General features: G+C 42.1%; 1 protein-coding gene across 3 annotated transcripts; it reads left to right on the plus strand.

Annotated features, from left to right (window-relative positions):
• Window positions 1–51,937: 51,937 nt before the first annotated feature.
• On the plus strand, window positions 51,938–110,568 carry GATA5 (GATA binding protein 5). 3 transcript variants are annotated; one of them, XM_073607500.1, is made up of 8 exons: window positions 51,938–52,128; window positions 53,593–54,265; window positions 81,019–81,186; window positions 88,327–88,496; window positions 107,058–107,183; window positions 108,862–108,946; window positions 109,119–109,240; window positions 109,832–110,568. In XM_073607500.1, the coding sequence occupies exons 2-8, from the start codon at window positions 53,737–53,739 to the stop codon at window positions 109,982–109,984; spliced, it is 1,353 nt and encodes a 450-aa protein (XP_073463601.1). In that variant the 5' UTR covers window positions 51,938–52,128; window positions 53,593–53,736; the 3' UTR covers window positions 109,985–110,568. The 3 variants fall into 3 exon arrangements, with proteins under 3 accessions (XP_073463601.1, XP_073463604.1, XP_073463602.1); XM_073607501.1 differs by lacking the exon at window positions 51,938–52,128 and adding an exon at window positions 52,335–52,497; XM_073607503.1 differs by lacking the exon at window positions 81,019–81,186.
• Window positions 110,569–144,179: the final 33,611 nt, after the last annotated feature.

The following is a 144,179-nucleotide window of genomic DNA, read 5'->3' on the forward strand; positions in this document are numbered from 1 at the left end:
AATTGGTTGCCGTGGGTGGCAATCATTTAGTCTTTAAGCTGAATTAACAGTGTCCTGCTGGGATGCATAAGTAAAGAGTAATGGAAAGGGCTTTAATGCATACTCTTCCTAAAACTAATGTTACTTCATTTGTGTGCCGCCCCTGTGTGAACCGGCACTAAGGCTTTTGGTCACATGACTGACATAGCAGGGAGCCTAGAGATGCATTGTGTTAGAGTAAGAATGGACCCTAGGGTTGTAAATTACCATTTTGTTTTTTTGTTTTTTTTGTACAGATGCGTCACTGTAGCGCATAGTATTCAGGTAAATAAAAGGCAGCATATAGATGAATGCGATAGTGTTCCTCTTTTCTAAGCAATAAAAGAGGAATCAATGCGGTATGACAGTAGATGACCTTCACCTATTTATTATCTCTAGCTTTTCTTGGAAGACTGGCCTTGAACTAAGACTATTGCAAAGATTATTAGAGGAATAACGGTGACTAATATTTTCCAGGATGACCCTTGCACCTTGCACCCGCAGCTTACGTGTTTTAGGAAATAACTTCACAGTTCTTCCTTACAGAAACTCTCCACTGAGAGATTGTAGCGGCGGCCATTGCTAATGTGTCCCTCTGCAAATTCTAGCTGTCAGCTTGGCTGTAGCATCAATACTTTCAGGAGACATTGACCTTAATGTACATCAGGTGTTCTGACTTCACCAACTTTTGAAGTACAGGTTTCATCAGTGCAGGTTTGCTTTCATTTGGAGATGATAGTACTACATTTGGTGAATAGCAGCAGATTGTCTTTTTTTTTTTTTTTTTCCTCTCTGTGATACTAACCCATAGCATGGAAGACTGGAAGATTTAAAATCTGCATGCCTGCCTGTGTACTGATCGGTGCATTAGTGAACATGATAAGGATTTTGTGTTATTTTTTGGTTAGTGGTGCCTGACTTTCCTGTCCCATGGTGACATGTAGAATCATTTGGCACATTGCAGATGGTCTTTATCCCAACACTCAAACCACTGACAGCTTCTTAGCAATGGCACATTCCTCGGGCTTCACTTTGTGGAATAGAGGAGATAATTCATCACTGTGCCAGTGTGCCTGGAGACAGTTAGTCGGCAAGCCAGTTCACAGTCACATACTACAATAATTGCAGCACATAGTACCACTGTATTCCACATTGCTTCTGTAATCAGAGCTCATATAACATGCATCAGTTTACTAGATCCTTACAGCAAGTTAAATTGGTCCCTTAAAACAAAAATGGCAGCCTTCCTTTGCACTATATTACCTGTTATTGCATGCTTCAAGTGATCAGAGCTGTGAATCTATATGTTTTCAATGTTACCTACCTGAAGCACTTTGTTGTATGTATACTTTTTATAAAAACAAAAATGGCAAAAAATGTTTAGAAAACAAAAATGGCGACCGCTCAGATCAATTTATAACTGACAAAAGCAAGGTATCCATGGCCTGGGAGGTACACAGAACAATACAAAACATTTCCCAGCACATAAACCAAGCATTAACAAGAGATTGTGTTGCATGCATATTCAAATATACATGAAGGCACACTGCCAGGGCACCTGAAAAGCGTGGCCCCTAGCTGTAGCCTAACTGAGCCACTAAAGTGGGACATATATAGCAGTGAACAAATTGAGAGCAGGTTTGCCTTGGAGTAAGTTCCTATCCTCCATAATGGTAAAATTAGGGATGCACCTATATATTGGCACATCTTCAATCTCTCTCTCTCTCTTCTGACATCTTCCTCAACTCTCTAAAACATGCACTAGTCAGCCCCATACTTAAAAAGCCCTCACTGGACCCATCCAATCTTAACAACCTACGCCCCATCTCCTTGCTCCCCTTTTTATCCAAACTCCTTGAACGTCTGGTCTACGACCGACTGGGCAACCACCTTGCTGAGAATAGCCTTCTTGATCCTCCTCTCCTATTCCTTTCTCTGTTGGGGTCCCCCAAAGTTCTGCTCTTGGACCTCTCCTATTTTCAACCTACACATCCTCCCTGGGTCAGCTGATAGCCTCCCATGGCTTCCAATACCATCTCTACGCTGACGACACCCAAATCTATTTCTCTACCCCTCAGCTCACTCCCTCTGTCTTCTCACGTATCACTAATTTGCTAACAGATGTATCAGTCTGGATGTCACACCACTTCCTCAAACTCAATCTATCCAAACCCGAACTTATAATTTTCCCTCCCCCATGTGCCCCTTCCCCTGATCTCTCTGTCAAAATCAATGACCCCATATGCCAAGATCCTTGGTGTAGTCCTGGACTCTGAACTTTCCTTTAAGCCTCATGTCCAATCACTGTCCAAATCTTGCCGTCTCAACCTCCGCAACATCTCCAAAATATGCCCCTTTCTAACCAATGACACAACAGAGCTCTTAATTCACTCGCTGGTCATCTCTCGCCTACTGCTACTTCCTCCTCATTGGCCTACCTCTACATAGTTTATCCCCCTTCAATCCATCATGAATGCTGCTGCCAGACTCATCCACCTTACCAATCGCTCTGTGTCTGCTACTCCTCTCTGTTAATCCCTCTATTGGCTATGGCTCGCCCGACATATTAAATTCAAAATACCAATAACTGCTTAAAAAGCCATCCACAACTCGGCCCCCAGCTACATCACTAGCCTAGTCCCAAAATACCAACCTACTCGTTCTCTTCATTCCTCTCAAGACCTCTTGCTCTCTAGCTCCCTCGTCACCTCTACACAAGCTCGCCTCTAGGACTTTTCCAGAGCCTCTCCAATCCTTTGGAATTCCTTACCCTAATCTGTCTGATTATCTTCTACTCTATTAGCTTTTAGACAATCCCTGTAAACGCTTCTTTTCATAGAAGCCTATCCTACCCACACCTAATGACTGTATTTTCATTTTCTTCATCAGCCCACAGTTATTACCTTTTGTTTCACTTGACCCTCCCTTCTAGATTGTAAGCTCTAACAAGTAACGAGCAGGGCCCTCTGATCCCTCCTCTATTGAATTGTATTGTAACTGTACTGTCTGCCCTCATGTTGTAAAGCGCTGCACAAACTGTTGGCAATATAAATCCTGTATAGTAATAATAATTGGCTGCCATAAAATAGGGTTATCAGCATTTTGCCGATAAAAAAAAAGGTGCCGATAGTGGGGCACCCAAAATTTCAATTTTGCCACATTTTTACCACGCTTGTGGAGCAGTTTTTGTAGGTCATGGGTCAAGTACATCCTGAATTTTCGGTTTTGGCACCAGAATTTTTATTTCCATGCACCACTAGTTAAAATGTAGTTTTACTCCAACCAGCCCCCAATTCCCCCTCAAGTAATCATGTGTGAACACTTTCCTGTGTAGTATTACTTCATGATGACACAGTCCAGGGACGGGTCCATTACAGACCGAACTGTGTGTGTGTAGGGAAAGTCTCAGAATTAAGGCAAGTATTATCCTTTTAACTATTATTATTTTGAACTGTGCTGGGCTGCATATTTTTCATGCTGTAGCTCAGCTTTAACCACTTGCCGCCCACCAACGGTAGATTTACTGCGGACGGGCGGCACAGGCAGGCCGGACAACGTACCTGTACATTGCCACCTGTCTCTAGGGTTCGGGGCACGCCTGACCTGTGCTGTCATTGGCTACGACACAAGTTTGTCAGTAGGTCCTGGCCAATGATTTTTGCCCATGAACCTGCTGATCGGCTGGAGGCAATCACAACACAGCTCTGTGCCTTGTTCACAGACATAAGTTCTGGCTGGTTCTTCTCTCCCTGAGCCCTTTTTATTAGGGGAGAGAAAAAAAGCCAGAACTGTGTGAATAGAAGCAGCACATTTACACTTGCATAAGCACATTTAACTCTTTGATTGCCCTTTAGTTAACCCTTAAAGTGGAGGTTAATTGGATCCTGTCTAAATTGTCCCTAGTATGTATGAATGTGAGTTAGGGACCTTAGATTGTAAGCTCCTTGAGGGTAGGGACTGATGTGAATGTACAATGTATATGTAAAGCACTGCATAAATTGACGGCGCTATATAAGTAACTGAAATAATAATAATAATAATGTAAACCCAATGTCATCCTTTCTAAACTACTGCCATAGGGGTTATCTATAAGGATATACATACCTCCTGCATGTATCTTTACCTGTCAAATGTCTCCCCTCTGTCTGTTATGAGACCCGAAAAACTGCATATTCTGTGGGCGGGTCTGTTGTCTGGAGCTCGGTGGGAGGAGTCGTGATGTCAGTAGACTCCCCGCCCACCTCTACACTCCCCTTGTCAATATGCATTTTCTCCTGTGTATTTCTTACACTGAACTTCTGCTATGATCTCTAACATCCAGTGAAAAGACAGGAAAGGAACCACATGACTTCAGCATGCCAAATCATGCTGAGGTGTGGAACAGCCAATCCTTGCAGAGCTGCTGAAGAAAGGAGTGGGGGAGGGAATTAAAAAATAATGCATGTCTTAGGCTAGTGCACGAGATATGTAAATCACCTGTCACTCACAGCAAGGGGGAGGATTTGACAAAGTTTTTCTCAGTTTGTCAAGATTTATCTCACTGAACAATAAAAGAGGATTGCTCAGAGCTGGATTAACTCTGTGTGGCAAGACTGGGCTCAAATGGTAGGAAATCTTATACTCTACAGTATGATTTAAAAAAAAAAAAATTTGGGTTTACATCCACTTTAATTACCCTGTCACCAGTGTCATTACTACAGTATACAGTATTCACTGATAACTGTATTAATGTCACTAGCAACGTCAGATTGTGTCAGAGTTAGTCAGTTATTACCACTCCCAGTCAGGGTCAGCTAGTACCAGATTGCCTGCCACACTGGCGCAGTCACACTATAAGTCGCCGATCACCGTTATTACTAGTATAATGTCTAAATGGATCAGTATTTTCATCACAATCAGAACTATACTAGTGTCCCCAGTTCTATGGTGTCTCCAAAGATGCAGTTTGGTTTTTACCAAAGACATGTAGCAGAATACATTTTGGCCGAAATGTATGAAGACATTTGATTTTATTGGATATGTTTTATAACAGAAAGTAGGAAATATTGTTATTTTTTTCAACATTTTCAGTATATTTTTATTTATATAATAAAAAATTAAAAACCTGAGTTGTTATCAAATACCACCAAAGAAAGCTCTATTTGTGTGAAAAAAAATGATATAAATGTAATTTGCATACAGCGTTGAATGACCGTGCACTTGCCAGTTAAAGTAGCGCAGTGCTGAATAACAAAAAATGCCCTGGTCAGGAAGGGGATAAAACCTTCCGGAGGTCAAGTGGTTAAAGATACAGAAAAACACCAGAGGCCTAGACTTGTTTATTGGCAGCAATAGACCTCCAGAGTGCATCAAATCCAAGAAAGCAAAAATGGCATCTGCTCAGATCAATTTATAACTGCACAAGGCGCACATGGGAACAGCAACACACAGAACAATATGCAAGCAATATGCAAGTACAAAATTTTTTCTCTGCACTCTTTAGTCAGCACAATAACCAAGCCTACACAGTTTAAAAAATGCAAACATACAGTGTACAGTAACTTGCAGACGTATGCAACAGAAACCTGTTTTAACGGCAAAAAAAGGGTAAATGTTCCAAGGGATTTCCTTAATTTGCAGGAATTTACCCTCACTTCCTGTTTGGCTATGGGACAGGAAGTGAAGGGAAATCTTGAAAATAGATCTAATGAGCAGGGCCCTCTGATTCCTCCTGTATTGAATTGTATTGTAACTGTACTGTTTGCCCTCATGTTGTAAAGCGCTGTGCAAACTGTTGGTGCTATATAAATCCTATATATTAATAATAAAAAATTGGACACAGATGGCGAAAAAAAATCTGTTGGGGTTATAACCCTCCCTTACTCTATCCAAAATGTAAAAAAAAAAGTTTTGCCTATTGTTCTACTTTAACCGCCTCCCGCCCACCATATAGACAAATGACAGAGGTGCAGGGCAGCTCTTGTTCTGGGGCGCCATCATATGACGGTGCCCAGTTTAGCCGCGATCTCCAGGGACACGGCGCGACCCCGATCTCGCCAAAGACCGGTGGCCACTGCTCTTTACCTATGTGATCGGCTGTGTCCAATCACAGCCGGTCACATGTAAACAAGGAGATGTCGTTTATTGGCACTCCTTCCCTCACACTGACAGAGTGTGAGGTGAGGAGAGCCGATCAGTGGCATCTCCTCCCGGGGGGGATGTGTACAGGTAATCGGGGCACTGATTATGAGTGCCCCGATTACAATGCAGCTCTAGGGTGGGGCAGTGGTGTAGAGGATAGCACTTTCGCCTAGCAGTAAGAAGGGTCACTGGTTCGAATCCCAACCACGACACTACCTGCCTGGAGTTTGCATGTTCTCCCTGTGCCTGTGTGGGTTTCCTCCGGGTACTCCGGTTTCCTCCCACATTCCAAAGACACGCTGGTAGGTTAATTGGATCCTGTCTAAATTGTCCCTGGTATGTATGAATGTGTGTTAGGGACCTTAGATTGTAAGCTCCTTGAGGGTAGGGACTGATGTGAATGTACAATGTGGAAGTTGACGGTGCTATATAAGTATCTGAAATAAATAAATAAAATAAGTGCCAATCAATGATGCCACTCTGTCAGTGACACCAGTCTGTGCCAATCAGTGCTGCCTTTCAGAGCCCATCAGTGCTGCATATTCGTGCCGCCTCATCAGTGCCCATCAGTGCAGCCTCATCAGCGCATATCAACGAAGGAGAAAAATTACTTATTTACATAATTTACAAAAACTTTTTGGTCATTTTTTGTTTTTTTCAGCAAAAAATAAAAAACCCAGCGGTGATTAAATACCACCAAAAGAAAGCTCTTTTTGTAGGAAGATGTGATGATAAAAAAAAATTATTTGGATACAGTGTTGCATGACCGCGCAATTGACAGTGACAGCGCTGAAAGCTAAAAATTGGCCTGGGCAGGAAGGGGGTGAAAGTGTCCAGTACTGAGGTGGTTAATCTGGCCATACACTAGTAGATTTTTAAACTATCATTCACACATTAATTCTACGTACATTTCACAGCTTGACGTTCAAAAAGTACTTCAGAATATAATTTGTTTTTAACATTCGATTTTGAAATTAATGAACTTTACTGAACGAAAACTTCATACACTAGGAAATTCACTTGAGAACATTTTTCCATCCAATTTCGAATTTTCTATTCACTGTGGTCGAAAATGAATGTCAATTGGACCCCACTAACGAGCATTACTAAAACAAAAACAATTTGAACAAAATTCTACTGGTGTGTATAGTCAGCTTTACATAAACACATAGAAACTCTGGTGCCAAGCAACCTACAAGTAGTTTTTTTTCAGGGTGGGAGGAAAACACATTATACTCAGCAGAACATATCACTAGCAGATAACATGTATGGTAGGACCCCAATCACAATGCTAACCACATAGCCACCATCCTGTGGATTGATATTGCAAATCATTTTATATATATCACCTTATATGCAGATAAGGTGTGCATATATAAGCCTGTGAGCTATCAAATTCTGCCATTACAAACAAGTATTGTTTAGTGTATGGTAAAAGAGAAATCTTTCTCTCTCTCTCTCTCTCTCTCTCTCTCTTTCTCTCTCTTTCTTTCTTTCTCTCTTTCTCTCTTTCTTTCTCTCTTTCTTTGCTTCTTTTTCTCTTTCTTTCTTACTTTTTCTCTCTCTCTCTTTTTCTCTTTCTTTCTCTCTCTCTCTTTCACGCTCTCACACTCACTTCACTTCTCTTTTGACAGGTCCAAATGGCATGACAAATCGCACCCTATTGTCGGCAATGGAACTGTTCAAATTGGTGCTCTTCTTTCTTGCTTTCTTGCTTTCATAATATGTGAGAGAGCGAGGAGCCTATGGTGTGGATGTGTTTGGGAATATATTTCCTGTATATACAGTGGGGACGGAAAGTATTCAAACCCCATTTAATTTTTCACTCTTTGTTATAGTGCAGCCATTTGCTAAAATCATTTAAGTTCATATTTTTCCTCATTAATGTACACACAGCACCCCATATTGACAGAAAAACACAGAATTGTTGACATTTTTGCTGATTTATTAAGTATTTAGACCCTTTGCTCAGTATTTAGTAGAAGCCCCTTTTGATCTAATACAGCCATGAGTCTTTTTGGGAAAGATGCAAAAAGTTTTTCACACCTGGATTTGGGGATCCTCTGCCATACCTCCTTGCAGATCCTCTCCAGTTCTGTCAGGTTGGATGGTAAACGTTGGTGGACAGCCATTTTTAGGTCTCTCCAGAGATGCTCAATTGGGTTTAAGTCAGGGCTCTGGCTGGGCCATTCAAGAACAGTCACAGAGTTGTTGTGAAGCCACTCCTTCGTTATTTTAGCTGTGTGCTTAGGGTCATTGTCTTGTTGGAAGGTAAACCTTCAGCCCAGTCTGAGGTCCTGAGCACTCTGGAGAAGGTTTTGTCCAGGATATCCCTGTACTTGGCCGCATTCATCTTTCCCTCGATTGTAACCAGTCGTCCTGTCCCTGCAGCTGAAAAACACCCCCACAGCATCATGCTGCCACCACCATGCTTCACTGTTGGGACTGTATTGGACAGGTGATGAGCAGTGCCTGGTTTTCTCCACACATACCGCTTAGAATTAAGGCCAAAACATTCTATCTTGGTCTCATTAGACCAAAGAATCTTATTTATCACCATCTTGGAGTCCTTCAGGTGTTTTTTTTTTAGCAAACTCCATGCGGTCTTTCATGTGTCTTGCACTGAGGAGAGGCTTCCGTCGGGCCACTCTACCATAAAGCCCCGACTGGTGGAGGGCTGCAGTGATGGTTGACTTTCTACAACTTTCTCCCATCTCCCGATTGCATCTCTGGAGCTCAGCCACAGTGATCTTTGGGTTCTTCTTTACCTCTCTCACCAAGGCTCTTCTCCCCCGATAGCTCAGTTTGACCGGACAGCCAGCTCTAGGAAGGGTTCTGGTCGTCCCAAACGTCTTCCATTTAAGGATTATGGAGGCCTGTGTGCTCTTAGGAACCTTAAGCGCAGCAGAATTTTTTTTTATAACCTTGGCCAGATCTGTGTCTTGCCACAATTCAGTCTCTGAGCTCTTCAGGCTGTTCCTTTGACCTCATGATTCTCATTTGCTCTGACATGCACTGTGAGCTGTAAGGTCTTATATAGACAGGTGTGTGGCTTTCCTAATCAAGTCCAATCAGTATAATCAAACACAGCTGGACTCAAATGAAGGCGTAGAACCATCTCAAGGATGATCAGAAGAAATGGACAGCACCTGAGTTAAATATATGAGTGTCACAGAAAGGGTCTGAATACTTAGGACCATGTGATATTTCAGTTTTTCTTTTTTAATAAATCTGCAAAACTGTCAACAATTCTGTGTTTTTCTGTCAATATGGGGTGCTGTGTGTACATTAATGAGGAAAAAGAATGAACTTTAGCAAATGGCTGCAATATAACAAAGAGTGAAAAATTTAAGGGGGTCTGAATACTTTCCGTCCCCACTGTACATGCAGATGAGTAAAGTGTTTCTAAATGACCATATTACTGACTAGGAATTAGTTAGAACAAACATTCTAAAATGTATATTATTAGTTATGAAGAATTGTCAGCATGCAGGAAATTTTCTCCTCATCAGTCACCTGAAACTGCGTTTAGAAGAAGGATTTTGAAGCTGACATCCCTCTGTGTCTGCAGTAAGCATTGGTGGTTTTCATTCTTTTCTCTCCATCTGACAATAGATCTCTGAATGGCCAGCTTAGCTTTCACTTCCTCCCACACGAGTGTGTTTATCCTTCACTTTCTGGTGGTCATAGTTGCATAGAACAGTATCAGCTTTATTTGATACAGATAGAAGTGGTTTGCCGTTGTACTGGCCCTAATACAAACATTGTAAGCTGCATGTTTATGCATTTGAAATAACATTACAGCCTCCATAGAAAAATAGCAGAGTGGGGCCGAGCCTGCAAAATATAGCAACAACAAGGATTTAGTTCAAGGTTAGGCTGGGGAACCCTTATCTGATCCATGCCTGTAATTTATCACATGGAAGCCATCATTAGTGTCAAGCTGTTTTATTACCCACTAACTTAACACTGAAAGCTGTTTTATTAAGAGTCAAGTGTGATGTCACTGATGGGAGAGTGATTTACTACACACAGGGGGCTTTGGTGGGAGTCTTGGGGAACTCAGGAAAGACTGTCCAGTAAAGAGCAGGGCAAGTCCTGATTGGTAGATGAGGAATATCGCAGAGATGATTAATATTTTACATTGAATATTCTCAGCCTTGTGCTTAAAATATATAGCATACTTCCCAACTTTCAGAGATGGGAACGAGGGACACCTCTTATCACCAGAATGTTTCAATCAGTTCACATCAGACCATCAGCACGCCATTTGCAAATGATGCATTTTCTTGGAATTTCAGACACCTACAATGGACTACTTGAAGATAACTTCCCAGTGAGATTGCTGTCTTCTCATTCCTCAAATGCTGGTTGCCTGGCTGTCATGGTGACCCTCTGACTTCAGCGACATAAGTCACTGACAGAGAACAAGAACGCTGTTAAGGATGTCTGATTTTTGTGATCACTATACTTGTAAGCAACAGCAGTCCCCGCATTTTACTGCTGCAGGTATAAAGTTTTCCAACCACATAGTCTCTGTTAGGCGCTGTTCATACCTATGCAGGTGCAACGATGTGCCGCATTTTTGCATGATTTTGTGCATCATACTTATGGCAGTCCATTCATTTGGCACTAGAGAAGGGTATTTTTATTTATTTATTGATGACAGGTACTTATATAGTGCCGTCAATTTACTCAGCGCTTTACATATATTATTATTATTATTATTATTATACAGGATTTATATTGCCCCAACACTGTACTCAGCGCTTTACAATATAAAAAGGAGACAATACAGTTATAATACAATAAAATACAAGGGCCCTGCTCAGAAGAGCTTACAATCTAATAGCGTGGGGCAGGTGGTACAAAAGGTTGTAACTGTGGGGAATGAGCTGTTGAAAGTGGTAGAAGATTAGTTGGAGACGTGATAGGCTTTCCCGAAGAGATGAGTTTTCAGGGATCGCCTGAAGGTAGCAAGAGTAGGGGTTAGCCGGACCGCTGGAGGTAGCGAGTTCCAGAGGATGGGAGAGGCTCTGGAGAAATCCTGGAGACGAGCATGAGAGGAGGAGACGAGAGAGCTTGAGAGTAGGAGGTCTTGAGAAGAGCGGAGAGGTCGATTTTTGTGATATTTGGAGACAAGATTAGTGATGTAGCTCGGGGCAGAGTTGTGAATGGCTTTGTATGTTGTGGTTAGTATTTTGAATTTAATTCGCTGGGTGATTGGGAGCCAGTGTAGGGATTGGAGGAGAGGGTTGGCAGACACTGAGCGGTTGGTAAGGTAGATACATATATATTGTACAGCCACATCAGTCCCTGCCCTCAAGGCATGACCCTTTCTTTAAAATGACACAAAAGAAGAACATGAACCTTTCTGTAAAATCACGCTGCACCAAAATGCATGGTACTTTGTTACCATGCTTCTGGCACAGCACCGATGCCTGCAAAAGGGGTGTTCATTTTTTGTGCATTGCGGGACTGCATGCAAGTTTGTGCACATTTCCACAACACATGAATGTGTACCTAGCCCAAAAGGCTTGTTGCTTGTTTATAAATCTCTCGTGGGAGAATTGCAGTGGCTGCTAATGCTAAACTTCTTTTGAAAATGTTACTTGAGGTGATTGTAGCCGTATTAGTACAATTGTGACAGAGAAAATTGAGGAGGTGAGTTGCCATCTAGATAAAGGAAGGCCCGTAGACGTGGTGTATCTGGATTTTGCAAAAGCATTTGACACAGTTCCCCATAAAGGTTTACTGTACAAAGTAAGGTCCGTTGGCATGGACCATAGGGTGAGTACATGGATTGAAAACTGGCTACAAGGACGAGTTCAGAGGGTGGTGATAAATGGGGAGTACTCAGAATGGTCAGGGGTGGGTAGTGGGGTTCCCCAGGGTTCTGTGCTGGGACCAATCCTGTTTAATTTGTTCATAAACGACCTGGAGGATGGGTAAACAGTTCAATCTCTGTATTTGTGGGCGATACTAAGATAAGCAGGGCAATAACTTCTCCCCAGGATGTGGAAACCTAGCAAGAAGATCTGAACAAATTAATGGGGTGGGCAACTACATGGCAAATGAGGTTTAACCACTTCAGCCCCAGAAGGATTTGCCCCCTTCCTGACCAGAGCACCTTTTGCGATTCGGCACTGCATCGCTTTAACTGACAATTGCGCGGTCGTGCGACGCTGCACCCAAACAAAATTGACATCCTTTTTTTCCCACAAATAGAGCTTTCTTTTGGTGGTATTTGATCACCTCTGCGGTTTTTATTTTTTGTGCTATAAACAAAAAAAGAGTGTCAATTTTGAAAAAAAAAAGCAATTTTTTACTTTTTGCTATAATAAATATCCCCAAAAATAAACTATTTTTTTCTTCTACATATTTTTGGTAAGAAAAAAAATCGCAATCGCATAAGCGTATATTGATTGGTTTGCGCAAAATTTATAGGGTCTAAAAAATAGGGGAAAGTTTTATGGCTTTTTTATTATTACATTTTTTTATTAGTAATGGCGGAGATCTGCGATTTTTATCATGACTGCGACATTATGGCGGACACATCGAACACTTTTGACACTATTTTGGGACCATTGTCGTTTATACAGCGATCAGTGCTATAAAAATGCACTGCTTACTGTGTAAATGACACTGCCAGTAAAGGGGTTAACCACTAGGGGGCAATTAAGGGGTTAAGTGTGTCCTAGGGAGTGATCCTAACTATGGGGGGGTTGGGCTTCAAATGACGGCGATCACTGCTCCCGATGACAGGGGGCGGTGATCTCTGTCATGTCACAAGGCAGAACGAGAAATGCCTTGTTTACAAAGGCATCTCCCTGTTCTACCTCTCTGTGACACGATCGCGGGCACCCGGCGGACATCGAGTCGGGACCCGCGGTCACTGAGAATGCAGCGGGCGTGCACCGTCGGGAGCGCGCGCCCGCAGCACTGCTTCTTAAAGAGGATGTACCTGTACACCCTTTTGCCCACCCGTGCCATTCTGCCGACGTATATCGTCGTGCAACGGTCGGGAAACGGTTAATGTACAAAAATATAAAATAATGCATTTGGGTGGCAAAAATTTTGAATGCAATCTACTCTCTGGAGGGGGGGGGGGAGAACCTCTGGGGGAATCTAGGATGGAAAAGGACCTGGGGGTCCTAGTAGATGATCGGCTCAGCAATGGCATGCAATGCCAAGCTGCTGATAACAAAGCAAACAGAATATTGGCATTAAAAAGGGATCAACTCCAGAGATAAAACGATAATTCTCCCAATCTACAAGACTCTGGTCCGGCCGCACCTGGAGTATGCTGTCCAGTTCTGGGCACCAGTTCTCAGGAATGATGTACTGGAAATGGAGCGAGTACAAAGAAGGGCAACAAAGCTAATAAAGGGTCTGGAGGATATTAGTTATGAGGAAAGGTTGCGAGCACTGAACTTATTCTCTCTGGAGAAGAGACGTGTCACAGACCTGGCCGGGACAGAGGCTGTTGGAGAGGACTGTATGCAAGCCTGTTGCCTTTTGATTATGGGCCCTGGATTTTCAATGGATTCATTCTGTTGGGACACATCCTGTGAGGAGATGCTGGTGTCATCAACCTGTGTTTATGTTAATTGAATGAGCTAATGACATTGTCCTCTATACAATGTAGGAGACGGGACGACTGCTATTGTGTTAATTAACTGTATGAAGCTCGGTGACCACAAGTCTGGGCGAAAGGTCATGTCTCAGTCACCTAGGCTGTATAAAGGATTAGATAATTAGCTCATGTTAATTAAGTTACAGTTGTATTGTTAGAGGAGGTTCCAACGGCATATAAAGTCTTGTAACTTTGATTCATAATAAAACAGTCCATGTTAGCAGTGAAGCAAGTGTCGCCTTGTTTTCTGCTCAGAGAGGTTGGAATATCTGATATCAGTATACAGACTGGGAGGAAGTGGTATATGACGGAAGCACTCAAGCGGAGTGTGGGACGTTCCGTGACATTGGTGGCAAGCAGCGGGAAAGCTTCCTGCAGTCTGGGACATCCAAACTTCCATCTGGATCCAAGGTCCAGATAGCAGGAGAGGAGAGGTACAGATACCAGCCGCCATGGATGAGGAATTCAGAAGGAGGTTGCGAGAGATGCAGATACAGCACAGAGGACCAGTATCGGAGCAGGTCCTGCTGGGATGGTGTGATTCTATTCGCTGCAAACTCTGGAAGGAAGCGCTAGCCCGTGAGCAGCGACACCAGGGAAAAGTTCTCCCCTCCATCGAGGAAAGGTACTGGTCGCAGTACGGACTGCGGGTGCGGTTTTTGGGAGAAAAACCACACAAGAAGCAGACAGCTGAATTAAGCAGGCTGGTCTGGGCAGAGATAAAGCTGGATGAGAGCTACAGAGCCCTCCGGTGGCATGTATCCCAAGCATGTCCCTGGATAGCGGATGACAGCCCAACGGAAGGCTTAAGCTACGGCGGCTTGGGACTGTTGTTTGTGAAGCTGACAGGGGACCCTAACTTTGGGAATGATTTGGAGCGGCGGGTGGACGAAATCATGGATTTCAGAGAAGGGCTACTGAACATTTCGGAAGTGCACTGGGCACAGGAAGATTTGGAGTTTCTGGCCGTTCAGGAATGGGAGCTAGAGATCGCCTACAGACGGCTGCTAGACATTGCTCAGTGCCAGGGCTGGGCTCCCTTTGCCTGGGACTATCAGGAAATACCAGCTGACAACCCTGAAATCCTGGCTGAAGAGTCGGCAATGTGGCAGAGCAATAGTGTGCTTTGCCAACCTTCCCCCACAGCTATGGAGGCGGAGGTCTTATGGCGGATGCAGCAAGTGCTGACTGACCTTGATGATCCTGTTTCTGCATGGGATGATCTTGGATGGAGGAATGTGCCTGTCCAGCAGCATGCCAGAGAATCTGCAGTGGAAAATCTGGAGATTGCCATCCCCAAAGCTGAAGTGCTGACAACAGGGCAGAGCTCTGCTAACCTCTGCCCAGCACTGATAACATCTTCTGGGTTCCATGGACAGGAGATGGTGAACCTCCATCCCCAGACACCAGTTGTAGAGACAGGGGATTTGATAGACTTTTCTGCTGAGGAAGAACCATCGGGTGAGCCCCCAGCAGAAGAGTTGGGATTAGGGCCAAACTTCATTGCGCTCTGCTCAGCACTGATAGCATCTTCTGGATTCCATGGACAGGAGATGGTGAACCTCCATCCCCAGATACCAGTTGCAGAGACGGGGGAATTAATAGACTTTTCTGCTGAGGAAGAACAACCTGATGAGCCTCCAGCAGAAGAGCTGCTATCAGGGCCAAAGTTCACTGTGTTCTGCCCAGCACCAACAGTGGCTTCGGCCTTCTTGAGAGAAGAGGTAGTCGGCCTTTCTCCCACAACACTGACAGGGACATGTGATTTTCTGCCAGCAGCATCTATGGAGTTAAAACAAACTTCTCCAGCTGAAGATCTGGTAACTGAACAGAGGGTCCAAGACCTCTGTCCCACACTTTTACCAATTCCAGAGACTGGGAATTTAATAGACGTTTCTGTAGAGGAGGAACCACCTGGCAAACCCCCAGCAGAAGTGCTGGCAACCAGAGGGTCCAAGACCTCTGCCCCACACCTGCAGCAATTGTGGAGGCTCAGGCTGAGAAGATGGCAATCACTTCCCAGCAGCAGATACAGGGGGAGAAGGGAGAGGAGGTGTGTGTTGTCCCTCCCCAACAGTTGGCCAGGGTGGAGGAAGTGGGCTTTCCTCCCCAGCAAAGATCCGTGTACCTGGGAGACAGTACCATCGACATGTCGTCCCAGCAGCCAGATGAGGGAATGGAAAAGGAAGCAGCCGGCTCACCTCCCCAATGGCAGCTACACAGTTTGGGAGTGGAGGAAGCCAGCCTCCTGCCCCAACAGTTAGCCGGAGCAGAGGATGCGGAGTCCCCAGCAGAAGTGCTGGCAACAGGGCAGAGTGCTACCAACCTCTGCCCAGCACCGGCAACAACTACAGAGTTCCAGGGAGGCGGGGCAGTCGGCCTCCCTCTCCAACAGTTAGCCGGAACAGATGGTGTGGGGTTTCCAGCAGAAGGGCTGGCAACAGGGCCGAGGACTGCTGGACTCTGCCCTCAACTAACAGAGGATGGATTTCCTGTGAAGGTGGATGGGACTTCAGTCTCCACCTGTATACCCCAGGGATGCTGGGCAGTGGGCCCCGATCCCCAACAGCATGACAGAGTGAGCCCAGACACCCTGTCTTCTCTCCAGCGGCAGAAAGGATTCCAGGGAGAAGAGCCAGTCCAGGCCTCTCCCCAGCAGCAGATATGTTCTCTGAGAGAGGCAGAGGTTGGCTGGGTGAGTAATACTCTGTTTGGAACAATTTGTTTGGGGTACTGTGTGGGTACAGGCAGTAGAGGACTGGAACTATGGACTAACTTCGGAGTCAACCCGTCTGGGGTCTCCTCCTGTGTTAGTCTCCTGCCGAAAGGGGAGAAATGTCACAGACCTGGCCGGGACAGAGGCTGTTGGAGAGGACTGTATGCAAGCCTGTTGCCTTTTGATTATGGGCCCTGGATTTTCAATGGATTCATTCTGTTGGGACACATCCTGTGAGGAGATGCTGGTGTCATCAACCTGTGTTTATGTTAATTGAATGAGCTAATGACATTGTCCTCTATACAATGTAGGAGACGGGACGACTGCTATTGTGTTAATTAACTGTATGAAGCTCGGTGACCACAAGTCTGGGCGAAAGGTCATGTCTCAGTCACCTAGGCTGTATAAAGGATTAGATAATTAGCTCATGTTAATTAAGTTACAGTTGTATTGTTAGAGGAGGTTCCAACGGCATATAAAGTCTTGTAACTTTGATTCATAATAAAACAGTCCATGTTAGCAGTGAAGCAAGTGTCGCCTTGTTTTCTGCTCAGAGAGGTTGGAATATCTGATATCTGTATACAGACTGGGAGGAAGTGGTATATGACGGAAGCACTCAAGCGGAGTGTGGGACGTTCCGTGACAAGACGCTTGAGAGGGGATATGATATTCAATATACAAATACCGTACTGGTGACCCCACAATAGGGATAAAACTTTTTGTGGAAGGGAGTTTAACAAGACACGTGGCCCCTCATTAAAATTAGAAGAAAATATGTTTAATCTTAAACAGCGTAGAAGGTTCTTTACTGTAAGAGCAGCAAGGATGTGGAGTTCCCTTCCACAGGTGGTGGTCTCTGCGGGGGGGCATCAATCGTTTTGAAAAATTATTAGATAAGCACCTGAATGACCGCAACATACAGGGCTATACAATGTAATACTGACATATAATCACACACATAGGTTGTACTTGATGGACTTGTGTCTTTTTCCAACCTCGCCTACTATGTAACTATGTACTGTCTGTGATACTTTTTTTTATTTGCACTAACATACAATTTTTCAGGACAAGCTTTCCGGTCCAAGCAGTACTGATCTGATTCACAAAAGTTTTAGCAGAATGTTAAAATGTTAAAACAAAAAAAACAAAAAAACACAATCTGAGGGAGAGGAAAAAAATACAAAGAAAAACAAACTTATACAATTCAATGTATATGGCGATGGTAATAAAGCTAGCAGCAGAGTTAGTGAGATAAGACAGAGGGAGAGCTATAGACTGGGGGGGTGACAGTCACAGAGGGGGTCGTAAAACTGTAAATGTTAGAAATTTGGCTGTCATTTCGATCCCCTTGCTTCAGTATTTGATGCATCACTAAACCAGACCAGTTACACAAATAAGGCGATCTGACTTCATTCGATGCATGCTTATTTAGGAGACTGTGATTTTTGGATGGAGGTTAACAATGGCAGTCCACAAATTTCTCTTCATTGGAATCAAATGGCATTACTCATTTCATATAAGTTTAAAAGCTGTCATGTGATTTGTAATTGCCAACTTCAATACCATTCCCTTGTTGGTTGACTGAGAACAGGCATCAGTCATCACACTCGTTTATAAGGTGGACAATATAGAATATATACAGTATGTGTGTGTGTATATATATATATATATATATATATATATATATATATATATATATATATATATATATACACACACTCACCAGCCACTTTATTAGGTACACATGTTTAATTGCTTTGTAACACAAATTGCTAATCAGCCAATCACATGGCAGCAACTCAATGCATTTAGGCATCTAGACGTGGTGAAGACGACTTGCTGAAGTTCAAACCGAGCATCAGAATGGGGAAAAAAGGGGATTTAAGTGACTTTGAACGTGGCATTTTTGTTGGTGCCAGATGTTCTGCATTGCGTTAATGGTTCAGGCTGGTGGTGGTGTAATGGTGTGGGGGATATTTTCTTGGACCCCTTAGTACCAATTGAGCACCGTTTAAATGCCACGGTCTACCTGAGTATTATTGCTGATCATGTCCATCCCTTTATGTACAGTGTACACATCTTCTGATGGCTCCTTCCAGCAGGATAATGCACCATGTCACAAAGCTCAGATCATCTCACCACTGGTTTCTTATAAATGACAATGAGGTCACTGCACTCCAATGGCCTCTGCAATCACCAGATTTCAATCCAATAGAGCACCTTTGGGATGTGGTGGAATGGGAGATTCACATCATGGATGTGCAGCTGACAAATCTGATGCTATCATATCAATATGGACCAAAATCTCTGAGGAGTTTCCAACACCTTGTTGAATCTATGCCATGAAGAATTAAGACAGTTCTGAAGGAAAAAGGGGGTCCAACCCGGTACTAGCAAGGTGTACCTAATACAGTGGCCGGTGAGTGTATAATTACTGTGTATATACAGTGGGGACGGAAAGTATTCAGACCCCCTTACATTTTTCAATCTGTTATATTGCAGCCATTTGCTAAAATCATTTAAGTTTATTTTTTTCCTCATTAATGTACACACAGCACCCCATATTGACAGAAAAACACAGAATTGTTGACATTTTTGCAGATTTATTAAAAAAGTAAAACTGAAATATCACATGGTCCGAAGTATTCAGACCCTTTGCTCAGTATTTAGTAGAAGCCCCCTTTTGATCTAATACAGCCATGAGTCTTTTTGGAAAAGATTCAACAAGTTTTTCACACCTGGATTTGGGGATCCTCAGCCATTCCTCCTTGCAGATCCTCTCCAGTTCTGTCAGGTTGGATGGTAAACGTTGGTGGACAGCTTGGTGGAAGGTTTTCGTCCAGGATATCCCTGTACTTGGCCGCATTCATCTTTCATTCATTGACGGTAAAGTGCCACTAAAAATTCCCGATGACGCACCCGTAGACTCTTTTCACGCTGGGCAGACTCCGATTAGGTAAGCAGGGGATCTGTTCGCTGATCCCCTGCTGATCTGAACAGAGCAAGCAGGTGACATGTCTGTGTCCGCTTAGTTTATGCAGGGTGGACATGGACCCCCCCCGTTCTGCTCTACGGACCAGTGGGTGTAAAATGACAGCGGAGGTTGACTGCCTAGACTAAGGGGGATGGATTCCCTTACTTTTTTTTAGCAGATCAGATTGGAGGTAGGTGTTAAGTACGTTTACACATGCCGGTCCATAGGGGCGAATGGAGCGTCCGATCAGGTCTGCCTGAAAAACTGACAGACGGACCTAATTGGACCCTTTGCGTCAAAGAGGCCTTACTCAAATCTCTTCCAGGCCCTCAGCTCAGCATATGCTGAGGCCTAACAGCAACTCTTCCAACACACTCTAGCTGTCTTCCAGGGGCAGGAATCCCAGGAGAAGAGGAACCCCCCCTAACAGAGAAAGAACACTCCGCCTAGGCCCCCCAAACATTTATCACGCCCCCCAGCCACCTGCTGGGCGCCCCCTCTCAGAGATTGGCTGAGGTCTGATAAATGTTCATAACTCAGTGGTTGATCCTTATCTGGAAACTTCTTCCAGAGGCAGACAGGAGCAGCCAACCACCAAGCTTAGGGAAACCTGACCAGACCTAGAAACAGACCACCTCTTCACTGAGTACAGCAGAGCCAAAAAGCAACTACATTTAGCCTGACTAGGGCAGGGCACTATGTACAGTATATATGGGGGGCAGACAGTCATGTTTGCAGGCTTTCTTATTTGATGCTGACACAACTTGCTACAATAGATGTCCCTTCCACCCTACTAATGTTCTTCAAGTACAATGTGAGTCTATCAAGTCCTTACCCAGAATTGTCTGAATAATGTCAGCTTTGAAATGATAGCATGTTCAAAATCTATTTTCTTATATTTTTTTGTTGGCACAGATTATTAACTATATGCTTCTTTTCATAAAAATCAGCTTCTGGTGAGTACAAGGGAGGCTGTCACTGTATGCCAACTGATAGTGTCTGTAGGTATAATATATCACCCAGATCACCACCAATTAATTATTCCTTCTAAGTACAGGTCTATACCAGGCTGTGTGCCCTTAACATGGGGGGATGGGTGCTCTGGTCCCTGCCCCAAAGCACCTTGCCCCCATGTTGATAGGGACAAGGACCTCTTCCCCACAACTCTGGCCGGTGGTTGTGGGAGTCTGCGGGCAAGGGGCTTATTGGAATTTGGAAGCCCCCTTTAAGAAAGGGGACCCCCGGATCCGGGTCCCGCCCCTGTGTGAAGGAGTATGGGGTACATTGTACCCCTACCCATTCACCCCAAAAGCAGTCAAGTGATAAAAAAAACAAGAGATGGTCTTTGAAAATGTCCCCCAGTGTAGCTCCAACGTGTCTTCTTTCTCCGGTAGTTCTTCTCCCTCTGGTGCAGTCTTTTCTCCAAGCTGTCTTCTCCTTGTGCTGTCTTCTTGCTTGCCGCCGCTTACCCGCTAAAAATGAAATGGCTACGTTAGAAATGGCAGACAGCAGGAGGCAACACAATGGAGGAAGGCAGTGTTAGAAGAAGATTGGCTTTTTTGTTTACCTTCCTTGTGACGACAATAAAAGTGATTTAAAAAATGTGAAAAACGGTGAAAAATAATTAGTAATAAAAACATTTTTTTAAAGTGCCCCCTCCCCTGTACCTGTGCGCAGAGATGGATGCATACGTAGGTCGCGCATGCATATGTAAACAGTCCCCACATGTGAGGTATCACCATGAACAATATAGCGAGAGCAAAAATTCTAGCGCTAGACCTCCTTTGTAACTGGTAACCTGTAAAAATTTTTAAAGCGTCACCTATGGAGATTTTTAAGTATCGTAGTTTGTCACCATTCCACGAGCGTGAGCGATTTTATAGCATAACATATTAGGTATCTGTTTACTCGGCGTAACTTTATTTTTCATACTTTACCAAAAAAAATTGGGTTATATACAGTATATTGTTTGTTTTTTTTTTTGCATTAAAATTAATTTTAAAAAATTAATTAAAATGAATTAATTCCAGAAAAATTCCAGATGAAAAACTGTTGCTCAAATACCACGTGACATAAAAAATTGCAATTAGCACCATTTTATTTTCTAGGGCCTCTGCTAAAAAATATATATACAGTATATAATGTTTGGGAGTTCTAAGTAACTCTCTAGCAAAAAAATAATTTTTACATGTAAACCAAAAGTGATATGCCCCGTACACACGGTCGGATTTTCCGATGGAAAATGTGTGATAGGACCTTGTTGTCGGAAATTCCGACCGTGTGTAGGCTCCATCACACATTTTCCATCGGATTTTCCGACACACAAAGTCTGAGAGCAGGCTATTAAATTTTCCGACAACAAAATCCGTTGTCGGAATTTCCGATCGTGTGTAGACAAATCCGACGCACAAAGGGCCACGCATGCTCAGAATAAATAAAGAGATGAAAGCTATTGGCTACTGCCCTGTTTATAGTCCCGACGTACGTGTTTTATGTCACCGCGTTCAGAATGATCGGATTTTCCGACAGCTTTGTGTGACTGTGTGTATGCAAGACAAATTAGAGCCAACATCCGTCGGAAAAAATCCATGGATTTTGTTGTCGGAATGTCCGATCAATGTCCGACCGTGTGTACGGGGCATTAGAACAGGCCTGGTTTTCAAGTGGTTAAAATGATCAGATTTTATTTATTCATGCAAAAGCTTTATCCCAAAAGGAAAAAACTGTTTGCTGTTACTAATTATTAAGTGAGGAGCTGGAATTTGGCTTCAATTTGTTAGTGTATTTAAATCTGCTATTACATTTAACACTATTTCCCCCCGACTAACAGTGCTGCTGTCTGCTGTGCCTCCTGTTCTCATCCATCCAGAGTTGTGTCTCACTAATACAGGAGGTGTATTACTGGCCACACCAGATGGGGAGCCATGGTTGTCACCCAGTTTGGACTTCAAACATGTCTTCCTCCCTTTATCATCTTGAAATGGTGGGAATAGAAGTTCACAGAAGATTATACTGTTTTTTCTTTCAGTTCCACTCACAGGAAGTGATAAAGACATATTTCTGTCAGGATCAACAGATATTTTCTGTAGTTGCTGAATATGTCTGAATCTAGTGCAGCCACCACAACTAAGTAAGCTGCAATATATTAGAAATTTCTTCTTAGATATCATATAGCAGTTATGGAGAACCTTGGCACCCCAGATGTTTTGGAACTGCATTTCCCAAGATGCTCAACTACACAGAGTAGCAGAGTGGATGAGCATCATGGGAAATGTAGTTCCAAAACATCTGGGGTGCCAACGTTCGCCATCACTGACCTATAGCATTGCTCTCTTGATGATAGTGGTTGCTGTGGGTAACTGCATGTGTATTGCTCTGCTAAAATAAAAGCTTGATGTATAAACAGGAACCCCTTATCACTGCCCTTCAGCGACCTCATTTTTATTTTAAATACTCTTGATGACAGATATATTTGCATGTCATCCTAAACCCTGAGCCCTGGAATCAGAAAAAGCCTGCATTTTTATAGATTTCATTATCAAAGGTTATAATTTTTGCCGGTGTCGAACATAAAGGAGAGTCTGGGGCCAAAAGGACTTGTCTCTCTTGGATAAAGGGCCAGTAATGGTACATAAGTATTTCTTTCCTCTCGTCTCTTGCCAAAGCCTGACAGTCCTGGGGTCACTCCGGGGCCACTCACTGTATTTATTAGAAATGAAATTTCCCATTTAAAGTACTTTCTGGCTGGAACTCTCGCAGCACACTTAATGAATCTACATTTGGGATTTTGCTGGGCGATTAGAACAAATCTATTTGTTTAACATTTCATTGGCACGACTGTTCTCCCTTTTAGGTTAGAACTGAAATCAAGGGATAGGTTTAGTGGATGTACTTTTAGTTTGTCAAAAAGTACCCATTCACAAGGGGGTGAACAAAGCGTTCCTACAACTTTATTCTAAACAGTATACCTATGTGCATGTGCATTTCAGTGAAAACACTTTAAGTTGCCAACACTGGATTGGATTATATACCGATCACCCATAACTTTATGACCACCCACCTAATATTGAGTAACCTAATATTTGCCACCAAAACAGCCCTGGGCCATCAAAGCATGGATGCCATTAGACCTGTAAAGGTATGCTGTGGTATCTGGCACCAAGCCTTCAGTAGCAGATACTTTACAGTGATATTAAAGCTTTAGATGTTTTTAACAATAAAACAATAAACATGTCATACTTACCTGCTCTGTGCTGTGGTTTTGCACAGAGTAGCCCCAATCCTCCTCTTCTTGGGTCCCCTGCCTGTCCGACCCAAGGCGGTGCTCCTTTCAGCTGGCCCTCCCTCCTGCCAAGTGCACTCAGGAAATTTGCTCCCAAGCCGCTGCTCTGCTTGCCCATTCACACACATAGAGTCGTGGCTTGGCTCCACCCACCCCTCCCCTCATTGGCTTACTGGCTGTCATTGACAGCCAATGGCTCCCTGTTAGGAACCATGAATCAGACGGAGACAGAAAATGCAGTAAAAATCCTACCTTTTAATATAGTGGTAAAAATGGTACAAATAGTAAACGTAGTCAAAACATAGCCAGGGTTTGGTAATCAAAGCGAGTAGTCAGTGCAAGCCAGTAAATCAGGAAGCCAGAGACCAGCATAGTCGGAGACAGCAAACAGGATCAGGAACCAGAAGGGACGTCAGCCAGGCAAGTCTTTAACAGGAATACAGCAGAGAATCTTCAGATATATTGACAAAGGCGAAGGCATGGGAGAAATGAAGCAGGCAGTTTAAACAGCCAGAAGGGGCTGGATGAGCAGGAAATGATCACCAGGTGAGGCTCTGTGGAACGATGACTGCTGGCAATTAACTGACAGCTGAGCACTGAGAAAGGGAGGGCTGAGCCCAGCCCTGACACTCCTGCTGCTGTCTCAGCCAATGAGGAGGGAGAGTCCCTGCAGAGCCAAGGCTGTCGTGCACAGCGCTGGAGGAAGATCGGGGCTCCGGTAAGTATTAGGGGGGCTGCTGCACAGAGAAGGTTTTTATCTTCATACATAGAATGCATGAAGGTAAAAAACCTTGAGCCTTCAGAACCACTTTAAGTCCTGTAAGTTGTGAGGTGGGACCTCCGTGGATTGGACTTGTTTTTACAGATGCTCACAGGACCCCTGACGAAGACCCGAGATTACATCATCACTTGCCTGACGAAGGGGTCCTGCGTGACTCCAAAACGTTGCACTACCTGATATGTGATGTGATCGTGCTTCAATAAAAAAATCAGCTGTCGATACATGGTGTGCTGGCAAATACCCTCATTGTGACTTTCCGAACCAGTTTCCAGCTGGTGGTTGCTGCAGCACTCAAAGCTTTTAGAGCTTTATCCAGAAACATCTGCGATGGGAATATAGAGTACTATTTAGCAGAGAAACATCCCCAAAGCATAGATTTTCCATCTCCGTGCTTGACTGTGTTCTTAGGGTCATAGTCAGCATTTTTCTTTCTCCAAACATGGCGAGTCCCCCTCCCCAAGAAGGCACAGTTATAGTTATGCCAATGAACATCTAAATGACTCAGAGAAGGATTGGGAGAAAGTGCTGTGATTCTTCCAGCATGACAATGACCCAAAACATACAGCCAAGGCAACAAAGGAGTGGATCAAGAAGAAGCAAATTAAGGTCATGGAGTGGCCTAGTCAGTCTCCAGACCTTAATCCTATAGAAAATTTATGGAGGGAGCTGGAACTTCGTGTTGCTAAGAGCCAAAAAACCTTAAGGATTTAGAGAAGATCTGTAAAGAAGAGTGGACCAAAATCCCTCCTGAGATGTGTGCAAACCTGGTCACCAACTACAAGAAACACCTTACCTCTGTGCTTGCCAACAAGGGATTCTCCACCAAGTACTAAGTCAAGTTTTGCTTGGGGTTCAAATACTTATTTTACTCACTGAACTGCAACTCAATTTATAGAATTTGTATCATGTGTTTTTTTTCTGGATTGTTGGTTGATATTCTGTCTGTATCATTTAAAATACACCTATGACAAAAATTATAGACCCTTCATTTCTTTGTAGGTGGGCAAACTTACAAAATCTGCAGGGGATCAAATAATTATTTTCCCCACTGTAGGTACCTAAACTATTGATATAATTGCAATTTAAAAGGGTTTATTTAAGGGTGCCTACACTGGAATATTAAAATCTTGCTAAGTAATAGAAAATCTGAGATACTGTTGTGAAGAAATTATTATTTTTATTATTATTATTATTATTATACACGATTTATATAGCGCCAACAGTTTATGCAGCACTTTACAATGTAGAGGGGGGACAGCACAATTACAGTACAGTTCAATACAGAAGGGACAGGAGGGCCCTGCTCATAGAGCTTGCATTATAAAGGGAGGGGGTGGTGGTACAAAAGGTAATAGATGCGGGGAATGATTTGATGGGCTGGCTCGGGGACAGTTGTTAGGTGGGTGTGTGGTAGGCTTCCCTGAATAAGTGAGTTTTCAGAGATCTCCTAAAGGTGGACAGGTTAGGGGCTGATCGGACATACCGGGGCAGGTAGTTCCAGAGGATGAGAGAGGCTCTGGAGAAGTCCTGAAGATAAGCATGGGAGGAGGTAACAAGGGAGCTAGAGAGCAGGATGTCCTGGGAGGAGCAGAGGGGACGATTTGGGCGATATCTGCAGATGAGGTTGGTGATGTAGCTGGGGGGTGATGTTTTGGATGGCCTTGTATGTTGTGGTTAGCATTTTGAATTTTATACGGTGGGGTAGGGGAAGCCAGTGGATTGGCAGAGAGGGGCAGCAGTCACAGATCGGTTAGTGAGGTGTATTAGTCTAGCAGCAGCATTCATAATAGACTGAAGGGGGATAGCCTGCGTAAGGGTAGGCCATTAAGAAGAGAGTTGCTGTAGTCAAGGCGGGAAATAATCAAGGAGTGAATAGGTTGCTTTGTGGTGTCAGTAGTCAGGAAGGGTCGAATTCTGGAGATGCTGCGAAGGTTAAGGTGGCAGGATTTAGCCAGTGATTGGATGTGGGGGCTGAAGGAGAGGTCAGAGTCAAGGATTACACCCAGCACCCTGGCATGTGTGGAGGGACCAATAGTTGTGCTGTTGATCTTAATGGTAAAGTCATGGGGGGGGGACTGGGAAGGAGGAAATATAACAAGCTCAGTTTTAGAAAGATTGAGTTTGAGAAAGTGGTGTGACATATTGGAAGCCATGGGAGGTTAGCAACTGGCCCAGGGAAGAGGTATAGAGCGAGAATATAAGGGGCCCAAGGACGGAGCCTTGGGGTACCCCAACAGAAAGAGGAAGAGGAGCGGAGGAGATGGAGTTGTAAGTGTTACTGAAAGTGCGCTGAGATAGGTAGGAGGAGAACCAGGGTAAACCAGAATCCCGGAGGCCAAGGGAGTGCAGTTTGCTGAGGAAGAGCAGGTGGTCAACTGTGTCGAAGGCAGCAGAGAGGTCTAAGAGTATGAGTATGGAGTAATGGCCATTGGTCTTAGCAGTTAGTAGGTCATTGGTGAGTTTTAGTAGGGCAGTTTGAGTGTAATGTTGTGGACGGAAGCCGGACTGTAGGGGGTCGAGAAGGTTGTTGTCCGTGAGGTAGCGACTCATTCGGTCATGGACAAGGCATTCGATGAGCTTGGAGGCAAACGGGAGTAGGGAGATGGGTCTTAAGTTATTCAAACAGGTGGGATCTAGTGAGGTTTTTTTTAAGTATAGGGGTAACCAGTGCATGTTTGAGTGGGGAAGGAAAAGTGACGGAGGAGAGGGAGAGCTTGAAGATGTCGGTTATGAAATGCTGCTTTATGAGTTCTTCACTGCTATAGTCTTTAATCTGAACCTTCTATGTGGGGAAAATGTTAGCTTTGGATATTTGAGCAGCACTGGAGAGAGCCTGGAGCAGCATTTTTCACAGGAAATATACTTTTATTTGAAAACTCTTCTAGGGTTTTGTTTTTTTGTGTCAATACAGCCAGACTGTTATGTTTTATTTTAGGTCTATGTACTTTAAATTGATGGAAATTATATCACCAAATGTGTCTGTTTACTAAAATTTTTAGAAAAGCCAGACAAAAATATGTGTGCATCCCAACATCAGGATACAAATCACTAGACATGTGCATTGCCCAAAAATGTGTTCGTTTTTGTTTCATTCATTTTTGTTTTTATTTTTTTTTGTTTTTTTGTTTTTAACCACTTCAATACCGGGCATTTTCATCCCCTTCCTGTCCAGGCCAGTTTTCAGCTTTCAGCGCTGTAACATTTTGAATGACAATTGCGCGGTCATGCAACACTGTACCCAAATAAATATCCCTTTTTTTTTAACAAATTTTTTCTTCAGTTTAGGCCGATATGTATTCTACATAGTTTTGGGGAAAAAAATCATAATAAACATATATTAATTGGTTTGCGTAAAAGTTATAGCGCCTACAAAATAGGTTATTGATTTATGACATTTTTATTATTTTTTTTATACTAGTAATGGCGGCAATCTGCGATTTTTATCGTGACTGTGACATTGTGGTGTACAGATCTGACACTTTTGACACTATTTTGGGATCAGTGACATACAGCGATCAGTGTACACACACACAGATCCACGTTCCTGCTCTGTCACGAGCGATCGTGGGTGCCGGTGGACATCGTGCCCACCGGGCACGCGCATAAGCTCCACGGTGACGTGGCGGTGCACGCGCGCCCCTTAAAACGCCGGAAAGCTGAGGATGTCATATGACGCCCGCCTAGGATGGGAGATCCCATCTGCGGACGTCATATGACTATAGTTGGGTAGTGAAATGGTTAAGGTCATTGGTGACTGTGACATTGTAAAAAATCGTAATAAACATATATTAATTGGTTTGCGTAAAAGTTATAGCGCCTACAAAATAGGTTATTGATTTATGACATTTTTATTATTTTTTTTATACTAGTAATGGCGGCAATCTGCGATTTTTATCGTGACTGTGACATTGTGGCGTACAGATCTGACACTTTTGACACTATTTTGGGATCAGTGACATACAGCAATCAGTGTACACACACACAGATCCACGTTCCTGCTCTGTCACGAGCGATCGTGGGTGCCGGTGGACATCGTGCCCACCGGGCACGCGCATAAGCTCCTCGGTGACGTGGCGGTGCACGCGCGCCCCTTAAAACGCCGGAAAGCTGAGGATGTCATATGACGCCCGCCTAGGATGGGAGATCCCATCTGCGGACGTCATATGACTATAGCTGGGTAGTGAAATGGTTAAGGTCATTGGTTATGATCGAAATTCGTTACTTCAAATAAATTCGGAAATTGGAAAATTTGAAATCCAGGTATTGGAAAATTCGAAAATCCAAAAATAAGAAAGAAAGAACCCAAATCCAAATATTTTTTTCGTTTTTATTTGTTTTTTGCTTTTTTTGTGTCATTTGTTATGATCGAAATTCGTTATTTCGAATACATTCGTAAATTCAAAAATTTGGAAGTTCGAAATCTGAAAATTTGGAAATTCGAAAATTTGGAAATACGAAAATTAGAAAATCCGAAAATAAGAAAGAAAATCTGAAAATTCTAAAGAACTAAAATCCGAAAATAAGAAAGAAAATTTTAAAATCTGAAAGTTCGAAAATCCAAAATAATAACTAACTAATAATACCTACTTATTAAATTATAGGTATTGGAATTTCCTTTAAAATTTGGCTGTTAGCGTAACGAATACGAATTTATCCGAAGTTAGGAATTATTCTAAATAACGAATGCTGCATCTAAATTAATGGAACGTAACGAATTAGTTAAACTGGTTTTCGTTAATTCGAATATTTCCAATTTAACAAATTTCTCTAATTTTGTCGAAAAACGAATTTGTAAAGAAACAAATTGCACATATCTACAAATTACTAGCAATCTTGCAGGTTTTGTGCGCTTCTTTTTTTTTTTTTTTTTTTTTTTTACTGTGAGCTGCAACAATGGCTGCAATGAAATATTATTAATAATAATTTCACTTTGATACATCAGCCTTGTGTAGGTGAGAGTCTGCTGTGGGGTGGTTTGTAACTATCCTTCTTGATTAAAGAGTAACTCTCCCTTTGTTGAGAAAAACAAATCCCCTCTGGGTGATCAATGTACATTGCATGGATTTTAACTTTGTTAAATCCTATCTGTTTCTGAAAAAGCTGTTTGTTTTTAGATTCAATGTGCAGAGTGAATGGAAGTGACTTTTTCATTAGTAATCAGCTGGCCACTAGCAGTGTTCTAATGAGGAAAGTTGCAGTGTCTGCATCCCTTTAGAAGTAATTAACCCTTTGTGAGTATCTCACCAAAAATGAAATTGTTGTTGCAGAGGATGCTTAAAATTTTACTTGTATCTTAGTGCAGACTTCTTCACACAAGAAGTTTCCTCCGGGTAATCTGGTTTCCTCCCACACTCTAAAGACATGCTGGTAGGGTTATTGGCTTCTGTCTAAATTACCCCTAGTATCTATGAATGTGAGTTAGGAACCTTAGATTGTAAGCTCCTTGAGGGCAGGGACTGATGTGATTGTATAATATATATGTAAAGAGCTGCGTCAATTGCAGACGCTATATAAGTACCTGAAATAAATAAATAAATGAAAGTGGAGTTACTCTTTAACCACTCGACCTCCGGAAAGTTTTACTCCCTTCATGACAAAAGCATTTTTTGCTATTCAGCACTGCTTTAACTGGCAATTGAGCGGTCATGCAACACTGTTCACAAATAAAATTTATATAATTTATTTCACACAAATGGAGCTTTCTTTTGGTGGTATTTGATCAACACTGGGTTTTTAATTTTTTTTATTATATAAATGAAAAAAAGACAGAAAATTTTGAAAAAAACATATTTTCTACTTTCTGGGTTTTTTTTTAAAAAATCCAATTAAAAAAATCTAAAAATCTAAATTCTTCATAAATTTAGGCCAAAATGTATTCTTCTATAAGTCTTTGGTAAAACAACCAATATATCCCAGTGTATAATACTATTGATATGGCTATGATAATACTGTACACTGACACTGTACTATGGACACTGGCTGGGAAAGGGTTAACTTCTGGGGGCAATCAAGGGGTTATTTGTGTGCCTAACATGTGTAATGTGTGCTGCTTTTACTTACTAATCTGGCTGTTTTTTCCCCCTGCTTTTCAGGGAGAAGAAACAGACAAATCGCTGTTCTCTGTACACAGAACTCTGTGTGTGTTCAGAAACAGTCCATCAGCAGGTTTCAGCTGAACTTATTGGCTGAAATTTGTTGGAAAAGTACAACAGCAAAGTTGCTTAAAAACGAACTATATCTATACATACCGTATATACTCGAGTATAAGCCGAGATTTTCAGCCCTATTTTTGGAGCTGAAAGTGCCCCCGGCTTATACTCGAGTCACCGCAGTCTGCCTACCTGATCAGCGTGTCATGCAGACAGATGGGGCCATTCCAGTATTCAAAAGCCGTGCCTCCTCCTTGTTTGTGATAGGCGGAACACTCACGTTCCCAGCAGTCAGTGTTCAGCCTATCACGGACATCCTCTCATCCTCGCCCATGCTATGAGGATGAGCAGTGATCAGGTAGGCAGACGGCGGTGACTCGAGTATAAGCCGGGGGCACTTTCAGCCCCAAAAAAAGGGCTGAAAATCTCGGCTTATACTCGAGTATATACGGTATGTATAGATATAGTTCGTTTTTAAGCAACTTTGCTGCAGATTGGCACACGGAGGCTGCAGATTGGCACACGGAGGCTGCAGATTGGCACGCAGAGGCTGGAGATTGGCACGCGGAGGCTGGAGATTGGCAAACGGAGTCTGCAGATTGGCAAACGGAGTCTGCAGATTGGCAAACGGAGTCTGCAGATCGGCACACGGAGGCTGCAAATCAGCACAGGACATAGAGAGGATGCAGATTGGCACAGGTAGGCTGCAATGGACACAGAGAGGTATACACAGGACACAGTAGGCAGATCTGCACAGGTAGGCATGCACAGGACACAGGGAGGTATGCAATAGACACAGGTAGGCATGCACAGGACACAGGGAGGTATGCAGCTGCAAATGGGCATTGTTGACCCTCTTTTCCACTTACAGTAGCTGCTGCATTTCTCACCCTCGGCTTATACTCAAGTGGATACGTTTTCACAGTTTTTTGTGGTAAATTAGGTGCCTAGGCTTATATTCGGGTTGGCTTATACTCGAGTATATACGGTATGCATTATACCTATCTATGCCAGCAGGTGGTGCTGTACTATTATAGTGTATAGTTTATGTATTCTATGATATGAGAGGAAGTCCCCTCTGTATCTAAGTGTGCACTTGTTTGTGTTCTCTTCCTGTCTGTCTCCGTGATGAGAAAAGGCATGTAATATATTTCTCCATAAAAGTAAAGCTGTTTGCTGTATCCAAGAAGCTTCCAATGCATGATTTCAATACTCCGCTAATAAAATGTACTGCCAAACTTGTGCTGTGTCCAATCACAGCACGGGTAGGCAAACCTGGAAGCAAGCCATCAACGGACATGTATGTGACTGTACCTACCGCCCACTTGCAGTATATTTACTGTGAGCGGTTGCCAAGAGGTTAATGACGAGTTGAGCAAAAGGGGTTCTTAGATCAGTTGAATACCTGCAAAGCAGAATATGTAAACGAATGACCTTCTCTTATTTGGTCCCACTTGGTCTGCTAAATATACAATTGAAAGTGTTTTGTTTATATCTGTTAAATAAAGATAAAAAACCCTGTTGATTCTGAAAAAAAATCGTGTCGCTGTGCACAAGGGAGAAAAAGAGATGAGAATTGGAGTAGATAAGAAGAAGGCTGCGCCCTTTGCAATCTATCAGAAATTAAGTAGGTAGGGCTGATACCAAAAGATATCGACAGTTATTTTTTTGTACTTGATGCATGTTGAATTGGATAAAAAAATGAGGAAATGGGTATGCGTTAAAGTGATGTATTAAATATGCTTTTTTTTTCATTTTTATTTTATTATTTTGATTTTAAAAATTTTATTTATTATTTTGATGTATGCTTTACCAGACCCTGAGCAGGTGAGCTGTGCAGTCTGCATACATCTGCAACTATCTTTCAAAGTTTATTTTCCTGGTTTAACTAGATTTTTTTAATTCTATTTAATTCTTAGTTTAATTTCCTGGTTAAACTAGAATTATTACGTTCTAATAATAGGCATCATGGAAGTAAAGGTTTTGTTCTTAGCAACCATTCAGATTCATGAAGATTTTATGGTGCAGGTTAGAAAATTCTCAACTATGATTCCTTCAGAAATTGCTAGGGGTTCCTTGAGCTGTAGCTGATTGACCTCCTATGTGATGGTGCCTACATAGTTCTAGGGCCAGTGCCATGACACCAGTGATCTTTTATGCTGTCTTTAAAGCGGAGTTCCACCCTAAAAAAAAAATTTCCACTAAAGACTCCTTTTGACCTATAAACAAACATTTGGAGGAATTTTTTTTTTTATACTTACCAGAAATGCCCTGTTGCTATGTAGCCCTCGTAATCTGCCACTTCCTGGTCCGTGGAGCTCCTCGTGACTTCCTCCCTCGCCTGTGCTCCTGGGAAATGATGACACATCATGTGGGCAGTACTGTGATGTTGCCATAACAACGGGGCGGGACCTTCCTCCGTCGCCGCCCGTTATGGCAACTTTAGAATCTATCGGCGCTACGGCCGTTGAATTGCGCATGCGCGAGATCGTGTGATGCACCTCTCCAAAGCTAATCCAGGAAGCGATCTGGATTGGGCTTCACATGCCCACAATCATGATGGCAACGGCCACAAATGGAGGCAGAGAATATTCCAGTAAGAAATTAATATTTTACTTAAATCAATCATGATCATTGTATACTCCTTTTTTTATTTCATTAGTAATAATGCTAGGATCAATTAAAAAAAAAAAAATTGATGGAACTCCGCTGTAAAGGTTGCGTTCTTCCCTTTGACCAGTGGGGGGCATTTTCCCCATTGACCCCATATGAAATGGATTTTGTAAGGGTTCCCGGGAACCTGAATGTTATTATAGGGGGTTCCTCTGAGATAAAAAGGTTGACAAAGGCTGGTCCAGCCTATCGTGTATTCTGGGGGAGCGCCTATTTTGAGTCAACGCAATTTCAGATCATTTCATTTTAGCGCCGATTTCCCAGAGCTCTAAGAATTTGGCACAGGCAGGGTAAGGATTGGGCACACGGCATGGGAGACTTTTACTGCTGATAAGGTAAGAATTCATTGATAGTGAGGCTGATAGTTTAAGGATTACGTGTTGGGGAAAAATTAAAGCAGCTCTTTTCTTCACCAGTGTTTACAGAAAGCACTGCCAAATATGAATTGTTCAGCTCATAAACAACTCACTGGTGCAAAATCACTGAACAAAATCTTTCTAAGGGCTCATGCACACAGCATCTCAAAGAAGCAGCTCCTTCAGGCTTTTGAGCTTTTTTGAGCTCTTGTTTCTTCTGCCTGGAAAGTCCCCCTCCATGTTAGCCAATGTTTCCATGCACACTATGGATTTTGCAAGCTTTTACAGGCAGAAAAAAACCCCACCAAACTCGTGTTTTTGAGAAGAGCTTTTGAGCAGAAAAGGCGCCTAAGTGCTCGAAAGCAAACGAAAGATCATGAAAAAGCTCAAAGAAGCTTGAAAACACACAAAATAAATAGGAAAAGTGAGCAGAGGGGAAGGTTTGTTGATAAAAACATGCTTATGCTCAAAGAAGCTTAAAGAAACTCGAAAGAGCTCAAAAAAGCTTAATAAAAACATGCAAAAGAGCCCAAAAAAAGTACAAGCTTCTTCAAGCTGAAATAAAATCTCAAATGCCTAAAAGCAGCTCTTTTTTTTTTTTTTGAGCTGCAGTGTTGCATGAGCCCTAACAGTCTGTCCCCCAGATCCTCGGCTTTTCTGCTGTTGGGCACTATGATATTGCCTCTGAAAAAGCAAGGATGGGGTGAAGTCAGAATGTTATTTTGGATCAGTGTCTGATGAGAGTGGAGATCACTCTGTATTTTGGATTTCCCTCATTTTCAGTACCAGTGAAAGTGATCTCTAATGCCGCGTACACACGACCGGACTTTCCGTCAGAATAAACTCTGACGGTCTTTCCAACGGAGTTCCTACGGAGTTCCACTGAAACGGACTTGCCTACACACGATCACACCAAAGTCCGTTCCTTTAGAACGCGATGACGTACGACAGGACTAGAAAAGGACGTTCAATAGCCAGTAGCCAATAGCTGCCCTTGTGTCGTTTTTGGTCCGTCGGAATAGCATACAAACGAACGGTTTTCCCGATCGATCCGTCGGAAAGACTTAAAACATGTTCTATTTCTAGGGCTGTCAAAATTTTTGAAAAAAAAAGTCAGATGAAGCCCACACACGATCGGAATATTTTCTGCCGGAAAGTCGTGTGTACACGATATTAGACACATAGAGTGAACCTCCCTTGTGAGGACACACACTGGGAGAAAAAAAATAGAACCTGTTGATGCCGCCCGATAATCGGCCCGTGTGTACGGCCCATTACTGTTGCTTTTGTTCCACGCAAAAATACAGAACGCGTAGAACCATTCCTGCCAGAAACACATTTACAATCTAATATCCCTACCACAGCCACCCAGTTTCATACATTCACTAGATATGGATGGGGACAAATTATAGTGATTGTAAATGTTAATTTTTTTAATAAAATAGCAAACATGTTATAGTTACCTGCTTTTTGAAATGGTTTTGCACAGAGCAGCCGGAATCCTCCTCTTCTTGGGTCCCATCCTGGCTCCTCCCACTGCTAAGTTCCCCCATAGCAAGCCACTTGCTCTGAGAGCACTTGTACGGGCTTGATCCCAAGCCCCGCTCTGTGTGTCTATTGACACACAGAGCGCGGATCGGTCCCGACACCCCCCCCCCCCCGCTCTCTCCTAACTCTCCGCAGAAGCCAATGACTCCGGCTAATGTCTTTGAGTCAATGAGGAGAGAGTGCGGAGAGAGCCTCTGCTCAGGTAAGTATAGGGGGTCTGGAGGGAATCTTAATCACGGCAGGTATTTTACTTTAATGCAGAGAATGCATTAAGGTAAATAACCTTTATAGGGCGTACACACGGTCGGATTTTGTTTGGACATTCCGACAACAAAATCCATGGATTTTTTCCAACGGATGTTGGCTCAAACTTGTCTTGCATACACACGGTCACACAAAGTTGTCGGAAAATCCGATCGTTCTGAACGCGGTGACGTAAAACACGTATGTCGGGACTATAAACGGGGCAGTGGCCAATAGCTTTCATGTCTTTATTTATTCTCAGCATGCCTGGCACTTTGTCCGTCGGATTTGTGTACACACGATCGGAATTTCCGACAACGGATTTTGTTGTCGGAAAATTTTATCTCCTGCTCTCCAACTTTGTGTGTCGGAAAATCCGATGGAAAATGAACGATGGAGCCTACACACGGTCGGAATTTCCGACAACATGCTCCGATCGGACATTTTCCATCGGAAAATCCGACCGTGTGTACGGGGCATTAGCCTTCAGAACCACTTAAACATCGACATGTTTTTGGGTGATAGAAAGACACCGAGGCATCTTGGAGGAAACCTAAAATAATAAGGAAGACACACAACTTCTACACAGGTCATCAGTGTATTTCGAACGCAGGACTCTATCACTGCAAACCAAGAGTGCTTGTTCATACCTGGCTAATTTAATTTTGATGCCCTTCCCAGCACAGCCAAAATGATGGTCATTGGACATGGATACTGCATTATGTCATGGTGCATTGGATGACACTCCTGCATGTTGCATTTTTGGTGTGTTGACATTAAGTTTGGCATTCAAGTCAATTAATGTGAAGTCCTTCAAAAACACAGTAGAGTTGAATTGCTAAAGGCAAACAGGCTGTTCACTTCACAAGGGAAATTGCATTTTGAAAAATAATTTTCACCAGAGCTTAGTGAATGAGGTACTGTTTTTTTTTTTTTTTTCCTTGCATGTGATTGGGGATTCTTTGCAAACTGAACTTTCACTAAACTCTGGGGAAGATTCTCTTGCAAAGTGCAACTTCCCTTGCAAAGTAAACAGCCTATTTGCTTTTAGTAAATCAACCCCAATGCCTTTTTAAATGCTTGTCAACACAGAAGGCATTAATGCATACCCCTAAATGACCACTTGTATTGATAACAATGCATGAATACAATCAACAAGGAATGGCTTCCCAACAAATTTGACTGATCTCTCCCATTGCAGTCCTCAGTGACCATTTTTCATCCTAGAATGTTGTGGTTCTCGTTCATGTTTGTTGAATCTTTGTATAACTATGCAAAAATGTTTGCAAGTAACAAAAGGCAATTTAATCAACTACCAAGTATGTAGGAGATTGTTTTAATGTAATTGACAGTTACGTGTTAGACCCAAAAGTGCAATTGTTTCTGTCAGGTAAGTAGAGCTCTCCGTAGAAGCAATCTGTCCCTTTACTGACCTCTGTCCAGTTCAGTGCTTGGTTTCCTTTGCATGTGACACACATGCCTTCCATAAAGGTAGAGTGAGTGCTCCCAGCACCCAGGATTCTGGATTCTGGCCCCTCCCCTGTGAGTAGGGGGCTCTGTGCTTTTCTACCACCTATAAATTAATGTGTGTTGGAGGTTTGCAGGGAGATAGCATGGTGATAGAGTGAAATGAGAGTCAGGGCTAGAAGGAGTCAGCAGTCAGAGAGGAGCCTGGCTCGCTCCCTGAAAGATTACTCACACTCCTCTGTGGAGCCCTGCTGCATTCCCCAAAATCCTAACAGCTCCACACTCCTCCTGCTCCTAATGAATCATGTTCTGTAACCTTTACCCCGGCCACCGCCAGGTTAATCTACCAAAATACACTCAGCACTCTACCTTCAAGGAGGGAGAAAGCTCAAGACTTGTGCTAACTGTAAGCCAGCATGGGGCTGCCACAGGAATCTTACATTTTTAAAAAGTATAAAAACAGTAGGAAATTCATGTAGAGGCCTATAGCCATCAAACCTACCACTGTAACATTCACTTTTGCATTTCCACTGCTGGTGTGGTCAACCATCATCTCATGTCGATGGGTATCTATACTTAAAGAGAAACCCTCACCTGGAAAAAAAAAGTGCTTGGAGGAGCAGCTGTTCACTAATACAGTGTAATAATTGGCTCACAATGGGTGCTGCCACCTTTAATATTTTTTGTAGCATCCAGGCAGGGGTCCAAACAGTGGCGTCGGCAGGGGGGGCTGACAGTGGCTGAAGCCCCGAGTGGGTCCCCAAAAATCCCTGGGTCTCAGGTGGGCACTGTTCTATTATTAGCCCCGAGCAGCGCCCCTGAGCGGGGACCGATCTGATTCTGAGCGCCGCTGAGTGTGGCTGAGTCACATAGCAGGTCCCCCCTCTTGGAGCCTGCAGCACCTATGATGAACATCCTACTGGTCCAATGGCAGGACCGCGGGGCGTGTAACGTCCATCATAGGCGCTGCAGGCTCCAGAAGGCGGGAATTACAATGCGGCCGCCACGCCACATTGATCCCAGCTCGGCGCTTGGGCGGGCAGCTCTCCTCCTCTCCTCTGGCTGCCTCGCACACCACGGCTGAGCTGAGCTTCTGCTGCAGGACACGTGCAGTCTGTCTCCTGGTCAGGTAGGTCAGTGTGTGTATGTCAGGTAGGTAGGTCAGTGTGTGTATGTCAGGTAGGTAGGTCAGTGTGTGTCAGGTAGGTCAGTGTATGTCAGGTAGGTAGGTCAGTGTGTGTCAGGTAGGTCAGTGTATGTCAGGTAGGTGAGTTTAGTGGTCAGCATTGATGGGCACTGGTAAGCCAGGCAGCAACCAGCAAGTGAGCTTACCCCCCGCCACACAACCACACAACCCCACCGCCCAGCCAAAAAACCCCGCGCCACTACCAGCTCTTGTAAGCTCTAAGGAGCTCTGATTCCTCTTGTACCAAATTGTATTTTAACTCTAATGTCTGCCTTCATTTTGTAAAGTGCTGAGCAAGCTGTTGCCGCTATATAAATCCTGTATAATTATAATGATATAAAAAAAAATATCCCTACTATATGAATTTTGCACTGCTGCAATAGTGGTATGAATTTAAAACTTAGCAGTGATTTCTTTATTTCATCAGTGTGATGTACAACATCTAGAATCATATTTAAAAGATTTCCTTTAATAAACCAATGTGCATATCAACTGTAAAGAATTGAATTAATGTAAAGCAATATATACTTTTATGATCTTGAGTAATTGGTAGCCGTCCAAACACCGAGCCTCTTATCCACCGTGGATACATCATATGTCAAAAAATGAGCCCATCCGCGCTACAATGCAAGTCCCTACCTGGGAACCGCCCCTCCATAACGCATTTCACTGCATTGAGCTTAATCGTAGAGAATACCTGTGACTGAGCTCATTACAGTAAAATGCATGAAAGAGGGGCGAATCTATTGTAGGGACATGCTGTGTGCTGTTTTATGGTTGAATAAAGCTTTTGCAAAGCAGTGACATCATCAGTGTGCAGCCTGCATTTCTGTTACAATCCTAATATATACTTATATGTTTGATAAGTACACAGAACTTTTACAGTTATCTATGTATGTATTAACGCTCTTTTTTATGTAAAGCAGTAATTTGTGTATGTTGTACATTTAAGACCCTTAACCAGCCACCATTAGGCTTGTGGGAATCTGATTATTCTGTTTTAAAGGATATCTAAATTAATTTTTTTTTTTTAAACAAACATGTCATACTTACCTCCTCTGTGCAGTAGGTTTTGCACAGAGTTGCCCTGATCCTCCTCTTCTGGGGTCCCTCAGCGGCGCTCCTGGCTCCTCCTCTTCTCGAGTGCCCCGTCGGAGAAGCGCTCTCCCTCGGGGCACCCGTGGGGGCACACTCCCATGTCCTGCTGCTGCGTCTATTGACACAGACAGCAGGACTTGGCCCCGCCCCCGGCTCCCGCATCATTGGATTTGATTGACAGCAGCGGGAGCCAATGGCTACGCTGCTATCAATCTATCTAATCAGGACACGAGACACCAGCTGGAGCTGGTGTGCTCGTTCCCGGCGCAGGAAAGACCGGATTTAGGTAAGTAAATCGGGGGCGGTTGGGGCTACACTAAAGGAGGGTTTTCACCTTAATGCATACAACACATTAAGGTGAAAAACCTTGAGGGTTTACAACCTCTTCAAGTTTGAACTCCAGGTAGATACATAATAAATGTATTTTCTTGCTCATTTATTAGGGACACAGGATTCAATTGTTCTGCGACAATTCGATTATGCTGCCATCTTCAGAAGGAATTGGGCACAAAAAATGCCATTGGCCAGCCAGGTATAACCCCTTCCACTCCCTCTCACCATGCTTTAGTTTTTGGAAGGATGGACATCTGTTCTCTTTTGAGAAATGTTTGTTTTTAATATTTTCTCTTTTTTTGAGATTATTTTTCTTCTTCATTCAAGACAACACCTACATGCTAGGCTGCGCTTTATATGCAGCTATTCAGCTCAGCGTATCCTCCACAAAAGCTTTGGAGGCCATATCTTGACCTCGCTGGACTGACGATTGCAGGGTCTGCCTGGAATGTGATCTTTGGGCACTGAAGTCTACTTGTGGCATTTTCCAGACCTATGCGCACTGCAGAGTGCTTTTCAGGTCCAGAGGCATGGTACAGCCTCGGGTGTGACCCTGTCTCTGAAGACTCCATAGGAATAAGTTGTATAGGTCAAAAATTGAGAATGACTACATTTATTGCACTAGTTGGGTGCCATCATCACTCTTTTTTTTTTTTTACCTTCACAGAAAGGGTTAATGAGCTGGACAGTAAAGTGCTGCATCACAAACTCTGTGCTCTATTCCAGCCATTTTTGCTGTTTCCCGCCATTTCTCCTATTTGCAAAAGACATGCAGTTTCATCTCAGTTAGTCCTTGCTGCCACATACAGTGACCTGGCCACCACTGGCCATCTCCTGCTCTCAGTAGCTGCTTGGGGAGTACCCAAGGTTTTTACCTGATGTTTTCAATTAAGTTGCCTTTGTTAAGCAGTGCGACATGTTGGATCGCAAGTGCAAAGGGGGCAGTCCCAAGGAATCAGACCTTTCCTGCTCACTATCTACTAACAGTTCCAGGCAGCCTGCAGTGACCTTCCTCAGCAGTGCCGGTGTTCTGCCGAATAAGTTCCGCTCGGCGGATAAGTTCCTCACTGTACTGCGCATGCGCAGTACGATCCGGCGGAAATAGCCGAAGCGGAACAGCTGAAAATCAGCTGTACACGGCGCCTGTAAGAGGGCCCCTCGCGGGCTCGCTTCGCTCGCCACGCTTCGGGCACGGCCTTGCTGCGCTCGGCTCTTTTAGATTCCCCCTCTAGGTCCACTTGGATGGTGGGGAAGGAATCTGGACCCAGAACGCAGGCGCCGTGTACAGCTGATTGAAGCGTTTGAGCTTCGGCTATCTCCGGCGGCTGACAGTAGTTGGTACTGCGCAGGCGCTGCGCCTGCGCAGTACAGGGGAGGAACTTATCCGCCGAGGGAACTTTCTCGGCAAGACACCGGGACAAGGTCATCTAGCGTCCAGGGCAAGGATGCCAAACTGCGCCCCCCCTTCCCTTAGGGTTAGGGTCAGGGCGCCCCCATCCCTGCAATAAAGCACTGTGCCCAGGGCAGCCGCCCCTCCTGCCCACTACTTGTCCCGGTCCTGCTCCTCAGGGACCCGACACTGAGAGCCTGGATCATTGTCCCCTGCTTGAATCAATACACTCCTTTCGGTCTTCCTCAGCACCATCAAGTGTGACCCCTCCTCAGCCTTATCCAAAGAGGACTTTTCAGCAGCTATTAGTTCTGTGCAAGACTTTGTCCATGAGGAGCCGCAGGCAGCTGCCTTTGATGCAACCTGTGTCACCTGAAAATTAGAACAACAGCCTGTAGCTTCTGCTATTGCAGTTACTAGTCCGGGGTCCCTGACAGGTCCCAAGACTGTCAAAACTTTACGGTACACTCCTTTGTTGAACCTGTGACTCTATGGGATATACACGTTTAATCAGCACTTCAAAGACTGCCTTTTGAACCCATTAGGTATATACCTATTTCCAACCCATTATCACTCACAAGTTTGTGTTTCTTGTTGTCATCACTTTTGCAAGGTGTGTGCCTGAGCTGGTAGACCTATTTGGTCCTACACAAGGGCAAGCTAGTATTGGGGCCTAGAGCCTTCCTTTCTCAGGTGGTTTCAGCCTTTCTCTTAAATCAGGACATTGTTCTTCTGTCTCTCTCTCCGGCTTCAATACATCCAAAAGGCATTTCCTTTCACTGCCTGGATGTAGTTGTTGCTGTGTGAGTTCACCCACAGCCACTGCTTCCATTAGAAACACTGACTCTCCATTTGTCATTCCTGATGATCCCCATTATGAAGAGCATGTTGTATATGTATGGAATGCCAAGAGCAGAAAGCAGGGGGCACCACATCCTATTAACAATACCAAAACCTTGCATCCTCACCATGAATGGACGTTTGAGGCACCCCAGTGAAAACCACAATACAAAATTGTAAATTGGGGGGATACACACCCCTTTAGAAGTTTTATTCATATAAAGGCTAAAATCAAACATATCAAGGCCTATGCACAAATAAAAAAAGAGAAACTGCCTAGTCAACTTCCTTTCTATAGTCAACTGCTCTCCATCTCTATTGCTAATACAGAAATGTCAGAATGGGGTAATCAATCCCCTTGACCTCTATTTACCCATCATCATTATACAATATTATTCTTCAGCAAATTTCTTGCTCTACGTGTTTCACGGGAGTTAGTGCCCACTTCATCAGGACGATACAGAGTAGAGAGGCCAGTTGCTATGCAGTATAACCTAATATTATAGGGAACAAACAAAGAACAATACGTTTGAACATACATACATATCAAATGGTATACTGCAAAAATATAAGTGTAGGACACTAAATACATACAAAAAAATTGTATGTATTGTGCATCACCATGTCAACTGCAGATCAAGCAGAGGCTAAGATGGCACCTTTCTTGGCTGTACAGCAGTGGTCTCCAAACTATGGCCCGTCAGCCAAATGCAGCCCTTTGCTTGTCTGTATGCGGCCCTTGGGGCATTTTCTCTTCTACTGATATGAGGCATTATTCCTCCCACTGACACCAATGGTGGGGCTCTATTTCTCCCACTGACACCGCTGATGAGGCATCATTCCTTCCACTGACTCCAATGATGGGGCACTATTCCTCCCACTGACACCAATGATGGGGCACTATTTCTCCCACTGACACCAATGGGGGGGAACTATTTCTCCCACTGACACCAATGATGAGGCATCAGTCCTTCCACTGATCCCAATGATGGGGCACTATTTCTCCCACTGACACCAATAATGAGGCATCATTCCTTCCACTGACTCCAATGATGGGGCACTATTCTTCCCACTGACTCCAATGATGGGGCACTATTCCTCCCACTGACACCACTGATGAGGCATCATTCCTTCCACTGACTCCAATGATGGGGCACTATTCCTCCCACTGACACCAATGGGGGGGCACTATTTCTCCCACTGACACCAATGATGAGGCATCATTCCTTCCACTGACACCAATGATGAGGCATCATTCCTTCCACTGACACCAACGATGGGGCACTATTCCTTTGGCTGACCCCAAGGATGGGGTGCTGTTCCTTCCACTATTACCAGACAATTACTTCTCCTACTGACCACAGGCAATATTTAATTTTTCTACCTCCGCTGACCCCCCAAGCCTGAAGCATTATTTACTTCCAATTACGCTGGGGAATATTCTACTCCCACTGGCCACACTCCGGCCCCCCTAAAGTCTGAAGTAAACTGGCAATTTGCTTAGAAAGTTTGGAGACCCCCTGTTGTTTAACTGCAGCAGAGAGAAATCAGGTCTTCTGCCCTGGCAGACAGGGCTGTGCTATGTGTCAGAGCTGTGGATATCTCAGGGCTGGATGGACAGAAATACAAATACTCTCTCATATGTATTTTATCTATGTGTTTAATTTTTACCTGAAGATTAGCTGTTGTAAATGTTCAGGGTAATATATAGGAGATTGATATTGAATTTTGTTTTGACTCCCTTGTTTAGCTTTAGGTTTAAATGTATGTATGTGTGTGTGTGTGTGTATATATATATATATATATATATATATAATAAAAAGACACTTGAAAGATTAGACTCAGTGACATTTTTTGGAAGAAAATTCTTGGGAAGGAAAAAAACAAAAAACACAGGAGTGAAATGTGTGGATCAGTCACAGGATCATTCTAACTCCAATTAAAATGACAACTGTGCCTACCAGTTACCTTTATGAGTGAAAGGACTGCTCATATTGGAGGGGAAGTCAGCTGTGTGTGAGAATATCGTTCCCCCCAATAGAACTCCAACCTTTTTTTTTCTGTTGTGTCACTGAGATGGGAGGAGAGGAGGATCCTCCCATATTGGTTAAGGCGCTGCATTAACCAATAATAAGTCACTGGGATATTAGTGATAGCAGATCTTTTTTTTGTATAAAATCACAGTACCTTTAATAGTGGACTGAGGAGGGTTTTGCAGTTTTGATTGTGTGTGTTTTCCAGTGCTTTTGTTGTTGCCTTTGTCTCAGTTGCCAAGATTTGACAGGGCTTTATGTGTCTCTGGCACAGGAAGTGTGAGAAAATCTTTGGGATAGAGACAGCAATATAAAACTGACAAGGATATTAAATCTTTTCTATTTCAAACAAAAAAAAATCTAGATTTTTTTTCATATATATTTTTTTATATATTCTTTACATTTTTTCCATTTAGTGTTCACAGACATCTCAAATGTATTCGGCGTGCTTCACATATATAGAAATAAAAGCAAAGCTTTATCTGTTCTCAGATTGAATTTATAGTGTATGTCCATTTATCCAAAAATAACTTTTTTTTTTGGATAGTAACAGGTTAAAACCATGGTCAGTTTATTGTTTGCTGGCAGCCTGTTGGGGAGATTTCCCTTTGTTCCCTTTCCTGTAAACTTATCAATTAAAAACACTGGAAGCAAAAATAAATCTCTGCAAAGTGAGGCACCAGAATAAGTGTCCCCATTAGAAGATCCCCCTCTGTTCATGTTCCAGTGACAACGCACAATTTTTCATTTCCCATCATTTTATAAGAATGTGCATCTTCCCAGCAAGGACAGCAATAAAATCATGACAGGTGGTCTAACCTCTACTTATTGTATACAAGTGTAAAAACGAAAATATTTTAGCTATACATACGCCTTAACTGAACTCAACATGCCATGTACATATTTTTCAATGCAGCAGTTTTTGGAAAATATGTGACATGTATGTACAGTGGTAGACCTCATAGTAGACTATAGGGACTGAGTTTCTGATAGCAAACAAACCATTTACCTAAATATACTCCACTTGGAAAGTTTCTTAGTAGTTGATGGGTAGACACATCTATTTATTATAGGCTTTGTTGTATTGCCCCCAGGTTTGGATACAACAATATACCGAATTTAATCTGATGTTTTAAATGCATCAACGTGTAAATATATCAGAATTCTGCAGGACGTGTATGTAATGGCAACAAGTGAAGTCTGTTTGTGTGAGAAATTTTACACAGTTTTTACCAGAACTTTTATACATATAAATTATGTTTTATATATATGTAGTATATGTATAAAAATATCTTGTTTTTATATGTATTTATTATACGTTATATGTATTAAAATATCTTATTTTTATATGTATTTGTTATACGTTATATGTATTCAAATATCGTGTTGTTGATATCAAATAGAACTGTGTGTTAACCTATGCTGTTTTACTAGAAACGATTTTTCCACATTACTGTAAAAATTAATATTGGATCATTATTTTTCTATCATTGTAGTCTCATTGCTGTTTTAAGTTTTGACGTTCAGTAATTGTGATCATTTCTATGTTAAGTATAATGATGTTCTATAAGATTAATATTAATTCAGAATGAGGCAATTTATAAGACTGGCTTTGTTAATAAATGACTTTCATCTATGTAGTATTAATGTATATAACAATAAATAGAGTTGCATATACTGCATACACTCTGTATATACTGGAAAAATGACACAGGATTACAAAGGTATAATGGATTACATGCGGATGGGCGATTGATGTTTTTATCTGAGACACAATTTAGAGCCATTTGTCATGTATAAGATTCATAATTAATTCACATTATTTTTCTATAAGTATTTTTTTTTTTTTACTGATAGCGCTTCTGTTTTATCATACATCTACTGTCCCGAAGATGTGTCCGTCTGTCCTTATCTCATCAATATCTAACATTTATCCATCTACCTCTCTCTCTTCTTTTATTTTCCTTTCTCTTTATTTTTATTTTTATTTTTTTATTCCTTTCACGTTTCTTTCTTTCTTTCTTTCTTTCTTTCTTTCTTTCTTTCTTTCTTTCTTTCTTTCTTTTTCATTTCTTTTCTTCCTTTTTCTATTCTTCATTTCTTTCTTTTTCTATTCTTCCTTTCTTTCTGTCTTTCTTTCTTTCTTTCTAATCCTCAGTATTCCAGGGGGGGTCATGTAAAGTTATGACCCGAATGGGATCTACAAGGTGGTTATTACCTGCCGTTAATCTACAGTGTGACATGAACAGGCTACATCACTGTTGGTGGACTAGAAGTTACAGCATGACCTGCCACCTGGGGGATATTGGGGATGCACAGACCTATTGCTCTCCATCAGTAAGTGTCGCAATTTGAATAGCCCATTTGGTAAGTGTTGTTAAATTTAGCAACATTGTTGTTACATATCATTATAGAAGGAGCAATCTGAATGTCTCCCCCATATAGAAGGGCCAATGTTTATCTGTTTAAGAGGAATTGTGTCTATATCCACACACTGACCATTGATGTCTGTCTACCTCCAATGGTGCCTGTCTACCTCCCTGGCAGGAGCAATGGTGCCTGTCTACCTCCCCGGCAGGAGCAATGGTGCCTGTCTACCTTCATAGAAGGAGCAACTGTGTCTGTCTACCTCCATAGAGGGAGCTGTCCCTGATTTGGAACACTGTCCCTCATTCTTCCTCATTTGTCCCTCATTTTGGTCTGATCTATATAGTTGTATATACACTTTTTTATCTATCAATAAGTGTTTTTCAGTGATAAACCTTTCATCTGATTTCTAAATTGCTGCATTTGGCATTTAGCCAATATAAAGGAATAGTTTTGGTAAAAAAGCATTTGTGGGTTTAACCAATCTTGGTTTTTTTTTGTACAATTCTCCTTTTAAGGGGGCGTGGCAAGGGGTGTGTCCTATGCCTGCATACTTTGCTGATAGGTGTCCCTCATTCCCATCTCAAAAAGTTGGGAGGTATGGAATTGTGCCTGTCTACCTCCATAGAAGGAGCAATTGTGTATGTCCACCTCTATAGAAAGAGCAATGTCTACCTCCCTAGAAGGAGCAATTGTGTATGTCTACCTCTATAGAAGGAGCAATGGTGTATGTCTACCTCCATAGAAGGAGCAATGGTGTCTGTCTACCTCTATAGAAGGATCAATGGTGTCTGTCTATCTCTAACCTCTATAGAAGGAGCAATGGTGCCTTTCTACCTCCATAAATGGTGCAATAGTGTTTGTCCTCACAGAAAGTCGTATAATGCCACAAGAGACATAGCATTATCTACTAAAAATGTGGGTGTCGGCAGCGATGTCTGCCTACATCTATACCTGGGGTGTCTTAAATATATATATATATATATATATATATATATATATATATATATATACAGTAGATAGAAATAATTGGTCCCTTTCCAGTACAATACAACTTTGTGAGTCCTCTTCTGAGGGATACAGAGCCTAGCCATCCACTTATCCATCATATACAGTATAGTACAGTATGCAGCCCCTCGGTATGCCTGGCTGTAGATAAACAGGCCATACTGATTAGATTAGACTGTCTCCGGGTCAGTCGGATATAATGTTGTCTTCTTCCTGTGTGTAACCCGGGGCTCTCCCCATCCCAAGGCCTGCAGAGTGCTGGGTGACAGGGGACAGCTGCTGTGCTGACTTCTCATACAAACTGCTGGGCTGCTCAACACTACCAGTTCTGGGTCATTGTATAGTAAATGACTGCAAGCAGCAAGGACAGGTATTTGTATGGATGGGGTTTTCACAAATGCTCCCCATTGTTCACCATGCAACCCTTCACCCCCCCCCCCTAATCCAACCAATCACCTGCTTCATCAGACTTTTTCTGTAACCTCCACTAAATACAGGTTTATCATTCTATATAATCAAACACACAGAAAGCATTCTTTTGGGTAGAATAGTGTAATACCTACCTGATGATGATGCCATTTCAGTAGTTTATGACATATAGAAGAAGATAAAACACTTAAGTGAATGTGACATACAGAGAAGGGTGTATTGTAAAAGGCTATCGATATTATACAGGTATAATAAGGAATACCCAATCACATGCAAGGAAAATGTAAAAAAAAAACGGAGTTTTTGCTTGCACATGATTGGATGGTGGAAGTCAGCAGAGTTTCTGCTTATTTTCTAAGCTCTGGAGCAACTGCTTTTTGCAAAGCGCACAGTCTATTTGCCTGTAATAAATCAATCCCATAAAGTCAGGGGGGCTGATTATGATTACACTCTCACAAACTGGGGTTGATTTACTAAAGGCAAATCGACTGTACACTTTGCAAAGTAAAGTTGCACTTTGCAAGTGCTCCAGAGCTTAGTAAATGAGGTGAATCTTCACTTTGCAAAAAGTACCCAATCATGTACAGAGAAAATTTTTAAAAAATGCATTTTTGCCTGCACATGATCTGACGATGGAGTTCAGAAGAGCTTCCCTGATTTACTCATCTCTGGAGCAACTTCTTTCCATGCACACTAGGAGCAGAAAAAAGTCAACATTTTTAGCTTAAAAAACGTGGAAACGTCAAACGCCTGTAGAATCGACTTTTTTTTTTAAGTCCAGTGTGCATGGAGCCTTAGAAGAGTGCAACTGCATTTTGCAAAGTGCACAATGTATTTGCCTTTAGTAAATCAACTCCAGTTGGGTTTTTTACATTATGGTACATTGGTTATTGGTGAGGTGTGCATTATCTTTAGGAGATGGAGTCCTATGAAGTAGAGTACATGGACAAAACAAATATAGGTCCTTCAATATCACACAAGACAGCAAATGTTCTCCATGTCCCATCTGTATATGTTCCACTCTCTCCATGTCCCATCTGTATATCTTCCACTCTCTCCATGTCCCATCTGTATATCTTCCACTTTCTCCATGTCTCATCTGTATATCTTCCACTCTATAGCAACTGGAATGTACACATTATTGTCATTACATTCACTCCCCTACCTAATATTTTAATGTATGAAATGTAATATACAGTCATATGAATGTATTCCCTGCTAGACTTGTTTCCTAAAAAGCTTTGGAGGTGTGTGGAGTTTAGTGTAGGAGACAGAGGAGTCCATCCACAGGGGTGCCGACCCGACAACTCACCTTCTATCCTAGAAATATGTTCGGGTACAAAGGCGATGGAACAGCATTGCGATTCACTGATGGAATGCTGGAGTCGCAAATTAAGACTATTGTTTGAGTTAAAAAGGTAAAATGAAATTAGTTTCTTATTTACCTGTCACTACGGACTGACTTAGGGGCTAAAGGAAGAAAAACTTCTATGTCTGATATATATAGATATATATAGATATATATATCTATATATATCTATATATATCAGACATAGTATATATATCAGACATAGAAGTTTGTATATATATATACTATGGTGATATTTGATCCTATATGTGCGCAGTTGTGTGAACCCTTTCCATTGTTACAATGTGTCCAGCAGCAGCAGGAGTGTTTGTTATTGTCTGGGTGACACTGTATCACTATGTATATATTCAAAGTCTGACTTCAGTAAACATGATCCCTACTGTTCCAGCTTTCTGTCACAAATAAACAATCTTTTCCCTTGTGATAACCAGTAGAAAGGCCTTCAGACTGGCGCATTGTGATCTTAGAGATGGCGACAGTTGACCTTCTAGTTCCTCCAGATCCCTAAATGACATGCCGGGACTAAAGGGGGAGATGAATGTAAATGTGCTGCCCAGTGCCCATAGTGCCCACAGCAACCAGTCACACCTGTGTGTGTAGAATTAGATTGGCATTTGGTTACTGAGTGATCTGAGTTAAATACATCTCTGTTATGGTTACTATGACTATCTGTGCTCTCACAGGTATGAAGTTCACCGAGATGGTGGAAATATACAGGTTTTTCGCCTTCCTCTGGGTCAACTGTTTTTTTTTCTTTCTGTTTTTCGTTTTTTTGGTTGAACTGGATGGACTTTTTTCAACCTAACTATGTAACTATATCTATATTGAAATGTGTATATGATTTGATTAGAGATTTGAATGTGTAGTATAGGTCAGTTCTGCCTGTATTTGGACTTTATCATAAATAACGAATTGAGCACCATATAGTTTGGAATATTATAGGCCTCACATATTACATTATCGCACTTGGGTTGAGGTGTGAATTTTCTTGTTTAGGAAAGGTTTTCATTATTTGGTAGTAGAAATGATACCATGATTACATGACTAGAAGTTGGTACTTGCTGATAACAATACAGTTTTTAAAATGTGCATTGGGTATAAAATATATAACATGCCATTGTGTGGTGTACTCCTGAGTATACAAATACATTCTATTATTTGTGACGATATTAATATCGTTCTGAAATCCAACTCTACCTTGTGATACATAAATATGTCTAACACTACCTTATGATACATAAATAATACTAATACACCTTATGATACATAAACATGCCTAACACTACCTTATGATGAGATATTGATACATATGTCTACCATGTATGTTTCCTAAGTTTATCTAATACATTTGTAGAGGACTTGGGTTTTATATCAACAAATATTTAAATTATTTGTAAAAAAAAAAAAAAAAAAAAGAAGAAAAGCTCAGTAAATACACAGTAGAAACTGTCAACATCAGACCTCCAATGTAGCTTTATAGTGTGAAATCAGGAATTCTATAAAATGTCCAGTCAATGGATGAAATGGCCTAACATTCACATACTGAGACACTGTGGTTTCTGCAACTTCAAACTATTGTATTGTCCCAAATTCTCTCCCCTATATAACAGATTAAAAGTACACATTCCCTTTATTAAACGTTCATTGTCACTTCACATAATAAAAGACCTCACTGTAGACATTATGTTATATATATCATATACTGTATAATACCATCTATCTGATCACAGAGTGTATGGAAGAAGTGTGTTCACATTGTTGCAGATATGAAGACTTGTCATTGTACACTCTATACAGCCACACCATATACTGCAGATAAACCCACACTATGTATTCAACACCAATATACTGGACATTCACATCTTATTGTTTACCTTAAAGAAATGACATCGTGTGCCCTTTTTTATTCCATAGTGTATTCTTGCATCTGATAGTATCCAAACTATTGACAATTTATCTCCATATCATCCACCATAAATGAGTATAAAAGTTTAAAAGAATAATATCTATATCGATATCTAGATATCGATATAGATATATATATATATATATATTACACACGCTATATACATTTATATACATTTATATAAATATAATTAATATAGGTACACACACTAATATATACACACACACACACATATATATGTGTATATATATATGTATATGTATGTATGTGTATATATATATGTATATATATAACATTTGATTTTTACACTGTGGGGGGAATTTACTAAAACTGGAGCAGACAGATTTTAGAGTAGCTGTGCATAGTGACCAATCAGCTTCTAACTTCAGCTTGTTCAGTCTGACCTTTGGAAATGAAAGCTAGAAGCTGATTGGCTTCTATGCACAGAGTCTATCTGATCAAATCCCCTTCTGTATATACTTGAATAGATAATATAGTGCGAGAAATGCACTTAATTGTTAGATATATCCCCCCACTATATGCTCCATACATTGCACAGTGTACATTCTGTGTGTCCTTAGAGGGAGAAAAAGCATCGTAGGGTCTCTGGCATTATAACCGTAATATATATATATATATATATATATATATATATATATATATATATATATATATATATATATATATATAATATATATATATATATATATTCATTCCTATACAATATGCTCTGTACGTTTGCACAGTGTACATTCCAGGGAGGAAATGCAGTGTAGGGTCTCTCTGACATGACCTGATCTTCATATGTATATTCCTATACATTGCACAATGTACATTCTCTATATGAGGGAGAAGATGCAGGGTCTCTCTGACATTATCACCCCCCAGTGGGTGCCAGTGGTCAGCATGTTCCTCTTTCCATAGACGTCCAGGTTGTCCTCCATAGAGATGCATAGCCTGTGTGAGCTCAGTTCACCAATCCCCAGAGACAGCAGGTCCTGTCACGTGACTCTGCCCATACAATTGCCCTGCTGTAAAGTCTGGCACAGTCACTCGCACTCACAGGTCAGCGCAGCACAGCAGAAGCAAGCCGTCTTCCTGAAGATTCTCACCCGATCCGGGCGTCCTCCTCCCTGCAGGGTGACCAGCAGAGGAATCCTGGAGCCTGGGACAGACTTCTCCAACTCCTGCAGAGCCCAGAGCAGAGTGAGTACCTCTCTTCCCCCTGCAGCCCCATATCTAAGCAGCTGCCCTTATCTGTCAGATAAACCAGGGGAGGCAGATCCGGATAAAGTGCTGGAAGATCAGCAAGGACACTGATTTACACCGCTGCCGCCTGATAATGTGCCGCATAATGAGGGATGGATCGCTGTTATCACAATACAAATGTTTGCGCTTGATGCACGATTTATACCCCGTGTTATCAGGAGGGTAGGAGCCGTGTGAGCGCAGCGCCCAGTGTCCCCAGCACAGCCAGGCGGAATACACCGATGCCAACTGCACCCATCCTTAGGATCTGGACGCAAATTGTCATTTGCAACCATTCTCCTTCTTGCTGGTTCTAGTTATGGAATGGCAAGTCCCACCAAGCCATGCCTGGCTCACAGAGAATGCCCACTTACATGGGCACTGGAAGCCTTTTATTTTTTAAGCAAATTGCAACATTTACCAAATATTCCTTTTGTGTAGGAGGGTGACTATTCAGCTATGATAGGACTGAACGTGTTTTGTTTTTTGTCCTTTCAATGAGGAAAAAAATGCCCAAAACTTGATATTTTTTCTTTTTTTGAAGGGCCTAAAGTTCTCAATATGCCATGCCATTCATTGCTAGGATAGCCAAATACTACAGGCACTGGGATGTGTCCTTGAAGATATGACACCAAATTAAATGTTGTATTTTATACCTGGAAGGGGAGACTTTTAGTTCTGTGCTTGCAATATTTAATTAGATTTTTTTTTTTTTTTTTTACAAATAAATATTTGTGGCAAGCTTCTATTCCCCTCAATTATGGGTCAGCCGAGGCCTTCTAGTCTGGGTGTAGAGTACCAACCTACATGTCCTAGTAGGGAAAGAGTACCCATACAAAGGTTTCACATTGCAGTTTGCATATTTTTTCCCAATAACGGGTAACCCAGAATCGTCCAGCTTTGGATGAACTAAACATATGAGGGTACTCTGGGGCTGGAAGTGCATGTTTGTGACCCAGAATCGTCCAGCTTTTGGGGGAACTAATGATCTGAGGGTGCTCATGGGCTGGAAAGGCATGTTTGTAAGCCAGAATGGTCCAGCTTTGAAGGATATAACCTGAAGGTGCTCAGGGGCTGGAAAGGCAGGCTTGTAACCCATAATCCTCCAGTTTTGATGGAATTAGAGAACTTAGGGACTGGAAAGCCATGCCTGTAACCTACAATCCTCCAACTTTTGGGGGAACTACAGATCTGAGGGTGCTCAGGGTCCGAAAATGCATGCCTGTAATCCAGAACCCTCCAGCTTTCGGGGAACTAGAGATCTGAGGGTGCTCAGGGGCTGAAAGGGCATGCTTGGATATGTGGGGTGCCAGTTGTGCCATGAGTGTTGGTGTTGAGTGTATTGTCCCCCAGAAGTCAGTTCCCTCCCACAGCAGAGTTTAGAGTGTCTTGTTAAGTTTCCTTTACTTCACACTGTTGCAGGTACTTGTCCTCTGCAGATCTGGAAGAGGGATCTACGCCTGGTCCTGGAAGAGGGGATCTTACCAGTCCTGGAAGCCCGGAGAGCTTTTATTTCCCTTTCTTGTTTTCCATCCTTCCATTGGATCTAATCTGCACTGAGAGAAGATGTACCAAAGCCTGGCTCTCACCTCCAACCACGGCCAATCCGCCTATACTCATCATGACTCGGCCAACTTCCTCCACCCGACCACCAGCCCTCCAGTCTACGTGCCCACCAGCCGGGTGCCCGCCATGCTTCAGCCGCTGCCTTACCTCCAGAGCTGTGAGAGTGCCCACCAAGGGCACCACCTGGGCAGCCACCCTGGGTGGCCACAGACGGCCAACGAGAGCCACACTTTCAACGGAAGCAGCCCCCATACCCCCTCGGGGTTCACCTACTCCCACAGCCCACCGGTGGGCAACAACACTGGCAGGGAGGCAGCCTACCACCACCAGAGCCCCCTGATGCTGAGCGGGGGCACCCGGGAACAGTATGGCAATGCCCTGGTGCGTTCAGTCAATGGCTCTTACTCCACGCCGTACCCCTATGTCAGCCCGGAGATGGCACCTACCTGGGCATCGGGGCACTTTGACGGCACCATGCTGCACACTTTGCAGGGAAGATCGGCCTTGTCTGGCAGGAGATCCAGTCTGGGTAAGTATAGTCCAGGGATGGCACACATCCCCCATTTTATACTTGTCCTATAAATAATTCAAAAGCATGACATACCTTTATATACTAGGTAAAGGAAATCTACTAAGAATATTAACGCTGGAATCATGTATTACATATTGTGTAAGAGGATATTTTTTGTGTATATATTAGTATCTTATTGTTTTTTTCTATCTATATCAGTTTTAACTTATACCTGTTATTGTGCATTATAGATGCATAGGGGATTATGATTATTATTATTAGTAGTAGTATTTGCAGCCTATAGATCATGTTAATGTTAGGAGTGCTTTTTTACCCCCCCCCCCCCCCCCCACACACACACACACACACACACACACACACACACACTTTTCTAATGCACTATAATTGGGAGAAAGTGTTCTGGGAACCCCTGGAAATCTCAACTCCCCCAGTCATTGTAATAATAGATTCAGCCCTGTGCTTTGAACATTGCTTATATTGATACACAATGATATTTTCTTTACTATGTATGTCAGCTTGTAACACACCTAGCATTGCATATTATGTATAGAAGCATAGCAGATTATTATTAATATTATTAACAGCCTATAATGTAAGGGGTGCTGTTGTACCATTCTCCGGACTCCCCCAGTACATACATATTTGGGGGAAAGTGTTCTGGGAACCCCTGGACACCTCAGCCCCCCACCTAGTCCATGTAACACCAGATTCACAGCTTTGAATATTGCTTATATTAATACACAATGCTATTTTGTTTACTATGTATGTCAGTTTTAAATCATACCTGGCATTTCATATTATGTATAGAAGCATAGGAAATTGTTATCAATACTATTTGCAGCCTATAAACTTGTTAATGTTAGGAGTGCTGTTGTGCCATTCTCCAGACTCCCCCAGTGCACTATATTTGGGAGAAAGTGTTCTGGGAACCCCTGGAAGTCTCAGCCCCCCCAGCCCATTTAATAACAGATTCAGCCCTGTGCTTTGATCATTGCTTATATTAATACACAATGACAGCTGCTTGAGTTAGAGGATAAAACAAAACATTTATCACAGTGCTGGCAGTGTGTGTGAATTCAGATGCATATTAGTATTCTTCACCAAGTAATTATAATCGTGAATAAGAAGGAAAAGGTGGGTTACATCAGATGAAGGAACAGCCCCCCCCCCCCCCCCCCTATATTTCATTTAGAAGAGGAAGAAGGATAAAGAAAACTATTGCTGTCAATTTTGTTTCGTTTTTCTGTAACTTCACTCTCAACTATTGGATACAACTTCTATCTTGCAAAATATAATCCTCAAATTCTATGAAAAAGTGGAAGCAGGATTTGACATATAAGAGAAGATACATCACATAGGATACATATTATAATTACTACACGATCAGATTGTAACAAATGGGAAGATTGCAATGTGTAGTGTGATAATGAGGGAAAGGTCAGTCAACTATCATTTAAATTCTAATTACTTTTCTTACAATTCTAAAATAGTTGAGTTAGGGCTTCAATAAAACAGTTTTGCTTTTAACAGACCTTCTAGTCATTTCAGCTAGAATCACATTTTCCTGTTATTTTCTCTTCTGTTAGTAAACAGAATCGTACATTACCATCGATTTGTATTATTCTGTCACCACATAAACACACACAGATTTCCTGTATTGTCAGCATTGAAAAATCACAGCACAGGGAAATCTTAACTAAACATTTTTATTGAAAAGTGTGTAGTTCGAAAAATTGTATATACTTCTATATACTTACCTAGAAAAATTCTTATACACCGCACAGATAAAATAACTTGTTTTATCTCCCATATCTGAGTGACATTAAAAAAGCACTTCTAGGAAAACAATTAAAATGCAATCATATAATAACAATTACATTCTGATTACAATATTCTAATCTCATTCATAATATGCACTTTGATTACAATGCCCAGTAAGCGTGTATATACATTACATAATTACTAATAGCAATCTCTCTGTACTTGGCCTTTGGCCTGATCATTTATATACCTGCTATTGACTTGCTAGTATTTCTGAGCAGATAATTTCTCCTATGTGGCAATGGAAGTATTTTATCTAACAGAGAGCCCTGATAATATTCAGCTCCCTTTGACACCTGCCTGTCCCTGTGCTGGACTGTAAATACCCACAAATGTCTTCTTATCTAATCCCCAGCCTCTCCATGTCAGGGGACTCTCCTATTCTTCACATCGTCTTCATTTGTATTTGTCATCTCCATTTTGGACGGGAATGTTCTCAGGTGTATTCTTGATTTTTTTTCTAAATACAGTGGGCAACCTCTACTTTATGGGGCTGATACTAAAACTGGAGCGTGCAAAATCTGGTGCAGCTCTGTATAGAAACCAAGCAGCTTCTAATTTCAGCTTGTTCAAGTGAGCTTTGACAAAACAAACCTGGAAACTGATTGGTTTCTATGCAGAGCTGCAAATCACCCCCTATGTGTATCTACAATGGTAACTGCATGTAAAAGGCGTTTTAAAGGAGAAATCCTTTAAAGAGTTGAAAATATGATTAATGGGGCTTTTATCATTTTAGAGGTGTCCTTCCATTGACACTTCTGGTCATACGGGTGAATATGATATCTATCTATCTATCTATCTATCTATCTATCTATCTATCTATCTATCTATCTATCTATAGAATATATATATATATATATATATATATATATCGATAGATATATAGATAGATAGATAGAGTAATAATTGTGTAATATTATTATATAAATATCATAAACAGAGAATTAAACAGTTATTATTAAACAGTTAGTATATACTTATTATAATATGTGTGTATTATAATTACCATCCTGCATAGTAACTATTTTAATTGAAGAGGACATTATTTACAGCAGGAGTCTTTGTATAGCAGCAAACCTACACAAATAATAATAATAATGATAATAATATTGACTAGCAGTAAGCTGTGAAAATATATATTAATAATAATAATGACTGGCCGTAATAAAGCTGTAAAAACAAATAATAACAATAATAATGATACAAATAATAATATTGTCTGGCAGTAGTAAAGCTGTGAAAACATATAATATGAATGTTACTACTACTAATAATAATAATATTGACGGGCAGTAATAAAGCTGTGAAAACATATAATAATGATAATAATAAGAATAATATTGACTGGCAGTAGTAAAGCTGTGAAAACATATAATAATATGAATACTAATAATAATAATAATATTGACGGGCAGTAATAAAGCTGTGAAAACATATAATAATGATAACGATAATAATAATGATTGGCAGTAATAAAGCTGTGAAAACCTATAATAATAATAATAATAATAATAATAATAATAATAATAATAATGATGATGATAATAATAATATTGACTGGTAGTAGTAAAGTTGTGAAATATTAATAATAATAATTATAATGACTGGCGGTAGTAAAACTATGAAAATAGATAACAAAAATAATAATAATAATAATGACTGGCAGTAGTAAAGCTGTGAAGACATATAATAATAATAATAATAATATCTGGCAGTAATAAAGTTGGGAAGACATGTAATAATAATAATGACTGTCAGTAATTAAGCTGTGGAGACATATAATAATATTAATATCTGACAGTAATAAAGCTGTGAAGACGTATAATAATAATAATAATAATGGGTGGCAGTAGTAAAACTGTGAAAACCTGTAATATTATTATTATTATTATTATTACTAGAATTGTCCAGGTGTGGTAAAGCTGTGAGGATATAGTAAGGTGCGGTGAGTATCCCCCCCTAGGTTGTATATAGGTGTTGTATATAGGTGTTGTATACAGGTGTATATAGGCGTTGTATATAAGTGTATATAGGCGTTGTATATAGGTGTATATAGGTGGTGGGAGAAGTCGGTATTTAGCATGGGATTGGAAATAGTCGCCGTTCATGTTGCCGGTCTCATGTACCTTTAGCACAGTGGAGATCGGTGTAGTTCTTTGCCGGGATGTGGAGGGAACACATTATAGAACAATGTATTAGTAGCGGCTGGATATAATGTTACAATAAGTGGCACTTCATCTCTTACAAAGTGACTGTATGGGAGGTAAAGACTCTCCGCTACAAGCCGCGGTTGGGTCGGGACAGGCAGACATACCGGGCCCGGGAAGGAGGACTCACTGCGGACTGTAGTCCACCGGATCCCCGGCCTCCATTCCTCTATTAATCACTACAAATCACTACACATTCACACCGAATTCACCCAATCTGCTGAATGTTAGACTGCTTCTAAATGTCCGCTAACAAGACTGCTTATAATACTACCGCGAGTACTAGAGAATTAGTAGTAGTAAATATTAGTAGAAGCTGTAATGAAGTCAGTAGTATAATGCTAATCGTTTGTTTTCTGTTGCAGTAGAATGTTAAATTCCTTTACTGGATATACATTTAGTTTTCATGTAACTATATTATTGTGTTAATAATATACATAGAATATTACATAGTAGCAGCAATACAATGATAGATACATAGTGTATTTTTTCTAATTGTATTGCTGCCACTTTATAATATTCTATATATATTAATAACACAATAACAGTTACATGAAAACTAAATTTATATCCAAAGGAATTCAACATTCTACAGCAACATAATGCTATTATAACACAATAGCGTAGTATAGTATACTGTACATAGTATTATATTAATATTAGTAAAACATATGAATAGTTGCTAATAAAGTATTTTATACTTCATTATATTTTACATTGTTATTCTGTAATGTTGATTTCCTTTATTGGAAACAAATGAATGTTGCGTGTGATGGTTTTAGAATTATTTATTGCATGCTACTACTACTACTATTACTACCACTACTACTACTGCTATTACTACTACTACTACTACTACTACTACTACTACTACTATTAATAATAATAATAATAATGATCATAATAATATGCAGTTAAACAGAGATGATGGTGCAGGGTTCTCCCCATATTTACCCTCAATTTTTGGGGTATGGAATTTTACCCTATAAACCTCCTCCTTTGTTTTTCATTTATTAAAAAAAATAAAAAAAATAAATCAAATGAAGCAGATAGGTATTGAAGAGGGGTGCAGGAACATAGAGTTAAAGAAAAAGTTTCCCAGTGTTAAAAAAAAAAATACATATAGTTTTAGAAATAAACAGAAACCTGTCTGTAAGAGACGATGATCTTCTCTAGGTCAGATTAGGTTAATTCTGTCAGTGTACACACCATGTAAAGTCAGCCAGGCACTTTGCAATCTGCATGTACAATCTATTCAAACTTGGAAATAAGACTATATGTAGCAGAAACCCTATCAAAACTAACCACTCAGTTTGTATCTAGTCAGGTAGGCTCTTATACTACATCGGTTTTGGTTGAAGAGATTGTTCAATCAGATTGTAAGGTATATGGCTAGCTTAACAACTACAATCAGACTGGGTAACTATGTCTATGGTACACCTGCAGATAACCCCCCCCCCCCAGTCGATTTTTTTGGGAGGGGGGTTAGTGATCAGAAAGAAGGTGTGATGTTGTTTCCTGGTGAACTGAATATTGCCATATCACACCACCCCTGTGCTCTGCATAGGCTAAAAACAAGCAGTCGTCCCATGTGACTATTGGTGTTTAGGGGTGCGCTGGTTGGCACAGTTGTCCGAGGACAGCCAGATTCTGCCTGCATGACACTTATCTCCCCTATGTCTAGTACACACGATGAGAAAATCGGACAGAAATAACCGATTTCGGAGCGATCATTATGATAATCTGATCGTTAGTACACAGCTTTCGAGAGCTGATCACGACAGTTCATGTGCAAACATCCGACTGGACAAACATGACATTTTTTTTCCGTATGATAATAGAACAAATGATTTTTGTGTAATTAGTATAGTATTTGTACGAAAAAAAATCGCGTGACCGAGAACACACAGGCTCGGAAACTAAAGAATACAATACAATACAATCGATCACTTCTGAAGTTGCATTCTGTCGTACGAGAATTTTCGTAATGGCCGGTACACACGATCCAAAAATCAGATAACAGATCGTCCATTTTTCTTTGCATGCTAGTCACATATCGAGAATGAAGAGTTTACTAAAGAAAATTCTCGTACGACAGAATAAAAAATCAGAAGTGATGTCATGTGTTGTAGTGTATTTGTATTGTATTTTAAAACGACAACTGTGCTGATCAGGGTGGATATAAATCAATGATTTTTTTATTTAAATCGGATTTTTGGGATTTAAATTGTTTTTTTTTTTATTTGTATCAAATTTATTTTAATAAAATGCTTTTGGAGTAAAAATCGATCTAAAGATAGTTTTCTATTTACATTTACATCTATTTAAGATATATTAATAATTTAGTTTATTCAGCGTGAAAAGGAGCTTAGTTATGTAGCATGAGGCTGTATATTCTGCAATATTTACATTTTTGGTAAACTCATTCAACGAATCCAAGCTCCACAAGCTTAGATAACATGCACTGCATTGATGCATTCACACAATTTCACAGTAGCCATGAGATAAAACAAAGTTCAGGAATATTCCTTTATCCCATTGTTTTGCAAACCTATGTACACTACAAACTGTATGATTGAATTGGTTCTGATATCGCAGTTTTACTAACCTGATATCTTATTATTCTAAATAGGAAACCTTCATTTTGTTTGCAAATATTAAAGAATCTAACTACCAGCAAGAATAAGTCCTTACATTTAAAGAGCACCTGTCATTTCAGATCCGTCATGGCAGAGCCTGTTAACGGGCATCCACTCACCAGCTACCGCCACGTCCCTCACCTTGTTGTGTCACCGCCGCATCACCAGCCGTCCCATTAAAATGAATGGGATTGTTGGTGAGTGAACAGCGGGTCAGAGGAGGAGCCGCTACGGGACAGAGATGACAGTTGCTCTTTAAAAATTATGATTTAACTCAAGTTAATTTAAATCAAGCCTTTTTACTAGTGATTTAAATCGAATCCACCCTGGTGCTGATTAAACGAAAATTGTACGAGAAACATTTTTATCCTTGTCAGATCGGATATTATCGGATGATGTTCGGCTCTCAAAATCTGTGTACTAACGATCAGATTATCTTACAATCGCTTCAAAAGTGGTATTTTTCGTCTGATTTTCAGATCGTGTGTACGGGTCATAACTCTAGTAACCTATTGGTTTTCAATATGAGACTAGCATGCAAAAAAAAAAAAAAAAAAAACGGACAATCATTCGTCCGATATTCTTTTTATGTGTACTAGGCATTCGTGCCTAGATTAATAAATAGCTGTATGTACTGTCAATGTCATTGTACTAGCTAAATCCCACATTATAAATGGCCTAGCCATAGTGATTTCTTAAGATAAATACATACAAGGCAGCTCAGTTATCCAGAGTTACAGGATGATCTATATGCTGTTCATCAGATTCCCGGTGATAAATGGGGAAGAACTTTGGAGTTTTGAAAACAGAAAGCTTCTGTAGCAAATAATTTACATGGTGAGAACATTTTTTTAGCTTGTGAAAATTAACCACCCAACATGTTTATTAATAGTCAACAATTTGGGAAAGAAGGCTTAAATCTGTCTATCAAGATGATGATGCTCATGCTGCTGTGGAACCTCAAGTCCCAAGAGGCACTGATAGATCCTGACAGTCCCAGGCATGACCCCTAGAGACATGATGGGATTTGTAGTTTCACCACAGTTGCCTACCCCTGACCTATGGGGCAGTGAGAGGCACACTCTGACCTCCCTGAGCCTTAAAGTGTAGCTACAGCCGCCCCCCCCCCCACGAAAAAAATAAAAGTCAGCAGCTACAAGTACTGTAGCTGCTGACTTTTAATATTAGGACACTTGCCTGTCCTGGGATCCCACAATGTCGGCACCCCAGCCGATTTTTCCATAAGCTCTTGGGGGCTGCCGCCGCCATTCCTTCTAAGGGAAACTGGCAGTAAAGTCTTGCGGCTTCACAGCCAGTCCCCTACTGTGCACGCGCTGCACTTTGTGAATGGCCTGGAGGAGAGGGGGGAAAACTACCGGGGGAGCTCGCTGTGGTACCCGCTTCCCCCCGAGAGGTGACAAATGTGGCAGCGGAGGGGGGGGGTGGAGAGCAAACAAGCAGGGGTTCCCCTTTTGGATGGACCTCCACTTTAACATTCACATTTCAGTTAGATCATCTATGGAGGAGCAGCCACACACTGCTACTGATATACACTATATACACATAAGGGCAAAGGACTGCAGGTATGAACATTTAGGCTGGTATAATTCGCATAGATCATACAACATAGATGACTTCTCCAGCACATACCATACAGGAACACCACATGTTGTTTATTTCGCCTTCCACCCTCCTTTAGTCAAAAGGGACAGATAACATGGGGGGGGGGGGGGGGGGGAGAGACTGTGTTTTGTAGTGTATCTACACAGCAAACCTTTAGCGCTTTAGGATCAAGTTTTCACGACTTTCACATTTTTTCTGCAACTCAACTAATTTCTCAACTCAACTGATGGTATTTACAAAACATGTTTGGGAAGTTATCCAACCTTAAATAATGTTCAATTATTATGAAAGGCTTAGAAAATAGAAAGTGCAACCTGTTTTCATTTCTGTTTCTCAGCTCAGGGCTTTGGGGTGCTTTGTGGTATTTCCTATGAAAAAACAAAGTAAAAATGTTTTAGGAATTGTATTTTCCTAAGGATATTGTAGCATCCCTTGAGTGTGGTGATTTTAAAGCACTTCCCTCCTCCATTTTGGATGCAACAGGGTTGATTTAGTAAAGGAGCAGAGGCTGTTCACATAGCAAAGTGAGTGTTGGGAAATAAGATGAACCCATTTTGAATACTCAATTATGTGCAAGGGAAATGGGAATTTTTTTTTCAGGCACATGATTGGGTATCACAGATTTGCCTTATTTACTAAAATTAATTTGGCAAACTGAATATACTTATACCTTACAAAGCGTTCAGCCTCTAGTTACTAGTAGATGAACACCATTAGTATAGCTATTCCTCTAATAGAGTATAGAATAAAATAGGAGAGCCACGCCAAAGCTTTATCCATGTTACTGCTTGTAGGAATTCTGGGAAAGTGGGGGCCAATTATATATAAATTTAAAAAAAAAGGGGGCGGCTCACCCTCCGTTACCACTGCCATCTTGTCCTCATGCCCAAATAAGACACAAATACACATCACAGACAATGCTTCTAGTCACTCCTAACCAACAGGGTTGAATCACTAAAGTAGTAGAAGCTGTTCACTTTATGTAACTTTGCAATACAGGATGAAACTCTGTTCACTATCAATAACCAATAACATGTTAACCACTTGACCGCTGAAAGATTTACCCTCCTTAATGACCAGGCCATTTTTTGCGATACAGCACTGCATTTACTTTTAACTGACAATTGCGCAGTTGTGCAATGCTGTAACCAAATAAAATGTACGCCCTTTTTTTCCCACAAAGAGATTTCTTTTGGTGGTATTTGATCACCTCTGCGGTTTTTATTTTTTGTGCTATAAACAAAAATAGACCGACAATTTTATTAAAAAAAAAAAAAAAACTATATTTTTTTATTTTCTGCTCTAAAACACATCCAAAAAAAAAAAAAAAAAGTAAGCCAATATGTATTCTGCTACATATTTTTGGTAAGAAAAACCCCAATAAGTGTATACTGATTGGTTTGTACTAAAGTTATAGCGTCTACAAACTATGGGATATTTTTATTTATTTATATATATAAATATTTTAAAAAATTTTTTACTAGTAATGGCGGCGATCAGCAACTTATAGCGAGAATGCGATATTGCGGAGAACATTCTGACACTAACTGACACTTTTGACACTTTTTGGGGACCAGTGACACTGATACAGTGACCAGTGCTAAAAAATATGCTGTACTAAGTAAGCTGGCTGGGAAGAGGTTAACATCAGGGGCAATCAAAGGGTTAACTGTGTGCCTAGCCAGTGTTTATGTGTACTGTGGGAGGTGCTTTTACTAGGGGAAGAGATCAAATTTGCAGAGACACAGGATCCATGCCCTCTCCCCTGTCAGAATGACAATCTGCCTTGTTTACATGGTCAGACCACCATTCTGCCTCTCTGCTCGATCATCGGCAGGTGCCGGCGGACATCAAGTCCGTGGTACCCCCCTCTGGACTCCCGTGGTGTGTGATCACAGCGGGAGCGAGCCGCTGGGGGAGCTGAGTCATATATATATGTATATATATATATATATATAATATATATATATACATGATCAGGTGCTACCATGTAGCAGTAAAACTGCTATAGGGCGGACCTGAAGTAATTAAAAATTTAAAAAAAAAATATTTTTTTTTTTTTTTTTGCTAGAACTTGATTGGTTGATTGACGTCATCACAACTTCGCCTTATTAACTTGAACATACACTTTACACTTAATTATTCACCTTGCTAGGTGAACAACATTTACTGCTTTGAAAAAGCAAGATGTTGTATTGTAATTGTCTGCCCTCATATTGTATATAAATTCTGTATAATAATAATAATAAAAATGGTTGCTATGCATAAGTGGGCCATTTTTAACGTGAATGGCAAAGTAAAAGAAGAAACTTTGGAGATTGCGGAGTAACGTATGGTTTGTTATCTGTACAGTTGTGTCTCTGAAAGGGGGGCACAGAAGCTGCTTTGGAGGCCGGCTGCAATCATTTTGTGGCTCACATGTCATGTGACTTAGATGTGCTTCCAAACGCATCCAATTTGCATATAAGTGAAGCGGGTCTAACTCTAAATGACATATGTCTGTGTCTGCATAGATGACATCATTTCCTTCCTTATTCAATATTTAATAAATCTGTTGCACATAAAACAAGAACCCAGTATTGTAGAGTAAATGGTAATAATCTAGAATTTGTTTTTGCTTTTTATATGTATGCTTTCATTACCGAGTGATCAATGAAAAATCAACTGAAATCTGAGAGAATTATGAAGGCTGCCACTACTGATCTCTTTCTGAAAATGTTTGTTGCCTGGCCATCTCTGGATTCAATACTTTCTGAGTCACGGACCTGGAATAAACACGTAGTTACAAGTATTGATCTCCACTTTCAGAAGAAGTAGTCAGCAATGGCAGCCTCCATGTTTTTCTCAGTTTCCAGCTATATCAGCGACCTCCAAACTGCAGACTGTGGGCCGGGTGTGGCCCTTTGCTTTCCTTTATCTGGCCCTTGGGGTACTATTCTTCCCACTGACACCAACAATGAGGCACAACGGTATGTCATCATTTCTCCAATGATAGAGAACTATTCCTCCCACTGACACCAACGATAGGGCACTATTCCTCCCACTGACACCAACGATGGGGCACTATTCCTCCCACTGACACCAACAATGGAGCACTATTCCTCCCACTGACACCAACGATGGGGCACTATTCCTCCCACTGACACCAACAATGGGGCACTATTCCTCCCACTGACACCAACAATGGAGCACTATTCCTCTCACTGACACCAACAATGGAGCACTATTCCTCTCACTGACACCAACAATGGAGCACTATTCCTCCCCATGACACTAACAATGGAGCACTATTCCTCCCACTGACACCAACAATGGAGCACAATTCCTTCCACTGACACCCATAATGGAGCACTATTCCTTCCACTTATACCAACAATGGGGCACTTTTCTTCCTACTGACACCATTAATCGGTCACTATTCACTATTCCTCCCACTGACACCAATGATGGGGCACTATTCTTCCCAATGATATACTGTAAATGATGGGGCACTATTCTTCCCAATGATATACTGTAAATGATGGGACACTATTCCTCCAACTGACACCTACAATGGAGCACTATACCTTTCACTGACACTAATGATGAGGCACTATTCCTCTACCTGACAACAATGATGGAGCAATATCCGTCCCACTGACACCAATGATGGGGCACTATTCCTCCCACTGACACCAATGATGGGGCACTATTCCTCCCACTGACACCCGAAATGGGGCACTATTCTTTCCACTGACATCAATGATGGGGTACTTTTCCTTCCACTTACACCAACAATGGGGCACTTTTCCTCCTAATAACACCATTAATGGGTCTTCTATTCCTCTCATTGACACCAATGATGGGGCACTATTTCTCCCACTACCATCAATAATGGGGCACTATATCTTCTACTGACCACAGGTCTTATGTAATTCTTTTACTTCCACTAACACCAAGCTTTTCTTATTCTCACTGGCCAAAGTCCAGGCCCCCTAAAGTCCAAAGGGCAGTAAACTGGCCCTTTGTTTATAAAGTTTGGAGACCCCTGAACTATATACTGATTTTTCAAAATGTCCTCTGCTTGACAATGTAATCTCAGTGTGGACAATGTCACTTTACTTAGTGCTAATTAAATGCTGCAGTGATCTTTTCCCATTGACATATACCCAGTAGTGAGCAGCTGGTATTGTAGGTATTTAGTAAAAGGTTTTAACAGAAAATAATGTTAATTCTCACTGGTAGGTCCTGAACCAGCTGCGTGTTGTCCACTATATACATATTATAACTTTAGGATAACATTGCTACATTGGCCATACATGATCGGACCAATCTGTCATTGATAATCTTGGCAGATTGCCTATTTTTCTGTTGCATCACTTGGAAAAATTGTCCCCTAAGGACCTTTCGATTGCCCGCCGTGTGTACACAAGTCATTTGGCTGCCTGGCTCTCTTGGCTGAGCTGGAAACTTTGCTGGCTTTGACAGGTGGAGATAAGTGAACAGCTACACTTTGGTTATCAGCGAATGATCACTGCAGGGGAGTAATTGACCCGAGATATTAGCCATGTCAAAGTGATCAGCCTGCAGAGTGAGGTTACACAAGGCAGCGGACAGCTCTGATTCAGTCATCAGGATTTATATAGAGTCAGGCCCTTCTTCAGCTCACTATTTGCTAATTAAACCCCTAATTAAACCCTATTCTTCCACCTGGGAGTGAGGTGATTAATCCCTGGCAGGGAGCAGGGTGCTGTGTGCAGGGCATGGCCAATACAGGCAGTAGCCATAGGATGTGCTTTGTATTCTTTGGTATTATAGTCTACTTTGGCACATACACTGAGTATTGTCTTATAAAAGACTCTCTATGTCTTTCTCCCAGTTTCTTTCTTCCTTTTTTACTTCCAACTTTTCTTTTGTCTCCCTCACTCTTTTTTTTTCTCTTTCCTATTATTCACTCTCCACTTTTTTATTCCCTACCTTCCTTTCTTTTATCCTTCCTTCCTTATTTTTTTTTTTTCTCTCCCTCGCTGTCTCTTTTTATCTTTTTCTTTTCTGTTATGCCCTTTCCCTCTTACCCACCCTTTAGCTCCCTCTCTTTAGCCCCTTATTCTTTCTTTTTCTCTTTCTCATTCTCTCTTTTCCCCCCTTACCCTCCCTTTCTCTCTCTATTTCTTTCTCTTAGTTCCCCTCTTCTTCATTTACTTTCCTTTTTTTCCTTTTCTTTTTTTTTTCTTTCCTTCTCCCTCTCTTTAGCCCCTCATTCTTTCTTTTTCTCTTTCTCATTCTCTCTTTCCCCCCCCCCCTTACCCTCCCTTTCTCTCTCTCTATTTCTTTCTCTAATGCCGCATACACATAAACGGACTTTCCGTCAGAGTAGACTCTGACGGTCTTTCCGACGGGTTCCGCTGAAATGGACTTGCCTACACACGATCACACCAAAGTCCATTTGTTTAGAACGCGATGACGTACGACGGGACTAGAAAAAAGAAGTTCAATAGCCAGTAACCAATAGCTGCCCTTGCGTCGTTTTTGGTCCCTCGGACTAGCATACAGACGAACGGATTTCCCGATAGGAATTCAGTCCGTTGGAAAGATTTGAAACATGTTCTATTTCTAGGTCCGTCAGAATTTTAGCAAGAAAAAGTCAGATGAAGCCCACACACAATCGGAATGTCTGACGGAATGATTCCGTCTGACCTTTTCTGCCGGAAAGTCCGGTCGTGTGTACACGGCATTAGTTCCCCTCTTCTTCATTTACTTTCCTTTTTTTTTTCCTTTTCTTTTTTTTTTCTTTTCCTTTTTTTTTTCTTTTCTTTTCTTTTCCTTTTTCCCTTTCTTTTCTTTTCTTCCCTTTTTTCTACCCACCCTTCTTTTCTCTCATTCTTTCTCTCTTTTTCTTTTTTCTCCTTTTATTCTTTTTTTTCCTCTTTCCCTCCCTTTCACTCTGTCCCTCAGTTTGTCCCTTTCTTTCTAAATACGTTTTCACAAGTATTGTTTTCACATTGTAAATTTAAAACAGTCTATAACATTAAAAAAAAATTTTTTTTTTTTTTTTTAATTCATGATAAAAGTCCTGAGTAATACATTATGAAAAATATACATATACAATACATTATGTTGCCCATCAGTTCAAATCTCTCCTGTACATTTTATACAGCTGGAAATACTGAATGCTGCAAATAGTTCAAAATGGAGTGTAGAATGAATTTAGGCTTGCGTCTTTCTTTATACTGGACTCTGACATTGAGTAGAAATGAATCTAAATGCTGTCTTCATAGGATTATTGTATTTAAATTAGAGGTAAAGGAAATGTGTATTTTAGGAAAAGGTTTAAAGGTCAGTCTCAGAAGCTCCAGTATTTTTGGTTAAGGTAGTCCCTCATATCTGTCTCGTTAGAACAACAACTTCATTAACAACACCACTATAGGGAACCTGTCATAAGAGCATTACAGGCACTGCCATTGCGGTTTTTTGTTTTTAAGAAATTGTAAGATTCCTGGCTGTTAAGCTCTTCCTTTGACAGATGTTTTAAGCTGATGGTTTTCCCTCTAAAGCCTCGTACACACGATCGGATTTTCCGACGGAATTCTGTGATGACAGGCTGTTGGCGGAAAATCCGACCGTTTGTACGCTCCATCGGACAATTGTTGTCAGATTTTCCGCGGACAAATGTTGAATGGCAGGTTTTAAAATTTTCCACGGACAAATGTCTGTTGTCAGATTTTCCGATCATGTGTACACAAATCCGTCAGATAAAAGTCCAAAGTACAGACATGCTTGCTCGGAAGCAAGGACAAGCTGGAAGCGGTCTGTCTTGTAAACTAGCGTTCATAATGGAAAATTGACATTCGTGACGCGGCAAAAGTATGAAATCTCGAAATGCAGCGCACAATTCTCTTCTTCTTTAATGGGATAATAATAAAGCTGCTTTGCTGGTGATACTGATGGAGTTCTGCCAAACGTATTTTAAAAGGCGTTTTTTTTCTAGTGATATCAAGAATAATATTATTATGCTTTTTTTTTTTTTTTTTTGGGCAAGTTACCACAACACCATTATCCTGTAGTTTTTAAGATCAAAGATACAACGATGTTGGTGTCCCTTGTCAATTTTACATTATATTTTTTTAATGTAACTGCCTACTCCCAAACTGTCATTTGAAGTAAAACACATAGCCAAGTATTATTCTCCACAATTTTTTTATTGTGCATTAAAAAAAGAAAACAAATACAATTAGACATGCTATCTGCCAATAGAACTTAAAGCGGAAGTCCCGCAAATTTTTTTTTTTTTAAAGTCAGCAGCTACAAATACTGCAGCTGCTGACTTTTAAAATAAGGACACTTACCTGTCCAGGGCGCCCACGATGTTGGCACCCGAGGCCGAACCGTCCCTCGGTCCTCGGATGCTACCGCCGCCATCCTCGGTAAGGTAATCAGGAAATGAAGCCTTGTGGCTTCACTTCCCGGATCCCTACTGCACATGCGCGAGTCGCGCTGCGCAATGCGAATGGTCCCTGCTGTCTCTGGGACCCATGTGTGTCCCAGCAGACAGCGCGGGGGGGCCAGGAAGAGGCGTAGACTCCCGCAGGAGTCTATGCCCGGAAGTGGGTGCAAATACCTGTCTTAGACAGGTATCTGCGCCCCCCTCCCCCCTGAAAGGTGCCAAATGTGACACCGGAGGGGGGGAGGGTTCCGAAAAGCAGAGGTTCAATTTTTGTGTGAACCTCTGCTTTAACCAAAAAGTGCATTCTATGCATCCAAAAATATAGAAAATATACCAAATCAAATCATTGTTCAACCAAAAAATAAAATAAAAGCCTCATGCATGTGTCCTGCTTCTTAATATAGGGGGTCAACAATGCCAAGAGTGAGTGAAAGCAGGGGTCCGTCATCCGGAGATAATTCCGAAAATCATCTGAATTATTCTCCTGGAGCTCCCGCAGCAAAGGCATATGACATAATTGGTCACGATTAATAAAACCAATTTTTGGTCCAAGAAATCCTCCTCCTCCTGTTCCTGGACTGGACTTGGGTCAAAGCAATAACGCCAAGGCCAATAATAAATAACACGTTATCTCCTCCCATTCCGCAACATGTCTGGTTGACGAACGGCTGTTAAACAAACTGAAAAGCGTGAACTGAAAAGCGCGAAATGAAAAACGCTAAATGAAAAGCGCAAATCAACACTCACCAAACTTCTACTAACATGAAATTAGCAGAAGGAACCCAAAGGGTGGCGCTAAAGAGCTGGAAAAAAACACGTAATACGTCACTACATTCGCGTTTGTTGGCCGACAATTCCTTGCCATTTGTATGCAAGACAAAATCCAGGCAAACGCCTTCGGACAAAAGTCAGAGGTTTTGTCTGCGGAAAATCAGATTGTGTGTATGAGGCTTTATTCCTCCTTTACATTAGCATGGAAACTGAACAAGGCTGAAATTTGTTGGATAACTTATTGAGACTACTCTAATTTCATTTTGTAGCTGAGCTATCTAAAAAATGTTGTTTTCACCCTAATCACCCCACATGGTGCTGATTCTCCCTACTTCCTGGTGCCCTGTCTCCCCCCTGCAGTGCTGCCAGCTTCTCTCCTCTCCCGCCAGCTGCTCCGAGGGATGTTTCAGGATGGAGAGTGGGGGAAGGGGTCGGTAAATATTTAATTTACCCCTTCCTTTTCTGAATGAACACAGTGAGTGATCTGTACAGCTCCTGTGTTCATTCTTAACTGAAGTATAGTAAACTATGTTTTGTTTGTGAGACATCAGGGGTCTGTTTAGACCCTTGATATTAAACCAAAGCCCCCTCAATGGGGCTCCCTAAAAATTGTAAAAAAAAAAAAAAAAAAAAGATAAATAATAATTTTGTAAAAAAGAATTACAAAAATAAAATTGAAAAAATACTAAAAATAAAAAACTACTGACACCGTCCACTGCCCTATTAGCACCAATCTCTGCTTACACCTTCCACGGCTCTGCTGATTTACACGCATGTGTGTTTGTGCTCTGGGATGCACACGCTAATACAATAGGCTACGCACGCCAATGAACAATGGTCTCCCAACTGTGGCCCAGGGGCCAGATGCAGCTCTTTGCTTGCATTTATCTGGCCCTTGGGACCCTTTTCCTCCAACTGACACCAATGATGAGGCACCATTCCTCCCACTGACACCATCAATGGGGCATTATTCCTCCCACTAAAACCAATGATGGGGCATTATTTATTCCCAGTGGCCACAGACCGGCCCCTTAAAGCCTGTTTGGTGACCCCAGCTCTAAAACATTGAAGGTCAATAAGTTTATCCTATAGCTTTAGTACTTACCTGGAATAAGCATGTCGCCAGACCTTCTAATCTAATCTAATTATTGGAGTTGATCTACTAACCACTCGAAGACCAAGCTTTTTCTGGCACTTTTTGTTTTCAGTATTTTTTTGCTAGAAAATTACTTATAACTCCCAAACATTATATATATATATTTTTTAAGCAGAGACCCTAGGGAATAAAATGAGTATCGTTGCAATTTTTTATGTCACATGATATTTGCACAGCAGTTTTGTGCGCATCAGTGAATAAAAAAAAAAAAAAACACAATATATACCCCATTTTGTTTGTAATATGTGAAATGAAAGATAATGTTACACCGAGTAAATAGATAACTAACAGGTCACGCTTTAAAATTGTGCACAGGTTACTTGTTTAGAGTTACATAATTGGTCTAGCACTAGCATTATTGCTCTCACTCTAAAATGTGCAGCAATACCTCTTGTGTGGAGCAATACCGTTTACATATACAAATGCAACTTACTTATGCTTCTGCGCGTGAGCATGGAGGGATGGGGGCACTTTAATTTTTTTTTTTTCTTATTTATTGTATTTTTATTTTTACACCGCCCCTTCAATTTTTTTTTTTTATTAATTTTATTCCTATTACAAGGAATGTAAACATCCCTTGTAATAGAAATATTTATGGAGAGATCTGGGGTCAAAAAAGGCTCTAAATCTCTCCTTTACCTATATATATTTTTTTTTTTGATCTTTTGCTTAAAAAAAAAAAATGTTTATTTTCACCCTGGACCGGAAGTCATGATGTCACTCCAGTCCTCCAAGGCCATAGATGCGATGAAAGATGATCTACTCTTTGATGGCCTCTGGGACCAGCCGGCAGCACTGTCGTTTTGTTCTTCGGCTCACCGGTTTGAACGGTAAGCCAGAGAAACACCAGCGAGCAGCGGGAGGGGAACATCCTTCTGAAAGTATTCCAGCGGTTCATGAGAAAGAAAGCTAGCCACTGGGTGAAAACAAAAAAATACCGGAGCCATAACCCCAGTAAACCACTTGAATGTCCAATCACATGCTAGCACTTTGCTAGCACACGACTGGGTATTTAAAGTGAACACGGCTTCAATTTATTTAATATAATTCATTTTGCAAACATACACTTTACAAAATGAACATTTGCTTTGCTAAATTATCAACCTGCGGTATATTCTTTAAGCAAATCAACCCCAAAATGTATTGAAGCCAAAGTTTAGGAGGATCGTGACAACCATGTAGCTTGCAGCTTCTAGAATTTGTATCCTCGAAATCAGAAAGCACAGGAATGACTTCTAAGGGATGAAATTACCTAGAGGCCTTGTGCTGAAAACGTCAGGACTGGACACCAATAATCCGACATCTGTGGGTAATTTCAGAGATGCATATTTGCTATAATGGATGTGAAAAAAAATCTACTGGGCCAGCTTGTAAGCCCCGTTGTTTTCGGTGTCAGTGGCACAGTGCTGTGGAATATGTTGGTGCTATATCACCGATTAATCATAACTCTGCCCCCAGCTACATCACTAACCTAGTCTCAAAATACCAACCAAGCCGCTCTCTTCGGTCCTCCCAAGACCTTCTGCTCTCTAGCTCCCTTGTCACCTCCTCCCATGCTCGCCTACAGGATTTCTCCAGAGCTTCTCCCATCCTTTGGAACGCCCTACCCCAATCTGTCCGACTGTCCCCTAATCTCCATCTTTAGACAATCCCTGAAAACCCCTCTCTTTAAAGAAGCCTATTCTTCTAACTAATACGCTGTTTTACTTTCTCCATCAGCTCATCCCCCACAGCTATTACCTTTTGTATCAATTGACCCTCCCTCCTAGATTGTAAGCTCTAGTGAGCAGGGCCCTCTGATTCCTCTTGTACCAAATTGTATTGTAACTGTAATGTCTGCCTTCATTTTGTTAAGCGCTGCGCAAACTGTTGGCGCTATATAAATTCTGTATAATAATATAATAATAATAATTTGTGTGCACAGAACACACTGTCCAGGCCTCTTTTCATTCATTTCAGTGTCAGGGTCGTCCTCAGACAGGAGGATGCTCAGGGATTGTTTCACATTGACTGGGGAATCTGCCCCCTCCTCCCACTCCCATGGTCTGTCATATGTCAGCCGCCGAGGCTAGGATGATAGATTTGTATTGTAGGAGCTCACCGAAAACTGTGTCCGAACCCTGAGCTGCGAGCCATGAGCATTCCATCAGCTCCAGCCTGCCTGTCGCCAGCAGTCAGCGCCGAGAAACTATGTGATGGAGTTCAGGAAAATTTCCAAGCCCCCTCCTCCTTTTATCATCTTACAATAACATTGGAATAATCTTTTATTGTCCAGCTCGGGGGGTGGTGGTGGGGGGGGGGAGAATGGTGAAAAAAAACACAAGATGTGCTACGCTTAGACGTAATGGAATCGGATCAGATAGAGAATCAACCAGAATCGTCCATGTTGGCATAGATCAAGAACTCTGCCAACAGTGCGGAGATCCTAAGTTTACCAATGACTTATGATTGCAAAACTAGAGTGCCCATAGCTTTATTCATGAGGGTATTCTGGTGCAGAGGCATGACTTGACCGCGCACTGGCATTGACTCCATAACCCTAAACGCACAGCCAAAGAGTGGTGACTGTCAGGTCTGGGACCACCTTCATGCTAGAGCAGTGCTAACAAATTAAGACTTTCATAGGCCCAATGCAATACTCAAGCTACTGGTTTTTATTATAGGAAACATTATCCGATTATCCGCTTACCCCCCAAGAACACAGTGCGCCCTTTGTACTTATTAAAAGATATGAAACCCTTACATTTTATAAGTTCCCAAACTGATTGTTTACTAGTATAGTGAAAGATAGCAGAACGATTTTATGAACAAAGAATAATAGTAATGAAACTCAGAGACATGGGAGACACGATGTCCCAAGCACAGATGACCTTCTGTGAGTAATTCCATTGGAGACCTTACAGGCAGTCTCTAGTAAGCTTCCTGCAGCCCAAAATGGCCGATAAGATTAAAAGAAATGCACTGAAGTTTGGTCAGAAGGTTTTTAAGAAAGAGCGGCCTTGACACATCTGTCTGTAATATACAGTATATACATAGAATGAGTGCGCATCAATACAAATACATGTCCACAAACATCAAGTGAAAAATTCAGGAGTGAATCTTCTAAAGACAAAAAAAGTCCTGGAATGAAGTGTAAACATTTAACCATCCACCAACCCTGTGAATATATCTTGAAGAGACGACCACAACACTTGTGCCCTTTACCACAAATAAGGTTGGCCTCTTATTAAATGTAAAAGATCCCTACCACAAAGATCAACCAGGCATGTAGTTAACAGGCCTCCAGACATTCATCAATGGCAATAACGAAATGCCAACTTCCAGCTTCAATTATTCCAAGGATCAGCATGTCAGATCAGGGCACATCTCACGGAGAAGAAGAGAGGCCACGCATAGTGTAAAACCACCAAACTATTTATTTAAAACAGTAGACAGGTACTTGATGAAGGAAAATGCAGCATATCACAGCATGTACCAAAGCCTCGCCGCTATCCACTCGGCGGGTGTGATAATGTAACAGGTTAAGCCTCGCACAACCCGTTTAAACAGCATCTTCCCCCCTAGACATGACATGTCAACATCTTAATTTGGTGGGATGAAGCTACAAGCTTGCATCTTATTGGAGAGCACTCAACTCTGTCTGCCGTCTGGGGGGATTGATTTATTAAATAGGTTAAAGCCAAGTAAACCTGAGGTGTGACCATTTGCATTCAGGTGAGAGTAGTATGCCTGCACATCTCACCACCCCTGTTATGACTCCTGATCCACCGCTACAGGATGCCCTCTCCAGCACTGGTCCTACCATGTAAAGATGTTCAAAACTATTAATCTCATGGAAGAGTTAGTTGCCTCAAGCAGAGACACTTGTGACAGATTCTGCCAAACCTGGTTTCACTATACAGTACTATCTAGTTCTATATCACTTTAGAATATGAAGCTCTTATGCATACTAGTTTTCTACATTGAGAGGTTTGATGTACTTGTGAGGATGGGGACTGGGGGGACTGGGTTGAGGGAGGGATGCTGCCTTTCTACCTGGTCCAACTGGAGCCCTCATTACAGCATGAATGCCGTAGCATGATGCTGAATTACAGCATCTGGAAACATCAAAGCTAAGTAGGTGGAAATTTGCAGCCCTTTAGAACACGGATGCTTAACCTGTGAGCCGCCAGCTTACGTCCCATTATGCCTCTGCCTTTGGGAGATAAGCTTGTAATTGTCAGTCTTGCGATGCCTCATGGGACTTGTAGTTTTGCAACAGCTGGAGCTCCACGGGTCAAGCATGCATGCTTTAGAACCTCACAGTGCTGTTGTTGATGTATGCATGGACATGTGACTGAGCTGAGAATGTTTTAATCAGGCATATTTGCCATCCATGTATGACAAAACCCAACAGGATCAGCACTGGAAATCATTGGCGATGTCAGCGTATGCAAGGCATAATCCAATATGTGAACTTTAGATTGTAGATGTCAGGAAATATACCATTAAAGAACTCATTGGATCCACTGGCGGGACATTTTTACATTGTCAATATTTTTGAGCATGCTGACAATTATATGATTGACATTGTAGACTTCCCTCACTTCCAGAAATGTATCGGTTGTTTTCCAACCTGTATATCTGTTATGCCGCGTACACATGATCGGACTTTCCATCGGAATGAACTCTGACAGTTTTTTCAACGTAGTTCCGACGTAGTATCGCTGAAACGGACTTGCCTACACACGATCACACCAAAGTCCGATGGTTTAGAACGCGATAACGTACGACGGGACTAGAAAAAGGAAGTTTAATAGCCAGTAGCCAATAGCTGCCCTTGCGTAGTTTTTGGTCCGTCGGAATAGCATACAGACGAACGGTTTTCCCGATAGGAACTGATTCCGTCGGAAAGATTTGAAACTTGTTCTATTTCTGGGTCCGTCAGAATTTTCAAAAAAGAAAAAGTCCGATGAAGCCCACACACGATCGGAATGTCCGATGGAATCATTCCGTCGCACCTTTTCTGCCGGAAAGTCCGGTCGTGTGTACACAGCATAAGAATCAGAACCCGATAAGCTCTTCAAATCTCCCAAGCCTTATTTGCAGGTTTTAAAAGTAAATTGCAGTTTGTACAACTGGCCCTTTCATTTGGTACATTTGTTCATTCTTCACCCCCCTCCAAATGAATCTGAATGCCATTGTACAGGGGGCTAGTGGTGTATCACTCACACAAGTGAATACATGTTAATGAAGGAGTGCTTGGCCACGGAGTACATTCTTCATGTAGCACACAGAAAATATTGTCCTTCTGTACATTAGAGTCAGGTCACCCCCTTCACCCAAATAGTGATTACAACATTTAGCATTAAGTAGAGTGCAGCTGACATGTGACAAAGATGTAAGTGCACAGTGTGTTCAATGAGAGGCTGAGTATACTGGTTATTAAATCCGAGAAACACACTTCTCGATAATCTGTCATCTAACATCTCTAACTTTCCCAAACTGTCTTGGGCTTTGAGAATGAGTCCTGGAAAGTTTTTTGCACCTATTAATATCCTTTTTAATGTACCGGTTGCTTAGCAAAGTCCTTCCATTTCTGTTTTGTTGGGTTAGGCCCCTTTCACACGGGCGGCTGTTCTGCCGCTGTTAAAAGCGTGTTTTGTTATTTTTAAACTCAAGAGAATCCTGGCACAGCTTTCACTTGCAGTTGTACTGGGCATTTTCCTGCGTTTACGTGCGTTTACATGCGGCTGCGTTTAGCTGCGTTGGAACATTCTTGCCATTTCTGATGTGCTTCCTGTTGTTTTTATTTCCTTGTTGCCGCTGCTATCCGCAGGAGAAATAGTACACTGCGATTACCTGCAGTTATGTGCAGATAGCTGCAATAAATCGGTCCTGGACGCAGTCAAATGTATTTTTTCTAACCGCACCAAACCCCAAGTAATGAAACCGTTGCTAAACACAGTGTGTGAATGGGGCCATAGGACAGCATTGTGTGAGTTTAATGATAACTTGATCTAGCTGCAGCTAAAAGCTGAATTCTATCCGCCCGTGTGAAAGGGGCCTTATACTATCCTCACTTTATGCCTTTTCAATTTGGTTTGAAATAATACTAATAATACCTAATAACAAAAATGTCATACCTGCTCTGTGCAATGCAATGTTTTGCACAGAGTAGCCCCGATCCTCCTCTTTTCGGGTCCCCCACCGCTTCTTGGCCTCCCCCCAAAACCTTCAGCCTGTAGAACGACTTTAAAATATCCGGTCTCATCAATATGTGTTAATATTTTCAAAACATTGCTTCTATGTATAATTGATCAATAAAAAATACGTTACCTCAAAATGTCATATGTGCCCTACTATACCATGTACTTGTATGTAAAGCATCCTGTTCTCTCTGTATTGCTTCCTTTGTGTGAAATCCCTGGTTTTCCTGCCAGTCCCTCTGCTTTCCTATTTCAAACTGAACACGCCAAGCATGAGAGCAAGTCTCAACAGGGGTTAAGCAAGTAGGCAGAATGATGGCAGTGATATAAAGAGCTCCCTCTAGTGATTTACCTACAGATCACTATCTTTAAAAAATAAAACTGTGAAAGAGCAAGTAAAAATGTGAGCGTTAATAAAATGGTATCAATGTGAGTCTGTGCTTTGCAGAGAAAGTGAAATGCCGTGTAACCACGGGCGGATTCTTCGACCAAACTCGTCCGCCGGAACTAATCCGTCGCACAATCCGACCGTGTGTGGGCTTCATCGGACTTCCGACGGACCTTTTCGGTCGAAAATCAGACGGACTTTAGATTTGAAACATGTTTCATATCTTTCCGACGGATTCGAGTCCGGTCGAAAAATCCGGTCGTCTGTATGCTAGTGTGACGGACGAAAACCGACTCTAGGGCAGCTATTGGCTACTGGCTATCAACTTCCTTATTTTAGTCTTGTCGTACGTCATCACGTACAAATCCGTAGGACTTTGGTGTGATCGTGTGTAGCCAAGTCCGTTCGTTCGAAAGTCTGTCGGAAGTTCATCAAAAGTTCGTCGGAAAGACCGTCAGACCTTTGATGCTAAAAAGTCCGCCTGTGTGTACGCGGCAAAAGGTTCACTAGTTTAATGGCAACCTCCATCAGTAGCTTGTAACTTACCTTTCCTTTGTTTCCCTGTCATTCTACTCAGCCAACAGGAGTGAAGAAGAATATGCAGGACGTACAGATATAGAAGCATGTGACCCAGTCCCTCCATCCCATGTGATATCACTGCTACTTGGTGATTGGCCACTGAGGCAGCCAGTACTGTCACATGTGTGCGGAGAGAGAATCCCCAGCCTTGTGTAAGCTCCAAGTCATGACTTACACAGTACTTTCTTTGACCCATTGGCGAGTAGTGGGGGAGAAAAGAACTTAAGCATGTGCAGCTGGTGGGGTTGCCAAAAAAACTGAACCTGATGCTTTTCCCTACATTAACTTATTTTCGGTACACACTTTGCAGTTTTTTTTTCATTCAACCAACCTGACAGATCCATTCATCAACACAAGCGATGTGAGGATCTCTCCTGCTGAGACAAATAGGTTGATTTACTAAAGGCAAAAAGACTGTGCACTTTGCAAAGTGCAGTTGCCCCAGAGCTTAGTAAATGAGGGAGAGCTCTGCTGACTTCCATCATCCATGCACGTGATTGGGCACTCTTTGCAAAGTGAAGCTTTAACGCATTTACTAAGCTCTGGAGCAACTGCACTTGCAGGGGGAAACTGCACTTTACAAAGTGCACAGTCTATTTACCTTTAGCAAGTCAACCCCATGGTATTCTGATAGGGTGACCCCCACCAGAATACACTGATCAGCGCTTGCAGCCATTGGCTTGAATGCTGGTTTTCCAGCATGCCTGTTCAACAGAAGCTGGTTGTTATAACGGCTTCTGTAGAACAGACAGCTGTACACATGGACCAGAAGCTTTTGGCTCATGTGTACCGGAATTATTGATAATCAGAAATCAATATAGAGTAATGATTACTGGTGTTTTTAAGGCAAAGAAAGTATAGTGAGACCAAGTGACGTTTGGAGGGGGGCTGACCTGGCCTATAGCCCCGAGTGGCCCCTCAAAAAGCCCTGGGTCTCATATTGCTCATTGAGAATTATTAGCCCCAAGGCTTGGGGTTGGCCAGGAACTCTGGGCTATAGTATGCAATTTGCACACATCCAAGGTCGGACTGGCCTTCCGGGATAGCGGGAAATCTCCCGGTAGGCTGCCTGCCCTGAGGCCGATCCTGCTTGGCCCGGGTGCCGAAGCTCAAGTGCCAGAGTCCTCCCCTCTTAGGTCTGAAATGTTTCGGCGGGTGCTGTAACAAAGTCCTGGCTCCTGTGATAGACAGAACACTGATCCAAATGAATCGGTGTGACAGTGTGATGTGTATCATAGGAGCTGGTCTAGGAGATGGGACTTTGTTACAGTGGCCGCGGGGATATTCAAATCCAAGCTCAGACCGTGACACAGCGGGAGATCACCGTTCTGTGTGTGATCCATCCAGGCACTTGTAGGCTGCATTGGTGGGCATTGGTAGGCTGCATTGGTGGGCATTGGTAGGCTGCATTGGTGGACACTGGTAGGCTGCATTGATGGGCACTGATAGGCTGTATTGATTGGCATTTGTAGGCTGGATTGGTGGGCACTGGTTGGCTGCCTTGATGGGCACAGGTAGTCTGCAGGGGTGGGCACTATGAGGCTGCATTTGGTGGGCACTGGTAAGCTGCACTTGATGGGCACTGATGAGACTATATTGATGGGCACTGGTAGGCTGCATTTGATGGGCACTGATGAGGCTGCATTTGATGGGCGCTGGTGAGGCTGCATTGATGCATTGATCTCTTGTGTCATGTCTGTAGTCTCTGACCATCTCTTGTATTGTGTCTGCAATCTCTGACCATCTCCAGTATCATGTCTGCAGTTTCTGATCATCTCTTGTATCATATCTGCAGTCTCTGACCATCTCCTGTATCATATGTGCAGTCTCTGACCATCTCTTGTATCATATCTGCAGTCTCTGACCATCTCTTGTATCATATCTGCAGTCTCTGACCATCTCTTGTATCATGTCCACAACCTATGACTATCTCTTGTCTTTTATCATGTCTACAGTCTCTGAGGGGGAGTCTGGAGAGGAGTCAAGAGTGAGAGCGCCGCCGGGATGGGGGTCATGGGAGAAATCAGATGTGTGTGGACTGTGGAGAGGAGACTATAGGATAAAACCAGAGCCACCAACCTGGAGCCATCTGACTGAGCCCTGCATGGTGCACCTGAGAGGAGGTCAGTGACAGTGCCGCCAGGCCAGTCTGAGGGGGGGGGTCACTAATGTAAGGGGGGTCGAATACAATAATGTAAGGGGGCACTGATATAAAGATTTCCCCCTTATATCAGTAACCCCCCTCCTTACATTAGTGTATTCTTTCTGTGGAAGGTGTTCTCTGGTCACCAGAGTCCCCCCCCCCCACTTTCCCAGAGTTCCTGGGGTCCCCCTTGATGATTGCTCCATTTTTACCACTTTTAACCGGAATTTTCTCATATATACTATATATATGCTTTCGTATCTGTCTTATCTATATATAATACACTCTTCAAATGTGATTTAAAATGCATGGTTTTCCCTTTTACAAACAAGAAAACAATGACGTTGGGCTGGTATAATATTGCTATGGCGCTGGTATGAAATTATTTCCAGGGCTGGTTTTTATACCCAGTCCAACCCTGCATACGCTCACTCACCAGGCAGTTCCCAGAACGAGAACGGCAGAAACCAAATGAAGAATTTATTTAGGGGAGGGGAGCCGGTTACATCGGCTTCAGTGTGGCCTCCATCCAGTTCCGGTTCCAGTTTCCGGGTCTGTTTTGAAGCCCTCCCCTCCGCATCTGCTGTGCTGTGGTCCACTGCCCGCGGGACAGCACAGCAACAGGCCGCAGCAACACAAACTCCACAGCCAGCTCATGTGAGCCCTCAGCCCAGACTGTGTGCTGACACTGACGCCCGCCAGACAGCACTGGAAAAGGCGATAACCCAGCCTCCATTGGGCAGGGGTGAGGGGGGGCATTGGGTGGAGCTTGGCCTGGACTAACTTTAAAATGTGGGAAGGGTTATCAAATTTACCTTTGGGCTGAAGCTCCTGGTCTTTTTCCCACCTAGCAACACCCTTGGTGAGACCTGTCAGAAAGATAAGTCATAATAGGGATGGTATCAGAGCAGCCAAGTGATTGAATCCTTTTTGTATGGCATTTGTGCGTTCCTTGTGTCCTCCCGGCACTTTGGATTTCTCCTCAAAACCTGTTTGCTCTCCAACCAAAACAAACCTAGAGTTTTAATGTTTTGGGCTTGTTGTTTAAAGGACTTTAGATTGTAAGCTCCTCCTGGTGACAGGGACTGATGTAACCGTTTCTAGGTATTCTGTAAGACACTGCGTTATATTCATATGACCTAAAATGGATCTAAAGCTAAAACTGGAATGGAAAGAATCTAAAATTTCACAAGAACAGGAATAGAGATTTCCTTTTACTTCCTGTCGTATATACAGGACAGGAAATGAATAGACATGTGCGATTCGGTTCGTAACAAATAGATTTTGTTAGTATTCGTACATTCGGATCAAGTCGAACATCCGAATAGCTGAAAGAACCAAAATACGAAAATTACGAATAAGCAAAATAACGAACATGGGAGAATACGAGCTTACGAACGGACAAACTTACAAAAATACGAAACTCCGAAACAGTAAAAGAAAGAAAATGACATCTATTACGAATGATTTGCATTTTGTATTTTCAATCCTTTGTTCGTAATTTCGTATGTTCGTAGTTTCATTCGTGTGTTCGTAATTTCGTTTCTTTGTTAGTAATTTTGTTTGTTCGTGTTCTCGAATCGTTCTTTTGAATGGACAGTGTAAGTGTACCTTAATATGTAAGTTCGTAATTTCGTGTTCTCGATTTGTTCTTTCGAATGGGCAGTGTATTAGCGAGAGATGTGTCTTACTTAATATCTTCAGCCAATCAGCTTATCCCTTTTGTGTCTGAGTCACACTCCATTCCTGAATCTTTTTAGATTTAGTTGAGGAGGAGACGGATTCCGGTCTTGTGAGGAAGTGGACTGGAGTAAGCACAGGACTTATTAGAAAAGCAAGCATAGGATTATTATTCTTTTTTTCCTACGAATCAACGAAAAAGGCAATCTCACAAAACAAACGAACAATTACTAAATTACGAGTAGTGTACCGAATAAACGAAATTTCATAACAAAATTACGAATTTCGAATCAAAGAAACGGAATTACCAATCATTTCGTATCAACGAAAATTTAACTGTTACGAAAATACGAATGAGTCAGAATATGAAACCTCGCGTCTTACGAAATTACGAATCGCTAGACTAACGGAATTACGAATCATTTCGTATCGATGAAAAAATAAAAGTTACGAAAATACGAACAAGTCCGAATATGAAAACTCGCGTCTTACGAAATTACGAATCATTACGAATCAACGAAAACGTAAAGAAACGAAACTAAATTAAATTTTTTGTTGTCCAGATATCTAGAAATTAAAGGAACACACCCCCCCCCCCCCCCCCCGGTGAGGGCAAGGGTGTAAAGTAAAAAATTCTTAAACCATTCACTGCTATATTCAAAATACAAAAAGAAAAAAATTGTAGACATTAGTTATAAGCAGGCCATACATGGTGGAATTTCGAACAAATTTTCTTTTCAAAATCAGAAAGTTTGTTTTTTTTGTGATCCAATGGCACCACCATTGATTTTCGAAATTTGGCCGACCAAGCCTTCAGTTTCATCTCATGTTGCTACAAAAAATAATTTTTGTGGGCGGGAATCTTCTTTTCTCTCCGTAAATTTTCTTTTCTTATTACATTTCTCGCACGATTTTCCCATCATTGATTAGAAAATCGTTTGTTTTTTCAAAAAATTTCCTATTCCTCAAATTTGATTGCCGCGCGAAAATTGGCCGTTGTTGCAGCCCACTAATGGTGCCAAATTCGTACAAAAATTCTTTGATACGATTTTCGAAAGAAAATTCTTTCGAAATTCGAACCGTGTATGGCCGGCATTAGACTTTAAATAAGGGAAATAAAGTAAAGTTGTCTTTTGAGTCAGTATGGCATTAACATCAAAATGTCCCTGCAGATTATGGTAAAATGTTACCCAGGATTTGCATGCAGTGTAATGTATGATGATCATTTGTAAAAGCAATCGTCTACACAAAGCTAGTGACCACCGTGAATCAAGAACAGACAGTTATAGACACAGAATTCAGCTACTTGGGGTACATTTGATCAGTGGGAGTACAAATGGCTTATGTTGGCTGTAAGTTTTCTTTTTTCACTTTTTCTGATTACATTAAAATCTAGATGTCATTGTATCAAAATGCAAACGTTTATTGCCCTATTTAATCGTGAACAATTTGTCTTCATACAACCAGTGAAACTTTCATAGGAGAAGAAAAAAAGTCAGAGGGACGGCACATTACCTTGGTCTTTGAGTATTTCCTGTCCCGTTCCCCCCCCCCCCTATACATTGAGACAAACTTCAAAATGGCATTTGTTTGCCATGTACACCCCAGTCTAGTAGACGCAGAAAAGTTATTTATGACTGTTAAAACCGCAGCAAAAATGCAACCCAGAACGTATGGCCAAAGAAAAGTTCTCTCTGTGTGAAAGAAAACTTTATAGCATTCCAAATTATAGCTTTCAGAAATACAGTACATTTGCCATTTTTCATTTCTCAAAAAGAAAGGGAGGCTGAAGTCTTTTTCAGATTTTTCAGGTTACATGTGAAAGTGATCAGCTTGTAAATAAACTTAATCAATGTGTTAATGTACTCAAAAGGTTTCTTGGTATTTGTATATGCACCCAAGGGAAGTGAGTATTATGCCGCGTACACACGATCGGACTTTCCGACAACAAAACCGTGGATTTTTGTTCGAAGGTTGTTGGCTCCAACTTGTCTTGCATACACACGGTCACACAAATGTTGGCCAACAATTCCGAACGTGGGAACGCGGTGACGTACAAGACGTGCGACGAGCCGAGAAAAAGGATGTTCAATAGCCAGTGCTTCTCCTTCTGCTCGATTCGGAGCATGCGTGAACTTTTGTGCGACGGACTTGTGTTCACACGATCGGAAATTCCGACAACAAAGTTTTGTTGGCGGAAAATTTGAGAACCTGCTAGCCAACATTTGTTGGCAGAAAGTCCGACAACAAATGTTCGATGGAGCGTACACACGGTTGGACTTTCAGCCAACAAGCTCACATCCAACATTTCCCGTCGGAAAATCCGACCGTGTGTACGTGGCATTACTGTAGTTAAATACTGTGCTGCTTGCTTGCTTAGCTGCACTGTGACTTACCTCGGTGATTGACTTACCTTGCTGCAAGTGTACCAGAATCTGTGCTCTCCAATAAGAAATACCTGAGAGCCACATGATCAAGGCTGCCTCAGTATTAGGTCTTGTCAGGTAACTTGTAAGTGTTTTTGTTCTACTTATAACAAGAACATTTTATTTTTTTCCTGTAAATGGAATAGTATTGTGTATTAGTTTGAATTGTAATGATAGATCCTCTTTGTCATAGTTTTAACTCATAGAAACACTGTAAAGTGACGTCAGAAAAAGACAGCAGTCCACCCAGTCTGCCCTTTTTTTTTTTTTCGTTAACTTTATTGTCTGAGTATAGGTCTATGTTTGTCCCAAGCATGTTTGAAGCCATTTAGTGTTGACTGTCTCACTATCTCTGCTGGTAGTTTATTCCAAGCATCAACTAGATCATGTGACAGGCTCAGCAGGGAAGTAGGAGGAGGAAAAAGGACACACGCCAGGCGCGGCCCCAGCGCTGGAGGTGTTCCGGTGGGGTCAGCTGCAAAAAGAAAAAAAAAAAATGCCAGGGCCTTTCTCACCCTCGGGAGAGTCAGGATGGTGTCACCCCTCTAGCGGGTGTCACCCGGGTGTGAACCCAGCCTACAGATTTCAATCATGTCTCCCCTTTCGCTTCTTTCCTCCAGACTGTACATATACAGTTCCTGAAGTCGCTCTCAATATGTTTTATCCCCCCAAACCTTTCGCCCTTTTTGTTCCCCGCTTCTGGACTCGTTCTATCTTATCAATATCTTTCTGTAAGTGAGGTCTCCAGAACTGGACACAGTATTCTAAATGAGGTCTTGCTAAAAATCTATATAGAGGAATCAGAATCTCCTTCCTCCTGCTAGTGATCCCTCTAGTGATAACGAAAGATCTATATAAGGGAATCAGAAGCTCCTTCCTCCTGCTGGTGATCCCTCTAGTGATATCTAAAGATCTATATAGAGGGATCAGGACCTCATTCCTCCTGCTGGTGATCCCTCTAGTGATAACGAAAGATCTATGTAAGGGAATCAGAAGCTCCTTCCTCCTGCTGGTGATCCCTCTATTGATATCTAAAGATCTATATAGAGGAATCAGAACCTCCTTCCCCCTGCTGGTGATCCCTCTAGTGATATAAACATCTATATAGGGGGATCAGGACCTCCTTTCTCCTGCTGGTGATCCCTCTAGTGATGCATCCTAGAATTTTATTTGCTTTTCCCACTGTCTGGTGACACTGTTTGCTTATTTTGCAATCATCTAAAATAAGTACCCACAAATCTTTTTCTTCTCTAGTGCTGTGGTCATGGACTTGTAAAATACTGCAAGGATCAAAGTCTCAAGGGCAATATGTGTCACTCATAGCAGCTAATCAGGGTCTATCTTGCGCTGATGTGACTTCAGTCAAGCTCATTTTATCTGGTTTCTGTGGGCTACTGTACTTTGCACTTAGGGACCATTCATACTTTCATGTTACATGGCTTATTGTGATGTGGTGCCATTCAGAAGCACCTAGCTGGTGGACTGACATGCGTTGCTGTCTATGGCCAGATAATGCCATATGTATCTTTTTTGTTGGGTTGGGAGACTCATTCGGATGATTGGGCTGCCTTAATGCAATGCATGTTAACATGTGGCATAACGTGGCACAATAGTGTGAATGGGTCCTTGGGCCTCTTTCACACCGGCCAGATTCAGTTTTTCTCAGCAGCGGGTCAGGTCGATGATCCCCTGCTGAGCTGAGTGGAGCGGGTGGATGACAGATCTGTCTCCACTCCACTTATGCAGATCGGACATGGACACAGCCCACTCTGCTGTAAGGGCAGTCGGATGTAAACGGACCAGCTGTCTGTTTACACCGACTGCCCTCCGATCCGGCAAAAACAAACGGAAGAGGATCTGTTCCCCTCAGCCTGGCCGGATCCGATCGGAGGTAGCCAGGTGTAAACTGAAAGCCTGTCCCTTTACATCCGACTGCCCATAGAGGAGAATGGTTTGTCTGATCGGGTCCTGAAAAAAGGACAGGTGGACCCAATCGGACCCTTTGTGTGAAAGGGGATTAAGTGTTTTTCTTCTTGCAAAAAACAAACACTGTTTTACTTTGCAGAACAAGGAATGTTTGATTCAGCATTTATATTTATTTATTTTATTTATTACAGGTACTTATATAGTCAATTTACGCAGCGCTTTACATATACTGGATATTGTACATTCACATCAGTCCCTGCCCTCAAGGAGCTTGCAATCTAAGATCCCTATTTCACATTCATACATATATTGGGGCCAATTTAGACAGGAGCCAATTAACCTACCAGCATGTCTTTGCAGGGTGGGAGGAAACCGGAGTACCCCGGAGGAAACCCACGCACGCACAGTTTATTTGCTTTTTTATGTAGCTTTTACTGCCTGCATGTTTGTATTTTGATATGGTTTGTTTCTTTCAGACAGGTATTATTTTTGTTAATCATGGGTTTCAGCAGATGACCCAGATATGTTGGTAGAAGCACTACCAAAGTGTTTGGTATCAGACGATAATGAAAAAAATGCAACCCTGGTGATAACACAAGTCTGAAAGGGATGTCTATAGGAAATTAGCAGTTTTTGCAGGTGATCATTTATGACAACGTAAGGCTTGCTGAGGCCATAATAAAGAACATTGCAAAAAAATAGCAGCACTGCTGGAAAGCTATTTCAGTTGCAACCCAGTAACCATTTTTGCTTCTTGTTTATCTCACCAGAGATAAGCTAACTTTCAGTTCCATGCTGCCATACCTACATACAATTATACTGGGCCCAATCTTCCACTAGAGATGAGATACTACAGGGTAGTGGAAGATCCTCTTTTATTAGTGGAGCTGAATTTTACATTCCTGCCTCAGAGCTGCTCATCTTTTGAGGAGCAGCAAAGGTTCAAATCCCACCAGATTGCATTAACCATAAGAACACACAGTGATCATCAGAAAAAGAATAAGTGATATTTTAGATACAGATAGTGTAAATTTTCTGGATAAGCTGTGAATTGTCCCGTAACATCTAATCACTGTAATTCTCCACAGAATTCCTTGAAGATTTCCATGCTGAGGGCAGGGAATGCGTCAACTGTGGTGCAATGTCTACGCCTCTGTGGAGACGAGATGGCACTGGACACTACCTGTGTAATGCCTGCGGACTGTACCACAAAATGAACGGAATCAACAGGCCACTTGTGAAACCTCAGAAAAGGCTGGTAAGAGACCTCCCTTAAATTGCAAGAAAATCGGTAGATGAAATTAAATTCAATGAAATGTTAGAGATATGTTTCACAGATTTCAGCCTAGTGCTTAGATATCCTAAAGAAAACCTGTAAGAAGATAAACATTAGACTACCATTGATGACTTGTTTTAAAAGGTATAATCTCTGTGGCTGTGGCCCCGACCTTTGCTACTAATTAAGGGCCACAGTTCCGGAGGACAGATGATTATAGATGCTGCTGTAAACTGCTGTCTTCAGAGATACCAAGAGGTCAGCCTTTCCTTAAGGAATGGTAGCAGTAAGTGGTGGAAATCCAGCTCATTCAATTGGTTCTTTGTCTAAAATTGGGCATAGATAGATAGAATTTTGAATGGAAACTCTTAGGAAAAGTCTGATGCCGCGTACACACGAGCGGAATTTCCGACAGAAAGAGTCAGATGGGAGCTTTTCATCGTATAATCCAACCGTGTGTATACCCCATCGGACTTTCTCCGTCGAAAATTCAGACAGACTTAGATAGAGAACGTGTTCTATATTTTTCCGACGGAACAAATTACTATCGGAAAAACCTCTCGTCTGTATGCTGTTCCGACGCACCAAAAATGATGCATGCTCTGAAGCAAGTACGAGACGGAAGCTTTTGGCTACTGGCTATTGATCTTCCATTTTCTAGACCCGTCGTGCGCATTGTACGTCACCGCGTTCTGGACGGTCGGAATTTGGTTTCACCGTGTGTATGCAAGACAGCTTTAGCGAAATTCCGTCGGAACTCCGTCGGAAAAATTTTCAGAGTTTATTCCAACGGCAAAACCGGTCGTGTGTACAGGGCATTAGGAAAAGTTGTGCGAAAATTCTCAGAACATTCCCAGAATATTTAAATGTTGTTTGAAAGATTTTGAAACATTCAAAAATTTTGCATCCTGTTCCTTTGAACTTTTTCGTCACTGTGGTCGAAAATGAACATGGAATTGACCCACTAACGCTTAGAAAAATGAACACACTTTCTTAGACCATTCTTTTCCTTAAGAGAAGTATGGGATTTTTTTTTTTTCACAATCATACTTACCTAGGTGGATGCAGCATCGGTCTCAGCTCTAAGGCTGTACACACGGCCGGACTTTTCGACCAAACTTGTCCGACGGAACGAATCCGTTGGACAATTCAACAGTGTGTGGGCTGCAGCGGACCTTTTCTGTGGAAAATGTGACGGACTTTAGATTTAGAACATGTTTCAAATCTTTCCAACGGATTCGAGTCCTGTTGAAAAATCCGCTTGTCTGTATGCTAGTCCGACGGACGAAAACCGACGCTAGGGCAGCTATTGGCTACTGGCTATGAGCTTCCTTATTCTAGTCCGGTCGTACGTCATCACGGTCGAATCTGTCCGACTTTGGTGTGATTGTGTGCAGACAAGTCCGATTCAACGGAAGTCCGTCGAAAGTCAGCTCGTGTGTACACGGCATAAGAACCTAGTTACAAAGAAAGGTTGTGAGCACTGAACTTATTCTCTCTGGAGAAGAGACGCTTGAGAGGGGATATGGTTTCAATATGCAAATACCGGACTGGTGACCCCACAATAGGGATAAAACTTTTTCGCGGAAGAGAGTTTAATAAGATTTGTGGCCACTCATTAAAATTTGAAGAAAAGAGGTTTAACCTTAAACTACGTAGAGGGTTCTTTACTGTAAGAGCGGCAAGGATGTGGAATTTCCTTCCACAGGTGGTGGTCTCAGCGGGGAGCATCGATAGTTTCAAGAAACTATTAGATAAGCACCTGAATGACCACAACATACAGGGATATACAATGTAATATTGACATATAATCACACACATAGGTTGGACTTGATGGACTTGTGTCTTTTTTCGACCTCACCTACTATGTAACTGAGCGGTCAAACACCGCCGATCGTTCGGTTCTCAGTGCTCCCTAAGCAGAGAGCTGGTGGCTGTCAGTCCCTGCTCTCTGCTTTGCCCCCCCCACTCACTGGAGCTCTGGGCTGTGGAGGGTGCGGGAGTGGCCGGCTCAGGCTCTCAGCTGCTAGCTGGGTGCCGGTCCAGGCATGTGGGTGGATCCCGACCATATGGCCACGATCTTTCCCGAGCCTGGACCAGCTCTGTGAGGTCAGCCGACAACGTGCTTCAGCCTGCTGTCTGCTGAAAACGGGTCACAGGAGTGCAGATCGGGCTGCACTCCTGTGATCCACAGGAGAAGTACAGCCAAACAATCTTTGGCTGTACTTCTCCTTAAAGCCAGAAATAGATGGATCGAATATCGGCGGGTTCAGCAGGGACAGGCCGAGATTTGATTCATCGATGGACTTGGGTACAAGAAGCATGTCGGATTTTTAGAATGCAATAATTGCCAGCAGCGGAAATTGCATAATCTATGGCCTGCTTAAGAATTTTGGTTTGAAATTCTATCCATCCATGGCCAGCTAAAGACAAGTCTACATGGCTTGCACAGCAACAACTGACATCCAATATAACCATTGCCCGATCCAATGGCAATCAGCCAGTTCTTTAGTCAGTCATCTTACATACACGGGTTGGCCATACAAAGCCTAATTTTTGGAAGCAATGCAACCTGTTTTAGCATTACTTGAAGCAATCTTACAATATGTAGGTTTTTATAGTTTAGCAATCAGTCATTCGCTAGTTCCAGAAGTGTTTGGCATTGCAAATAATGTTTGTCCAGCATGCTGAATACCTGTGACTACAGCCAAAAAAAGGCGTATGGTTTTCCCAGCTTAGCGTATTAGGCAAAGACATTTTACTGGGCAGAAATTCCCACAGCGTTCCATTGCTTCTATTGCTGCTATTACCGGTAAGCGAGCTGCTTTTAGCCCTGACACGAGCCAGGGGAGGTGTCCATAGTACACCTTTGAAACGACAGTTGCTTTAGATTAACACCAAGAATTGCAGATTTTTTTCCGAGGTGCTAGATATTTCCCATATAGATTGATGTGTGAGGCTAATGAGGTTGTCAAAGGCAGTGATCTGGAAAAGCTGCAGTCTATAAAATCGCTTTACTAAGTCCTCTCTGGAGCATTAGTGACGTTGTTATGAGCTTCTGGAGAATCCATCTAGATTTAATGCAATGCAGCAAAAGAGCACCAACAATAGGCTTTGTATGAATGTGTATAAAGGAGGAGAATGTTCAAGCTCTCTTTTTTTTTTAATTAACTAACCTGGGCCAGGAAGATTTTCAAGCATAAACCCATTTTTGTTAATGTACACTGCAGTCAGATGAAAAGTATTTGCATTCAGACTGTCTGAGGAGGCACAACCTACTTCCTGAGTGACCCTGACTTTCATCCTAGTAATACTCTTGTGCCGCTGGATGCCCTATATCAGTGGTCTCCAAACGGAAATACTGTAGCTGCTGCCTTTTAATTAGGACACTTACCTGTCCAGGGAGCCCGCGATGGCCAATCCGTCCATCGGCTCAGGTGCAGGCGCCGCCATTGTAACAAAGGAGAGCCGGCAGTGGAGCCTTCAGCCGGTTTCCTACTGCTCATGCGTGAGTCGCGCAGCGCTTTGTGAATGGCCACCTCATCAGCGGGGGAGAAGGTGGAAATTACGTACTTTACCGCGGCCGGGCTAGGACAGAAGTAGATTTAGTACTTCATAAAAGGTAGGAAAGAAGAAAAAAAATATTTATATATTCAAAAACGAGGGGTGGAGGGGTGATCTTTAGTTTAAGACCACCTTGTAAAAGTGGGTGGAACTCCGCTTTAAGCTTTGACGATAAAACTTGGAAGTTGGTTTCTATGCAGAGCTGCACCAGATTCTGCACTCTCTCGTTTTAGTAAATCTCCCCCCATTGTCTCTTTAACAACTTGCCGATCGCCACGCGCCGATATACGTCGGCACAATGGCAGCGGTGGGCATTTGCGGTGGGCGTACCTGTACATCCCCTTTAATTGGCGGGACAAGCGGGTGCGCGCACCCACCGCGTACAGCGTGACTGTGCCCGCGGGACCCGCGGACTCGATGTCCGCCTGTGTCCTGGCGATCGTGTCACGGAACCGCAGAACGGGGAGATGCCTATATAAACAAGGCATTTCCCCGTTCTGCCTAGTGACATGACAGAGATCACTGCTCCCTGTCATCGGGAGCAGTGATCGCTGTCATGTGAGTTGAAGCCCCTCCCCCCCCACAGCTAGAATCACTCCCTAGGACACACTTAACCCCTTTTATCGCCCCCTAGTGTTTAACCTCTTCCCTGCCAGTGTCATTTATACAGTAATTGGTGCATTTTTATAGCTCTGATCACTGTATAAATGACAATGGTCCCAAAATAGTGTCAAAAGTGTCCGATGTGTCAGGTATAATGTCGCAGTCCCCATAAAAATCGCAGATCGCCGCCATTACTAATAAAAAAAAATAATAATAAAAATGCCATAAAACTATCCCCTATTTTGTAGACGCGATAACTTTTGCTTTGATTTCTTTTACCAAAAATATGTAGAATACATATCGGCCTAAACTGAGGAAATAAATTGTTTTTTTATATATTTTTGGGGATATTTATTATAGCAAAAAGTAAAAAATATTTCAAAATTGTCACTATTTTTTTCTTTATAGTGCAAAAAATAAAAACTGCAGAGGTGATCAAATACCACCCAATGAAAGCTCTATTTGTGGGGAAAAAAAGGACGTCAATTTTGTTTGGGTGCAAGGTTGCAGGACCGCGCAATTGTCAGTTAAAGTGAAGCAGTGCCGTATCGCAAAAAGTGCTCTGGTCAGGAAGGGGGTACAATCTTCTGGGGCTGAGGCGGTTAAAGCCCAACTCAAGCCACACCTTGGTTTTCCAAATGTTAGAACCTCTCTCAAGTTTTTACTGCTGTTTTCTATTGGGTAGATTCCCTTTACTTCTTGTGTGTTCACTGCAATTAGAATTACATTTCCCCAACAGTGACACAGGCAACAAGATAATCAAGAGAAATCTTCTAACTCTTTACAACTCTATTTAAAACTGAAAGTGTGTGAAGTTGGGCCTTACAGCTAGGGTTGCCACCTTTTCTTCAAGCCTAACCCGGACACTTTAGCAGCTCACAGCAACATTTTTTTTTAAGAGGGAATGCTGTGGTGTAAATGGGAACTCTGATGTAAGCGTGTTTTTGCTCACCATACCTCCCACTCATATCAGCGTTCCCAGCATTTCCCCTTAAATTAGGGTTCCCAAATCCCCCCTTTAATTTAGAGTCCACAGGGCACCCCTTACATCTGAGTCCCTCTTACCTTAGTGTATTCACTCGCTCGGAAGCAGGAGAGAGAAGGGAGGGTGGGGGGAGACTTCAGTCACAGACATCAGATGGTGAGCTCTTTCACCCAAGGATGGAGGCTCAGGCATTGACACCTTTCATTTACGATGTATCTGCCAGTTCCTGAACTTCAGATTTCCAGCCCACACATCCCTTTCCTAAGGACTAGAACATCGGGGATTGGAGTGTGGGTGGGCAGACAGAGGGGGTAGGGGTGGGAGAAGGAGGAGCAGATCAAGCCCTCTCTCCTCTCCTGTCCATGTATGGGAATGGGTCAAATGCACACCCCTATGCACTCAGCGATTGTGGTGCTCGGTTACTTGGGGAGCCACAGTCCATTATGAATATTGTGTCCGGGTTTCAGGAGGTCTGAAACCCGGACACACAATTCAAAACCCAAACTGTCCGGGTGAATCCCGGACAGGTGGCAACCCTACTTACAGCAGTGCTTTAGGTAGGCACATATTCACACGTAGAGCCTGTTCACACATGTGCTTTGCAGTAATGTGCAGTGAAACTCTCATGCTATAACAATGCGCAGTAAGGCACCTTATTCATTTTGACTCACTCATCACACCTTCATAATGCACCTGAGCTGCTGTATATACAGTTTAATGCAATGATCTGTCTTTCTGGACAAATAAGTCCTAATTCTGTCTAGAGAGTCTCTTGCCAGGCAGAATTGCTATATTGGTGGCCTCACTTTTCTCCACTGCAGTGAAGCACAGATCCATTTCCAGCATCATCAGCGGATCACTGATTAGGTCATCTCTCAGCAATCTCCCTCTCTGTATTACTACAGCCTGACTGACTCAGAGTGCTGGCCCTTCCTCTCTCTTCAAGTCTAAATCCTGCTCTATGGGAGAGTAGTATAAATACATAGTAACACACTATGAAAAATGTAGACTTTTGCAGCCCAAGTTCAATCCAATACAGGCATACCCCACTTTTAAGTACACAATGGGGATTATTTACTAAAGCTGGAAAGTGCAAAATCAGGCTCACTTCTGCATAGAAGCCAATGAGCTTCTAACCCCAGCTTGTTCAATTAAGCTTTGGTAATAAAACCTGGAAGCTCGTTGGTTTCTATGAAGAAGTGAGCCTGATTTTGCACTTTCCAGCTGTAGTAAATAAACCCCATTGTGTACTTAACAGCGGGGTATGCCTGTATAGACATGTGCGGTTCGTTTTGTTCCCAATTAAAATTCGGACAAATTTTCGTTATTCGGAAATTCAGATGTATCCGAATGAGAATAGTACCGAATCTAAACGAATCCAAAATAATGAAATTCCGTATTTGGATGATATTCGAATAGTTTTCAAATTCGAATCGTTTTCAAATTCGAAAACTTTTCAAATTCAAATTGTTTTCCAATTTCCAAAGAGAAATAAATAGAATTGAAAATAAAGGAATAGAATAGAAAAAATTAAATTCTATTCCTTTATTTTCTGTTCTATTTTAGTCTTTTTGGAAACTGGAAAACTATTTGAATTCGAAAACTTTTCGAATTGATTTGAAAACAAATAAACGAAAAGAATCCCGAAAACGAATTAAACGAATGAAACTAATTTAACTAAACTAATTTATGTAAGTCACGAATCGAAAAGGAAACAAAACAAATTTTTTCGTTCTGCACATGTCTTTTCCAATATGTTCTGTGCACCAACGGTCACATTTTTGCTAGTCAATAAAAGGATCTAATAGATGCCTGACGTACTGCCGGAGGCCGCACAAGTGTTCGTGTTGCTTCTACAAGTACAGATAATTTTGACCTAAGCGATGAATGAGTTAAGCAAGGTTGGCTTGTCCCCTTGCATCACCTTATCTGTTACAAAGCTGTAGAATGTATAACAGGCCCAAGAGGAAACAGAACATGTGTTCAATATAGCCAGCACCACCGTGTGCTTATTGTATACTGAGTCAATATAATAATCAGCAAACACAAAGTAGATCTAATAGCGGGATAATATAAGGAAGAATACTGTCTGCAGTGGGGAGACAAATAATGTTTAACTAATACACCACAAACAATTCAAACATTATAGTAATTGGTTATCAAGCAAGCAAGTACAAGGCAATTACATATGGGAAGGAATCGGTGGCATAGCTTAGCAGCAATTGAAAGAGTCCTTCCTGCTAGATGACATGACCCATTATGTAAATATGGCACTGTCTGAATGTCCTTCCTGTCTTCTATTCAAAAATCATAGATATGTGCCATTGTTAGCAGGTAAGGAAACATAATTACCTCTACGCCAGCTTAGATCGCGCCAGCTTCCACTGATGTCACTTTATCATGTTGTTAATAGCAAACAGGAACTTTAAATATAATTTGCGGCCAAAGGAACAATGGAGTGAAACACAGTAAATGGGGAATATGAATGAATCATCAAGCCATATGATAAAATAAATAGTACAAATAGAGCTACCCCAAGGCGCTCTTAAATAACCCAATCCATGGTATCCAAAGTAACATAATGATTGGATTCATATTCAGTGCCACCAAACAAACTATAGTCCAATCATGGAAATCTCCCATACTATCTTCATCAGAGGTTAAAACACAACTAAATGGCACGTTGATCAATGAAAATTAACAGCTACAGTATTTCACAAAAGTTGACTTTATTGATATCAAAAATAGATAAAAGTTCACGTTACTCATATCAAAAATAGATAAAAACATCCAAGCATTGACAGGCAGGAGGAAAAAATAGCTTGACGCGTTTCACAAGAAACTTCTTGCTTTGTCAAAAAACATGGTTTTGACAAAGCAAGAGGTTTCCTGTGAAACGCGTCAACCTATTTTTCCCCCTGCCTGTCCGTGCTTGGATGTTTTTATCTATTTTTGATATCAGTAACGTGAACTTTTGCATCGTATGGGTGTGCAGCCATTCGTCCTTTCTGATTTCCATTGATCTCTGCTAGCAATGGCAGGGCGTGCACCCCATCGTTCCCATCATGCTTTATGGGTTATGGCCTGGATGATTCACCTGTGAGCAGCGGTATCTCTCTATATCTACAGTATTTCATTAGATAAACATGACAAATGCCTAAAATTGTGGCCCCTATGGATAGCCGTATCACACATCTGAGAACACTGAGTATATGACAATAACCAAAAGGTTGCCAAACCCCCAGGGATGAGGGATTCCCCCTTCTGTACCTCTAAATGTCTCTTCATCACACCCCCATTTAGTCTTACTGCACTTTCAATAGTTTTCCTTCTTGGTTTTCTAAATCTTTCTCCTTTCCTGTGCTCTCTCATTTCTTTTTGGTAGTGCAGATATAACTAATTACCAATTTACCATACCAAAATTACTTATAGCCCTTTAAAGCTGCCCATAGATTAGGTTAGGTTTAGATTTTGGCCATCTATGTCTGTTCCCTCTGAAGATTGACTTCTGTAGAAGTGGACTGTTGGAAAACTTTTCTCTATCAACCGGCTACAGCTGATGCTGATCAGTGTATTTAGACAGTGGAAGTGTCCCTATGTCAGAACACAGTCGCACAGCGAGGAGGATTTCTATATCCAACTCGATTGTGAGGACGGGAGGTCTATTTGTTTTGTTTCTTTTTTGTTTTTGTTTCAATGGGGCCCCGAAAAAAAAAATTGGCATCTATGGCCAGCCTTAGCCCTGCCTTGCTAAATATGTAAAGCAGTACCAAAATCTAGACTGGCATATATTACAGCTCCCATATATCCCATTGCACTCTCCAGTTTTAGTAAATCAACCCCAAAGTGTCCCAACAGGTTTTCAGTAATTATTTTCTAGGATGCGCCACCAGTTTCCCAATCCTCACCAAAAGGTTTTCATTCACAAGTCTCTACAATGTTGGTCCTACTCAGCACTTCCTCCATTGTTTACAAAGCTCTACAGTATTGTACTATATATGTCATGTAGTATACAGCTTCCTATTAAGTGCACACTTTGTTACATATTATTCATTTTTGCTACTCGTTTTACTGTAATTTTTTTTAATCTTCTCTTTGAATACATTTACATTACTGAAAATGCAATGATAGGCATTTTTTCATGCATGTTCTCTGAATGGGAGATATTCATAGATATGTCGATAGACTCTCTTCAGTGCTGTTTAGCTAGACCAGTGGTCTCCAAACTGAGGCCCGGGGACCAAATGCGGGCCCTTTGCTTACCTTTGTCTGGCCCTTGGGGCACTATTCTACTGACCCCAACAATTGGGGACTATTCCTTCTACTGACACCAACAATGGGGCAATCATTTCTGCACTGACCCCAACAATTGGGCACTATTCCTTCTACTGACACCAACAATAGGGCAATAATTTCTGCACTGACCCCAAGACTTGGGCACTATTCCTTCTACTGACACCAACAACGGGGCAATCATTTCTGCACTGATCCCAACAATTGGGCACTATTCCTTCTACTGACACCAACGATGGGGCACTAATAATTTCATTCATTCCAAAGATGGGACATTGTTTACTCCCACTGATGCCAGAATGTTTTCTATTCCTTCCACTGACACCAGTGATGGGGCACTATTCCTCCCACTGACACCAACAATTGGGCAATCATTTCTGCACTGACCCCAACAATTGGGCACTATTCCTTCTACTGACACCAATGATAGGGCACTAAAAATTTCCCTAATCCCAAAGATGGGACATAGTTTACTCCCACTGATGCCAGGGTGTTTTCCATCCCTTCCACTGACACCAATGATGGGGCACAATTCCTCTCACTGACGTCAACGATGGGGCATTATTCCTTTCCCTGACCTTTCGTTTTCTGGATAAAATTTTGCCCCAGGCTCCTTCCAGTGTGACCAAAAGCCAAGGCCTTTGATCACATGTTCATTGCTGAAGACAAAGGACCATCCCATTTGAACATCAAAACTGTTTTTCAGATCACATGATCTATTGCCTAGGCTTTGGGGTATATGAGGAGCACTGAAGGGTGCTTGGAGCACCATTTTTCTCAAAAAAGGGAAGATTTTCAGCCATTCTTTTGCTCTGTATTTAACTATCCCATCATGATGATTAAAGCAGCATTAGATTTACTTTCATTCGATCCATATTTTTAGAATATGATGCTTCTATGTGAAACAGAGTTCATTCATCTAAGTTATTTAATACAAACGTTCACATTTCCACGTATATGTATCAGCCGGAGACAGTCCAGAAAATCATAATAGAACCTCATATTTGTACGACCGATGCGCTGTTCTTTTTAATATAAACAAGCGGCCCAGTTCAAAGTTAGAGAGCGAGGTTCTTGCAGACAAGGTCAGTACGTTGCCAGGGAAATGTGACCGGCCCCCTTTCGTTTAAAGTAAACTGAGAGGAAATTAGGAGTAAAATATGGTTGTTCTCCTGTCCTTGACAAGCCCCTGGGCCTTGCCATCGTCCATCACTAGCGCTGGAGATTTAGGGTTGAGGGAGGAACATTTGCAGAGACAATATTTTTGGAAGCAGCTAATGGAGCCTCTGCCTTTCTCTGCCTGTCTCCAGTTCTGGAGCTGCCGGTTGATGGAGCATTAACCCCTTCCTGGGCCTTTAAAGTCTTGCAGACCTTGGAGATAAAGATTAGAACTTTGCACAAGAAATGAATCTGCTCCAAGATAGTGACACTTAGGGGTTGATTTACTAAAGCTGGAGAGTGCAAAATAAGTCTCGCTTCTGTAGAGAAACCAATCAGCTTCTAACCTCAGCTTGTTCGGCAATAAAACCTGGAAGCCGATTGGGTTCTATGCAGAAGTGAGACTGATTTTGCACTCTCCAGCTGTAGTAAATAAACACCTTAGTATTCACTGATTGCAAAATTTGCTGCAGTTCTTCAGAGTCAGAAAGGGGTATTCAGTGGTCCATTCCTACCTTCATCAGGTAACTGGCAAAAACACACGAGCTGTTAGCAAAGTGTTTGTCTCGATGTATGCTCCATTCTGCTTTAATGAGTGATGCTTGCAGTGTTTGTCAGGCATTTACTGATCGCTGCATCACCAGTTCAGATCAATGGCTGCCTTGCTCAGGACAATGCAGGAAAGGAAATTGGTTAATATCTATGAAAACAGTGGAGCTGATTATAATTATGTTCATGGAGTTGTGTGAAACTATTTTATGTTGTGTATATACAGACATACCCCACACAATGGGGTTTATTTGCTAAAGCTGGAAAAGTGCAAAATCAGGCTCACTTCTGCATAGAAACCAATCAGCTTCCAGGTTTTATTACCAAAGCTTAATTGAGCACGCCGAGGTTAGAAGCTCATTGGTTTCTATGAAGAAGTGAGCCTGATTTTGCACTTTCCAGCTTTAGTAAATAAACCCCATTGTGTACTTAAAAATGGGGTATGCCTGTATAAAGACCAATATGTCCTCTTATTAATTTAAAGTGATATTAAAGGCACTTTTTTTGTTTTAAAATAATAAACATGTTATACTTCCCTGCTCTGTGCAGAGGTTTTGCACAAAGCAGCCCAGATACTCCTCTTCTTGGGTCCGCTGCCGGCGCTCCTGGCTCCTCCCTCCTGCCAAGTGACCCCACAGCAAGCAGCTTCCGAGCCGCTGTTCTGTGTGTCTATTCAGACGCAGAGCCCTGGCTCGGCCCCACCCCCTCTCTCTTTTCATTGGCTCACTGGCTGTGATTGACGGCAGCTCCAATGAGGAGGTAGAGTCCCCGAAGAGCGGAGCCTCTCATACACATTTTCTGAATCACGATGGAGCTCAGGTAAGTATTTGGAGGTTTGGGGACCTGCTGCACACAGAAGGTTTTTGCCTTTATGCATAAAATGCATGAAGGTAAAAAACCTTGAGCCTTTAGAACCACTTTAATTGTGTATTTGTTCATTGGTTGGGGATAGTTTTCAGTGGTACTCAAACTTCCTACTTCTTGTATCCAAAAAAAAAGTTTGGCCTGCAAAGCAATATGATTTATTAATTTGGCAGTGAAGAAAAGTGCCCACTGCCGCAGGTGACCAATTCGTGAATGTCCTCCCTACAGCCCAGTGAGAGTTCTGGTCATCCCATTCATAAAAATGTGGGTGAATGACATGTGGCTGAATGACACCGCAGGCATTGTCTGTCAGGGCTATTTTAATGCATGGGCACCCCTGGGCAGTGCCCAAGGGCCCCAAGTATATGGGGGCCCCACGATAATTGCATTACACCAGATTTGCTAACTGTCCCGGATTTGCCGGGACAGTCAAGTTTTTTTAATAAGTTGTCCCAGAATGACCATGTCCCAGGCAGCATCCCGGAACCTGTGCTGTGCTGTGCTGTGCTGTCCTGATCCCAGTATTGTGCCCTCACCCCCCCCCCCCTTTTATTGAAAGTACTAATAACAACATATGTTTAATATTATCAGCTACTTATACTTTAATTCTCGAAAGTAGGTGTGTAAATTGGGGCAGGCTGGTAGGGGCCCTGTTGTCTGTACCATTGTCCATCCAGCATCATTTGAATTAGATAAATCCAGGCCGGACCCAAGTTCCTGTGGATGAGTTTGGTCATCTCAGGCAAAGTAGTCATCACAGGGCTTCATGTATAAAAACAAAAGGCAGGGAAGTAGAGAAATTGGCAACAGTACCCTAGTTCAAGCAGCCTCCACTCTGCTATGAGAGAGGTCATACTTGCTGATGTTCTTGGTTGCACCTTTTGAAGAGGAGCTCTAACCATAATGGGGTTGATTTGCTAAAACTGGAGAGTGCAAAATCTGGTGCAGCTGTGCATGGCAACCAATCAGCTTCTGACTTAAAAAATAAATAAAAAATAATAAAAACTGGAAGCTGATTGGTTTCTGTGCAGAGCTGCACCTGGTTTTGCACTCTCCAGTTTTAGCAAATCAACCCTATTATGGTTAGAGCTCCTCTTCAAAAGGTGCAACCAAGAACATCAGCAAGTATGACCTCTCATAGCAGAACTGAGGCTTTTTTTCTAGAAATACAAATGTAAGCAATTAGTTGTCATACATATTAATGTGTTTGATAATGTGGTATTTGTAATTATACATCTAAATGGGAGCACATATATATTTGCACATTATACTGTATATGAAGGTACTTCTTCTTTCTTGGTAGTGCTGCACAATTATTGTGCCCCAAGTTTTTGGTCAAATTGCCATTTAGAAAGGGTAGATTTTGTTTCATTCATTACATTTTTATTAGGTTCTAAAGAATAAAGCATTTCCATGAAAAAGATACAACCAGTTTATAGAACAACATAGGAATATTGTATATACACCAATGTCAAGTAAAAACAAGTAAAGCGTCATATAAAAAGACTAACCTAGTCATATAGCCTTCACCATAAGCCATGAGGGTTTTCAACCACTTTAAAGTGTATGTAATGCCAAAGCTGTTTTTTTCTCAGTTTTGGGCAAGGAGAGGAAGTTTTAAAACCCTTGCCAGGTGTTTATTGCCATCTGTGTCCCTGCTGGGGAAGAGGTATTTATTCTCTGTCATTGGGACAGAAAGTGGTATATAAAATCCAATATTTTAGAGCTGTCACAGTAACAGGAGGTGAGCGGAAATCTTCCAATGGGGATGGCTGTTGCAGTGACAACTGTATGAAGCCAGCCATAGAGGGATGGAATCTGAAGCTGGTCATAGATGGATGGAATCTGAAGCTGGTCATAGATGGATCGAATCTGAAGCTGGTCATAGATGGATGGAATCTGAAGCTGGTCATAGATGGATCAAATCTAAAGCTGGTCATAGATGGGTCAAATCTAAAGCTGGTCATAGATGGATCGAATCTGAAGCTGGTCATAGATGGATCGAATCTGAAGCTGGTCATAGATGGATCAAATCTGAAGCTGGTCGTAGATGGATCAAATCTGAAGCTGGTCGTAGATGGATCAAATCTGAAGCTGGTCATAGATGGATCAAATCTGAAGCTGGTCATAGATGGATCAAATCTGAAGCTGGCCATAGATGGATCAAATCTGAAGCTGGTCGTAGATGGATCAAATCTGAAGCCGGTCATAGATGGATGGAATCTGAAGCTGGTCATAGATGGATCAAATCTGAAGCTGGTCATAGATGGATCAAATCTGAAGCTGGTCATAGATGGATCAAATCTGAAGCCGGTCATAGATGGATGGAATCTGAAGCTGGCCATAGATTAATCGAATCTTGGCCGGTTCAGGAGGGACAGACCGAGATTCCATTCATCAAAGGGCAGGCTGGTTGTGCTGAGTTTGATCCATCAATTAACTTCAGTACAACCAGCCTATCAGAGTTTTTTCATGAGATCATTGCTGGCAGCAGTGATCATTGTGTTCAGCTGGTGGGAAAGGCTGCCCTCCGACAGAACAAAATAGCGTTACAGGAATGGATTCCGTCATCAGCACTGGCTATGTTGATGGGGAAATAGGGCAATTATCTTTCTATCAATCTGTGGTGAAAGAAAAGAAAAAAAATTGCATAATCTATGGCCTGCTTAGGAGGGGATTCTCTTTTGCTTTGGAGATATAGCCTCTTACATCATCTATTTCCTAGAGGACAAAAAAATGATATTTCCCCAACAGGATACAAAAGAACAAGAAAAAGTTTTAGAGTGGAGAAGGATTAGAACCTCTATAGAGTTAGTTGGAAATCTGTTTTACCAGACAGGAAGTGAGGATAAATCTTTCTAACAGAGTTCCTGATAGCGGTAAACACCTGACAGGGGTTCTATCCCTCTCCAACTCAATCCAAAACGAAGAAAACGAGTTTTGACATGACATACTCTTTAATCTTTCCTTACTCTGTCCAAAAGAAAATGAAAAGAAAATTGGCTAAACATACACTTCGCTCCCTGTCAGAATTCCCAGCTATAACCCCCCCCCGCTGCATTCTCCATAATGTAAAAAAGATAAAAACACAAAAAGAGGAGTGAGACCCTCCAGTAATGGCTGAACAAGTCCTTCTTTGCTGTTTTAAGTCGCCTAGTACAGAAAAGCCTCCATACAGTTAACAGATTAACGTCACACCAATTCTTCATTGCTCTAAAGTTACACAGTGTTGCCATAGCAAGGAGCGCAAGGAAAAATGAGGTGTGATGGTGTTGCACGGCCGTGGCTGTAATTTTTCCCCTTTTTCCACCATCTTTCTTTCCACTTTCTCATTGTGAAATGACACATTCTCATGAACAAGTCCACTAAATCAGAGTTAGCCATGTTGTAATGCGGCTTTCAATGCATTTGCTATGATTTGTTGCTAGGTTTAGGGCGACGTGGTGTTTTTAGACTAGTAAAGTACATCTTGTTAAATATGGATGTAAATCCTTACTGGATGACATTTCGTTTTCTCCATGTATCATAAATATGTTTGTAACATGTTTATTTTTCATGAAATTCAGTTTTCATTTTCTTTCTTTTTTTTTTCTTTTTTTTTTTTTTTTTTATACTTTTCGTATATTAGTACTGCAGATCTCCTGCAGCCTCTTTTGGCAACTTCATGTCTACATGTACTTGCTCCATCATTGCTTGCACATTAATGCTCTAGGCCAGTGATGGGGAACCTCGGCACCCCAGATGTTTTGGAACTACATTTCCCATGATGCTCAACTACACCGCAGAGTGCATGAGCATCATGGGAAATGTAGTTCCAAAACATCTGGGGTGCCAAGGTTCCCCATCACTGCCCTAGGCTGTCCTCCTGATGATGACAACAGTGGGCCATGCCTGTGTAATGTGTCAGGATTATAATGCAGGAGCATGTTAGGGGCCAGCTGTTCCCTCATAATAGGAAGTACATGAACACTGACCTTCAGGGCGGGGGGCACCAGGTATTATTCTACTGAAAACTGCACATTAAAAAAAGATTAAAAAATGTATTTTTAAAATTACATAAAAATGTTAAAGCTTATAAGGAATTTGAGTTCAATCTACTTTGCTTAAAATAGTGCCTTACAAGAAAGCATCTGTGTTTCTCTTAAAGTGGAGCTCCACCCAAAAATGGAACTTCTGCTTTAAGGGAAGGGGACCCCACTGACTTGCCACATTTGGCATGTCATTTTTTTTGGGGGGGGGGGAGCGGATACCCTTTTTTTTTAGAGGGTCCCAGCTTCCACTTCCTCCCGGGGTGCCGGAAGCAAGTTCACCTCTCCCCCCGCCCTCTCTGCAATCATCTGGGGCACGTCACAGGTCCCAGATGATTGGCCAGCCATTCACAGTGCACAGTGCAGCTCGTGCATGCGCAGTACGTGCCCAGCTGGGAAGCCACACAGTGACAATGCCGGTGCCACAGAGAGGAGGAGGAGAGGAGCGGGGTTTCATTCACCCGCATCGCTGGACCGTGGGAGAGGTGAGTGTCCGATTAATAAAAGTCAGCAGCTACACTTTTTGGAGCTGCTGACTTTTATATGGGTGGAACTCCGCTTTAACAGCCAATCATCATTTTCTCCCAGAGCACATTAACGACTTCAGCCCTGTAAGATTTGGCTGCTCAATGACCAGGCCATTTTTTGCGATTCAACGCTGCGTCGCTTTAACTGACAATTGCGCGGTCGTGCAACGTTGTACCCAAACAAAATTGACGTTTTTTTTTTTCCCACAAAGAGAGCTTTCTTTTGGTGGTATTTTATCATCTCTGCGGTTTTTATTTTTTTGCGCTATAAACGAAAAAAAGAGCGACAATTTGGAAAAAAACACAATATTTTGTACTTTTTGCTGTAATAAATAGCCCAAATTTTTTTTAAAAGAAGCGAATTTTTTCCTCAGTTTAGGCCAATATGTATTCTTCTACATTTTTGGTAAAAAAAATCGCAAAAAGCGTATATTGATTGGTTCGCGCAAAAGTTATAGTGTTTACAAAATAGGGGATAGATTTATAGCATTTTTATTATTATTTTTTTTTTTTACTAGTAATGGTGGTGATCTGCAATTTTATCGAGACTGCGACAATCTGGCGGACACATCGGACACTTGCTATAAAAATGCGCCGATTACTGTATAAATGTCACTGGCAGGGAAGGGGTTAACACTAGGGGACGATCAAGGGGTTAACTGTGTTTCCTATGTGTGTGTTCTAACTGTGGAGGATGGGACTAACTATAGGAGATGAGAGATTGTGGTTCCCAGCTCGTAGGAGGAACTCACGATCTCTCTCTCCTCTCCTCACAGAACTGGGATGTGTGTATTTACACACACACGTCCCTGTTCTGCCTCTCATGCCCGCGATAGCTCATGGCCGGTGGTCATCGCGACCACTGGTCACGAGCATCAGCACCCCTGCTGTGCAGGGGGCACGCGCGTGCCTGCTTTCCCGCTTAAAGGAACTGACGTATAGCTACAACGGTTCGCAGGATCGTGCCAACCTGCCGCAGTATAATGATGGCGGCTGGTCGGCAAGTGGTTAAAGTGATACTAAACACACACTGTTTAATTTACATTGTCCCTTCTATTTCTGTATATGGATGATGGCGCCGTGATTATTTTAATTAAAAAAAAAAAATCTAAGTACCTTTTTTCTAATTGATATACAGCTGTCACATGACCCAGAGCTTTCCCAGCCTGTCTGCAGGGAAACATAAGCAGGCGGAGCTTCCAGTACTCTGCTGCTGGTCACAAGTTCAAAATAAAAAAAACAAAAATGAATGTCAATAAACTGCTCAGATGTGGAATACAGAGTACAAATAAATAATAAACTGTTTTAAATTGTCATACCAATATATATATTTGAAATTAAATCTTTATAATTTTGTGGAAATAACATGGTGTGGGCAGGTTTCCTGCGGTCACGGGCTGTGCCACCCCCCTTTCAGCCTGTGTCTTAGAATGAGAGGGAGGTGAAGCCTCCATCAATCTATATGTAATATCCCGCCCCCATTGTGTTTAGTCGGTGAGTGAGTATGGAGGAGGAGGGAAGGAGTGGGCTGTCATTTACCACTGTGTATACGCCCACATGTGACTTTATAATCACATGGGCTGCTCAGATGTGATAGAGAGGAAATGCTCAGCATAGAAACTCACTGAAAAACTCTGAGCATGTGCAGAGTTGCCACCACAGCTGCAAAATCCATAGCTGAACTGGGGACATGAACAGAAGGGGGAGATAGAGAGCAGCAGTATCAAGCAGGTTTTTTGCAGGATATAGAAAAGGAATCTTATAGTGACTGAGTGAGTATGAACAGCATGTAATACCCCATTTATTGATAGTTTTTTAGGATGTGGGTTTAGTGACACAGAACCATTAGGCCAATTGTTATAAAGTGTAATAGCAATTTAAAACATGTTGTTTCCAAAGCATGCAAATCCCCAAACTACAAAGAAAATATCAGAAACATCTCAGTGGGTTATTACCTTCTCTCTTCCTACAGTCTTCTTCTCGACGTGCTGGACTGTGCTGTACAAATTGCCACACGACTACCACCACCTTGTGGAGGCGAAACTCAGATGGTGAACCAGTATGCAACGCCTGTGGCCTTTACATGAAACTACATGGGGTAAGAATCTGTGTTACAAGAGGGCTTCTAAAAGCATTTTACTGCCAGTGGTTTGTAAGGATGGTTGGAATATATAAAGCATCTTGGTAATGGGCAGGTACATTGCAAAAGCATGCAGAAAAAAATGCAACCCAACTCCAGTCACTTGTACTTCCCTATTGAGTGTACTATAGAAGCCCCAGGGATACGTTCTCTATGGATACATCTGTTATGGAAAGAGCAGTATGTTCTTGTTTTTCCATCTACCATATTTTTCCAAAACTTCTGTTGATAGTTTAGACACTGCAAGTGGGGATGTTGCCTATTATTACAGGCTTCTTTCAGGAAGTGTTTTAAACTTAAAAGTGTAGTCAGACTATGTGATAACCCCGCATTTTACAAACCTGTCCTATATCCCACCAAATGTCCATGTTTTGAAGGTAACCTCGCATACACAGAAGGGAAGTAGTTCAGTACAATGGAATCTTGGTTTATGAGCAACGTGGTTAACGAGCGTTTTGAAAGACGAGCAACTTTTTTTTTTTAATTCTGACTCGATTTGCGAGTGTTGTCTTGCAAAACGAGCAGAATTCAAGCTAATGATGTGTGCAGTACCGCATTTGGCCAGAGGTGCTGGGGCACCGGGGACACTCGGGACGGTTCGGAGCCGTTCAGAAATACTCGCAATCACTCAGAAATACTCAGTTCCCGAGTGTTTCCGAGCCTTTCCGAGGGTTTCCGAGTTCAGCCGAGCTCCAACTGTAGTGCTTAACACTTATGCCGCGTACACACGAGCGGACTTTACGGCAGACTTTGCCCGGCGGACTTTTCGACGGACTTTACGACGGACTTTCTGAATGAATGGACTTGCCTACACACAATCCACCAAAGTCCGTCGAATTTGTACGTGATGACATACGACCGGACTAAAAAAAAGGAAGTTCATAGCCAGTAGCCAATAGCTGCCCTAACGTGGCTTTTTGTCCGTCGAACTAGCATACAGACGAGCGGACTTTTCGACCTTACTCGATTTCGACGGATTGATTTAAAACATGTTTCAAATCTAAGTCCGTCCAACTTTTGAGAAAACAAAGTCCGCTGGAGCCCACACACGATCGAATTGTCTGACGAAATCCAGTCCGCCGGGCAAAGTCTGCCGTAAAGTCCACTCGTGTGTACGCGGCATAACACTAAGTTAACCCCTTTACACATAACAGTTAATATCTTCTTAACCTATCCTTAACCAGAATACCCCTTAAATCTTAACTATTAAATATAGGCTAGCCATACACCTTAAAGGTTATCTCAATAGAATTCCCCATGCATGCTAGCCTATATTAAGTGGAAAGACATTTTAGCCATGTATCACCCCTAACATTGCATAAAACGCACCTTATTAGTGTTGAATATATCCTCTTGATCTTAAAAACTGAGATCTCTGCCCAAGGACAGAATGATTCAGGAGTAGGTAGAGCTTCAGGAAATAATTTTAACTGCAGTATTTGCACAAATTTGACCTGTTTGCAGTACTTTAGAACAGGTTTAGAGAAAAAGTGATAACTTTAGAGAGAGCCAGGTAAATTTGGAAACAGAGCAGAGAAGAAGAGAAAAGGTTAGTCACTAAATTATTAAACACTAAATGCAGTGTTACCCCACCCCCTGCACACATTTTGTTTTAAAAATGGTTATTTTCTTTTAGGTTCCTCGACCTCTAGCCATGAAGAAAGAAATCATACAGACACGAAAAAGAAAGCCCAAAAGCGTGAAGGGAAAGTCTTCCATAGGTAATCAAAGACATACAGACTATGGAATTAATTCTTCAACTCATAATAAAAAGTGTATTGTGCTATTTTCCACGCCTCTCGTTTCACTCTCCAAATTGTTCCCCTGATGCAGTTGTTTTTTTCCTTCCTTTTGACCTTCCAACTCTAATTCCAATTTGATATGCTCTTCCAGGGTCATCAGCTTCGGCTAATACCTCACCATCCTCAGTTACAACAGACACCACACCGGTATTAAAGACAGAACCTGCTCTCTCTGTACAGTACTCAGGGCAGGGAATGGGAGCTGCTTCGCAGGTAAGACACCCAAATTCACAGATGGTGGCTTTCTTTATTCTCAATATTAAAGTTTAGCTTGCACATCGAATTACACCTGGAATATGATTGCAAATAGCATAAAAAACCTTCCCCTTCCTTCAGTTTTTCTATAGATCAAGTGTGTACAATTATTATTATTATTTTAATGTTTAGTTACGTGAGAACAGCGATAGGAGAGCAGAAAAGTGTACTGCAAGTAATATTTGCTGTTTTTATAATAAATATGCTTAAATAATAAGAACCTACAGACCTGATTTGTAAGAATGAAAGACTACATTTTTTTTTTCATTCTTACTTGTAAAAAAAAAAGTTTTCCTTTATTATAATAAATCGAGGACTGCCGGTCTAATAAGTAAAAAAAAAAAAAAAAAATTCTAAAATGTGTTAAAATTTGTATTAAAAAATGAACAGAAGGCATGGTGGTACGCACCCATAGCAGTACCCAAGAATTGATTGTTTTGTTATGGAATTACACATGAAATACGGTCAACTATAAACTTCTGGTTGTTAATCTTCCCAGCTAGCATAATAGCCCCAATGGTCTCATGTATTATTTTGTTTTGTTTATAGGGTCAAAGCCAAACAGATGATCTTGTACCTGGGTCCCATGAGCTAAAATTTATTTCAGATGAATACCCCTTCAGTCAAACTGGTTTGAGCCAGCAGTCAGGACTTAATGTTCCTCTTCGTCAGGACTCGTGGTGTGCACTAGCACTTGCTTAAATTAAAACTGCTCTAGGGCAGAGAGACAGTTGTGTCTGAACTAGACATGTGCCAAAGGGGCTCTTCTCAGCACAATACTCTAAAGCAACACAAGATGGGAACTTAGGGGTTACAATCAATGGCTGCAAGTCTGGAAACCTCAGGAAGAACAGATGTTGTGGGTATGATGTCTGGTGTTCCCAGCAGCCTGCGCCTCAGGAGGAGAAGACCACTTTCCCCAAGGAGGATGTAGCGTCTTGTATGAGATCCAGAAGGTGATGGGACGGGGTCAGGACAATCACAGATAACAAAAAATAATTTACAATTTGCCTTATTTTGGAAGCCTTAAATTGTCACGGCGGCGGGGGAATCTTCTTAACCAAAATCCTTGATGTCTTCGACAATCAAAAAAAGAAAAAATTGGAACTGTTTGGAACTGAAGATTATCAAATGGCAGAAACAATACTTCAGCCCTCGGGACAAAATAAAAGGACAAGCATTCCTAACATAGCCATTTAAAAAGATAATTTGCCAAGTGCTGATTACTTCCCTTTTCATACCTTAAGTGCAATTGGTTTCACTTTCCAATAAAGAGTGAAAATGTGGCGCAGAGATAAAATTATTTTATCTAACTATTGGCACAAAGTTGTGTGCACTTTTTACCTGTAAATTACATGTTTTTCTTCAGTTCAGGTTTATTGTAATAATTGTTGATTTATAAATTGCCAGTTTAAGGCAAAACTCAGAATGTGTAATCATTTTCTTGTGTGAAATTTTTGGTTGATATTTGAAGGAGAATGCTATCTAAAGCATAAACCATTGAATTCTTTCTTTGGGTTTGATATTTTGAAGGCCTGAATATAGCCTTTTGTCATGTGGCATGTGCCAAGTGTGCTGCTGGTTGCCTTGCTGTATTGAAACCGTTGAAAATGTTGATCTTTCATAAGAAATTCTGGATTACAGGATGTTGAAGAATGGAGGAATTCTAACAACATCCGCCTTTTCAGTTGTATAAGTGATCCTTTAATAAAAAAGTTTTTTCCTGACATCATAATGGCTGAAGACATATGCAGGACAGGTAGGAAAGAGATTGTCCTGTGAGGTGCAAACCTTGATCTAGGAAATGTGTTTAGTATGGATTTGAGCAAGTGATTTGATGTGAACTGAAGGAACAATTTCTCCCACTTATGCCCTGTACACACGGTCGGATTTTCCGACGGAAAATGTGTGATAGGACCTTGTTGTCGGAAATTCCGACCGTGTGTAGGCTCCATCACACATTTTCCATCGGATTTTCCGACACACAAAGTTTGAGAGCAGGATATAAAATTTTCTGACAACAAAATCCGTTGTCGGAAATTCCGATCGTGTGTACACAAATTCGATGGACAAAGTGCCACGCATGCTCAGAATAAATAAAGAGATGAAAGCTATTGGCCACTGCCCCGTTTATAGTCCCGACGTACGTGTTTTACGTCACCGCGTTCAGAACGATCGGATTTTCCGACAACTTTGTGTGACCGTGTGTATGGAAGACAAGTTTGAGCCAACATCTGTCAGAAAAAATCCTAGGATTTTGTTGTCGGAATGTCCGAACAAAGTCAGACCGTGTGTACGGGGCATTACAGTACTGTGCAAAAGTCTTAGGCAGGTGTGAAATAATGCGGTAAATTAGGGATGCTTTCAGAAATAGAAGTGTTAATAATTTATTCTTTATCAGTTAACAAAATGGAATGTAAATGAACAGAAGAGAAATCCAAATCAAATCATTATTTGGTGTGACCCTCCTTTGCCTTCAAAACGGCATCAGTCCTTCTAGGTACACTTGCACAGTTTTTAACCACTTCAGCCCCGAGCCTCTTTTTTACATTTGTTGTTTACAAGTTAAAATCATTTTTGTTTGCTAGAAAATTACTTAGAACCCCCAAACATTATATATATATATATTTTCTAACACCCTAGAGAATGGCGGTCGTTGCAATACTTTCCGTCATACCGTATTTGCACAGCGATCTTACAAGCGCACCTTTTTTTGGCAAAAATACACTTTTTTGAATTAAAAAATAAGACAACAGTAAAGTAAAGCCCAATTTTTTTAATATTCTGAAAGATAATGTTACGCCGAGTAAATTGATACCCAACATGTCACTTTTCAAAATTGCGCCCGCACATGGAATGGCGACAAACTTTTACCCTTAAAAATCTCCATAGGCGATGTTTAAAAATTTCTATAGGTTGCCAGTTTTGAGTTACAGAGGAGGTCTGGGGCTAGAATTATTGCTCTCACTCTAATGATCGCGTTGATACCTCACATGTGTGGTTTGAAAACTGGTTTCATATGCGAGCGCTACTCACGTCTGCGTTCGCTTCTGTGCGTGAGCTCCTTGGGACAGGGAGCTTAAAAGAAAACATTTTCTTATGTATTTTACTTTTAGTTTTGTATTTGACACAGTTTTTTTTTTTTTTTTTTTAAATTAGATCACTTTTATTCCTATTACAAGGAATGTAAACATCCCTTGTAATAGAAAAAAAGCATGACAGGACCTCTTAAATATGAGATCTGGGATCTAAAAGACCTCAGATCTCATATGTACACTAAAAAAGCAATAAAAACAAAGAAAATTGAAAAGACAAAAAAAAAAGGCTCCTGTAAGAGCTATGGGCAGAAGGGACGTTTGACGTCGCTTCCGCCCTCCCATGCTAAGGAGCCTCAGTCGGCAGCCAGCCAAGCATGAGAGAAGATGTGATCATCTCCGTCGCTACTAGCGGGTCCGGTATATGCGGCGGAGACTACCGGAGCGCGGCGGGAGGGGGGGGCACCTTTCACGCCGCCGATAAAAGTCAGACCACTTTTTTCTCAGAGAAATGCACGCCATTCCTGAAAATACCGGGGTTATGGCAGCTAGCTGCTGCCATAACCCCGGTATTTAGCGTCAAAGTACCGACGTACGGGTATGGCGATTTGCGTGAAGTGGTTAAAGGAACTCAGCAGGTAGGTTGTTCCAAACATCTTAGAGAACTAACCACAGATCTTCTGTGGATGCAGGCTGCCTCAAATCCTTCTGTCTCTTCATGTAATCCCAGAGAGACTCCATGATGGTGAGTTCAGGGCTCTGTGGAGGCCAAACCATCACTTCCAGCACTCCTTGTTCTTCTTCACACTGAAGATAGTTCTTAATGACATTGGCTGTATGTTTGGTGTCGTTATCCTGCTGCAAAATACATTTAGGACCAATGACTCGCCTCCCTGATGGTATGGCATGATGAATAAGTATCTGCCTGTATCTCTCAGCATTGAGGACACCATTGATCTTGACCAAATCTCCATTTGTAGAAATGCAGCCCCAAACTTTGCAAGGAACCTCCACCATGCTTCACTGTTGCCTGCAGACACTCATTATTGTACTGCTTTCCATCCCTTTGCCAACAAACTGCCTTTTGCTACAGCCGATTATTTCACATTTTGACTCATCAGTCCAGAGCACCTTCTGCCATTTTTATGCATCCCGGTTCTCGTGTTTAAGTGCATAGGACATGGAAACAAGGCTAAGCAACTCAACCAAGACTGCACAGTACTGTATATTTCAAGATAAGGTGGATGAAAAACAAGCCCTTCCTTTTATTAAAAAAAAAATGTTGGTGCTTTTTATTTTTGGCTTTTTTTTCTCTGATTTCTTCTTTCTTCTCTTGGCTATCTGTGAATAAAAAAGAGAAATCGAAGGAAGCCAAAGATTTGAAGGTTTCCTCATTAGACACACCACCAGACTAATTTTTGTTGTTGTTTCTGCTTGATGACTAGGCGTTTTGCTAGTGCTAGTGGTGACTAGCTCAGACGCCAGTGCCAAAGTGAAGTACAACACTGCCAACGTCATCTGAAAACTTCAGTGGAATGAGGATTATCCCTAAAGTAGTCCTCTTTGAAGATTGCATTTAGGACCTTCATTACATATTAGGGCTCCAAGGCTGTAGAGAGGAGTCACTGCAGGACCTCAGACTGATTTATATTGTATAGTTAGTTTGTGTTTTGGAGCCCTTGGGAATAGGATGTTGCCTGAGAAAAGCTTCTCCTTCCCCAGCAGCATGCATTTTTTTTTTTTTTTTCGTCCACACTGCCTCCAGACTGACTCACAAAAATTATTTTACAAACAACATCTAAGCATGATCTAATGTGAAGTGACATAAAGCATCATAGTATTTTTTTTGTTGTTGTTTGACAGCCGTGTGCTGTGAATGTGTCTCTTTACCGTCTGCACATTTGTATCATTTACCTGTCATCCCCCCACCGATTTCTCCTGCAGATAAAAGTCGCCTCCACACTTTCACTAAACGACTCACTAAAAGAGACCTTCAAAAGGGCGACTACAGCTTCTTATCCATTTTATTAACTGTGGAAGAAAGAAAGCAAGGCCCTTCCAATCTCAGCCTTTGTCTGACCTCTGCACCGGTGAAATAGCTGGTGCTGTTTTCAGGACTCAGGATGTAATGCACATGGAAAGGTGGATTTCACTTAGAATTTATATGCCTGCTCTCACTCCACTGGATAAATCAAACTGAATTAAGGTTACTAGTCACAAGAAATTAATGGCGTTTTTCTTCCCTTTTTTTTTGGCTCCGACAGCAGCCTTGCTCTGAAAACCTTTTTTTTTTTTTTTTTTTTCTTGAAGGTTGCTATGAAATATAGTGTCACCATATTTTTACAATGACAGGGTTTCTTCTTGCATGTTTGTGGCTTGTGTTAGGGGTTATAGTGTAAATCCATTTTTAAATGTTCAGTGATAAATACAGCATAATTACACTGCAACTTTCATCGAATAACTGTTTCCCATGTGGCTGCGCCTTTTTCTCCTATCTCTGACAGATTTTCATATTTACCTCCTTGCCTGCAGAGATGCCCATTTTTAGCTGGGGAGTCTTTACTTGGTTTTCTGAATGAACTGCAGACAGCATTTTCACCAGTGACCACACTGTTCCAACTTTTTGAGTGTTATATGATTTTTACTTAAAGTGGAGGGCCACCCTAAAATAAAAAATAGCATGAAAAATCTTTAAAAAAATTAAAAAAAACATTTAAAAAAACATTTTTTTTAAACTTACCTGAACCCTTGTTGCTAGGTAGTCTTCCTAATCTGCCTCTTCCTATTCCGCGGCGTGTCCTGCTCCTCGGTGAGCTGCCCCGTTGCCTTCTGGGAACTGTGTGTGTTCCCAGAAAACCACAGGGCCATTCACAGCCGAGCCGAGGGATGGGTCGGCCTCGGGCGGTCGACATCGCGGGCTCCCAGGACAGGTAAGTGTACTTATTTAAAGTCAATAGCTACAGTGTTTGTAGCTGCTGACTTTAAAAAAAAAAAAATTCCTGGCTGGAATCCCGCTTTAAATCATACATTTTTGCACAATTTATTTAATTCTTTCTTGAAAATGTACAGGTTTATAAACTGTACATGTTTTCCAAAAAAAAAATGTATTTTTACTGATACAGGACAAATCCATGGCATTCAGTTGTCAAAAGTTTACTGCGGTTTCCGATGAGTCTAGCACTGTCTTCGTGATCAGAAGCGCCCTGCTAACTTCCTGCCAGTTGAGTCTATTTCATAAGATCAGCTGTCAACAAAGCTGGTGCTCTTCCTGAAAGCTCTCCACCTGTTGTCTACTAATATGAAGTCTGCATATGTAATAGGTCAGCCCTCAAAATCTCCACCTGCCTGCTCGCATTAGGCGAGTGGAAATAAGCTGAGGGGGGGTGTGTTACCACATTGGGGTGGGGGGAGTAGTGCGGTTGGTGGGCGCCGCTGGCAGGCGAGGTTGAACGGGAGCCAATTTTCCTCCCAGCCTCCGCCCCCAGTCATTCTCTTAGCAGGGCCTGGCATACAGCGGGAGTCGGCAAAGAACTAGATGAGGTGTGGGTGGGGCAGGGTGGGGGGTTGGGCGGGAGCTGCCAAAGTTTACTTTACCTATTAACAAGCTGACGATTGGTTGCTCGGACCGCCTAGAAACGAATCACCAGCTTGTTACTAGGAAAAGTTAACTGCTCCCCTGTCCAGTGCTGTGCTCCGCTGGAGGTTTCTCTGCATCCTAAATCAGTGAAAGTGTCATTCATTGGTTTTAGGTTTTTTTATGCTATATTTAATATAGCATTAAAATATTTACTTAACAAGGCAGCCAATCATATTGTATCCTTATTTTATTTCAGATCAATTAAATATGCTTTATGTCATGTTGTAAAGCGCTGCGCAAACTGTTGGCGCTATATAAATCCTGTAAAATAATAATAATGTTAAATTTGTTGTTAACATTTATTTTCGGAACTGAATTCTGCATAAAATATTTAACAGTGTCATTTCATGAGATACTTTACGAGGGCGTGTTTAGGGGCGGAATTGGGAGGCGGGGCAGGGTAGGGGTTGGGTGCGGCAACTGGTGGCAATTACTCAGGACTTTAAATTTAGAGCCCTGTAATAGGTAATGTATACCTAACTAAAGGAAACGTAAACAGTTTTCAAAATGTTAGATTCTGCTCTTGAACGTAAAAGAAAAAAAAATGACAAGATATGCGAGATATAAACATTTCTAACAAAAAAAAAAAAGAAACTGATTTATGTACGATATATTGTGTTATAAATGGTATTCGGGTCTTTGCAAGGTTTTTACAGTAAAGTGATTTTAGGAATGCAATTATAGAAAAGAATGTGACAAATAAAGTTTCCTTTTAATTCTGAGAATGACGAATTGGTAAAAGCAATTGTGAGAGTATATCAAGGTCATACAAAGAGAGTTATCTGGAGAGCATATCTAGTGACCCTCAACCCTTATCAATAGAAGCAGCAGAAGACAATCTTATGGTACACATAACGAGATTATCGGATGAATGATCATCAATTTTTTCTTTGGATGCTAATCTCATACCAAAAATAAAAGAGGTTACTAAAGTTACAAAAATTCTCATACGACAGAATAAAAATTTGGAAGTGATGTAATGTATTGCTTTGTATTGTATTTTGGGACAACAACTGAAAATTTTCGTATTTGTCCCTTTGGATAACGGTCGTGATCGGCTCTCGAAAAGAGAAAGAGTTATTTTTTGTACGATTTTCTGATTGTGTATATCGGGCTTATAGGGGACAACTTATTCAGGCAGTAATACAGGCCATTAAAACTACAGGACAACTTGTTCAGGTACGTATGCAGACCTTTACCACTTAAGGACCGAGCCGCTTTCTGAGAGTTGTTGTTTACAAGTTAAGAACAGTTTTTTTTGCTAGAAAATTACTTAGAACCCCCGAACATTATAAATTTTTTTCTAACACCCTAGAGAATAAAATGGCAGTCGTTACAATACTTTCTGTCACACAGTATTTGCGTAGCAGTCTTACAAGCGCACTGTTTTTGGAAAAAATACACTTTTTTGAATACAAAATTAGACAACGGTAAAGTTAGCCCAATTTTTTTTAATATTGTGAAAGATAATGTTATGCCAAGTAAATTGATACCCAACATGTCATGCTTCAAACTCACCCACTCGTAGAATGGCGACAGGGGCGCATTTAAAATAATGTTTTTTTTATTTACTTTACCTTTTATTATTTTTACACTGTTCTTTTAAAAAAAAAATTGTGTCACTTTTATTCCTATTACAAGGAATGTAAACACCCCTTGTAATAGAAAAAAAGCATGACAGGACCTCTTAAATATGAGATCTGAGGTCAAAAAGACCTCAGATCTCATATTTATACTAAAATGCAATTTTAAAGAAAGGCCCTTTAAGAGCTATGGGTGGAAGTGACGTTTTGACGTCGCTTCCCCCCTGCAATGGTATGGAGACGGGTGGGAGCCATCTTCTCCTCACTCGTCTTTATACCCAGCCAGCAGAAGGACCCGATCGCCTCTGCCGCTGCCGACGGCTCCGGTAAGCGGCAGAGGGCATCAGAGCGTGGCGGGATGGGGGTCCCTCTCCCGCCGCCGATAAAAGTGATCTCGCTGCGAATCCGCTGTAGAGACCACTATTGCCGGAAACCGGACCGCCGGCCAAACAAGAGGATACCAGGGTTATGGCAGCTATCTGCTGCCATAACAAAGATATCCCTCTTCAAAGTTAGGACTATATCAGTGTGCAGTGGTCTGGAAGTGGATAATATGCAACTTGTTCAGAGAATGGTAGAGACCATTGATACTATATGAAAATGTGTTCAGGGAGTGGTACACACAACGTTATTACTACAGGACATTTTTCCAGGAATTAAAGGGGTTGTAAAGGTTCGGTTTTAAAAAAAATAACAAATAACAAACATGTTACACTTACTTCCTCTGTGCAAGGGTTTTGCACACAGTGGCCCCGATTCTCCTCTTCTGGGGTCCCCCAGCGGCACTCCTGGCTCCTCCCCGCATCAAGTCCCCCCTCAGAGACCCGCATTCTTAAGGGACACCCAATCACCCAATCGGGCGTGCTCTTGAGTCCTGCTGCTGCATCCATTGACACAGACAGCAGGACTTAGCCCCACCCCCCGGCTCCTGTGTCACTGGATTAGATTAACAGCAGCAGGAGCCAATGGCTGCGCTGCTATCAATCTGTCCAATGAGGACAAGAGACAGTGGCTGGAGCTGCTGTGCTCATCCCCATTGATCGGGTTCAGGTAAGTGAAGGCGGGGGGGGGGGGCTCTGGGGGGCTGCTGCACTATGGAAGGTTTTTCACCTTAATGCATAGAATGCATTAAGGTGAAAAACCACGAAGGTTTACAACAGCTTTAATACAGACCGTACATACTACAGAACAACTTGCTCAGGTAGTAGTGTAGGCCATTAAAATACGGGGCAACTTGTTCACGTAGTGATGTAGACCATTATAATACAGGGCAACTTGTTTAGGCATTAGTACAGACCATTAATACCATAGGACAACTTGTTCAGGCATTAGTACAGACCATTAATACCACAGGACAACTTGTTCAGGCAGTAGTACAGACCATTAATACCATAGGACAGCTTGTTCAGGCAGTAGTACAGACCATTAAGGTAAGGGACAACTTTTTCAGACAGTAGTACAGACCATTAAAATACGGGGCAACTTGTTCAGGCATTGGTACAGGCCATTAATATCACAGGCAGTAGTACAGACCATTAATACCATAGAACAATTTGTTTAGGCATTAGTACAGACCATTAATACCATAGAACTTGTTCAGGCAGTAGTACAGACCATTAAGGTAAGGGACAACTTTTTCAGACAGTAGTACAGACCATTAAAATACGAGGCAACTTATTCAGGCATTGATAACAGGCCATTAATACAACAGGACAACTTATTCAGGCAGTAGTACAGACCATTAATACCATAGAACAATTTGTTCAGGCATTAGTACAGACCATTATTACCATAGGACAGTTTATTCAGGCAGTTTTACAGACCATTATTACTATTGGACAATCTATTCAGACAGCAATACACACCTTTATTTCTACAGGGCATTTTTTTCAGGCTTTATTAGAAATCCATAAATACTACAGGACAACTCATTCATGCAGCAGTACATACCGTTAATAACACATAACTACTTTTCCAGGGCAGAACAGATCAGTACAAATAGAAGCTAAATAGGACAAACAGTAGTACAGAAACCATGGCGTGGTTACAAAAGCTCATGTATCATTTACAGAAAGTTGACCAAAAAAAAAATGTAGGCTCTAGCTACTGAGGCTGAAGCTTCTCCCCAGGCCCGAGTATCTGTGGGCTTAAAGGCCACTTTGAAAATCGTATTTAATACTAATGGTCATATATGTGTTTGGTGCCTGGGACATAACTAGTCCTGATGAGCCCTGATGCAATATATGACTTAGGGTCTTACAATAACCATACTGCGTAACACATGGACATTTCAGAAAACATTATAACCTAGCCAGTATACAAACCATAGTGATACTTCAGATGCTGCATTGGGAGAAGGCGATTGACATATTTGGATTAGAACTAAATATGGACTTTCCACATTTTTTATAACAATGGGTCTCTTATTGATGGTTCTAAGCAGTAAAAAGAATATGTGTTTATAATACCAAAACCCATTTAATGTTGGAGTGCTCCTGACATATATACTGGCTGTTGAAGATGGTGTCATATGACCTGTTGCCCTAGACTTCTTGGTCAAATAATGGGTAGGGCAAGTGCATTGTATGGTGCCAGGCAGATTTTCTCAGAGGAACATCTCCCTCCTTCTCTCTGGATTGGAAAAAAAAACTTGTTATGCCAGCATGGCCAAAATTATGGTGTGCACTGAAGCATTCAGAAGATGTTACGGTCCTGAGGGTGGTCAGATCATTCCTTCACATCGGACTGCCTATAATATCCATGGCCTGACCAAGTAGGCTGCAGACAAATTTGCATGATTTTAGAATGATTTTTCATAGGAAAAACTGCTCAGCAGCCCTATCGTGCATGCATGGCTGATCACCACCTGAAGGCAACTTCAGTCCATATATATTTCTTCAAAAGAAACCATGACAGGAGGAGGGAGAAATTAGGATTTTATCAGCCACAGATAAGTTTTATATTCAGGGTTCTTGCAGTTAGGATCCCTGCATAACCTACAGCCAGCTACCACTACAGCGCCATTATTTGTTTGTGCTACTGTGTGCTACGCGCCCTATCTCCACAGTTATTATACAGCTGTTTATTATGAGCTGTTCCATTGTGGCTTTACAAAGGTCACCTCCCTTAGCGATTTTTACATTTTAAAGACTATGCGTCAGCTTTTTATTTCTGCTTCACAAGAAAATTGCTTGTCCTGGAATTATGTGATGCCTTTGGTGGGCGGGGTCTCTGTACCCTTTATTGATGAGGACATGAAAGGGCTGCTTCTTGTATTAGCTGATATTTCTCAGTTTGCTAGCTCTGAGCTCAGTGTTTGCAGAGGAGTGAACTTTACACTTTAGCTGTCAGGTAAAGGGGGAGGTCACCAGGTGAACTGGAGGAGAGTACTTAACCCTGTCAATCCACAGAGGTTAAATACAGGTCCACGGTAGTAAACAGTCCTTGCCTAATTTAAGTAAACCGGTGAGGACACAAATCTGGGAACTGCCATCCCTGACTTATTTTTAAAGCTGCAGGATCTGAGGCTGCTGTTATGATTACAGGTTCAGGACAGGCATGCAGGATGTGAGCTTAGACTTTACTGGCTACTAATATTTTGCAGTTACTGACTCATTAAGTAATAAAGCCAGGAGGAGGTTGGTGTGTGGTCTGCAAAAACCTGAAAATTATGCAGATTTTTTTTGCCATCCAAAATTGGTGCAAAAACGTGAGAGTCATGCAGACTGGGCACAATAAACCGTCTTTCTTGCCACTGGGCAGACCATTGCTAAGGCTTGGAAGCAACCAACCTTCGCTTTGATAGATGGAAATAAATTCAGGCACAATGAAAAAAAAAAAACTGCCATTTTCAACAAGACAGTGCCACACTTTCTCAAAGCATGGTCACCTTGGACTTTTAATAATAGGACACTTACCTGTCCTGGAGTCCAGCGATGTCGGCACCGCAGCTGATGTTAACATCATCTGTCGGGTGCTGCTGACGCCAAAGCCGGTGAGGGAACCCGGTAGTGAAGCACTATGGCTTCACGCCAGGCCCCTACTGCGCATGCGCAAGGCACCCGCTGCGCTCTCCTACTGGCCCAGTAGTGGGGGGAAAGGAGGAGGTATCCGCTCCCCCCCCCCCGAAAGGTGTCAAATGTGGCACCGGAGGGGGGGGGAAGGAGACAAATGAGTTCCACTTTTGGGTGAAACTCCGCTTTAAATTCCTCTGGTGAATCATAAAGTGCAACAGCCTGGATTACACCCTTAACACTCCACAGAAACTGCCCTCCTAAAACTAACAAACGATCTACTAACGGCCAAAACCAATGGAAACTATTCTGTACTCCTACTCCTGGACCTTTATGCTGCCTTTGATACGGTTGACCACCCGCTCCTCCTACTCCACGCCTTTGGTCTCCGTGACTGTAATCTTCGCTGGTTCCCTTCCTACTTATCCAACTGCACCTTTAGAATTACTTACAATTATACTTCCACCTCTCCTCTTCCTTTCTCTGTTGGGGTCGCCGAAAGTTCTGTTCTTGGACCTCTCCTATTCTCGATCCACACCTCTTCCCTGGGTCAGCCTATTGTATTGTATTGTAACTGTACTGTCTGCCCACATGTTGTAAATCTCTGCTGTTAGCGCTATATAAATCCTGTATGATAATAATAATATCAGCACTCTCTCCTCGCCCCCTCTGCCACCACTGTCAATCTTTTGTTTTGTTCTAATATCCTGCAAACCTCCACCCCGTGCCTCCACAGTTCTCCTTATATTACCTTCCCCTCCCCCCAACCACTTTCCTCTTCATCCTGTTTCTCTAACAATTCTTACACTTGTCTCTAACCACCTCTTGATTGTTGGTTGCAAATGCTGCACCATACATGTACTCTAACCTCTTTGGGCAGTAAGACCTTACATGAATCAAATCAATTTGTTAGTTATGCAAATCTATAAGTTAGTTATACAGAATCAAATTTCATAATTCTGTCCACCTAAATCTCATGTCCTTCACCATCCATCTTGTGTTGCTTGTATTTGCATGTACTATTATTGATTCTACTTCAAAACCCAGTAAAGGTTACGTGAAAGAAGTGTCAAAAATCATACCTAAAACCTATAACTAATTAACAAATCTAATGCTCAACCTAACCTCACCCCTGTTGACAGGAACCCTAACCTTGTCTGTAATCATTAACCCTCAGTCTAACTGCTAAAGCTAATCCCTAAACATAATCTTGCAATAGTCATAATCCTAAAGCCAATATTACTCCTGTGCCTAACAATATCTTTGGCTAAAAAAATAAAGCCAAAATATATCATCTACAAACATTTTGTGGCAATATACAGTACAAACAGAACTCAGAGGCAAAAAACCCACAACAAAATATCTGCACCAAACACAAATGCCGCCCCCCCCATTTCCTGAAAAGTTTGGACAGTTATGCCGCGTACACACGGTCGGACTTTTCGTCTACAAAAGTCCAACGGACGCTGACGGACTAAAGCTGGCTGGTAATCCGATCGTGTGTGGGCTTCTCCGGACTTTCAGCAGACTTTTTCAGCCTCAAATCCGACGGACTTTAGATTTGAAACATGCTTCAAATCTTTACGTCGTAACTACGACGGACCCCGAAATCCGCTCGTCTGTGTGCTAGTCCGACGGACAAAAACCCATGCTAGGGCAGCTATTGGCTACTGGCTATGAACTTCCTTATTTTAGTCCGGTGTACGTCATCACGTACGAATCCGTCGGACTTTTGTGTGGTCGTGTGTAGGCAAGTCCGTTCGTTAGAAAGTCTGCTGCAAGTCCGCCGAAAGTCCGCCGGAAGTCCGCCGGAAGTCTGTCGGACAGGCTGTCGGACTTTTGTAGACGAAAAGTCCGACCGTGTGTACGCGGCATTACAATAGAAATGAAAGTAGTGGGAAACAGCTAAGGTGACAAAAAGCAAACATTTTGTTTTTTAAAAAGCTATCTTTGCCCTGTGTCCAAAAAAGTTATCTGTTCTGTTTTTGGAACATTTTTGTTTGCTTGCCTTATAATGTGTCATACAAAGAATATTTGTTATGGGTGATGGCATCTAGTGTTTCTTTTTTCTTTTGGGGATACAGAAAGAAAGAAGGAAGGATGGGGGTACAACGGAAGACGATCCACAGAAGCCATTGATACAAGCATATTAGAACATTCAGTGTATATGAAGTTATGTACAGATCATTTAATAATCTTTTCATATTAATTACTATGTCAGTCCAGATGTGGATGAGCTTTATTAAGGAACCTGAGTCTGGGATATTAAAAGGTATATATACCCTAGCACCTAGTATTTTTGTATTGCCGTTTTTTTTTTTTTTTTTTTTTTTTATGGGAGTCGATTCAATACAAGGATGGAGACCCCTTTAGACTTGGAGGTATGTGCAATGCTATACAGGAATATATTTTAAAACAGAGACAATAGGTCCTGGAAATGTAGGCTGCTTATGCCATTTACACTATTATTAGCTTACGAATCAACTTTAGATATATAACACGTTCACCTGGATGCACTTTATTTTATTTTATTATACATCTCTACCATTAGGAGATAGTGGCCATAGCAATTAACCGCAACATAGAGACAATTGGTCCTTGCAGTAAAAGCTATACCCACCACCATCACAATTGTCACTAATTTATTTGTTTTTCATTCTTCTTTTTACCACTTGGATTTTAATTTTGATTTATAATATTGCGCGAAATATATTACAATATTTACTTGATTAAGTGTTGGTGTGAACACCCTCATTTTGCTGCAATATTATTAGTAATAATTTTTTATACGATTTTTAAGCTTTCACTTTACAGTAGTATAGAGAATATTTACATATTCTTCACGTTTATCATCCGACGAGCGCGAAGGACACTTTCCACTAACACTATGTGCAATGCTATGGTAAGCTACAGAGAATCTGGGACTATATAGTAGTGGAATTTTATCAGCAGCAGAATGCGTCTCCTGCAGGAAGATCACATGGGACTTTAGGAGTTGGAGTTCACAGAGCAGTTTAGACCATTTTTCTAGGATATTCAATTCCTTGACTTTGAAAGACAACTAGAGCTGAAACAACTAATCGATTAATCGACAACTAATTGATTATGAAATTAATCGATTACTATTTTCATAATCGATTAATCGGCCAGTAACATAATGGGGTTAAAAAAAAATAAAATGAGCCCTTTATAGTACAAAAAGAACAAATAATCGCTACTGTAAATATTACTTTCATAGTTCTACAGTAAAAAAAAAATGAACCCCTTACAGTAGCGATTATCTGATTTTTTTTTTTTTGTACTATAAAGGGCTAATTTTAGTTTTTATAACCCCATTATGTTACTAAACGTCTTAGACCTGGTTCACATCTATGTGTTTTTTGCTGCTTTTTTTGCAGAAACACACTACAGTTCATTTACTTGGTTTCCTATGGGACACGTTTGCATCTATGCTTTTTTCAGCTGCTGCATATTTGGAAAGGCTCAGGGACTACTAAGCCTTATGCTGGCCACATGGATCAATTTTCAGACGAGAATATTCAGACGAAAAATCTTTGTACATTCGCTCAATAAAAGAATGTTGTTTGAAATTTTCACTTGTTTTTAACATGCTGTTTTTAAAATGAATGTAATTTCTGAACGAAAACCACATACACTGTCTGAAAATTCCTTTGACCAAGAAGTTTTCTATTTCCAAATTTTTCCATCACTGTCGTTGAAAATGAACATCAATTTGACTCCACTAACGATTAGGAAATAGAACGAACGTTCTTAAAATTACAGTTTTTTTGAAGGAAGGAACATTGTTTGTTTTTAAAATAAAAAAAATTGATCTCTGAGTCTGATGATATTTAACAGATTCGCCCTTTAATAGTATATACAGTATATCTCTTTTAATAGTATATACAGTATATCTCTTCTAATAGTATATACAGTATATATCCTCTAATAGTAGATACAGTATATATCTCCTCTAATGACCCGTACACACGGTCGGATTTTCCGATGGAAAATGTCCGATCGGAGCGTGTTGTCGGAAATTCCGACCATGTGTGGGCTCCATCGGACATTTTCCAACGGATTTTCCAACACACAAAGTTGGAGAGCAGGAGATAAAATTTTCCGACAACAAAATCTGTTGTCGGAAATTCCGATCGTGTGTACACAAATCCGACGGACAAAGTGCCACGCGTGCTCAGAATAAATAAAGAGATGAAAGCTATTGGCCACTGCCCCGTTTATAGTCCCGACGTACGTGTTTTACGTCACCGCGTTTAGAACGATCGGATTTTCCGACAACTTTGTGTGACCGTGTGTATGCAAGACAAGTTTGAGCCAACATCTGTCGGAAAAAATCCTAGGATTTTGTTGTCGGAATGTCCGAACAAAGTCCGACTGTGTATACGCCCTATAATAGTATATACAGTATATCTCTTCTGTCTGTTATTCTCAGAGTGGATTAGATATTTTGCTCCCTAACCATATAGTTGGTTACTTATATTTACCACTGCATAGAGATATTTAAGAATAAATTGCCTTTTTTTTAAAACTTTACATATTAACTAAATTAGACACCACACTTTTTTTTTTTTTAAGGTTATTAACCGATTAACAATAATCGGCCAACTAATCGATTATGAAAATAATCGTTAGTTGCAGTTCTAAAGACAACAACTGTATGGCCAGCATTTGGACGTAGGAGAGCAGGTGCCCCTGAGCTCCCAGAGAATCGGCACACAAGGCTAGCCAGAGGGGGCTGGTGGGAAACCATGGGACCTGGGGAAGGGGAGTTAAGGAGAGGAAAGGGACAAAGACCAAATGGGGGGGGGGGGGGAGGATATGGGGAAGGCCTGGAAGGCCAAGGGTGTATTGCCTTTCTTTTGAATGTAAGATTGTTAGACCAACAAATTCATTTGTGAATGGTATGGTTACATTAAAATTATCCATTGACATGATATGATCATTGCCTAATTATGGCTGGCTTGGGGAACTGTTACATGACTATGGGGTCTCTGCAGCCACTACTTGGCAATCAATCCCGACAAATAGAATCAACTGTCTATGGTAAATCTTCCCTGCTCATCGTTGCTATTTCTCTTGAAATAATAACAGTTCCAGGGTTGTCTGCCCAGTACATAATTGTGTGCACTTCCACTGATATAAGGATGTATATTTATTCTATATAGTTGGATCTTTTGGCCTCCATGTGTTTGTTTTATTTTTGTGCACTTTATTTAGAGTGACAGTTTCACCTGACAAATCCTTGAATTCTGCAAGCCCTTGTAAAGTTTTAAATCACACTTGAGTGAGATTGCTTTGGCTTTGGACCTGCCTTTGTCTCAAGCCTTTCGACCATCTTAAGACCCCTTTCACACTGAGCCGCCCCTATGCAGGCACTATTTTTAGTGCTGTAGCGCCTGAAAAACGCCTCAGTGTGAAAGGGGTCTTAGGGCTGTCATATATCTATCACTCAAGTCATATGCAACTCATGCTTTTCTAGACCATGGACATAGACATTTGGAACAGCACAGCTGAGAAGCTCAAACAAATACAGGGCAAACATCATTTAGTGTGCTATCCTAAATATCATACAAACATTTCCCAGCATACTTGGAGATTCTTGGGACCCAATTTTGTCCCTAGGTTATCACAGATGATCAAAACCTTGGTGGAAATAACTGAAACATTTTCCCACCCGAAAGAGTATCTCCAATTTTGTTGAGAAAAAAAATATAAAAAGGATTTTAACAAACTTTGATGCAGATTTCCATATTTTGTTGTTCTGCAGAGTTTGTTTGTCTGTGTCCATGTGCATAGTGAATCTGTATGGGAGTGGTTTTATAATTATCAATCCGCTGCTGCAGCTGCAGGGCTCTAATTAGGAAATTGGCAAGGTCTGCACCCCTTTAGACGTGATTTCCCTTTGTGAGCATCTCACTAAAAATGACATTTCTCTTTTGCTCATTGACAGAAACAGCGCTTAATTATTCAGAACCATAGGGTTATATCGCCCCCTACAGGAGTAGGACACTAGGCAGAAAAAAGACTTGGCTACGCCTATGGGCAGTCCTAGGTTATATACACCCCCCTCTCTGCTATAGGCCTTCAGTTTTTTTTGCATAGTCAGGAGTAAGGACCTAGTTCCCTGCTGGGATCTCTGATCCTGGCAATCTTTTGTTTTTGCTTTTTTAACTACTTTTTTTCTCTTGGATTTTTTCCCGTGAGATCTACAATCAACTGGCGGTTTGGGCGACGGGCTGGACACTAAGATCCAGTGGTCTCCCCAGTCTGGCCAGCGAGCACATGCAGACCGCCTGGATGACCTTCTTCTGCAAGCAGAGTCCTTGGCTACCCTGAGGAACGACGTAGCTTGCTATACAGACTAGAGGTCGACCGATATGGGTTTTTCTGTGGCCGATGCCGATATTTAGAAATCGGGGTGGCCGATGGCGATATGTTGCCGATTTTTGCGGCCGATATTTTAGTCCGATTTTTTTCTTTTTCCTTCATCTCAGAAAGTCTAGGGTGGAGAGGTGGGGAGGAGTTTATTGTTTAGGGTAGAGAGGTGGGGTGCAGCCTATCAATGCCAACCAGTGCAGCCTATCAGTGTCCATCAGTGCCACGTAGGGGTGCAAAGGATCGTCATCGATCCGTGATCCGATCCGCGGAGGTTGATCCGATCCGTGGAGGTTGATCCGTACGGGACACCTCTGTGGCCTCGGCCATAGGAAAGGCCGCGGCTTTGTCCTAGCTCCGGAGCGGCGGCCATCTTGGTACACCCGGCGGCCGTTTAGCACGTCGAATGATGGAGCGATCACTTGTAACAAACCGGCGTCATGTCATGACGCCGGTTCCTCTCTCTCTCCCCTCTGTGTACTGATCTGTACAGTGGAGGGGAGAGATCGGAGGGCAGCAGTGCCAATACCCTGCTGCAATGCCCTGCCAATACCCTGCTGCAATGCCCTGCCAATACCCTGCCAATACCCTGCCAATACTCTGCCAATACTCTGCCAATAGGGAGATTGTGGATATTGCTGTGGGGGAGATTTTTTTTTTTTTGTTGATCCGAAAATGATCCGAACCGTGACTCCTGATCCGAGGAATGATCCGAACCGTGACTCCTGATCCGAGGAACGATCCGAACCGTGAGTTTTTTGATCCGTTGCACCCCTAGTGCCACGTCATTAGTGCCCATCAGTTCAGCCTGTCAGTGTGCATCAGTGCAGCCCATCAGTGCCACCTCATTAGTGCCCACCAGTGCAGCCTATCAGTGTCCATTAGTGCCCACCAGTGCAGCCCACCAGTGCCACCTCATTAGTGCCCACCAGTGCAGCTTATCAGTGTCCATCAGTGCCACCTCATTGGTGTCCATCAGTGCCCACCAGTGCAGCCCAGTGCCAACCAGTGTATCTCATGAGTACCCATCAGTGGCACCTTATCAGTGTCCTTCAGTGCATCCCATCATTGCCCACCAGTGCCAACCAGTGCAGCCCATAAGTGCCAACCAGTGCATTCTATCAGTGCAGCCCATCAGTGCCCACTAGTGCAGCCCAGTGTCCATCAGTGCATACCATCAGTGCAGCCTAGTGCCAACCAGTGCATCTCATCAGTCCCACCAGTGCATCACATCAGTGCCAACCAGTGCATCACAGTGCCCACCAGTGCATCACATCAGTGCCCACCAGTGCATCACATCAGTGCCCACTGCCCACCAGTGCATCACATCAGTGCCCACAAGTGCATCACATCAGTGCCCACAAGTGCCAACCAGTGCATCACATCAGTGCCCACTGCGCACAAGTGTATCACATCAGTGCCCACAAGTGCATCACATCAGTGCCCACAAGTGCCAACCAGTGCATCACATCAGTGTAGCCCATCAGTCCCACCTCATCAGTGCCCACCAGTACAGCTCATCAGTGCCCACCAGTACAGCCTAATAATGTAAAACTGCGGCCGTGATAGCAGCCGTTTAGACTAGAGGGGGATTTCCACCCAGCACGCCCCCTGCCTCAGATCCTTAACATAGGCGTTTTTCCCATAATAATCGGCCGATGCCGATTTCTTTAAAAAGGCAAAATATCGGCCGATATATCGGCCTGCTGATATATATCGGTCAACCTCTAATACAGACCACAGTTATCAGTTGGCTTCTATACTACCTGAAATCTGCTCCTTCCAGAAAATTGGATTATCTGGGCCTGACTCTGGTTTCATCTCTGCCCACAGTGTTTCTTCCTCTGGACAAACTCCAGAAGTTGCATGCTGCGCTTCAACTACTGTTGTCTCGCATGTGGGCCTCCCTGCAGTCCTGCATGTCAGTGTTGGGCCTGATGGTATCTACCTTCGAGGTGGTTCCATTTGCGCAATTCCATATGAGCTCCCTTCAAGTGAGATCCTGGTCTAAAGTGCCCGAAGTCTCTGGGCTATCAGATTCGGCTGAGCCAGAAAACCGGGGGTCCCTGGTCTGGTGGCTTTGCTTTCTGGGATTTTGGCAGGGCTCATCCTTTCTCCCCTTGTGTTGGACAGTGGTCACCACCAATGCCATTCTGTCTGGGTGGGGAGGTGTCCTAGAACTGGGTTCTGCTCAGGGCCATTGGACACTGGAGGAATCTGGACTGCCGATCAATATCCTGGGACTTCAAGTGATCAGACTATGTATGGACTATGGAGGTCGACTTTAGGGGCTCCTGGTACGGATCCAGTCGGGCGATGTCACAGCGGTGGCCTGTGTCAATCACCAGGGGGGAACGAAGAGTGTGCTGGCAGCCCTGACAGTAGCCAGCATCCTCTGGTGGGCAGAACGCCTTGTTCCAGCCCTCTCCGCCTTATGCATTCTACGAGTGGAAAATTGGCAGGCGGTTGCCTCATTCCGCTAGTGTTGGTCCACGGGGTGGTCCCTTCACCAGGACGTGTTTCATCGGATATGTCTCCGATAGAGCACTCCCGAAGTAGATCTGTTGGCGTCCTGGCTTAATGGAACAGTACTGAGGTTTCTGGCAAGGTCAGGCGATCCTCTGGTGGACACTGCAGATGCTGTGGTGGCCCCGTGGGGCTGGTATAGTCAGATCTACGCCTCTCCTCCTCTCAAGCTTTTGCGCAGGATTGAGGCCGAAGGGATTCCAGTCATTCTAGTGGGCCCGGATGGTGCCTGGTGCGCTTGGTCGCTGACGTCCCTTGACGATTGCCTCTCAGGGAGGTTCTACTGTCCCAAGGGCTGATCTCCCATCCTGCTTCAGTCGCTGGTTTTGAAGGCATGGCTGTTAAGAGCCAGGTGCTGAAGTTATGACACTGCTGAAGGCTATTAAGCCTTCCTCTATGAAGATTTACCACCGGACGTGGATAGCATACATATCCTTGTGTGAGGCACTTGGCATTTACCCTCGTTCTTTCTCGGTGGCTCGGATTTCCACCTTCCTTCACTGGGGGAGTTGAGCAGAACTTGGCCTTGAGTACCATCAAGGGCCAGGTGTCGGCCTTGGTGGTTTTCTTCAGGGTCTCTTGGTCTTGCACTCCCTGGCGCTGGCACGTACTCATAATCAAGGGGTTTGACATCTGCCTCCACCGGTGCGGTCTCTTTTACCACCATGGCATCTGCTCTTGGTGCGCCTCTCTTTGAAAATATTCGGGAGGTTCCTCTGCTTGCTCTGTCCCAGAAGGTGGTTTTTTTGGTTGCTATCACCTCTGCTCGCAGAATGTCAGAACTGTAGGCGTTACCATGTCATACTTCTTACCTGGTGATCCACAAAGATGAAGTGGTTCTTCGCCCTTGTTTGTGGTTCCCTCCTTTGATTCCTTTTGACTAAGGACATTGTATTGCCTTCCTTGTGCCCAAGTTCAAAATGTCCTAAGGGATTTACCTTACATGCCCTGGATGTGTTTGGGCGGTTCGGGTGTATTTGGCAGTCACAGGGTCTTTTCAGAGATCAGACTTACTGTTTGTGATCACGGATGGGCCAAAAAAAAGGGGCTGTCTGCTTCTTCAGCGACCGTTCAAGATAGATCAGACAGACGATGACTCTGGCCTATTCTTTCAGTGGTTGGGTTCCTCCTTTCCCTGTTACTGCACATTCTACTTGGCTGCTTACTGCTTCTTGGGCCTTCCGTCATCAAGTGTCAGCTGCGCTGGTTTGCAAGGTGGCCACCTGGTCATCGGTGTACACTTTCGCAATATTCTACAACGTGCATGCGCTGGCATCTGGGGATGCTTCTTTTGGCCACAAGGTGTTGCGAGCTGATGTTTAGTGGGTCTAATCTCTCTTGGGGGTGTATTGCTCAGGTTGGGCTCCAGTTGTTCTGTGTTGAGCTCCTGTTACCTGGTTGGCTCTTATGTTAGCCTTGGGATTTTTCATGGTCCCACCCCTCATGTTTGGCACTGCTTTGGAACATTCCTATGGTTCTGAATAATGGAGTGCTGTGTCTGTCAATGAGCGAAAGAGAACATGGGATTTTTGACTTACTGTAAAATCCATTTCTCTGAATTCGTTGACAGACACAGCACCCACCCCTCTAAGGAGTTTTGATGCTTCTGACACTGCTTGTTACTAAACCGAAGGCCTATAGCAGAGAGGGGGTTGTATATCACCTAGGACTGCCCATAGGCATAGCCAAGTCTTTTTTCTGCCTAGTGTCCTACTCCTGTAGGGGGCGATATAACCCTATGGTTCTGAATAATTGAGCGTTGTGTCTGTCAATGAACTCAGAGAAATAGATTTTACGGTAAGTCAAAAATCCTGTTTTTTTGTTGCGGGGATGCCAAAAATCTGATTCGTATCAGTGCAGACTTCTGGGAAAATCATACAAGCAAGAAACTACATTTTCAGGGGGCGTTCTGTATACCATTTGTGTACAGAACACCTCCAAGTAGCCATATTGCTTTGCACTTTACAGAGAATTACAGCACTGCATATTGAAAAGGAAAGGTAATTTTAATAACATTCAATTACACTCTAAAGACATGCTGGTAAGTTAATTGGCTCCTGTCTAAATTGACCCTAGTATATGTATGAATGTGTGTTCGGGACCTTAGGTTGTAAGCTCCTTGAGGGTAGGGACTGATGTGAATGTACAATGTATATGTAAAGAGCTGTGTAAATTGACAGCGCTATATAAGTACCTGAAGTAAATAAAAAATAAAATAATAAATTACAATATGACTAATGTCGCAATTGTATATGCTGTATTATATTTTTATTATTTGCTATTTTTTCCCCACAAAAGTGGAGTTACCCTTTAACATAATATAACCTGAAACGTGTGCATTGCTGTCTCACCGTACAGCACCACTCCTCAGCCATATGTACAAGTGGAGTGGCAATATGTCAATATTTGAAAAAAGAGAACGCTATTCTAAGTGACTGGCTAAGCCAGAAATGTGTTATGCCATTTATCATGGCTATAGTGTGAGCAGTCTCCTGTCTTTTGTGTGTTAAGTGGACGCTGTGTATGAGCACATCCGTTAGGATTAATGGCTTAGTGGCCAACGTGTTAAAATAATTTACAGAAATAAAGCTGCAGCTAGACTCTTAGGGTATGATAATGCCATCATGTCATATTTACTTAATTCAAATACATGAATGTGACAAGCGCAGTACAGATATTCTTCTGAATGTGTTAAAAGCTTTAAAATAGTTACATAGTAAGGTTGAATAAAGACAATAGTCTGTCCAGTTCAACCTGTGTGGGTGTACGTGTGTCAGTGCCGATAATTATTTCCCGTATCCCTGTATGTTGTGTTCTTTAACCACTTCCATACCGGGCCTATTCTGGCACTCCTTTCCTACATGTAAAAATCATCATTTTTTTGGTACAAACTTACTCAGAACCCCCAAATATTATATCTTTTTTTTTTTTTAGCAGAGACCCTAGGGAATAAAACGGTGGTCATTGCAACTTTTTATGTCAGACGGTATTTGCGCAACAATTTTTTAAACGCGTTTTTTTTTTGGATAGAAAAACAGTTTAATGAATTAAAAAATAACAAAACAGTAAAGTTAGCCCATTTTTTTGTATAATGTGAAAGATGATGTTATGCCGAGTAAATAGATACCTAACATGTCACGCTTTAAAATTGCGCACACTTGTGGAATGGCGCCAAACTTCGGTACTTAAAAATCTCCATAGGCGACTCTTTAATTTTTTTTACAGGTTTCTTGTTTAGAGTTACAGAGGAGGTCTAGTGCTAGAATTATTGCTTTCGCTCTAACGCACGCAGCGATACCTCACATGTGTGAATGCCGTTTACATATGCGAGCGCGTCTTACGTGTGCATTTGCTTCTTTGCGTGAGCACATGGCGACAGGGGCACTCTTAAAGTTTTTGTTTTTTTTATTGTTTATTTTACTTAAATTTTTTAATTTTTACACTTTCTCCTTAAATTTTTTTTTTGATCACTTTTATTCCTATTACAAGGAATGTAAATATCCCTTGTAATAAAAATAAGCATGACAGGACCTCTTTATGGAGTTGTGTGGGGACCTCAGATCTCTCCTCCAGGCTGGAAAGAAGGATATATATAAAAAAAAATGAATGATCTCTTTCTTTCCAGCCGAGTTCTCGGCTTTGTTTACTTCCGCTGGCAGGACGTGACGTCATAACGGGCCTCCGAAGGTCATATAGATGACTGGGGACATCTGGTCACCGGAAATCTCTATGATTAACATCCGGTGGTGGCGGATTCTTTCTCTGGTTCGCAGATCGTACGATCGTACGGGCGAGCCCAGAGAAGCACCGGAGGGCAGCGGGGGGGGGGGGTCCCGTCCCGCCGCCTGTAAGAATGATAAAGCAGCTGAACTGCCGCTCTAGTTGTTCTTACATTGCACAGAATCTCTGGCAGAAAAGATTGATAGGCAGGCATCATTCAGATATCCCCACTCAAAGTCAATGACATCATATGACGTGATTGGGCTGGAGGTGGTTAAGATGCACGTCCAAGAGTCTTTTAAAAATATCCATACACCCCGCTGACACCACCAATTGTGGAAAAGAATTCCAAATCCTTATCGCCCTGACAGTGAAAAAAACCTCTGTGCAGCTTAAGGTTAAACCGCTTCTCCTCCAATCACATTCTGTGGCCTCTTAAAGGGGTTGTATAGGTTTGATTTTTTTTTTTTAAATAACAAACATGTTATACTTACCACCACTGTGCAGTTCGTTTTTGCATAGAGTGGCCCCGATCCTGCTGTTCTGGGGTCCCACGGCGGCTGTCTCAGCTCCTCCCCGCTAAAGCCAACCCCCTCTGGGAAGCTCTTTCCCGAGGGTGGTTAGCTTGCGGGCACGCTCCCATGTCATACACTTGGCGTCCATAGACGCCAAGTGTATGACTCGGTCCCGCCCCCCCAGCGGCCACGTCATTGGATGTGATTGACAGCAGCGCGAGCCAATGGCTGCGCTACTATCAATCTATCTAATCAACGGCCAGACTCAGTGGAGAAGAGGACGCCAGGGGACACGCACAGAAGATGAACGGGCTCAGGTAAGTAAAACGGGGGAAGGGTTGGGGGCCCATGACAGCGAGGTGTTTTTTTCACCTTAATGCATAGGATGCATAAGGTGAAAAACACAAACCTTTACAACCTCTTTAAACTCCCTGAGACTTTAAAAAAAATGTTTTATTTTGTAATTATACATGGGACAGCCATATTTGCTCATTACCTGTTCAGGATATATATATATATATATATATATATATATATATATATATATATATATATATATATATATATATATATATATATATATATATATATTCATTTACAACTTTTTTTTTTTTTTTTTAACATACTGTGACCAAACCAGTACAGTGTCACCATAGTGACACTGTACTGCTCTAGGGAGGTGATCAAATGTTCTTTTTTTTTTAACACTATGATTGCTTATTACATTAATGATCACCGTATATAAGCAATCATTTTTATGAATGGCATCCATTCATGTGCCATTGAATACTATTGTAATAGTTGTGATTCACAGTTGTGATTCACCACAGCTATCACATGGTACAGGTCTGCTGTGATTGGCCCCTGTACTGTGTGATCACTATGACCAATCGCAGAGATCACAATAGTACACACAATGGCTATGAATGAAAGCCATTGTTGAGAACTGACATGTGATCACTGTGATTTTTCACTGTGATCACATGGTACCAGGGCCGCACACAGTGGCCCGGTACAACGATCTGTGTACCGTTGGACACTGCGGATCACAAATTGCACCGAGGCACACGAGTCCTGCTGGAATAACAATGCTCCCACCCATCTGTTTTTACTATAGGTCAGGCAGGAGGCGGTTAAAGAGTAACTTTTTTTTTTTTTGTTTAAATTAAATTAAAAGTCAGCAGCTACAAATACTGTAACTGATTATTATTAAGCACTTGCAGACCGCCCGCCGTCATTATGCGGTGGCTGTTTACCGTCGAAAACCATTGCAGATGGCTGCCATAACTCCGGTATCGTATTAAACAGCGGGCGGTCCGCTTTCAGATAAAAGTGGTCTCTGTGGCGGATTCACCGCGAGATCACTTTTATCGGTGGTGGGAGAGGTTCCCCTCCTGACGCTCCCTGGTGGTCCCCGATGCTTACCGGAGCTGTCGGTAGCGGCAGAGACAATTGGGTCCTTTCCCCTCTGAAGCTGGATGCCGAGTGAGGAAAAGATGGCCCCCACTCGGCTCCATACCATTGGATGACTGAAGCGACGTCAAACATCACTTCCGCCCAATGGTCTTAAAGGGGAATTTTTTTTTATTGGAAACAAAAAAAAACTTTTTTTTTTTACTACATTTAAGTGTAAAAGTGAGATCTGAGGTCTTTTTGACCACAGATTTCACATTAAAGAGGTCCTGTCATGCTTTTTTTTCTATTACAAGGAATGTTTATATTCCTTGTAATAGGAATAAAAGTGACCCAAAAAAAATTCAATGGACAATGTAAAATTAACCACTTGCTTACTGGGCACTTAAACGCCCCTCCTGCCCAGACCAATTTTCAGCTTTCAGCGCTTTCACTCTTTGACTGACAATTGTGCGGTCATACAACACTGTACCCAAATTAAATTTTTATAATTTTTTCACACAAATATAGCTTTCTTTTGGTGGTATTTAATCACTGCTGGGGTTTTTATTTTTCGCTAAACAAACAAAAAAAGACAATAAAAAGACGGAAATTTTTGAAGAAAAAAAAAATCATGTTTCATAGTTTGTTATAAAATTTTAGAAACAGGTAATTTTTCTCCTTCATTGATATGCGCTGATGAGGCGGCACTGATAGGCTGCTCTGGAGGGCACTGATAGGCTGCACTGATGGGCACTGATAGGCACAGATAAAGCGTCACTTAAAGACACAGATAAGGCGGCACTGATGGGCACAGATAAGGCGGCACTGATGGGCACAGATAAGGCGGTACTGATGGGCACAGATAAGGCGGCACTGATGGCCACTGATAAGATGGCACTGATGGTGCCTGATGTGTGGCACTGAAGGGCACTGATGGGTGTTACTGATAGGTATACCACTGATAGATGGCACTGATAGGTGGCACTGATGGGCACTGGTAGGTGACACTGATGAGCAGCACTGTTAATGAGGCACTGATTGGTGACATTTATAGGTGGCACTGATGGGTGGCAATGTGGGCACTGGTAGGCAACACTATTGTGCACTGGTAGGTGGTACTGGCAGATAGCACGGGTGGGCACAGATGAGCTGGCGGCTGCTCTCCTTGATCGAGACCGATGTCCCTCTGACAGCCGCCGGTGATCGGCATTTTTTTAGCCAGAAATAGCAGATTACCGGCTCTGTTTACATCACACGATCAGCTGTCATTGGCTGACAGCTAAACACGTGGTAAGGGGTCGGAATCGAGTCATAGACTCACTGATCACAGAGCATGCCGCGTGCGCCCAGCAGGGCAAGCCGGTCAAGCACGGGAAGACGTTTGACGCCCTCCCGGCAAAGTAGGTCCGCGCTGTAGCCGTCATTCGGCTATAGTGCAGATCTGAACGGGTTAAAAAATAAAAAGTAAAATAAATAAGAAAAAAAAAAATTTAAAGTGCCCCGTCCCGCCGAGCTCGCGCACAGAAGCAAACGCATACATAAGTTGCGCCAGCATATGAAAACGGTGTTCAAACCACACATATCACCATTACACCACGATCGTTAGAGCAAGAGCAATAATTCTAGTACTAGACCTCCTCTGTAACTCAAAACTGGTAACCTGTAGAAATTTTTAAACGTCGTCTATGGAGATTTGTGAGGGTCAAAGTTTGTCGCCATTCCACGAGCGGGCGCAATTTTAAAGCGTGGCATGTTGGGTATTAATTTACTTGGCGTAACATTATCTTCCACAATATAAAAAAAAATTGGGCTAATTTACTGTTGTCTTATTTTTTAATTTAAAAAAAAATGCGCTTGTAAGACCGGTGCGCAAATAAGGTGTGACATAAAGTATTGCAACGACCGCCATTTTCTTCTCTAGGGTGTCTGAAAAAAAAATATATAATGTTTGGGGGTTCTAAGTAAATTTCTATAAAAAAAAAAAAAAAAATGATTTTAACTTGTAAACACCAAGTCTGAAAAATAGGCCTGGTCCTTAAGTAGTTAGTTAATAAGGTACTTACCAGTATTTGAGGGTCCAATATTGTCTTAGTTGGTTCTTCTTACCGCTACAGGTTCCCGACTTCACTATTTTGGATATGGGAGCCTTTCTGAAGAATCACAGCTGGCTCCCCATTGCGCATGCACAAGGCCTTGCAGTCTCTCGGGATGTGTAATGTGTCCCAGGGGGGCTGCGAGGTGCTGGTAGGGGGCATGCCTAAGTGCAAATCATTCTGCCTAGGAGACAATTAAGGAAGTAGGAGCGGGTACCTGTCAAAAAAAAAAAAAAAAGAAAGGTGTTAGGGCACTGGGTTGGTAGAAGAATAGGCAGCACTTTTACTTTTGAGTGAAGGTCCGCTTTAAAGCGGAACACCCGCCAGCAAGAACTGTTTCTGACCCTTCTCCACACTATCCAGAACAAAAAGATCATTTTCATTTAAGTTCTACGATAAAGTGCCATTGTACCTAATGCAAAACTGTTACAAATGACACCGTTACTAAATGCAAGACTTGTTATTCAGGATCATTTCCCTTGCAAACTCTATTGTACAATACATGTACCAGGCTCGCTAAAGATAAGAAAGTTAAAACATAACTTTTTCTTAAGTCAGATTGCTAAAATGTTACCGCATGATTGTACCACCAGACAAGTTCTGCTTGTGCGCTTCATCAAGGGGAGAAAAACCTTTCCACACCCATGCAGAAAGTGAGATATTTGACATTTGTGGAACCGTTCAAAAAGCCCTGACCATCTGATCATTATTCAGAACAAACAGAACATGAACAGGCATAAATATATCAGGCAAGCGTTCATGTTCATACATTGTAGCAACACCCTGGATTAAAGTGATTGTAAAGGAAACATTTTTTATATCTATAAAAAAATAACAAACATGTTATACTTACCTGTTCGGTGCAAAACCACTGCACAGAGCAGGTAAGTATAACATGTTTATTATACTTCTCGAGTCCCCCACCTGTGCTCTGAGCCCCTCCCCCTTGCCGAGTGCCCCCATAGCAAGCTGCTTACTGTGGGGGCACTCGTGTGTGCTCGCTCCCGAGTCGGCCCTCTGTGACCATAAGACACAGAGAGTGAGGCTCAGCCCCACCCCCTGCTCCTGCCTTACTGGCTGTGATTGACAGCAGCGGGAGCCAATGGCTCCTGCATCTCAGCCAATCAGGAGAGAGAAACCTGGCTGGATTGGGCATAGGTCAGTATTGGGGGGGGGGGGGGCTGAGGGGGGAGCTGCATACTGATGGTTTTTACCTTCCTGCACAGAATGCAGGAAAGTTAAAAAAAACAAAAAACCTTCAACCTTTACAGCCACTTTTATCTCAGGGGAATGCTAATAGTCAGTCAGGAATATCCATTTCAATTTATTTCTTTTTTTTTCTTTTTCTTGTGAAGAGGTGTTTGCAGAAGTTGACTATAATCAAAAGAAGAAATGGCCATGTGGAGGTGAGCCAAGGCGGGCACCTGTCCAGATCATCAGGCTGTCAAAACCTCACCTGGAGCAGCGAGTCTTCTTGTTTAGAAGTTGACTATAGATATACAGTATGATCTTTCTTCATCTGACCATGGTCACCAGATCTAGGGCAGGCAACATTTTGGGGCAACATAATTCTGCTATGCATAAAATCGTCACTTTTTCTGGTAGAAAATATCAGACTTTGTCTCTCTGGTCTGTTACTGGCATTGGCAGTGAGTCCAGTTTGTACCTTGCAGGGAGCAACTGTATCTGTGCAGCTCATTGTTCTAATTTAGCTGCCATGTTAGGCAAATGGAGGCACCAGAATTACCTCTGTAAATGTCACTTTCAGACAAAAAGAAAAAAAGGCGAAGCAGTTCTCCATTAAAAGCTTTGTGTGAATTTTTTTTTTATATATTTAATGCACATACTGTAAAGCCGCGTACACACAAGCGGAATGTCCGACAGAAAAAAGTCAGACGGAAGCTGTTCATCGTCTATTCCGATCGTGTGTAGGCCTCATCAGACTTTTTTTTTTTTTTGAAAATTCAGACGGACCTAGAAATAGTACATGTTCTAAATATTTCCAACGGAACCAATTCCTATCGGGAAACCGCTCGTCTGTATGCTGTTCCGACGGACCAAAAAGCATGCATGCTCTGAAGCAAGTACGAGACGGAATCTATTGGCTACTGGCTATTGAACTTCCTTCTTCTAGTCCCGTTGTACGTGTTGTACGTCACCGCGTTCTGGACGGTCAGACTTTGGTGTGACCATGTGTATGTAAGACCGCTTGAGTGGAATTCCGTCAGAGTTCTGTCGGAGAAACCTTCGGAGTTTATTCCGATGGCAAAACCGGTCGTGTGCATGTGGTATTACACTTCTTCTACAACACTAACGCGTTTCACTCCATCTGGAGCTCATTCGTAGAGTGAGGATCATGGGGTGAGAAAGCTCTTAAATTAGGGCCTAACAACACCTATACCTCAATTGCATATGCCAGACACACATTGGGGTTGATTTACTAACACTGGAGAGTGCAAAATCTGGTGAAGCTCTGCATAGAAACCAATCAGCTTCCAGGTTTTATTGTCAAAGCTTAATTGAACAAGCTGACGTTAGAGGTTGATTGGCTGCACCAACTTTTGCAGTCTCCGGTTTTAGTAAATCAACCCCGCTGTATTTTCTGTCTGGAGGGAACATGTTAATACAAAATTCTCACAAATTTGGCTAAATCTTCTAATATGTTACAAAAGACAGAAAAAAAATCAACGACATTTAATAACTTAAAAGCCATAATTGCTTGATCAGCTAGTCTCACCTTTATCTCACTATACAGATATATACTCATTATACTTATCTCACTATACAGATAGATATATATACCTATCAGGTACTTCACCCACCTCCCTCTCTGACACTCTCCTCTTTTGAGGCACATTGCATTCGTCTATTCTCTCCCATTTCTCTAAGAATTGCTGTCATCTACCGGCCCCCTGGACCAGTGTCAGGCTTTCTTGATGACTTCTCTGCCTGGCTACCCTACTTTCTCTCTTCTGAAATCCCCACAATTATTCTTGGGGACTTCAACATCCCTGTTAACACTAACACTACTATTACTTCTAAACTTCTCAGTCTAACCTCATCGCTTGACCTGAAGCAATGGATACAGGCTCCTACCCACTCCAACGGCAACACCCTTGACCTTGCCTTCTCCTATCTGTGCACTCTGTGCAACCTTTCCAACAATCCACTCCCACTCTCTGATCACCACCTTATTAGTTTTGCTCTCTCCCTGTCTTCCACCTCTTCTCCCTCCAACCGCCTAACAGTTACACGTAGAAACCTTCGCCACCTCAACCCTTCTCTTCTCTACTCTGCTACTGATCACCTCTATGACAAAATCTCACCTCTGTCCTGCACCAACCTAGCCACTTTCATCTACAACAGCTCACTATCTTCCTCCCTAGACAAGCTTGCCCGCCTCACTATACGCAGAATTAGACCCCGACTGCTACAACTCTGGCAAACAGATGACACCAGAGGTCTCAGAAAACGTAGCCGCGCTCTTGAGCGCCTGTGGCATAAGACTAAGACCCAGGAAGACTTCACACAATATAAATCTGCCCTCCTAAAATACTACTCCTGCCTTCACACTGCCAAACAGACCTACTTTATCACACTCATTAACACCTTCTCATCCAGTCCACGTCAACTCTTCTCTACCTTCAACACTCTACTCTGTCCTCCACTGCCTCCACCCACCAACTCATTGGCTGCCCAGGAGATTGCCAATCACTTCAAAATTAAGATTGATACAATTCATGAGATCACCAATGCGCAAAAACCTCCCCCATGCAACACCCTTGTCCACAGACACAATCATTACTTCCCTCATTCAACCCTGCTACTATTACTGAGGTTGCTAAACTTTTATCTAGCACTCATCTAACCACTTGCCCCCTGGATCCTGTTCCCTTGCAAATGCTACGCTCACCCTCTGACTCAATTCTACACTCTCTAACTCACATTTTCAACCTCTCCCTCTCTTGTGGCATCTTCCCAAACTCTCTAAAACATGCGCTAGTCACCCCCATACTAAAAAAGCCCTCACTGGATCCCACCAATCTCAACAACTTACGTCCCATCTGCTTACTCTCCTTCTCCTCCAAACTTCTTGAAAGACTGGTCTACAACCGACTAAGTGACCATCTGACCATGAATAAACTTCTTGATCCCCTTCAGTCCGGTTTTCGCCCTCAACACTCCACGGAAACTGCTCTCCTTAAACTCTCAAATGACCTACTAATGGCTAAAGCCAATGGACACTATTCTGTACTACTTCTCCTAGATCTCTCTGCTGCCTTTGACACAGTGGACCACCCCCTCCTCCTCAAAAAACTCCACTCCTTTGGTCTCCGTGACTGTACTCTTCGCTGGTTCTCATCCTACCTATCCCACCGCTCCTTCAGTGTCACTTACAACTCTACTTCCTCCTCTCCTCTTCCTTTTTCCGTTGGGGTCCCCCAAGGTTCTGTTCTTGGACCTCTCCTTTTCTCAATCTACACCACCTCCTTGGGTCAGTTGATTGCCTCCCACGGCTTTAAATATCATCTCTATGCTGATGACACCCAAATCTATCTCTCCACCCCCCAGCTCTCTCCATCTGTCTCCTCACGCATTACCAACTTACTAGCAGACATATCAGCCTGGATGTCACATCACTTCCTCAAACTCAACCTGTCCAAAACCGAGCTCATGATATTTCCTCCCTCAGGTGCCACTTCCCCTGATTTCCCTGTCAATATCAACGACTCAACTATCAACCCATCTCCCCACGCCAAGGTCCTAGGTGTAATCCTGGACTCTGAACTAACCTTTCGACCCCACATTCTATCACTATCCAAAGCTTGCCGCCTCAATCTCCACAACATCTCCAAGATACGCCCCTTCCTAACCAATGTCACCACAAAGCTTCTAATCCACTCCCTGGTCATCTCCCGCCTCGACTACTGCAACTCCCTCCTCATTGGTTTACCTCTAAATAGGCTATCCCCACTTCAGTCCGTCATGAACGCTGCTGCCAGGCTCATCCACCACACAAACCGCTCAGCGTCTGCTACACCCCTCTGCCAATCCCTCCATTGGCTCCCACTCAGTCACCGAATTAAATTCAAGATACTAACTATAACTTACAAAGCCATCCACAACCTGGCCCCCAGCTACATCTCTAACCTAGTCACAAAATACCAACCTAATCGTTCTCTTCGCTCCTCCCAAGACCTACTGCTCTCAAATTCTCCCTTGTCACCTCATCCCATGCTCGCCTTCAGGACTTCTCCAGAGCCTCCCCCATCCTCTGGAATGCTCTACCCCAATTTGTCCGATTTTCTCCTACTTTATCCACTTTCAGACGATCCCCGAAAACTCATCTCTTCAGAGAAGCCTATCTGGTCCCCACCTAACAACTGTACATTTATCTTCTCAATCAGCACATCACCCACAGTTATTACCTCTTGTATCTCTTGACCTTCCCTCTTAGATTGTAAGCTCTAAGGAGCAGGGCCCTCTGATTCCTACTGTATCAAAGTGTATTGTATTTGTACTGTCTACCTTCAAGTTGTAAAGCGCTACGTAAACTGTTGGCGCTATATAAATACTGTATAATAATAATAATAATAACTATACAATAATTGTAAATTAATATTTGAGACATATTAGAAGAATTAGCAACACTTCAGAGTGTAATAACATGCTACCACCAGATATAAACTACAGTGTGTGTCTGGCATCTGCAGATGGTATATGCCATCCATTTGTATGGGACTGGTTTCATAATTATCAATCAGCTGCTGCACTTGCAGGGCTCTAATGAGGAAAATTGTAGGGTCTGCATCCCTTTAGACGTGCTTTCCTATTGGGAGTATCTCACTAAAAATTAAATTTTTGTTGCAGGGGATGCCAAAAATCTGACTTGTATCTTAGTGTAGACTTCTGGGAAAATCAGTAAGTCAATCACACAAGCAGGAAATTACATTTCTGGGGGGCGTTCTGTATACATTCTGTGT

Source organism: Aquarana catesbeiana, linkage group LG12 (assembly GCF_042186555.1).
Source record: "Aquarana catesbeiana isolate 2022-GZ linkage group LG12, ASM4218655v1, whole genome shotgun sequence".
NCBI classification, from domain to species: Eukaryota; Metazoa; Chordata; class Amphibia; order Anura; family Ranidae; genus Aquarana; species Aquarana catesbeiana.

What these genes read in the sequence shown, in the direction of transcription:
- GATA5 (XM_073607500.1), top strand. Translation starts at nt 53,737, where the DNA reads ATGTACCAAAGCCTGGCTCTCACCTCCAACCACGGCCAATCCGCCTAT. An exon ending in GAAGGGAAAGTCTTCCATAG is followed by an intron (nt 108,947 to 109,118) that starts GTAATCAAAGAC and finishes ATGCTCTTCCAG; the next exon opens with GGTCATCAGCTTCGGCTAAT. An exon ending in GAATGGGAGCTGCTTCGCAG is followed by an intron (nt 109,241 to 109,831) that starts GTAAGACACCCA and finishes TTTTGTTTATAG; the next exon opens with GGTCAAAGCCAAACAGATGA.